Source organism: Saccostrea echinata, unplaced genomic scaffold (assembly GCF_033153115.1).
Source record: "Saccostrea echinata isolate AGI-Se365-2 ecotype Australia unplaced genomic scaffold, CSIRO_AGI_Sech_v1 ptg000017l, whole genome shotgun sequence".
Lineage (NCBI taxonomy): Eukaryota > Metazoa > Mollusca > Bivalvia > Ostreida > Ostreidae > Saccostrea > Saccostrea echinata.
In genome coordinates, this window is record NW_026889766.1 from 3,558,052 (window position 1) to 3,680,607 (window position 122,556).

The 122,556-nt window shown below is 32.2% G+C and overlaps 3 protein-coding genes and 2 pseudogenes across 4 annotated transcripts in view; all 5 read right to left on the bottom strand.

Annotated features, from left to right (window-relative positions):
- LOC133189240 (IgGFc-binding protein-like) overlaps positions 1 to 2,133 on the bottom strand; it is a 4,201-nt gene extending 2,068 nt beyond the window's left edge. Inside the window, exons 1-2 of the mRNA XM_061324644.1 lie at positions 1,921 to 2,133; positions 1,472 to 1,510 (exon numbers count right to left, since the gene is read on the bottom strand). Of these exons, the coding sequence (XP_061180628.1) occupies positions 1,472 to 1,510; positions 1,921 to 2,122 (241 nt within the window). The 5' untranslated portion in view covers positions 2,123 to 2,133. The remainder of the gene's footprint in view (positions 1 to 1,471; positions 1,511 to 1,920) is intronic.
- Positions 2,134 to 55,490: 53,357 nt separating this feature from the next.
- LOC133189241 (IgGFc-binding protein-like) lies at positions 55,491 to 57,992 on the bottom strand (annotated as a pseudogene).
- A 15,006-nt stretch (positions 57,993 to 72,998) lies between these two features.
- Positions 72,999 to 100,774, bottom strand: LOC133189242 (IgGFc-binding protein-like). Its single transcript, XM_061324645.1, has 10 exons — positions 100,756 to 100,774; positions 100,151 to 100,186; positions 92,842 to 92,921; positions 91,935 to 92,006; positions 91,453 to 91,585; positions 89,706 to 89,800; positions 87,624 to 87,692; positions 75,597 to 75,684; positions 74,307 to 74,402; positions 72,999 to 74,229 (listed from the first exon to the last, which is right to left on the bottom strand). Exons 1-10 carry the CDS (start codon positions 100,772 to 100,774, stop codon positions 73,007 to 73,009), a joined length of 1,911 nt encoding a protein of 636 aa, XP_061180629.1. The 3' UTR covers positions 72,999 to 73,006.
- LOC133189335 (uncharacterized) lies at positions 77,643 to 78,814 on the bottom strand (annotated as a pseudogene).
- A 9,253-nt stretch (positions 100,775 to 110,027) lies between the features above and the next one.
- On the bottom strand, positions 110,028 to 119,906 carry LOC133189147 (U6 snRNA-associated Sm-like protein LSm7). Of its 2 annotated transcripts, XM_061324554.1 has the most exons (5): positions 119,825 to 119,906; positions 116,262 to 116,367; positions 114,404 to 114,475; positions 111,052 to 111,194; positions 110,028 to 111,009 (listed from the first exon to the last, which is right to left on the bottom strand). In XM_061324554.1, exons 1-4 carry the CDS (start codon positions 119,849 to 119,851, stop codon positions 111,055 to 111,057), a joined length of 345 nt encoding a protein of 114 aa, XP_061180538.1. In that variant the 5' UTR covers positions 119,852 to 119,906; the 3' UTR covers positions 110,028 to 111,009; positions 111,052 to 111,054. The 2 variants fall into 2 exon arrangements, with proteins under 2 accessions (XP_061180538.1, XP_061180537.1); XM_061324553.1 differs by having other exon boundaries at positions 110,028 to 111,194.
- Positions 119,907 to 122,556: the final 2,650 nt, after the last annotated feature.

The window sequence follows — 122,556 nt, forward strand, 5'->3', positions numbered from 1 at the left end:
GGTTTTGTTGTCATTACATGTAAACCAAGTGAATGCCAATAATCAGACACTGAGTCATGACGTACTCTGTATTGCAGCTTGGAAAATTGCAAGATTTTTCCCGAATAGATTGAAGTTTTTCCTTAAGTACAAAATGTAGTTTCTGCTGTATTTGTATTGTGTACAAGAACTTTATACTCCCCTCTATAGTTATAATGCTTATTTTTTTATTATCAAAAAATTACTTACAAGCAAGCTGTGTATAATAAACAATACGCGCATTTGATAATGAAAAAAACATACATGATTTTCTACCGAATACGCATTATTTGTTAAGATGGTTTTAATATTTTAAAAACGAAATATTGATATGGATTTTTAAATTTTGTAAGAAAGGAGTGAAGATGTAGACCAAGGAATAAAAATTCTATTTTTATATCCCCGTAATCGATGATTTGGGGGTATATAGTTTTTGTCCTGTCCGTCCGTATGTCCTATCTGTTTTCTATTTGTCCGCGAAAACTTTAACTTTGCCCTTAACTTTTGATTGGTTGGAGCTATGGCTTTCATATTTCACATGTCTATTCCTTGTGACAAGGCCTTTTTTTGGGTTTCAATATCTTTGACCTCATGACCTTGACCTTGGAGTTTGACCCTCTTTTGCAAAAATTTAACAAACTTTAACCTTGCCCATAAATTTTGACCTGTTGTTGCTAGGACTTTCATACTTCACACTTCACATGTATATTCATTGTGACAAGAACTCTCCTAGTAAATATGTTTGATATAATTCACATGTAGGGAAAGGGCGTATTAAGTTTTTAGAACGTTTGCCTGATTCCATTTGTAAATTTAAAATCAATAAAATAAGTTCAAACCAAACCAAACTAAGCCAATTTTCTAAGGATATAAATATTTTTGACCATTCATCCTTGACATATGAGATTTAAAAAACTTTAACCTTGGCCATAATTTTGAACAGTTAGTACTAAGACCTTCATATTTCTCAGGTTTATTCCTTATGACAAGACCTTCCTTTGGAAATCAACAATTTTGCCTTTGACCTTGACCTTAGAGTTGACCTACTTTTGAAAAAAACTTTAACCTTGGCCATAACTTTTGAACTGATGGAGCTAGAGCTTCATTGTTTTACATGTGTATTTATTATGACAAGTCCTTCCCCTAAGTACCTTTAATGAGACCATTTGACCTTGACCTTGGAGTATTTGACCTTGTCCTCGGAGCTTGGCTTGCATTTGAAAAACCTGAATTTTCGCAAAAAGCTGCCGTATGAGGGTATCATTGTTTTACAAATACATCTTGTTTTTGTAATGAACAACAGGTCTATGGTAAAAAAAAATGAAGAAAGTCCTAGTATCCAGGATTTCCTATTAAAATGATCGAAAAGCTAAATATATAGTGAAATAAGGCTCATTAAAAATTAAAAATTGAAAGCTTCCGGAATTTGCCGGTAAAATTGTAAAGCGTTTACCATGGCTTCCATAAGGAAATGTTCCTGATATGGAAAGGCCTGAAAATAAATAAATAAAATATTAGCATCATATACGTATACTGTGTCAAACCCTGTAATTTCAAGATATACTTTTCTCTCTCGAAAACACTGAATTTATAAAGAAGAAAATGAAAGTCGGAGATTAGTATTTATAAAATAATTAAGTAAAGTCGTATACTCTATTTTAGAGTATATACTTTAAGTAAAGATATATTAAGAAACCAATGTATCATTGCCTGGAGTAGAGTTGTGAATTAAATATCAAGTTTTATTATTTACAAAAGTGTTAATTGACGCTTTATGTTATTTTTTAAACTATTCTTTTTTTCATCTACAATGATGCTTAATTACCACATATGATTCAGATTTACAATATTGATAGAGTAATAAATACAGTTTCTTTTTTTTTTTATTCTTCAGATGCTCACACTGGGAGAGTTTGTCATTGATGGATGTAATCTTTCTCTCTTGGTTTTTGACAAGTTGAAGTACTTTTTGTAGTAGAACGGTTTCCTTTCGTCTTGAAAAAGTGTCCGTCACCAAATGTCTTCGGCCATAATTAAAATTTGTCATATATACTGTAATAAAGGAGCCCCAGCTCAAAAGCCAGAAAATTTTACTCGTCGCCATTATGATATTCTTAGACGTCTTCTTTACAGCTCCATCTGCAATAAAAAAGGACTTATTTTTTATCAGAGGTATACCTCAAATCAAAAGATAAACGAGAATGTTGAACATTGCTACACTAGTAGTATTCCAATTTGTCATTTGGCAAAAGCTCTTTATTGAAATAGTGTCATCCATGACCTGTAAATATTGAAACATTCAAGTAATAAGAATAATCGTATGTACATTTTTGGATTTAATCTATTCAGCTTATGATAAGAGATGCAAGAACAAATGCGCAAATATCAAAAGTGTGCATTTTTGTGTATTTTTTTGTCTTTTCTTAGTGTATCCAAATATTTGATGCCAAAAATGAGGAGAAAAGACCATAAGATAATATAGATATGAGTAGTTTTTATTTTTGTAATTTATTATTATTATTACATGTATTATTTTGACGCTGAGAGAAAAGGTATATCTGAAAAATATTCATACCATCAATAATGGTGAATTAACCATGCAACAACCATTTATGTGCGATTAAAAATAACAATCAACCGCTGGAGCACATTGACACGCTACCTAGGTCTTTCTATTTCATCCCAAATGCGTTAAACTGGAGAAAGATCAGTTGAAGTAACATGCCAATGAATTGCATTCATGTTCTACTATCTATAAAATCAAGAAACAACACGCGCAACATGTATATGGGCTGTGTGTAATCTTCTTAGTTGTTTTGTACGATTTTAATGAGGAACAAGATGGAAACTGAACAATTCTGTTTTAGAACTATATTTGTGTGGTTCGTTTAGTTCTTCTTAGTATCATTTCAAGTCTGTAATGATGTGTCTTTTTTTTTCTTATTCTATGTTGTCTAAGATGACTTATAATTTTAGATATCTTTTACTGTAGATATATTATTTTTTATGTATTTCTCCAGTGTGAAGAATAGTTGAATGACACAGGAAAAAAATGTGAACGAAAAAAGTCTGCAATTGAGTGAATAGTTTTTATAAAAATTAAAATGTATTATAAAAAAAACTAAAACATCAAGGTATGAAGAGGACTTTGGCTACTGAACAGGAAGGTGTAGAAGGGAAGATCATGTTATAGAAATCCTGATAAAGCGTATTTAAGCTGTTAAGCAAAGCAATGGTAAATGCGACATTTACACCTTCTCAATTTGCAATACATTTAACTATCACTGTAAAAATAGTAACTATAAAGATGTATGAAAAGTAATATAATTACCGATAATAAATTGGTTTGCATTATATTTAGTTCCAGTTATATCGCATGTTGTGTTTTATGTGACTTGTTTAAAAATAGAATTGTTAGGCTGAATATAGAAAACGATGCTAGTGCAAGGCAATCCAGTTGTTTTATGGCCATAAAAACTGGCAAACAGCAAAAGGAGTATGCATCCCTCACCTTAAAAGTGTTAGGAACTAGTTCGTGCTGTTGGAGAAGTATTCCGTGAGTCGTGAGTTCGAATATCGGCCGCGACTAACCTAAGTCGATAAAAAATTGGTTGCAACTGTTCCTTCGCCATGCGCTCGACACTTTGAAGTGAAACTTTCACTTCTTAGTTCTTCGGATGAGACCTTAAAAACCGAGGCCCCGTGTCACGGCAGGCGTTGGCACGATAAAGATCCCTCACTGCTCAATGGCCCTGAGTGCCGAGTAAAGGTCAAAATTTGAAGCCCTCTACCGGTATATGGTCTCTATATGAGTGAAACATATTCTCGAATGGGACGTAAAACAATATACAATCTATCAATCAATCTACAGCTTGAATGAAAAAGAATAAAAAATATTCTTTATAACAGAATCAACTCGCATCTCTTTAAAATATACATGATATAAGCAATGGGTATTCCGTGTTCAGCTTAAACGATCTAGTTTATGCCTTTGCACTTTTGAGGTTTATCGAGAATATGCTTATCGTATTAACGAGTTTCTTTTCTTTCTGTTTCTCTGCAGTTTTATAAGGTCTAAATAAAGTTAATTATATACACAATTGGTTTAAAGAAATGTTTGGTATTTAATTTTATTGATTAGATTTTAATCTTGGCGATGATTTTGTATTTAAATTAGCATTTTTATAATCATTAAAATAATGGATCCCTTCCCCTGGATCACTTGTACTGCGTCAATGCAATATAAGTGATTGCACAGTATTGTTACCAAATGGTAGGGTTTTGCATTAATTAAACAATTTTCGATAAAACAAATGCATGCAATCTTTCATTTACGCTTCATCTTGCGGTATAATTTATTTTTGTTACTTGTTAATTTTTAATGAAGTCACAATGATACTTGCTACTCTGTGCCTCACAAATGTAAATTGAGGCATTCATTTCCGTAGCTTAGTACCTTTGATATTAAAATAAATATCCTTCTCGTGTTGAGATTATCATTTCCAAGAATTTCAGAATTTTACTTTTGAGTATGCGATTGTCGTTCATTACACATAGTATTGTCTTTGGCGACAAAATGCACCTAACCTTACTGAATAAATTGTCGTCCGTTAGAACATATTGTTTTAAAACAAATATAATCATCGGAGACAATATGTGCCTATTTTTTTAGCCCCACAGTAAACTTATTTTTTTATGTCCTTGATGTGTAAATCACACAGACTTATTACGTAGGCATATTTTATGAAAAGCTCTTAAGCACAATACTCTGAATTTCTCTAAAAATATAAAACTGCGTAAAAATACAGGAAAATCGTAATCAAAGGGGACACATATCTCCAATTTCATACAACTTGTTCACTTAGAGAAAGATCAATGTTCATTTTATGCAGAATTGTCATTTTTTATCTACTCTATACGAGTTGCGATATAAGAAGGCAAAATGGTGCAGTAAACATAGAATAACCTCCAAGAATTTTGGTAGGAAACATTCCCCCGTACGATACACAGTACAGTTACGGTACCAAATGGAAATTTCGGCGAATTTTTTTACATATAAAATACATTCTTTACAAGGATGGGCGATTCTTTTTAGGACTTTACTATATAGGACAAATGTAATGTGGTTGAAAACTACATGTTGAGGACGATTAGATTTCTTTTTTAGACTTGTCACGTAATTTCGCAGTCACGTGATTTTAGCAAATATACCTGCAGTATTTAGGTTATCTGTAAATTCCAATATTGCAAGGGCATAACCAAGTTTTAAAAAGTTTAATTTATAATTCTTTTTAACACTCTTTGTAGTTTGTGAAAAATGCTGCGAACCTACATGTATAAAGATTCTAATTTCTAATTACTAAAATTACATTTGTTAATTATGTTGAATATTTTGCTGGTCAAGTACATTAAATATAGATATAATTAATTCATTTGAAAGATTTCATCAGGTTTGCAGCACTTTTTCAATTATCTTTATATCTCTTGAGTTTATATGTAAAAGCTTATCATAATTTATTTAGGGTATGCCCGTGCAATATATCTATTTATTACGATCCTTCTATTACCCTTCAATGAATCTGCATACAAATATATACGGCAGTATCGCTTGTCTAGGTAATGTACGGGAAGTGTACGAATGAATTCATAAATAGACATCGCTTTCAAGTTAATGGCCTCATATATCGGCAAATAATATTTTATTTAATTACAAAATACTTGTTTCATTGTATAAAATATAACTCGATCCGCCTCTCACTGCATATAAACTGCGTCAAATTTTACGATAAGACGTCACATTGACAAGTGCATTGCGATCAGTGAATTGTTTATAAATTGCTGTGTGGGATTTAACCAACGACAAAAATATATGCAATAGTAAGTATTGATGTAGCTTAAAGCTATCCAAAACAGTTTAAAATAGCAAATCATTTCATTTTGTGGTAATTTGAAAAACATATATTTTTGTGTGATGTCATAGTTAGCATTCCCCGTATAAATTAGGCCCCGCCTCCTTATTGTAGCCTTAACTGTGCTGCGTACTTTTGACAAGTATCTGTTTTAATATATAAAATGTACATTTTGACCTCATTTTGCAGACAGGGAAAAAACTCGTCTTGGTACTTATTGTCGCCGATAGCAAAATGTACCGATGGACATATGATGATATGCTCGTTGTTGTTACATATTGTTGCTGGCGAAATGTACCGTCATGGGGCATCTCGTTTAATTGGTACGCTAATAAGCTGATGTATATGTAGACATATTTATTGAGGAGAAATTGGAAGGATTGTTTATGTTGAAGAATTTTCAATTATACTTGAATTGATCTGTTGAAATAGAATGGTTAATATAATTTCAGAGAATGAATTCAAAGGCATTGCTGTTATATGTTCTTTAATGAATATATTTTTTAAATCTATTAAATATATTCAATCAGTATAGCAGAAAAAAAATTAAATTACCTGCAAGTGATTCTGTTCATCTTCAGCCAAATAATGATAAAGTGTGTGCCATGACATGGCTAGTATTTTATACTTGGCCCTTGCTGTCAACTGCTTTAGACATAAGTACATACTTCCCATCGAGAATTATCTCTGCCTGACACGTTAAAATGATGACTGTTTTCATACTTTTTGAGAAGCAATTAAGGGATTTATATCAGACTTAAGTTTTTTCAGTGCTACATAAACAATGCAAAATATAACTAAATAAACGCTCTTAAAATGAAAGTGTCTCTATTGACATTTATGCAAAATATGTCACAACGATGAATACTTGGTTCATAATAGGGGACGCTATTGACTACTGTTTGTATTTTCTATATACCATTCTGTGGTATGTCTGAGCATTTTACATGATCATTATTCACTGCGCATAAGCGTACGCGTATGTAAGTTATATAGTCTGTTTAAAATAAACCTGAACCTCTTGAAAAACGTAAAATAAAACATTCAATTTTTAGCATTTTGAATTGTTCGCAGTTTTCTTTGAAACAAATGGGATATACAATTGTTTTAAAATGGACTTGAAGTTTATTTTTAGTAATTAATAATGTTTCTTATGTATTGATATTCAGAAAAGTAATGAAAAGTATGAATTTCCTCCTCCCTATTTTTTTTTAATTAAAATTTTTGCCTAACTATAGGAGAATACAGTTATCAATTTGAAGTTAAGGTAAGGAACCTTTTCAAATTCTTTAATCAGATCTAGAATGATTAAATGATATTTTATGTCCTATTATTAAAACAATAAGCAATAAAAATAAGCCCTGTATAGCTTTTCACCGACATGGGTAGTAAAACATGAACATCTTTAAAAATATACATAAACCATAGACATACAAATATATGATAGTTAAACATGTTAAAGCCACAGTCTTATACAATCCGTACTTTACTTACACACATTGAAAAAAAGCCATAAATGAACATCAAGCAGAATAGCACTTAAACTGTCATTATCAGGATATGCTACACTCAAGTTTTGTTTCATTTAAATAAATGTAAGATAGTTCTGAAACTGAATTAAAATGATAACATATATAATGATATATTTACATGTACTTATTAAAATAAATAAATAAGCATGCTGAACATAAAAGCAGAATAAAAAAAAAATAAAGAACTGAAATGAAAAGGAATATTATGTTACTGAATTTGAATGCTAACATCTGCAGGACCCACACGTACATGCAGAGAAATCTCCATTCCATTTATGCCTTTAAAACTAGTAAATATTGATACAATTCTAATATCCTCTGGAAGTTCGTTCCAGAGAATGGCTCCTGCATTTGTAAAAGTAGAAAACAGGTCAAGTTGTTTTCATCCTTGATGACTGTACTGATTAATTTTTCCTTTATATAATTATGAATGATATTAAGTGAATAGATCAGGTAGAGAATCTTGGCTTAATTTCTTATTATTTTTAATTTTAAAAAATTCAGTAGCTAATGTTCTTAATCTTCTGATTATAAAAGTCGGTAAATCTCACTTTGGTATTAAATCTACATAGATACTAGTTGATCATCATTGATATATCTAAGAACCCTTTCTTTTCATGTTAATCTCGCCACAGAATGCTATACAACAGGGACAGTAATTGAAATTTGTCATATATGAAGTAAAAACAAAAATAATAAATGGTAAATTTGCCCAGTTAGGTAAGATGTTTACCTATGTGTTTTAAATCATTAAACTGTTTTGCTGCTTTTTGCAAAGGTTTGAAATATGGGTATTAAATTTTTGCTGACTATTCATTCTCACACCCAGGATCTTAATCTATTTCTCAGATCTCTTTGTTAATAAGCTTAATGTTGAATGTACTATTATATTTACAGGGGCTACTTTTAATTGAGTGTGCCTGAAAATTTTCTCGGTTTGCTTTCTTTTATTTCTCTGAGAACCAATTAATAAGGTTTCAGCTTTCTTTTTATAAAAATTGACCAATTTGGGTAAATTTGAGATTGAGTGTGAAAGAGACTCATGTCACCATACTTTCGAACAAACCACAAACAAACATTTGATGCATGGATTGATATATATTTTTTAACTGATTTCGATTAAAATGACAGATAAAAAATCCCTAAAATGTAAAGAAATTGTAAGTTTTCTTTTGTATTTATATTTGCGATGCTTTGTTGTATCTATGTAATTCTATACTAAATTTTGTACATATTTTTAACATTGTGACAAAAATGTTACAAAATTCTTCTACTTTACGTGGCAAATATTATTCTGGTTACCTATTTGAATATTTAAAGCTATGTGAAATATTTCTGATTTGTGAAAAAAGTTTGCTAGTGTTATTTATCCTTAAGATACAACTTTGTGGTACACTGTAATATATATATCTTTAAAGGTGCTAAAAATATTCCCTACTGAAATGCATTGTTTCCTGACTGGCAGGGAACTTTGTGTAAAAGCTAATGCATAGTCTGATAGGCAATATATTTTCATTTTCATCAGCAACACGTTCTCTGAAATAAAGACAATTGAGAAAAAATGTAGCTACGCAGCACAGTTAAGGTGCCAAATGGAAATATCGGCGAATTTTTTTAGATAGAAAATACATTCTTTACAAGGATGGGCATTTCTTTTTAGGACTTTACCATTATCGGACAAATGCAATGTGGTTGAAAAGTAAATGTTGAGGACGATTAGATTTCTTATTAAGACTTGTCACGTGATGTGACAGTCACGTGATTTTAGCAAATATACCTGAAGTATTGAGGTCATCTATAAATTCTTATATTGCAAGGGCATAACCAAATTAAAAATCTACTTTTAACATATAATTATTTTCAACACTCTTTGTAGTTTGTGAAAAGTGCTGCGAACCTATATAGATTCTAATTTCTAACTGCTAAAAGTACATTTGTTAGACCGTACGTTGAATATTTTGCTGGTCAAGTACATTAAATATAGATATAATTAATTCATTTGCAAGATTTCAATAGGTTCGCAGCACTTTTCAAATATCTTCATACTTCTTGAGTTTATGTGTAAAAGCTTGTCATAATTCATTGAGGGTATGCCCTTGCAATATATCGAATTATTACGACCCTTCTATTACCCTTCAATGAATCTGCATACAAATATACGACAGTATCGCTTGTCTAGGGAATGTACGGGAAGTATATGAATAAAATCATGAAACAGACATCGCATCCAAGCTAATGGCCTCTTATATATCTACAATTTATGTTTTATTTAATTACAAAATACATTTTTCATTGTATAAATATAACTTGATCCGCCTCTCACTGCATACAAACTGCGTCAAATTTTACGATAAAACGTCACATTGACAAGTGCATTGCAATCAGTGAATTGTTTATATATTGCTGTGTGGGATTTAACCAACGACAATAATGCATGCACTAATTAGTATTGATGTAGTTGAAAGCTATTTATAAGTTTAAAATAGCAAATCATTTCATTTTGTGGTAATTTGAAGAACTTAGATTTTTGTGTGATGTCATAGTAAGCATTTCCCGTATACATTAGGCCCCGCCTCCTTACAGCAGCCTTAACTGTGCTGCGTAATATTTACTCTAATTAATGGCCTTTTTGCCAGCCCTCAATTATTATACCCGCACCTTCTAAAGTAAGTTCGGTTATATTAATTGTTGTTACCCTTGTACTGTAAAAGTGGTTATTCACGCGTGGGGGAAATTTACACTACTTACGCGGTAAGAGTACAAACGCGTAAAATACCCCCGCGCATGTGGTCACAAAATTTCAGAGTCATCATAGACTATTACTATTACTGTTAGACTGGTTATACCTGATACCAGTCATAATTTGATCGTGATATTGAATGCAGGTGAGTGATAATTACTTTAAAAACAGTGACCAGCAACAGTGATGAAAACATTTTTGTGCAATGAAATAAAATAAAATGCATTTTCATATTAAATATTTGCAAAGCAATGTCAATTAAAGCTTCAAAACATCGATAGACTGATTTGCATTTCCTTTGTACGTACATGTATGTCCCTAGTTATTTTCAAAAAATTAATCCAAAGATATTACAAAAACTCGCAGTCACTACAAACATGTCTATTAAACTGTCAGCTCGCCTCGAAGATATAGGTAAATAGATCCCACTTGAAGTTTGGGCTTGCGTAAATAATTACAATAAAGCGTTTACAAGTTTTCACACTTCACCGCTTCATTGACTGTGCAGATCGCCGTTATATTTAGCACTCCAAGGAACATGCACATATCGATGACCAGTACAAATTTTTGTTTGTTTGCAAACATTTTTTTATTTTCAATTTCTATTTTTTCCAGATACGTCTAATTTATCCATGCGTGTAATTTAAACTACTTTTACCTTTTCAGAGGGCAACAACTCGATGTCAATAACAATGACCGCGTAATTTTTTCTCAGTAACTCGTGAGACTGCGTATATTACACCCACATGTAATGTTTGACAGTCACAAACGCGTACTTAACAACCAGTGTATATAACCACTTTTACAGTATATTCGCCCGTCCCTTTGTTTGTCACATTTTCTTCTTCCTTAGATTCCGTTTACATTTTACAGTACCCATTTAATCTTTAGAAATATGATACGTGGTGTCCAGTAGATGTGCAATAAGGTTAAGCAATTTTCATTTTTACCCTGGGACCAAACTGGGGATACAAAATGACCTTTTTTTCTACAATGACATGGTTCCCAGAACTCCTTGTACATTTTAATCAGTAATATTATCATCTTTGGAGGATGATTGGTGGTGTCCTGTAGATGTGCCAATAAGGTGTCAGAATTTTTATTTTTCATCCTGGGGGTCGAATGGGGTTAAAATTCTTTTTTAAAACAGAAAATGTTTTTCAGAACTCCTCTTACATTTAAGCATCTCCTCTTACGCAGTAGTCAAATCCTTTTTGGAGATGATTGCTGGTGTCCTGAAGAATAAGGTTTTGAAATTTTCGTATTCATCCTGGGGGTAAAAAGGGATGGGAAACTTTTTTTTTCTACAAATAAAATCCTGGTTCCCAGAACACCTCTTACATTTTAGACAGAAGCCAAATCATATTCTGGAATGTGCATTGAACAATTTGATTATTGAAAATAACCGCCGTTGACATGGAAACAAATAAAAAATGACAAAATTATTTTCAAAAACTCTCACAAACAGCTTTGACAATTATTGTGAAACTTGCGGAAATAATGATCCCCAATTTTAGTTCTGCAATTTACATTTATAATTTTGAAATAAAAAATTTTACCATGGTAAAAGACAAAGTTTTTAACACAACTGACAAGTTAACTAATAATTCATGTCCATTTTATGTCTTTATTATTATTATTATTTTTTTTTTTTTTTTTGAAAGTCCAGTTTTCACTGATCTGCATTGCAGATCGATTATCTGTCACTGTAGATTTTCATGGTTTTTGTGCAAATTTTTAACATCCTGATATCGTCCTCCATTGTTTCATGGTGTATGATGTCCTTGTCATTTTGCTCTATTTATGAATTGTTCATCTCTTCATTCTTTTCATCTGATCATGTATTTCAAGTATTGTTTTGTCTTGTTCGTGAAAGCTGATTTCAATCTGAGATAATAATTCTTCTTTCATCTTACAATGAGTGTCACGTTTGGATGACACAAATGACACACTATTCAATAAAGCCACTTCCTCAACTTTCTCCTCTATATCATAGCATATCAACACACTATCCTTATGGAATTATTCTGTTCTCCACGCTGCTTGATTATGTTCAATAAGATCCAGCTTGTTAAGTTTGAAAAAAAAATATCATCTAACCTTTTATCTGTAGTTTTCTTGTTTGACTTCTGGTGTTTGAAGGAAAGTTTTGATAGAAACAAGGGTTTAAACGCATAATTCTGGTTCTACAAACGCAGATTCTCAATGGTCATAATTAATTCCCCATATAACACTCGCCTAGCTTGTTGTACTACTTCACTTAATGATGCCTGTCGCTCCGACTGAGGAGTAATGTATGGCGAGTCTCACTTTCACTTCAATTACAGAGGACCCACAGGATGAAACTCTGGCATTCAGTTAAATGAAATGAGTATGAATGTCCACTTAGAAGGCACTGAATGGGAGATCCCTAGCTTTTCCATTGCATCCATCTTCATTAAATCTAAATATAAAAAACAAAAAAAAAAAAAAATGCAGACAAGTATGCCGCGAATGAATATACAAAAAACCCTGTAACTAGTCCTCGAGCTAGTTACATAGGTTTTTGATGAGTATTGTCAATGTGTCGTGACTTCATGATAGTCCTAAATTATTTATCAATGTTTAATATACGATCTTTTGAAATGAAATTTAGTTGACAACTTAAATAACGATCCACTGATAATAATACATGAGAATTTGTGTATGTTAAGTCGTCAAATATTTTGTTTGTGCACCAAGTACCACATTAACATCCCAGTGAAAGATCAAATAATACTCTAAAACGCATATGTATTTTATTACAGAAAATGATACAATGCATGTTACAAGGTTTAATATTTTGTTCACAATGGGAAAATATATTGACATATCTTTTTTTATTTATGCACTTGAGTTAAATGTGTATCCTTAAACAATTTCCATTAGCATTTATTTATTGCAATTAAAGCAAACAGTGACACAGTCTGCACAAAAGAGTGAAATGCCTCCAAGAACACATTCAATATATAGTTATTTGTATGATTGTTCTCACTTTTAATTAAACACAGATATTTACATAATTTCTATTTTAAAAGAATTGGTGTATATCATTCAAGAAAAAGATCTGCTATTTTGCAATAATGATAACCACGAAATGGACTGATTTGACCCAACCACCCTACACTTCTCCTATGTGTATTTATTATTTACATTTAGCAGAAAAATAGAACACATTCATTTTTCGATTCAGAAATATTAAAGTTTCACAGTTATATATTTATGTATTTTCTACATTAATTCGTGATTTTTTTTTCAGACAAAATAGGGACAGCATCATTATGTTTTATTAGTCAAACTGTTTTACCAAAGGCTAAATGTTTCAATTGTTGCGCAGAAAGGTCTGGTGACTACATCATATGAACGTGGAAAACAGATCCGGTAGTGTTTATTGATACTCCTGACACTGAAGTCTGTTTCACGACCATTCAAACAATCTCCAGTGAGTAATGTAATGCAATTTATTTTTGTTTCCTTTTCTCTAAAATTAAAATCTATGTTACATGTAACAGTTTTGCAAGTCTGCTTCTCCAAAGGGTTCATGTTTCCATTTTGGTGGAGATCATTATGTGTCATTTCAGACTTTGTGACAAAGCATCCGGCTTTGTTAGTACTAATGTTTTTGCTGTGTATATAACGCAATATATGTTGCCTAAAGAGTAGGCAAGCCAGAAGAAGGTAAGTTTTTTTTAAAGATATTCCTAACATTCCCAATAAACATCTGAACGTTTCACAGTATGCGCGGTTTGCATCATAAGTTTATTCAAATTTCAAGATTTTGATAAAGGTAATTAAAAGGGACTTTGTTTTTTACATAAAGAAATACAAAATTAAATAAATCTTACATTTGTTAAAACATGTCTATAATCCCTATTTTATGGATTTTAGAATGGTGGCTACAATTGTCTGAAGAGTAGAGAAAGAATGAGGTTTTTCTTAAGACTTAAAAAAGCTCTTGTTTTTACAATTACTATAAGGGTCGTTCAGTAGAAATGCAAAACGACAATAAAAAAGAAATAGCACATTAAGCAATTTTGTAATATTTTTAATCCCTCAAAGAATTCTCTATTAACCTTTACACATGTCATAATTCTTTGTATCCATGACCAGAACACATAAACATATCGTCAAACACTGATGGATAGCATTCCCCATGCCATATCTAAAATATAAATTCTTCCTTTGATTGTTTTCTGGCGTTTAGTGAATATTTGGAATGGCGAAGCTCTCTTTGTTTTCTTTAAAAAAATCTTTTTTTTTTACATACTTTAATTTGCAGAAATGGGAACAGGTATTTGGACTTTACGTACAGAAAACTTGCTTAACTTTCCATACTGCAATTTTAACATTGGTGGTCCTACAATTTGGTATATGTATACATGTATTATTGGACCCCTTGAGTCACATTAAAACCTTTTAAAGACATGTTTTAAGTCCTTGTATCTTTTTGCCTTTGTGAGTTTTCATTCAGATTTAACATTTTATTATTGATCGTCCTTTTAGGCTTTATATGGTGCACCCATGTTCCGTCATCAATCACCTGAGTTTATTATACCATTATATCCTCTTTTCGTATTTTTCTTTAAATTGGTCTTAGACTTTAAATGATCTTTAAATTGACCATTGGTACATTTACCGTGTATCTCTGATGCATCTGCAAAGAAAAAAGGCACCAATCTTAAAGAAATATTCATAGATTCTTACTCCTCCAAGGCACCTGATCCCACATCTGATGTCCTAGAGGTGCGTGTTTGTTCTGCTCCTATTTTGTAATGTTAACGGATTTTTGAGCTCGAATACTGTTCGTTATCTTCATATATTTCATCTTTTGTCAAAACTTTTTAAACTGTTGTAATGTTTAGTTTCTTAGCAATGTCTTTCAATGTAAATATATCATTTTCAGATATTATGTTGGTGATTTATTCTATGACTCATTCATGTTGATAGTTAATATTTGTATTCCTATAAATTTCGATAGAACATGTTCGAATTTCGTAATCCATCTAAGATATACAGCATAAAAGATTACTCTGTCCACATATTAAAACCATATCTTTAATATGGGTTCTTCGCGATTTTTGTGATGAAGACCAAATGCACATATGCCCTCATCTTTGTCTTTTTGGCAGGGATTATTTTTAAACAGTTTTTAGCTCAGCACAGTAGGAAAATGTGTTTTTTCGGTGGTTGGGAGTGTTTTGATAGTAACTTTCGGCTGTGAAAAGAGAGAATAAAATCTTCATTTATTGTTTATATTTTACATAAACCGTATGTTTAATTACTTATTGAATAAGCCTTATATCATTAAATTTCATTATAGAATATTTTATAAGAGAACTACCAGACAATGTTTTATGTGTATTCCCTTTCGCAAGAGAAGAGTTTTGGAGAACGTGTTAAAAACCTAAATTTTACTTGATTGTTTTCCAAAACTAGCATTATAGTTAATGCAAAAAGAAAAGATCCAGATGGTAAGGGTGCAAGAGAATATGTTATCCATGTTCAATCGGCTTCTAGGTACATCCAACCCGGAATGAATCACAGTACATCCTTTATTAAATAGGGATAACAAATTTATTCTCATTAACCAAATAAGTTTGTTTTTGACATACTTAACTATCGATATAATCCTACAATGCATCATGATGTCATGTTATTTGCTTTTTATGCTCGCAAATCTATCATTCTGCAGTCATGTTATACATTCCCGACTTCAGCAGAATGTACGGACATTAAAATCCGCCTGCTTTCTTATCGTAAGAAATGTAATCATAAAATATTACAATCAATTAGGACAACAACGTTCAACACATCTTTTACTTATCTGAATGTTTTACTGACTACAGACGGTAATGGACAAATTTCAACAAACCTATATCTGCCGATTTTGGCCTATCCATCGTCAACTTTCCTTATTTCTATATTGTAATATTCCACACACAGCTGCACATTGCGTTCATGTCTCCCAGCTGATTCGGTACGCATGCTATAGGAACAATCTTTTTTATTTTAACAGAGGCTATCTACTTACAAATTAATTGATATAACATAGTTTTCAAAGATCTTGTTAAAGTCTGCAATTCTTAAATTCTATGGTACTTATAATGACCTTCTATATAAATCAACCTATCGCTGAGTCGTACGTTATTTTGCTTTTATGTTTCATATCAATTGTAATGCAATGATTTAATACTAATTCCTACTACATATTATTCCGTTTAACTGATCGACACAAATAACTAACATCAGGTATGACCTGTCGACAGAAGACACTTACTCTTCCTAGGTACCTGATCCCAGTTAGGGGGGATTCTATGGATCTGGGGTTTTTGGCCCCGTTGCAATTTTTAAATTATTTGAAGGACTAACGAGATAAATCATTTCATTTCTTATGTAGCTTGTAACACGAGATTTGCTTAGTTAGCAAACCGGGTGTAAATTTCCGTACCGTGACGACACAATGCATAGTTTCTCTTTCTCAAAAAGCAAATAACATAACGTCACGATGCTATGTAGCACGTAGTAAATCTTATGGGTATTTTGAAATACCATGGATTGGAAATGGGTTTTCAAAGAATTTATTTGGTTACTTAGGAAATAAATTCGTTATCCAGGTCCTATCAAGGGTGTACGGGGATTTACTCCGGGTTGTTTTCCATATATCCTTCGATCTTCGGCCTCAGGGTGTATGGATAAAAACCTGTTGTAAATCCCCGTACACCCTTGATTGAACCTGGATTACTAATAATATTATATTTTTGATTCAATCCTATCTCTCTGATTGGTTGAGATCCAACATTGTAGAAAAAATAAATCCTTATATTCACGTGACCATCCAGGTGAATATAAAGATTTTTTTCTACATTTGACTGAAAATAGATTTGTGAATTCCATTCCATATTGATACAGATAGTTCTGGAAAGTTATTTCACTTGCATCTGACTTCTAGGTAACCATAACAATCAGGAACAAAGAATCTGGGGGTGATCTAGGGTTGGAGTGAGGAGGGTCAGGGGCCTGTCCCGCTCCTTCACTTTTTATTGAACGTAATTGGTCTCCTGTTAATTAATGAACCATAACTTTCCCCCAAATAAAAGTTTGGGTTGGGGGAATTCTCTTTTGGAGGGAATAGTTGAACAGTTGTGTGTGTGTGTGTGTGTGTGTGTGTGTGTGTGTGTGTGTGTGTGTGTGTGTGTGTGTGTGTGTGTGCGTCTTTTTTGGTGATTTTTTTTCTTCTAATGTTGACCTTAACCCCTCCCCCTTATTTTTTTTTAACTAATATTTAAAGTGTGCCTGGCATTTTTTTTTTCTATATCGCACCTGAAATAGATTTTAAAATTCAAAATTAATACATCTGGTTGATATGTATATTTTAACCCCGTTTCTCTCATAATGTTTGGCTAGGACATCAGCTTTTTGTAAACAATTTTGTTGGCATTAATTGTTTGATATATACATTTGTGGTATCTCTCTATTATATAAACATGCAGAGAGCAAATACCTTCATGCCTGTATGAAGTTTTTGAAATGTCATATGTCATTATGTGACCCAATCACACAGCGCAATTATATCTACATAAAATTACTTGCTCTACTTAGCACTATATAGCTTGCTTTTCATGTACCAAAAAAGTACAAAATACGCAAGTAAAATAATAATCGGTTTATTTAAAATGTAAACAAGTATTTAATCCAGTTCTTTGGCGATTTTACATAGAGATTTAGTCAGTCTGCACGGTCTCATCGTTTATCCTTATTTTTCCTGTAGACCTTTAGTTTCACCTTCATCATAAACTCTAAATGGCAGTCAATACACTTTTCTTCATTAAACTTTACTCACGATAAATTTGCAAATCCTCTAGAAAATATCAATGAATACATGCCACAAACATTTCGGTAAGCACACGTCCATCATCGAGAGCGTTGTCTTAACAATGTAAGCTGTTGCTAGTGTCTCTGTGTCTACATCAGAATAAATATGCCTTACTGAAATTGTAGATATAATGTTTTTGGTCAAATCTTATATAGTTAAGATTGATTTCAAGTTAACTGGCTCGGACTAGTGTCTCCATCCATACCTTTCTGCTCGAAATTCGTTTTATAAGCAAACATAGGACGTGTTTCTTGTGCCTTTTCAACATCGAATGTCGGTTCTCACGAATACAAAAATTCCCAAACAACAATATGCTCATTATTATTGATTACAAGTAGCCTTTCAAAAAATATTCCCTTCAAAACAGAATCCTTTGCCAGAAGAATTGGAAGCGTACATGTACATGTAACCGCTTTTCAAGCCGATTTACACCTTGCGTAATTTTGTTAAAAATCTATTGCAGCATTGTGCAATATTTGTATTCAATTGTTCATTTCAAAAATATATATAAGTAATAAATGAAAAGTTCAAAAGCTTCACTGGGAAAAAAGTGGGTTGGTAGGTGATCAAATCTGATGAGAAGGCCTTCGACCTTCACAGGATTTGATCACGTTACCTACCCACTTCATTTCCCAGTGAAGTTTTTAAACTTTTTTTTATTTTTTAAAAGAGTTTGTGTCATTTAGTCATTGAATCATATTATAAAACAATTATTACCGTCCTTTTAAAAGTACTTTTTAAACATGTATTATTTTAAAAGGTATTAAACTTTTTAAAATATGGTCGGTCATTAATTTCATTGTATATCTTTATTTTACCCGATGCTATTCTAGCACAGGACAAGAGGGTTAATGGGGCAATAAAATGGGGAGAGGACTACCTAAGTTTTCGGTACTTGTATCCAATCCCATTGACATATTGTCAATAAAATATGTTCAAAACAAAAATGATAATTATAGTTTGATTGTATATGAACATTTCATCAAATATGTCTGTAAAATGAATTGTTTGACTTATAGTGAAACATTTTAGAATTATATTACAAAACACTATTTCGCCCTACTCTCATTGGGCGAACTTAAAAGGAGGCGAATTCAAAGAACACTGTATAATTTCTCAAATAGAACTGTGATTGGACGAATTAAAAACGGGCCATAATTGTTTGCAAGTGTGAAATTGCGAAAATAACGCGGGTTGAACCCTGTATTCCGTATTGATGTTAAAATGTTTTAATGAAGGAAGGCCTTTAAAATCCGGTAATGTTGAAAGTTTATATTAAGGCAAGTCTATTAAAATCTAAATTTATTATATTTTAAGCTTATATATTTATTTTGAATATCAACAAACATACTGAAAATCCATATCATTGGTTCTAGTCATTTATTTTCTTTGGATGTACGTTGCATAGAATTCTACACATGAACTTATTAATTTACAACACTTGACAACATTAAAAATAAATGTAAATGGGGGAAGGGATTTTTCTTAGTATAGAAACAATTTCATAATATTTCTCATCAAGTAAAAAAAAACTTATCAAAATTATACCAGTATTTTATAACAATATTAATGAACGTTCAACTATTATATTTGCAAAAGATGTGTAAAAACTTGTACTGTTGACTTGTTCTCACTAGATTTTGATTGATTAATTGATTGATTAACGTTTAACGCCGAATCGGCACTATTTCAGCCATATATCGGCGACCCTGGCTTTTGAAATATAGTTTTAAATTCACCAATGCATTAAAGATTCAAAATGAATATATGTAAATGCATTGCCTACGAATGAATGACCACAGTGTCTGGCTTCTGTTTTCATCACGAAATGCAAAGGTCGAAGTATACACTTTTTCATGTGATTATTTTTGATTTGGATTTCTATTTAAGCATATTTAACACTTAAACAAAACAAAATCTGAGCGTTATCTCTTTCATTTTATCCTCATATCCTTTCTGGTAGATAAAATGTAAATGCTAGTCAAATCAAGTGATGTTATTTGGAAACAACATGAGATAAAGAGATGACAATATGTCCCAAATATCACTTTTTATTAACCAATTCTGTTGGGTGGGACATTAATTAGTGTCCTATGTCAAGGAATGAAACCCCCTTGGCGTGCATATTTCGTTTCTCTGGTTTTCGAGAAAGAGTAGGCTCACTGGAGGCCGCAATAGATACCCCAAAACTAAAAACAACTGGCCAGGGAACTTTTTATAACCATATACAGCTGAAAAATTGCTAACTGTGTAAAATAATAACAATCAATAAAATTTTGCCATTGTTAATTTTTGGAGATATTTTGAAGGTAAAGTCTATATGATTGTGTTTATAGTTTCAGATAAGGAATCGATGTAATTAAAAGAATGATTCTTCTTAGTTTTTTGATTGCTTCTGCTGTTTTTGTTTCTGAAGGTACGCTACACAGACATCAAACAGTGATTTTCTTAGTATTGAAATAAAACCGAATCTATTCAGAAACTTGAAAGGATTAATTAGTTTTAGTAATAGAAAAAAGAAAAGCATGAGATATGACTGAAAAAAAAAATTACATAGCTTACTGTAGGCAGCAAATGAATTCTTCGTTTCTTATTTAATTTGTTTTTGTTTCTTTTAACAATGAATAAAGCATGTCGGGCTGGTTTCTATGGCTGGAATTGCAACCAGAGGTGTAGTTTTTTCTGTGGCGGTGATGGTTCCTGCAGTAAATATACAGGATACTGTACCTTCGACTGTTTGACAGGACGCACTGTTTTGGATTGTAGAAGCTTCTGTCCTTTTAACTGTGGTGGATCCGGAAATTGTAACAAGTATGCATTAACCATTAGTGATAAAAATCCTGTAATAAAATCTGGCAAAAATGAATGCATTTGTGTTTCTTAATGCTACAATTATGTCAGTAATGATGCTCCCTTATAATCATAAATAAAAACAATTATATGAAAAAAAAATCATATAATTTTAGCATTATGGAACAAAATTCCATTTGAAATGTATCATTTTATTCTCAGTCGATGCTTATTTATATTGTTTTTTACACAGGTATACGTCATCTTGTCTTGATGGATGCAAGTCAGGGTACACGGGATCTTCATGTAGATTCTTTTGTCATTTAACTGTGGAGGAGATGGCAGTTGTGATCAAAATACTGGTTCTTGTCTTCAAGGATGCAGGGTAGCGCAGAGGTTATTCGTGTTATGGCTCATGTCCCTGGAACTGTGGAGGAAATGGTAGTTGTGATCAAAATACTAGTGCTTGTCTTCAAGGATGTAAGGCAGGGTACAGAGGATCTTCGTGTGCATTTCAATGTCCACAAAACTGTGCAGGAGATGGTAGTTGTGAAAGTTTTGGGTCTTGTCGTCAAGGATGCAAAGATGGATACTCGGGATCTACTTGTGATTGGAAGGACTTATAAGAAAAATTTCCCCTTAAACAACACTGCGTCAACAAGTTAAAAAATATTATTTATACTGTGTTCTAAAAAGCAATAAAATATTCATGACAGATATTTTTATCAACTCATATCAATCATATCAATACATGTATGACGATTGTTTGCAAGCTTGCTCATCTGATTAACAAATGCGCAATTTGTTTGTTGCAATTTTTCAAACATGTCACAATTCGTACATGTGTGAGTACCATGAATCTTTCTAGTTTAAATGTCCAGTCAAGCGGAGTAGGATTTGGAGCAGAAAAGGCATTACAAAAGTCACGCACATAGAAAACTCATAAGCTACAATGAAATACCTCGTCAAAGAAATTATGAAATTCTACTCATCTAACCAGTTCTGACACAACAGTAAAATTTTATTTACACCTCTTAGTTAATACAGCATACTAGATACATGTAGGCAAGTTGATTTTAAGTTGGCTGTGTAAACACAAACAAAATTAAATTTTATCTTAAATTTTGATGAATCAGTACATTAAAATCGTAACGGAGAAGATATTGAACGGAAGTTTGTGTTTAGATTCCGTTGATTTTTTACTTTTTTTGCATCTTTATGTTGTTTTGCCGGTGGAGGGGGGAGGATGTAGTAAAATTTATACTGAAATTGGTATATATGTTTAAAACAGTTCTGGAACAGTGCTTTTTGCAAAATCTTCCGGTTTTGTTATTTCGTTTGGATATACAACTAATGAATGTCTAATCAATGAATAACTATAGAATTCCTGAATAGCTATTCACTAAACTGTTGGGGTGTTATAACTTTCGTGACTTTCATTGTGATTACAAGTAAAAGTTACACAACCACTGAAACCTGCACATGCTGTATAAATTATCTTAAGGACAATTAACAGAAAAGGATGAAGATAACGAACAGTAATCTATCTCGTATTTTGTATATTTATATATATTTGATTAATCTTATTATGATAAATCGTTCATTGGTGATAAGAATTGTTATTATTCTTATTTGTTCACATTATGCTTCCAGCCTCAAATCACTGTTCCATCTCCTCAACACTTCCTTAGTGAAGTAGAGATGGGCAGGCCTCTGCATGACCGTATAGATATACTTAGTATATCTATTTTTTATCTTTTAAAAAATAAATAAATTATAAATAAATAAACACACCACCACGTCACCCAGCCGAGGAGACTGAAGCAATCAATTTTTTGGTGGCCGGCCATACATGTAGTATAATGTCAACTCAATAAACAGGGAAAATAAAGATGAGAGTTGATACAATTTAAATAGTAACGAAAAATGGGGGGGGGGGGGTTCAATAAATATTTAACACAAGTTATAGACAAAACTGAAAAAGGGGGGGGTGTTAAAAAACTTTCTAAATTTTTCAATGTATACTGCGATTCTGGTCACTCAACGTTAAACAATAATGTAGATTTTATAAGTTATTTTTTAATTAGCAAATAATACTATACATATTTCAAAAAGCATGCTATTATACTGGTAAGTAGGCAACAAATAATTCTATAAAACCAACATACAGTATTATACATTGTTTGATTATGATAGATTATAGGAATTTGTATATGTGCGTATTTGTGAACAAAAAAGAAAATTGTAATAAAGAAAACGACCAGGAAGGAGTTATGCCAAATAAAATTTAGAAATTTTGAGTTTGTGCTATAGCGTATTTATTATTCTAAAATATGCCAAAAATACCAAAAGATATAGGCTAGTATGCCAGTAATTTTGTGAGGGAACTCTCATCAGGTGCTAGTCCCAAACGCCATGCAGGTTTGTTTCGGTAATGAATTGGCCATTCATTCTAGCACGACAAACCTGTCCTCGCCATTTCCGGTAAATGTGTATTTCTATTTTCTAGTGTATAAACAAAAAAGTGCACGTCTAATATATAAGTTTAGTAATGTATCTAACACTACATTTATATCTTTGCTAAGGTACTTACCTTAAGTCTTCTATATTCATCTATATTGAATTACATCATGGCGACTTGACAGGGTTCTTCTCTGTTGATATGACGTCATTTTTCACAGTATGACGTAACAGTACTCCAAGGATTTACAGTTATTGGAGCCATAATTTACAGATATAGTATAAAGCAAATTGTTTTAAATAAAACAAATTACAGGGAATTGAGAATAACTATGAATTATTTTAATATATAGGTTTGATAAAAAAATATTTAAAAAAAAAAAAAAAAAAAAAAAAAAAAAAAAAAAAAAAAAACAAAAAGAAAAATGAAAAAATTAAAAAGGACGTCTAAGAGTAAGTCATAGGTCTGAGTTACTGTAACATTCGGTGAATCACCTTGGGAGTTATTTGCATTTTGTATTTTGTATATTTATATATATTTGATTAATCTTATTATGATAAATCGTTCATTGGTGATAAGAATTGTTATTATTCTTATTTGTTCACATTATGCTTCCAGCCTCAAATCACTGTTCCATCTCCTCAACACTTCCTTAGTGAAGTAGAGATGGGCAGGCCTCTGCATGACCGTATAGATATACTTAGTATATCTATTTTTTATCTTTTAAAAAATAAATAAATTATAAATAAATAAACACACCACCACGTCACCCAGCCGAGGAGACTGAAGCAATCAATTTTTTGGTGGCCGGCCATACATGTAGTATAATGTCAACTCAATAAACAGGGAAAATAAAGATGAGAGTTGATACAATTTAAATAGTAACGAAAAATGGGGGGGGGGGGGGGGGTTCAATAAATATTTAACACAAGTTATAGACAAAACTGAAAAAGGGGGGGGTGTTAAAAAACTTTCTAAATTTTTCAATGTATACTGCGATTCTGGTCACTCAACGTTAAACAATAATGTAGATTTTATAAGTTATTTTTTAATTAGCAAATAATACTATACATATTTCAAAAAGCATGCTATTATACTGGTAAGTAGGCAACAAATAATTCTATAAAACCAACATACAGTATTATACATTGTTTGATTATGATAGATTATAGGAATTTGTATATGTGCGTATTTGTGAACAAAAAAGAAAATTGTAATAAAGAAAACGACCAGGAAGGAGTTATGCCAAATAAAATTTAGAAATTTTGAGTTTGTGCTATAGCGTATTTATTATTCTAAAATATGCCAAAAATACCAAAAGATATAGGCTAGTATGCCAGTAATTTTGTGAGGGAACTCTCATCAGGTGCTAGTCCCAAACGCCATGCAGGTTTGTTTCGGTAATGAATTGGCCATTCATTCTAGCACGACAAACCTGTCCTCGCCATTTCCGGTAAATGTGTATTTCTATTTTCTAGTGTATAAACAAAAAAGTGCACGTCTAATATATAAGTTTAGTAATGTATCTAACACTACATTTATATCTTTGCTAAGGTACTTACCTTAAGTCTTCTATATTCATCTATATTGAATTACATCATGGCGACTTGACAGGGTTCTTCTCTGTTGATATGACGTCATTTTTCACAGTATGACGTAACAGTACTCCAAGGATTTACAGTTATTGGAGCCATAATTTACAGATATAGTATAAAGCAAATTGTTTTAAATAAAACAAATTACAGGGAATTGAGAATAACTATGAATTATTTTAATATATAGGTTTGATAAAAAAATATTTAAAACAACAAAAAAAAAAAAAAAAAAAAAAAACACAAACAAAAACAAAAAGAAAAATGAAAAAATTAAAAAGGACGTCTAAGAGTAAGTCATAGGTCTGAGTTACTGTAACATTCGGTGAATCACCTTGGGAGTTATTTGCATTTTGTATTTTGTATATTTATATATATTTGATTAATCTTATTATGATAAATCGTTCATTGGTGATAAGAATTGTTATTATTCTTATTTGTTCACATTATGCTTCCAGCCTCAAATCACTGTTCCATCTCCTCAACACTTCCTTAGTGAAGTAGAGATGGGCAGGCCTCTGCATGACCGTATAGATATACTTAGTATATCTATTTTTTATCTTTTAAAAAATAAATAAATTATAAATAAATAAACACACCACCACGTCACCCAGCCGAGGAGACTGAAGCAATCAATTTTTTGGTGGCCGGCCATACATGTAGTATAATGTCAACTCAATAAACAGGGAAAATAAAGATGAGAGTTGATACAATTTAAATAGTAACGAAAAATGGGGGGGGGGTTCAATAAATATTTAACACAAGTTATAGACAAAACTGAAAAAGGGGGGGGGGTGTTAAAAAACTTTCTAAATTTTTCAATGTATACTGCGATTCTGGTCACTCAACGTTAAACAATAATGTAGATTTTATAAGTTATTTTTTAATTAGCAAATAATACTATACATATTTCAAAAAGCATGCTATTATACTGGTAAGTAGGCAACAAATAATTCTATAAAACCAACATACAGTATTATACATTGTTTGATTATGATAGATTATAGGAATTTGTATATGTGCGTATTTGTGAACAAAAAAGAAAATTGTAATAAAGAAAACGACCAGGAAGGAGTTATGCCAAATAAAATTTAGAAATTTTGAGTTTGTGCTATAGCGTATTTATTATTCTAAAATATGCCAAAAATACCAAAAGATATAGGCTAGTATGCCAGTAATTTTGTGAGGGAACTCTCATCAGGTGCTAGTCCCAAACGCCATGCAGGTTTGTTTCGGTAATGAATTGGCCATTCATTCTAGCACGACAAACCTGTCCTCGCCATTTCCGGTAAATGTGTATTTCTATTTTCTAGTGTATAAACAAAAAAGTGCACGTCTAATATATAAGTTTAGTAATGTATCTAACACTACATTTATATCTTTGCTAAGGTACTTACCTTAAGTCTTCTATATTCATCTATATTGAATTACATCATGGCGACTTGACAGGGTTCTTCTCTGTTGATATGACGTCATTTTTCACAGTATGACGTAACAGTACTCCAAGGATTTACAGTTATTGGAGCCATAATTTACAGATATAGTATAAAGCAAATTGTTTTAAATAAAACAAATTACAGGGAATTGAGAATAACTATGAATTATTTTAATATATAGGTTTGATAAAAAAATATTTAAAACAACAAAAAAAAAAAAAAAAAAAAAAAAACACAAACAAAAACAAAAAGAAAAATGAAAAAATTAAAAAGGACGTCTAAGAGTAAGTCATAGGTCTGAGTTACTGTAACATTCGGTGAATCACCTTGGGAGTTATTTGCATTTTGTATTTTGTATATTTATATATATTTGATTAATCTTATTATGATAAATCGTTCATTGGTGATAAGAATTGTTATTATTCTTATTTGTTCACCTTATGCTTCCAGCCTCAAATCACTGTTCCATCTCCTCAACACTTCCTTAGTGAAGTAGAGATGGGCAGGCCTCTGCATGACCGTATAGATATACTTAGTATATCTATTTTTTATCTTTTAAAAAATAAATAAATTATAAATAAATAAACACACCACCACGTCACCCAGCCGAGGAGACTGAAGCAATCAATTTTTTGGTGGCCGGCCATACATGTAGTATAATGTCAACTCAATAAACAGGGAAAATAAAGATGAGAGTTGATACAATTTAAATAGTAACGAAAAATGGGGGGGGGTTCAATAAATATTTAACACAAGTTATAGACAAAACTGAAAAAAGGGGGGGGTGTTAAAAAACTTTCTAAATTTTTCAATGTATACTGCGATTCTGGTCACTCAACGTTAAACAATAATGTAGATTTTATAAGTTATTTTTTAATTAGCAAATAATACTATACATATTTCAAAAAGCATGCTATTATACTGGTAAGTAGGCAACAAATAATTCTATAAAACCAACATACAGTATTATACATTGTTTGATTATGATAGATTATAGGAATTTGTATATGTGCGTATTTGTGAACAAAAAAGAAAATTGTAATAAAGAAAACGACCAGGAAGGAGTTATGCCAAATAAAATTTAGAAATTTTGAGTTTGTGCTATAGCGTATTTATTATTCTAAAATATGCCAAAAATACCAAAAGATATAGGCTAGTATGCCAGTAATTTTGTGAGGGAACTCTCATCAGGTGCTAGTCCCAAACGCCATGCAGGTTTGTTTCGGTAATGAATTGGCCATTCATTCTAGCACGACAAACCTGTCCTCGCCATTTCCGGTAAATGTGTATTTCTATTTTCTAGTGTATAAACAAAAAAGTGCACGTCTAATATATAAGTTTAGTAATGTATCTAACACTACATTTATATCTTTGCTAAGGTACTTACCTTAAGTCTTCTATATTCATCTATATTGAATTACATCATGGCGACTTGACAGGGTTCTTCTCTGTTGATATGACGTCATTTTTCACAGTATGACGTAACAGTACTCCAAGGATTTACAGTTATTGGAGCCATAATTTACAGATATAGTATAAAGCAAATTGTTTTAAATAAAACAAATTACAGGGAATTGAGAATAACTATGAATTATTTTAATATATAGGTTTGATAAAAAAATATTTAAAACAACAAAAAAAAAAAAAAAAAAAAAAAACACAAACAAAAACAAAAAGAAAAATGAAAAAATTAAAAAGGACGTCTAAGAGTAAGTCATAGGTCTGAGTTACTGTAACATTCGGTGAATCACCTTGGGAGTTATTTGCATTTTGTATTTTGTATATTTATATATATTTGATTAATCTTATTATGATAAATCGTTCATTGGTGATAAGAATTGTTATTATTCTTATTTGTTCACCTTATGCTTCCAGCCTCAAATCACTGTTCCATCTCCTCAACACTTCCTTAGTGAAGTAGAGATGGGCAGGCCTCTGCATGACCGTATAGATATACTTAGTATATCTATTTTTTATCTTTTAAAAAATAAATAAATTATAAATAAATAAACACACCACCACGTCACCCAGCCGAGGAGACTGAAGCAATCAATTTTTTGGTGGCCGGCCATACATGTAGTATAATGTCAACTCAATAAACAGGGAAAATAAAGATGAGAGTTGATACAATTTAAATAGTAACGAAAAATGGGGGGGGGTTCAATAAATATTTAACACAAGTTATAGACAAAACTGAAAAAAGGGGGGGGTGTTAAAAAACTTTCTAAATTTTTCAATGTATACTGCGATTCTGGTCACTCAACGTTAAACAATAATGTAGATTTTATAAGTTATTTTTTAATTAGCAAATAATACTATACATATTTCAAAAAGCATGCTATTATACTGGTAAGTAGGCAACAAATAATTCTATAAAACCAACATACAGTATTATACATTGTTTGATTATGATAGATTATAGGAATTTGTATATGTGCGTATTTGTGAACAAAAAAGAAAATTGTAATAAAGAAAACGACCAGGAAGGAGTTATGCCAAATAAAATTTAGAAATTTTGAGTTTGTGCTATAGCGTATTTATTATTCTAAAATATGCCAAAAATACCAAAAGATATAGGCTAGTATGCCAGTAATTTTGTGAGGGAACTCTCATCAGGTGCTAGTCCCAAACGCCATGCAGGTTTGTTTCGGTAATGAATTGGCCATTCATTCTAGCACGACAAACCTGTCCTCGCCATTTCCGGTAAATGTGTATTTCTATTTTCTAGTGTATAAACAAAAAAGTGCACGTCTAATATATAAGTTTAGTAATGTATCTAACACTACATTTATATCTTTGCTAAGGTACTTACCTTAAGTCTTCTATATTCATCTATATTGAATTACATCATGGCGACTTGACAGGGTTCTTCTCTGTTGATATGACGTCATTTTTCACAGTATGACGTAACAGTACTCCAAGGATTTACAGTTATTGGAGCCATAATTTACAGATATAGTATAAAGCAAATTGTTTTAAATAAAACAAATTACAGGGAATTGAGAATAACTATGAATTATTTTAATATATAGGTTTGATAAAAAAAATATTTAAAACAACAAAAAAAAAAAAAAAAAAAAAAAAAAAAAAAAAAAAAAAACACAAACAAAAACAAAAAGAAAAATGAAAAAATTAAAAAGGACGTCTAAGAGTAAGTCATAGGTCTGAGTTACTGTAACATTCGGTGAATCACCTTGGGAGTTATTTGCATTTTGTATTTTGTATATTTATATATATTTGATTAATCTTATTATGATAAATCGTTCATTGGTGATAAGAATTGTTATTATTCTTATTTGTTCACCTTATGCTTCCAGCCTCAAATCACTGTTCCATCTCCTCAACACTTCCTTAGTGAAGTAGAGATGGGCAGGCCTCTGCATGACCGTATAGATATACTTAGTATATCTATTTTTTATCTTTTAAAAAATAAATAAATTATAAATAAATAAACACACCACCACGTCACCCAGCCGAGGAGACTGAAGCAATCAATTTTTTGGTGGCCGGCCATACATGTAGTATAATGTCAACTCAATAAACAGGGAAAATAAAGATGAGAGTTGATACAATTTAAATAGTAACGAAAAATGGGGGGAGGGGGTTCAATAAATATTTAACACAAGTTATAGACAAAACTGAAAAAGGGGGGGGGGTGTTAAAAAACTTTCTAAATTTTTCAATGTATACTGCGATTCTGGTCACTCAACGTTAAACAATAATGTAGATTTTATAAGTTATTTTTTAATTAGCAAATAATACTATACATATTTCAAAAAGCATGCTATTATACTGGTAAGTAGGCAACAAATAATTCTATAAAACCAACATACAGTATTATACATTGTTTGATTATGATAGATTATAGGAATTTGTATATGTGCGTATTTGTGAACAAAAAAGAAAATTGTAATAAAGAAAACGACCAGGAAGGAGTTATGCCAAATAAAATTTAGAAATTTTGAGTTTGTGCTATAGCGTATTTATTATTCTAAAATATGCCAAAAATACCAAAAGATATAGGCTAGTATGCCAGTAATTTTGTGAGGGAACTCTCATCAGGTGCTAGTCCCAAACGCCATGCAGGTTTGTTTCGGTAATGAATTGGCCATTCATTCTAGCACGACAAACCTGTCCTCGCCATTTCCGGTAAATGTGTATTTCTATTTTCTAGTGTATAAACAAAAAAGTGCACGTCTAATATATAAGTTTAGTAATGTATCTAACACTACATTTATATCTTTGCTAAGGTACTTACCTTAAGTCTTCTATATTCATCTATATTGAATTACATCATGGCGACTTGACAGGGTTCTTCTCTGTTGATATGACGTCATTTTTCACAGTATGACGTAACAGTACTCCAAGGATTTACAGTTATTGGAGCCATAATTTACAGATATAGTATAAAGCAAATTGTTTTAAATAAAACAAATTACAGGGAATTGAGAATAACTATGAATTATTTTAATATATAGGTTTGATAAAAAAATATTTAAAACAACAAAAAAAAAAAAAAAAAAAAAAAACACAAACAAAAACAAAAAGAAAAATGAAAAAATTAAAAAGGACGTCTAAGAGTAAGTCATAGGTCTGAGTTACTGTAACATTCGGTGAATCACCTTGGGAGTTATTTGCATTTTGTATTTTGTATATTTATATATATTTGATTAATCTTATTATGATAAATCGTTCATTGGTGATAAGAATTGTTATTATTCTTATTTGTTCACCTTATGCTTCCAGCCTCAAATCACTGTTCCATCTCCTCAACACTTCCTTAGTGAAGTAGAGATGGGCAGGCCTCTGCATGACCGTATAGATATACTTAGTATATCTATTTTTTATCTTTTAAAAAATAAATAAATTATAAATAAATAAACACACCACCACGTCACCCAGCCGAGGAGACTGAAGCAATCAATTTTTTGGTGGCCGGCCATACATGTAGTATAATGTCAACTCAATAAACAGGGAAAATAAAGATGAGAGTTGATACAATTTAAATAGTAACGAAAAATGGGGGGGGGGGGTTCAATAAATATTTAACACAAGTTATAGACAAAACTGAAAAAGGGGGGGGGTGTTAAAAAACTTTCTAAATTTTTCAATGTATACTGCGATTCTGGTCACTCAACGTTAAACAATAATGTAGATTTTATAAGTTATTTTTTAATTAGCAAATAATACTATACATATTTCAAAAAGCATGCTATTATACTGGTAAGTAGGCAACAAATAATTCTATAAAACCAACATACAGTATTATACATTGTTTGATTATGATAGATTATAGGAATTTGTATATGTGCGTATTTGTGAACAAAAAAGAAAATTGTAATAAAGAAAACGACCAGGAAGGAGTTATGCCAAATAAAATTTAGAAATTTTGAGTTTGTGCTATAGCGTATTTATTATTCTAAAATATGCCAAAAATACCAAAAGATATAGGCTAGTATGCCAGTAATTTTGTGAGGGAACTCTCATCAGGTGCTAGTCCCAAACGCCATGCAGGTTTGTTTCGGTAATGAATTGGCCATTCATTCTAGCACGACAAACCTGTCCTCGCCATTTCCGGTAAATGTGTATTTCTATTTTCTAGTGTATAAACAAAAAAGTGCACGTCTAATATATAAGTTTAGTAATGTATCTAACACTACATTTATATCTTTGCTAAGGTACTTACCTTAAGTCTTCTATATTCATCTATATTGAATTACATCATGGCGACTTGACAGGGTTCTTCTCTGTTGATATGACGTCATTTTTCACAGTATGACGTAACAGTACTCCAAGGATTTACAGTTATTGGAGCCATAATTTACAGATATAGTACAAAGCAAATTGTTTTAAATAAAACAAATTACAGGGAATTGAGAATAACTATGAATTATTTTAATATATAGGTTTGATAAAAAAAAATATTTAAAACAACAAAAAAAAAAAAAAAAAAAAAAAAAGAAACACAAACAAAAACAAAAAGAAAAATGAAAAAATTAAAAAGGACGTCTAAGAGTAAGTCATAGGTCTGAGTTACTGTAACATTCGGTGAATCACCTTGGGAGTTATTTGCATTTTGTATTTTGTATATTTATATATATTTGATTAATCTTATTATGATAAATCGTTCATTGGTGATAAGAATTGTTATTATTCTTATTTGTTCACCTTATGCTTCCAGCCTCAAATCACTGTTCCATCTCCTCAACACTTCCTTAGTGAAGTAGAGATGGGCAGGCCTCTGCATGACCGTATAGATATACTTAGTATATCTATTTTTTATCTTTTAAAAAATAAATAAATTATAAATAAATAAACACACCACCACGTCACCCAGCCGAGGAGACTGAAGCAATCAATTTTTTGGTGGCCGGCCATACATGTAGTATAATGTCAACTCAATAAACAGGGAAAATAAAGATGAGAGTTGATACAATTTAAATAGTAACGAAAAATGGGGGGGGGGGGGGGTTCAATAAATATTTAACACAAGTTATAGACAAAACTGAAAAAGGGGGGGGGTGTTAAAAAACTTTCTAAATTTTTCAATGTATACTGCGATTCTGGTCACTCAACGTTAAACAATAATGTAGATTTTATAAGTTATTTTTTAATTAGCAAATAATACTATACATATTTCAAAAAGCATGCTATTATACTGGTAAGTAGGCAACAAATAATTCTATAAAACCAACATACAGTATTATACATTGTTTGATTATGATAGATTATAGGAATTTGTATATGTGCGTATTTGTGAACAAAAAAGAAAATTGTAATAAAGAAAACGACCAGGAAGGAGTTATGCCAAATAAAATTTAGAAATTTTGAGTTTGTGCTATAGCGTATTTATTATTCTAAAATATGCCAAAAATACCAAAAGATATAGGCTAGTATGCCAGTAATTTTGTGAGGGAACTCTCATCAGGTGCTAGTCCCAAACGCCATGCAGGTTTGTTTCGGTAATGAATTGGCCATTCATTCTAGCACGACAAACCTGTCCTCGCCATTTCCGGTAAATGTGTATTTCTATTTTCTAGTGTATAAACAAAAAAGTGCACGTCTAATATATAAGTTTAGTAATGTATCTAACACTACATTTATATCTTTGCTAAGGTACTTACCTTAAGTCTTCTATATTCATCTATATTGAATTACATCATGGCGACTTGACAGGGTTCTTCTCTGTTGATATGACGTCATTTTTCACAGTATGACGTAACAGTACTCCAAGGATTTACAGTTATTGGAGCCATAATTTACAGATATAGTATAAAGCAAATTGTTTTAAATAAAACAAATTACAGGGAATTGAGAATAACTATGAATTATTTTAATATATAGGTTTGATAAAAAAATATTTAAAACAACAAAAAAAAAAAAAAAAAACACAAACAAAAACAAAAAGAAAAATGAAAAAATTAAAAAGGACGTCTAAGAGTAAGTCATAGGTCTGAGTTACTGTAACATTCGGTGAATCACCTTGGGAGTTATTTGCATTTTGTATTTTGTATATTTATATATATTTGATTAATCTTATTATGATAAATCGTTCATTGGTGATAAGAATTGTTATTATTCTTATTTGTTCACCTTATGCTTCCAGCCTCAAATCACTGTTCCATCTCCTCAACACTTCCTTAGTGAAGTAGAGATGGGCAGGCCTCTGCATGACCGTATAGATATACTTAGTATATCTATTTTTTATCTTTTAAAAAATAAATAAATTATAAATAAATAAACACACCACCACGTCACCCAGCCGAGGAGACTGAAGCAATCAATTTTTTGGTGGCCGGCCATACATGTAGTATAATGTCAACTCAATAAACAGGGAAAATAAAGATGAGAGTTGATACAATTTAAATAGTAACGAAAAATGGGGGGGGGGGGGGGGTTCAATAAATATTTAACACAAGTTATAGACAAAACTGAAAAAGGGGGGGGGGGTGTTAAAAAACTTTCTAAATTTTTCAATGTATACTGCGATTATACTGGTAAGTAGGCAACAAATAATTCTATAAAACCAACATACAGTATTATACATTGTTTGATTATGATAGATTATAGGAATTTGTATATGTGCGTATTTGTGAACAAAAAAGAAAATTGTAATAAAGAAAACGACCAGGAAGGAGTTATGCCAAATAAAATTTAGAAATTTTGAGTTTGTGCTATAGCGTATTTATTATTCTAAAATATGCCAAAAATACCAAAAGATATAGGCTAGTATGCCAGTAATTTTGTGAGGGAACTCTCATCAGGTGCTAGTCCCAAACGCCATGCAGGTTTGTTTCGGTAATGAATTGGCCATTCATTCTAGCACGACAAACCTGTCCTCGCCATTTCCGGTAAATGTGTATTTCTATTTTCTAGTGTATAAACAAAAAAGTGCACGTCTAATATATAAGTTTAGTAATGTATCTAACACTACATTTATATCTTTGCTAAGGTACTTACCTTAAGTCTTCTATATTCATCTATATTGAATTACATCATGGCGACTTGACAGGGTTCTTCTCTGTTGATATGACGTCATTTTTCACAGTATGACGTAACAGTACTCCAAGGATTTACAGTTATTGGAGCCATAATTTACAGATATAGTATAAAGCAAATTGTTTTAAATGAAACAAATTACAGGGAATTGAGAATAACTATGAATTATTTTAATATATAGGTTTGATAAAAAAATATTTAAAACAACAAAAAAAAAAAAAAAAAAAAAAAAACACAAACAAAAACAAAAAGAAAAATGAAAAAATTAAAAAGGACGTCTAAGAGTAAGTCATAGGTCTGATTAGATTTTTGTGTGATGTCATAGTAAGCATTTCCCGTATACATTAGGCCCCGCCTCCTTACAGCAGCCTTAACTGTGCTGCGTAATATTTACTCTAATTAATGGCCTTTTTGCCAGCCCTCAATTATTATACCCGCACCTTCTAAAGTAAGTTCGGTTATATTAATTGTTGTTACCCTTGTACTGTAAAAGTGGTTATTCACGCGTGGGGGAAATTTACACTACTTACGCGGTAAGAGTACAAACGCGTAAAATACCCCCGCGCATGTGGTCACAAAATTTCAGAGTCATCATAGACTATTACTATTACTGTTAGACTGGTTATACCTGATACCAGTCATAATTTGATCGTGATATTGAATGCAGGTGAGTGATAATTACTTTAAAAACAGTGACCAGCAACAGTGATGAAAACATTTTTGTGCAATGAAATAAAATAAAATGCATTTTCATATTAAATATTTGCAAAGCAATGTCAATTAAAGCTTCAAAACATCGATAGACTGATTTGCATTTCCTTTGTACGTACATGTATGTCCCTAGTTATTTTCAAAAAATTAATCCAAAGATATTACAAAAACTCGCAGTCACTACAAACATGTCTATTAAACTGTCAGCTCGCCTCGAAGATATAGGTAAATAGATCCCACTTGAAGTTTGGGCTTGCGTAAATAATTACAATAAAGCGTTTACAAGTTTTCACACTTCACCGCTTCATTGACTGTGCAGATCGCCGTTATATTTAGCACTCCAAGGAACATGCACATATCGATGACCAGTACAAATTTTTGTTTGTTTGCAAACATTTTTTTATTTTCAATTTCTATTTTTTCCAGATACGTCTAATTTATCCATGCGTGTAATTTAAACTACTTTTACCTTTTCAGAGGGCAACAACTCGATGTCAATAACAATGACCGCGTAATTTTTTCTCAGTAACTCGTGAGACTGCGTATATTACACCCACATGTAATGTTTGACAGTCACAAACGCGTACTTAACAACCAGTGTATATAACCACTTTTACAGTATATTCGCCCGTCCCTTTGTTTGTCACATTTTCTTCTTCCTTAGATTCCGTTTACATTTTACAGTACCCATTTAATCTTTAGAAATATGATACGTGGTGTCCAGTAGATGTGCAATAAGGTTAAGCAATTTTCATTTTTACCCTGGGACCAAACTGGGGATACAAAATGACCTTTTTTTCTACAATGACATGGTTCCCAGAACTCCTTGTACATTTTAATCAGTAATATTATCATCTTTGGAGGATGATTGGTGGTGTCCTGTAGATGTGCCAATAAGGTGTCAGAATTTTTATTTTTCATCCTGGGGGTCGAATGGGGTTAAAATTCTTTTTTAAAACAGAAAATGTTTTTCAGAACTCCTCTTACATTTAAGCATCTCCTCTTACGCAGTAGTCAAATCCTTTTTGGAGATGATTGCTGGTGTCCTGAAGAATAAGGTTTTGAAATTTTCGTATTCATCCTGGGGGTAAAAAGGGATGGGAAACTTTTTTTTTCTACAAATAAAATCCTGGTTCCCAGAACACCTCTTACATTTTAGACAGAAGCCAAATCATATTCTGGAATGTGCATTGAACAATTTGATTATTGAAAATAACCGCCGTTGACATGGAAACAAATAAAAAATGACAAAATTATTTTCAAAAACTCTCACAAACAGCTTTGACAATTATTGTGAAACTTGCGGAAATAATGATCCCCAATTTTAGTTCTGCAATTTACATTTATAATTTTGAAATAAAAAATTTTACCATGGTAAAAGACAAAGTTTTTAACACAACTGACAAGTTAACTAATAATTCATGTCCATTTTATGTCTTTATTATTATTATTATTATTTTTTTTTTTTTTTGAAAGTCCAGTTTTCACTGATCTGCATTGCAGATCGATTATCTGTCACTGTAGATTTTCATGGTTTTTGTGCAAATTTTTAACATCCTGATATCGTCCTCCATTGTTTCATGGTGTATGATGTCCTTGTCATTTTGCTCTATTTATGAATTGTTCATCTCTTCATTCTTTTCATCTGATCATGTATTTCAAGTATTGTTTTGTCTTGTTCGTGAAAGCTGATTTCAATCTGAGATAATAATTCTTCTTTCATCTTACAATGAGTGTCACGTTTGGATGACACAAATGACACACTATTCAATAAAGCCACTTCCTCAACTTTCTCCTCTATATCATAGCATATCAACACACTATCCTTATGGAATTATTCTGTTCTCCACGCTGCTTGATTATGTTCAATAAGATCCAGCTTGTTAAGTTTGAAAAAAAAATATCATCTAACCTTTTATCTGTAGTTTTCTTGTTTGACTTCTGGTGTTTGAAGGAAAGTTTTGATAGAAACAAGGGTTTAAACGCATAATTCTGGTTCTACAAACGCAGATTCTCAATGGTCATAATTAATTCCCCATATAACACTCGCCTAGCTTGTTGTACTACTTCACTTAATGATGCCTGTCGCTCCGACTGAGGAGTAATGTATGGCGAGTCTCACTTTCACTTCAATTACAGAGGACCCACAGGATGAAACTCTGGCATTCAGTTAAATGAAATGAGTATGAATGTCCACTTAGAAGGCACTGAATGGGAGATCCCTAGCTTTTCCATTGCATCCATCTTCATTAAATCTAAATATAAAAAACAAAAACAAAAAAAATGCAGACAAGTATGCCGCGAATGAATATACAAAAAACCCTGTAACTAGTCCTCGAGCTAGTTACATAGGTTTTTGATGAGTATTGTCAATGTGTCGTGACTTCATGATAGTCCTAAATTATTTATCAATGTTTAATATATGATCTTTTGAAATGAAATTTAGTTGACAACTTAAATAACGATCCACTGATAATAATACATGAGAATTTGTGTATGTTAAGTCGTCAAATATTTTGTTTGTGCACCAAGTACCACATTAACATCCCAGTGAAAGATCAAATAATACTCTAAAACGCATATGTATTTTATTACAGAAAATGATACAATGCATGTTACAAGGTTTAATATTTTGTTCACAATGGGAAAATATATTGACATATCTTTTTTTATTTATGCACTTGAGTTAAATGTGTATCCTTAAACAATTTCCATTAGCATTTATTTATTGCAATTAAAGCAAACAGTGACACAGTCTGCACAAAAGAGTGAAATGCCTCCAAGAACACATTCAATATATAGTTATTTGTATGATTGTTCTCACTTTTAATTAAACACAGATATTTACATAATTTCTATTTTAAAAGAGTTGGTGTATATCATTCAAGAAAAAGATCTGCTATTTTGCAATAATGATAACCACGAAATGGACTGATTTGACCCAACCACCCTACACTTCTCCTATGTGTATTTATTATTTACATTTAGCAGAAAAATAGAACACATTCATTTTTCGATTCAGAAATATTAAAGTTTCACAGTTATATATTTATGTATTTTCTACATTAATTCGTGATTTTTTTTTCAGACAAAATAGGGACAGCATCATTATGTTTTATTAGTCAAACTGTTTTACCAAAGGCTAAATGTTTCAATTGTTGCGCAGAAAGGTCTGGTGACTACATCATATGAACGTGGAAAACAGATCCGGTAGTGTTTATTGATACTCCTGACACTGAAGTCTGTTTCACGACCATTCAAACAATCTCCAGTGAGTAATGTAATGCAATTTATTTTTGTTTCCTTTTCTCTAAAATTAAAATCTATGTTACATGTAACAGTTTTGCAAGTCTGCTTCTCCAAAGGGTTCATGTTTCCATTTTGGTGGAGATCATTATGTGTCATTTCAGACTTTGTGACAAAGCATCCGGCTTTGTTAGTACTAATGTTTTTGCTGTGTATATAACGCAATATATGTTGCCTAAAGAGTAGGCAAGCCAGAAGAAGGTAAGTTTTTTTTAAAGATATTCCTAACATTCCCAATAAACATCTGAACGTTTCACAGTATGCGCGGTTTGCATCATAAGTTTATTCAAATTTCAAGATTTTGATAAAGGTAATTAAAAGGGACTTTGTTTTTTACATAAAGAAATACAAAATTAAATAAATCTTACATTTGTTAAAACATGTCTATAATCCCTATTTTATGGATTTTAGAATGGTGGCTACAATTGTCTGAAGAGTAGAGAAAGAATGAGGTTTTTCTTAAGACTTAAAAAAGCTCTTGTTTTTACAATTACTATAAGGGTTGTTCAGTAGAAATGCAAAACGACAATAAAAAAGAAATAGCACATTAAGCAATTTTGTAATATTTTTAATCCCTCAAAGAATTCTCTATTAACCTTTACACATGTCATAATTCTTTGTATCCATGACCAGAACACATAAACATATCGTCAAACACTGATGGATAGCATTCCCCATGCCATATCTAAAATATAAATTCTTCCTTTGATTGTTTTCTGGCGTTTAGTGAATATTTGGAATGGCGAAGCTCTCTTTGTTTTCTTTAAAAAAATCTTTTTTTTTTTACATACTTTAATTTGCAGAAATGGGAACAGGTATTTGGACTTTACGTACAGAAAACTTGCTTAACTTTCCATACTGCAATTTTAACATTGGTGGTCCTACAATTTGGTATATGTATACATGTATTATTGGACCCCTTGAGTCACATTAAAACCTTTTAAAGACATGTTTTAAGTCCTTGTATCTTTTTGCCTTTGTGAGTTTTCATTCAGATTTAACATTTTATTATTGATCGTCCTTTTAGGCTTTATATGGTGCACCCATGTTCCGTCATCAATCACCTGAGTTTATTATACCATTATATCCTCTTTTCGTATTTTTCTTTAAATTGGTCTTAGACTTTAAATGATCTTTAAATTGACCATTGGTACATTTACCGTGTATCTCTGATGCATCTGCAAAGAAAAAAGGCACCAATCTTAAAGAAATATTCATAGATTCTTACTCCTCCAAGGCACCTGATCCCACATCTGATGTCCTAGAGGTGCGTGTTTGTTCTGCTCCTATTTTGTAATGTTAACGGATTTTTGAGCTCGAATACTGTTCGTTATCTTCATATATTTCATCTTTTGTCAAAACTTTTTAAACTGTTGTAATGTTTAGTTTCTTAGCAATGTCTTTCAATGTAAATATATCATTTTCAGATATTATGTTGGTGATTTATTCTATGACTCATTCATGTTGATAGTTAATATTTGTATTCCTATAAATTTCGATAGAACATGTTCGAATTTCGTAATCCATCTAAGATATACAGCATAAAAGATTACTCTGTCCACATATTAAAACCATATCTTTAATATGGGTTCTTCGCGATTTTTGTGATGAAGACCAAATGCACATATGCCCTCATCTTTGTCTTTTTGGCAGGGATTATTTTTAAACAGTTTTTAGCTCAGCACAGTAGGAAAATGTGTTTTTTCGGTGGTTGGGAGTGTTTTGATAGTAACTTTCGGCTGTGAAAAGAGAGAATAAAATCTTCATTTATTGTTTATATTTTACATAAACCGTATGTTTAATTACTTATTGAATAAGCCTTATATCATTAAATTTCATTATAGAATATTTTATAAGAGAACTACCAGACAATGTTTTATGTGTATTCCCTTTCGCAAGAGAAGAGTTTTGGAGAACGTGTTAAAAACCTAAATTTTACTTGATTGTTTTCCAAAACTAGCATTATAGTTAATGCAAAAAGAAAAGATCCAGATGGTAAGGGTGCAAGAGAATATGTTATCCGTGTTCAATAGGCTTCTAGGTACATCCAACCCGGAATGAATCACAGTACATCCTTTATTAAATAGGGATAACAAATTTATTCTCATTAACCAAATAAGTTTGTTTTTGACATACTTAACTATCGATATAATCCTACAATGCATCATGATGTCATGTTATTTGCTTTTTATGCTCGCAAATCTATCATTCTGCAGTCATGTTATACATTCCCGACTTCAGCAGAATGTACGGACATTAAAATCCGCCTGCTTTCTTATCGTAAGAAATGTAATCATAAAATATTACAATCAATTAGGACAACAACGTTCAACACATCTTTTACTTATCTGAATGTTTTACTGACTACAGACGGTAATGGACAAATTTCAACAAACCTATATCTGCCGATTTTGGCCTATCCATCGTCAACTTTCCTTATTTCTATATTGTAATATTCCACACACAGCTGCACATTGCGTTCATGTCTCCCAGCTGATTCGGTACGCATGCTATAGGAACAATCTTTTTTATTTTAACAGAGGCTATCTACTTACAAATTAATTGATATAACATAGTTTTCAAAGATCTTGTTAAAGTCTGCAATTCTTAAATTCTATGGTACTTATAATGACCTTCTATATAAATCAACCTATCGCTGAGTCGTACGTTATTTTGCTTTTATGTTTCATATCAATTGTAATGCAATGATTTAATACTAATTCCTACTACATATTATTCCGTTTAACTGATCGACACAAATAACTAACATCAGGTATGACCTGTCGACAGAAGACACTTACTCTTCCTAGGTACCTGATCCCAGTTAGGGGGGATTCTATGGATCTGGGGTTTTTGGCCCCGTTGCAATTTTTAAATTATTTGAAGGACTAACGAGATAAATCATTTCATTTCTTATGTAGCTTGTAACACGAGATTTGCTTAGTTAGCAAACCGGGTGTAAATTTCCGTACCGTGACGACACAATGCATAGTTTCTCTTTCTCAAAAAGCAAATAACATAACGTCACGATGCTATGTAGCACGTAGTAAATCTTATGGGTATTTTGAAATACCATGGATTGGAAATGGGTTTTCAAAGAATTTATTTGGTTACTTAGGAAATAAATTCGTTATCCAGGTCCTATCAAGGGTGTACGGGGATTTACTCCGGGTTGTTTTCCATATATCCTTCGATCTTCGGCCTCAGGGTGTATGGATAAAAACCTGTTGTAAATCCCCGTACACCCTTGATTGAACCTGGATTACTAATAATATTATATTTTTGATTCAATCCTATCTCTCTGATTGGTTGAGATCCAACATTGTAGAAAAAATAAATCCTTATATTCACGTGACCATCCAGGTGAATATAAAGATTTTTTTCTACATTTGACTGAAAATAGATTTGTGAATTCCATTCCATATTGATACAGATAGTTCTGGAAAGTTATTTCACTTGCATCTGACTTCTAGGTAACCATAACAATCAGGAACAAAGAATCTGGGGGTGATCTAGGGTTGGAGTGAGGAGGGTCAGGGGCCTGTCCCGCTCCTTCACTTTTTATTGAACGTAATTGGTCTCCTGTTAATTAATGAACCATAACTTTCCCCCAAATAAAAGTTTGGGTTGGGGGAATTCTCTTTTGGAGGGAATAGTTGAACAGTTGTGTGTGTGTGTGTGTGTGTGTGTGTGTGTGAGGGTGTGTGTGTGTGTGTGTGCGTCTTTTTTGGTGATTTTTTTTCTTCTAATGTTGACCTAAACCCCTCCCCCTTATTTTTTTTAACTAATATTTAAAGTGTGCCTGGCATTTTTTTTTCTATATCGCACCTGAAATAGATTTTAAAATTCAAAATTAATACATCTGGTTGATATGTATATTTTAACCCCGTTTCTCTCATAATGTTTGGCTAGGACTTCAGCTTTTTGTAAACAATTTTGTTGGCATTAATTGTTTGATATATACATTTGTGGTATCTCTCTATTATATAAACATGCAGAGAGCAAATACCTTCATGCCTGTATGAAGTTTTTGAAATGTCATATGTCATTATGTGACCCAATCACACAGCGCAATTATATCTACATAAAATTACTTGCTCTACTTAGCACTATATAGCTTGCTTTTCATGTACCAAAAAAGTACAAAATACGCAAGTAAAATAATAATCGGTTTATTTAAAATGTAAACAAGTATTTAATCCAGTTCTTTGGCGATTTTACATAGAGATTTAGTCAGTCTGCACGGTCTCATCGTTTATCCTTATTTTTCCTGTAGACCTTTAGTTTCACCTTCATCATAAACTCTAAATGGCAGTCAATACACTTTTCTTCATTAAACTTTACTCACGATAAATTTGCAAATCCTCTAGAAAATATCAATGAATACATGCCACAAACATTTCGGTAAGCACACGTCCATCATCGAGAGCGTTGTCTTAACAATGTAAGCTGTTGCTAGTGTCTCTGTGTCTACATCAGAATAAATATGCCTTACTGAAATTGTAGATATAATGTTTTTGGTCAAATCTTATATAGTTAAGATTGATTTCAAGTTAACTGGCTCGGACTAGTGTCTCCATCCATACCTTTCTGCTCGAAATTCGTTTTATAAGCAAACATAGGACGTGTTTCTTGTGCCTTTTCAACATCGAATGTCGGTTCTCACGAATACAAAAATTCCCAAACAACAATATGCTCATTATTATTGATTACAAGTAGCCTTTCAAAAAATATTCCCTTCAAAACAGAATCCTTTGCCAGAAGAATTGGAAGCGTACATGTACATGTAACCGCTTTTCAAGCCGATTTACACCTTGCGTAATTTTGTTAAAAATCTATTGCAGCATTGTGCAATATTTGTATTCAATTGTTCATTTCAAAAATATATATAAGTAATAAATGAAAAGTTCAAAAGCTTCACTGGGAAAAAAGTGGGTTGGTAGGTGATCAAATCTGATGAGAAGGCCTTCGACCTTCACAGGATTTGATCACGTTACCTACCCACTTCATTTCCCAGTGAAGTTTTTAAACTTTTTTTTATTTTTTAAAAGAGTTTGTGTCATTTAGTCATTGAATCATATTATAAAACAATTATTACCGTCCTTTTAAAAGTACTTTTTAAACATGTATTATTTTAAAAGGTATTAAACTTTTTAAAATATGGTCGGTCATTAATTTCATTGTATATCTTTATTTTACCCGATGCTATTCTAGCACAGGACAAGAGGGTTAATGGGGCAATAAAATGGGGAGAGGACTACCTAAGTTTTCGGTACTTGTATCCAATCCCATTGACATATTGTCAATAAAATATGTTCAAAACAAAAATGATAATTATAGTTTGATTGTATATGAACATTTCATCAAATATGTCTGTAAAATGAATTGTTTGACTTATAGTGAAACATTTTAGAATTATATTACAAAACACTATTTCGCCCTACTCTCATTGGGCGAACTTAAAAGGAGGCGAATTCAAAGAACACTGTATAATTTCTCAAATAGAACTGTGATTGGACGAATTAAAAACGGGCCATAATTGTTTGCAAGTGTGAAATTGCGAAAATAACGCGGGTTGAACCCTGTATTCCGTATTGATGTTAAAATGTTTTAATGAAGGAAGGCCTTTAAAATCCGGTAATGTTGAAAGTTTATATTAAGGCAAGTCTATTAAAATCTAAATTTATTATATTTTAAGCTTATATATTTATTTTGAATATCAACAAACATACTGAAAATCCATATCATTGGTTCTAGTCATTTATTTTCTTTGGATGTACGTTGCATAGAATTCTACACATGAACTTATTAATTTACAACACTTGACAACATTAAAAATAAATGTAAATGGGGGAAGGGATTTTTCTTAGTATAGAAACAATTTCATAATATTTCTCATCAAGTAAAAAAAAACTTATCAAAATTATACCAGTATTTTATAACAATATTAATGAACGTTCAACTATTATATTTGCAAAAGATGTGTAAAAACTTGTACTGTTGACTTGTTCTCACTAGATTTTGATTGATTAATTGATTGATTAACGTTTAACGCCGAATCGGCACTATTTCAGCCATATATCGGCGACCCTGGCTTTTGAAATATAGTTTTAAATCCACCAATGCATTAAAGATTCAAAATGAATATATGTAAATGCATTGCCTACGAATGAATGACCACAGTGTCTGGCTTCTGTTTTCATCACGAAATGCAAAGGTCGAAGTATACACTTTTTCATGTGATTATTTTTGATTTGGATTTCTATTTAAGCATATTTAACACTTAAACAAAACAAAATCTGAGCGTTATCTCTTTCATTTTATCCTCATATCCTTTCTGGTAGATAAAATGTAAATGCTAGTCAAATCAAGTGATGTTATTTGGAAACAACATGAGATAAAGAGATGACAATATGTCCCAAATATCACTTTTTATTAACCAATTCTGTTGGGTGGGACATTAATTAGTGTCCTATGTCAAGGAATGAAACCCCCTTGGCGTGCATATTTCGTTTCTCTGGTTTTCGAGAAAGAGTAGGCTCACTGGAGGCCGCAATAGATACCCCAAAACTAAAAACAACTGGCCAGGGAACTTTTTATAACCATATACAGCTGAAAAATTGCTAACTGTGTAAAATAATAACAATCAATAAAATTTTGCCATTGTTAATTTTTGGAGATATTTTGAAGGTAAAGTCTATATGATTGTGTTTATAGTTTCAGATAAGGAATCGATGTAATTAAAAGAATGATTCTTCTTAGTTTTTTGATTGCTTCTGCTGTTTTTGTTTCTGAAGGTACGCTACACAGACATCAAACAGTGATTTTCTTAGTATTGAAATAAAACCGAATCTATTCAGAAACTTGAAAGGATTAATTAGTTTTAGTAATAGAAAAAAGAAAAGCATGAGATATGACTGAAAAAAAAAATTACATAGCTTACTGTAGGCAGCAAATGAATTCTTCGTTTCTTATTTAATTTGTTTTTGTTTCTTTTAACAATGAATAAAGCATGTCGGGCTGGTTTCTATGGCTGGAATTGCAACCAGAGGTGTAGTTTTTTCTGTGGCGGTGATGGTTCCTGCAGTAAATATACAGGATACTGTACCTTCGACTGTTTGACAGGACGCACTGTTTTGGATTGTAGAAGCTTCTGCGCAGCTATGTTAAGGCTTCCCGAAGCTTTTAAATGAGCTCAAAACATAATATGTCATTGCGAAGTCGGTTTTGGTTTTAATTTATAAGTATTGAACTTTAGTACTTCCAATTTATATAAAGAGTTTCCTCGGCTATATATTAGCATATTTGTTATGATATCACATGACAAATTGATCACGTGACGGTCATTTATAATTTTTTGAAGTGTGTCATATAAATCGCTTCGGCGCAGCTGATTAACACGATAATCATTAACATTTTGTTAAATAAATAAACTCATCGTATCCTTGTGTATCCGAAATGTGCTTGGGAAAAGTCATAGTATTACTTGGGTACAAAATATTTCCTAAGAAATTCAACTTACCTACAAATTTGAGCGTATTTTCCACACAATATCGTAATCTGTATTAAAACAAAGCCAACACACATTTTTCCCAAGCAAGATTCAATTAGAGAACAACCTCTTCTTACAGATTTCCACAAAAATTCTCAGATTAATCCTCATTAATCACCTGCGCCAGACTCTTTTATACACACAAAATAAATTCTACCTCCAACCACGGGTATAAAACAGAGTACATTTCAAAAGTATATTTTTCATAAGCATTTTGAACATGATGAATTTCAATCAAGGGTAGGTAAGCGCTGTATTTTTAAAATATTCGGACATATAAGACTTAAAAAACCTTAAACGACCTGTGAATTTTGCAATAGCTATCTAGCATTTTGCATGCAGTTTGAAATAAAGTGTAAAGTTCATGACACTCTCCCCGACATAACACCTCAAGTTTGCAGTGACTTGACGTCATTTTCCATTATGACGTCAGATTTTGGTAGTTCAGAGACGTGAAGGCACAGAGTGCAGTGTCATATTCTACGGGAAGCCTTAACCTACCTGCGTGTCCTTTTAACTGTGGTGGATCCGGAAATTGTAACAAGTATGCATTAACCATTAGTGATAAAAATCCTGTAATAAAATCTGGCAAAAATGAATGCATTTGTGTTTCTTAATGCTACAATTATGTCAGTAATGATGCTCCCTTATAATCATAAATAAAAACAATTATATGAAAAAAAAATCATATAATTTTAGCATTATGGAACAAAATTCCATTTGAAATGTATCATTTTATTCTCAGTCGATGCTTATTTATATTGTTTTTTACACAGGTATACGTCATCTTGTCTTGATGGATGCAAGTCAGGGTACACGGGATCTTCATGTAGATTCTTTTGTCATTTAACTGTGGAGGAGATGGCAGTTGTGATCAAAATACTGGTTCTTGTCTTCAAGGATGCAGGGTAGCGCAGAGGTTATTCGTGTTATGGCTCATGTCCCTGGAACTGTGGAGGAAATGGTAGTTGTGATCAAAATACTAGTGCTTGTCTTCAAGGATGTAAGGCAGGGTACAGAGGATCTTCGTGTGCATTTCAATGTCCACAAAACTGTGCAGGAGATGGTAGTTGTGAAAGTTTTGGGTCTTGTCGTCAAGGATGCAAAGATGGATACTCGGGATCTACTTGTGATTGGAAGGACTTATAAGAAAAATTTCCCCTTAAACAACACTGCGTCAACAAGTTAAAAAATATTACTTATACTGTGTTCTAAAAAGCAATAAAATATTCATGACAGATATTTTTATCAACTCATATCAATCATATCAATACATGTATGACGATTGTTTGCAAGCTTGCTCATCTGATTAACAAATGCGCAATTTGTTTGTTGCAATTTTTCAAACATGTCACAATTCGTACATGTGTGAGTACCATGAATCTTTCTAGTTTAAATGTCCAGTCAAGCGGAGTAGGATTTGGAGCAGAAAAGGCATTACAAAAGTCACGCACATAGAAAACTCATACGCTACAATGAAATACCTCGTCAAAGAAATTATGAAATTCTACTCATCTAACCAGTTCTGACACAACAGTAAAATTTTATTTACACCTCTTAGTTAATACAGCATACTAGATACATGTAGGCAAGTTGATTTTAAGTTGGCTGTGTAAACACAAACAAAATTAAATTTTATCTTAAATTTTGATGAATCAGTACATTAAAATCGTAAAGGAGAAGATATTGAACGGAAGTTTGTGTTTAGATTCCGTTGATTTTTTACTTTTTTTGCATCTTTATGTTGTTTTGCCGGTGGAGGGCGGAGGATGTAGTAAAATTTATACTGAAATTGGTATATATGTTTAAAACAGTTCTGGAACAGTGCTTTTTGCAAAATCTTCCGGTTTTGTTATTTCGTTTGGATATACAACTAATGAATGTCTAATCAATGAATAACTATAGAATTCCTGAATAGCTATTCACTAAACTGTTGGGGTGTTATAACTTTCGTGACTTTCATTGTGATTACAAGTAAAAGTTACACAACCACTGAAACCTGCACATGCTGTATAAATTATCGTAAGGACAATTAACAGAAAAGGATGAAGATAACGAACAGTAATCTATCTCAAAAAAATTTTTCAAAAATACAAATCTGTGTAGAGGTCATAAAATACAGACCCCTGGAACTATGCAATAAAAGAACAACAGACTTTAAATTATAAGAAGCAGTTTTGATATGTGTCTGCGAGACGGTCAATGCTTACTAGACTACAAGAGCTACGAAAGTTTATGTTAATAATAAACAAAGCAGAGACAAAATAATCATCCGGCGCCTTGATCTAAGGCTTTGATAGCTATGCTCCAAATAGATATATTCTTTCTGAAGGCAATGTCTAGCACCGAGCTTTATCGTTTATCTGCAGAGGATTAATTATCCATTTCAAAAGATGTGGCACAGCTCCTCTTATCATTTTTCGGAGTCGTCATATAATATGACTCACTACTGTTAAGTATTTTTATCTTTTAAAGTTCTTAATGTTTGTAGTTCTGTTGATGTTGTGTTGACTATGAGAAAAGAATTTTCTCTTGTTAATGTTTATTCTCCTAACTTAGACAATTTCATTTTGTTAAAGTCTTGAAAATATATTCGGTCTGAAGAATCGACGTTTATTTCTATCAAAAGTAGGACATTGTCCAATGCGACAGGCCACTTGTTGAACGTTTCAGTTACCCATTAGGTATTTTTTGCGAGTTTTATGTTTATTTCTTATGGTGAGTCTATCGAACGCAGGATTTTATGATCGGACACTTGTCAAGTCGTTCCTTTTTTTTTCCTTACTCGACCTCGAAAATGGAGAAGTTTGGCGTACTCAAATCAGTTAGATTTTCCTACCAACTTGACTATGAATGTTAAATAACAAGGAATTGAAAATATTTCGATCAATTTAAAAGGTAAATGATTATCCAGTTTCAGCAAAGCTCTGAAATCACACGAAAATTACTTCCGGAACCATATGCATCATTTACCTCTCACATATATAGATTTCTAGATCGTTGATCATACCCGTCAACTTTTGTTGTTGTAAATAATTTACCTTTATGCCTTCCATTTATCTTATGCCAGACAAATGCCTGTACAGTAAAGAATGAGTGGAAACCAGTTCCATCTTGGTCCCGCAGCTTTGTTAATTTTTACTTCCATAAAACACCAAGACATGCTTTGATGAATATTGTCTTTTATTAATGACGAAGATAAACAACTAATTACAAATAAACTACCTTAACTACTAGGGAGATCCCAGATAAACGTAAAAGGACTTATTGAGTAGATAATATCACATAGGCAGAGAGATCTCCCTAAAGTCTAAGTAAGACATGATTATCAAATTTATAAGATGGGAGATCACCAGGTAACGTATATATACAAACTAGTCCACAATAATGGCAGGGGGATCTCCCTGTGATATGAAAAACCAAAACAATGTAAAAATTAAGGTGGCATATACAAAAATTTTGCCACAAAATCCAATGTTAATTGGATTCCGCCACCCAAGGGATAGAGAAGGAAACTGGTGACATGATAAAACATAACGAAATATTACAAGAAATCAAATATGTACAATATATATATATATATATATATATATATATATATATATATATATATATATATATATATATATATATATATATATATATATATATATGCCATCGTCAGAGAATATTTAACAAAAGCTACGTTAAAACTGAAAACATGAAAGGTCAGATCATTGTAAAGAAACCCAAGGAAACATTTTACTTTGGTGACCTTGTTTTAGATTATGACGACAAATATCGAGTTCGTGACCGACCCGAACGGTCTTACATATTTTTTTTGGATCATGATTATGTCAACAAACTGGAGACTTTAACAACTGTTTTAAACATTATCAGTATTTTATCCTTGTTGACCTTGTTTGTGCTTTACATGATAGTTCTCGAACTACGCACACCTCCTGGTCTGAATAATATAAACACAACTTTTTTCTCTTTTTTGTATGCAAAGCACTTATGCAGTAGCCAATGTTTTACAAAGGTCAACATTGCTTTGTAAGATAACAGGTGTTATTTTGCATTATTTCTGGTTTTCCCTTTGCTGTTGCCTTTTTATCTGACTGTTCTTTTCATATGTTCAGGACCTTTTCTACTTACGGACAGAATGGTTAAAATCGTGGTCAAAATATAATAATTTTTTCCTTTTTTTTTTCTTCTGTTACTTTACTCCCCTTATAATTGTCGGTGTTAATATAATTTCCACACTTGCTTTACACGGGAACATCGGATATGGTAAATTTTAGATTTGCATTTGAGAAAGTTTAACCTTTGCTATAAGTTGCCATGCTGGGTCATCAGTGTTTCACAAACACATCTTGTTTTTAGTTTTTTTTTTAGTTCTCCAGGAATTATAAAACACCATCTTTTTCAAAAGAATAATTACCAAATGGAAGGAAGAGAAATTAATAATTAGCTTTAGATGGTCTAATCCCACTGCATGGAAAGTTCTACTCAAAAATCTACTTGATTTGGTTCACTAGCTCTACTTTTGATGGGTTATTGGAAATTTATCTCCGCTGATTTAGACCAAACAAAATGGTATTTATGTGGGTTTATTGACACATAATAAAACAGCATCAACTAATATGAAACCTCTTCTTGTTAAAATTAAATTATTTAATGTATTCCCGTATCATCTACCACTGTTAACATCCATGGCAGATTTTTTTTCAGGTGTTTGATGAATATTTTTGGACTATCATCCATTTTTAAATGGACCGTGGATATTGTTAAAATAAGATATTTATAGTTAAAATAAATATGAATTTTTATCGAACGTTAGCAGTCGAAATCCTCCATAATGTCTTCTTTATGGTTTCGGTTATCTGGTACCGCTTGCAGGGTGGTGGGTAGGAGTTATCTTTCCTTGACCTGACTTGGCCCTTCTTCTTAAACAAAACATCCAAATTTACTCTAATAGATACCAATACTTAGTGATATTGTCATCTTGTATCTTTGAAAATTTCATTAACTTTCAAATGTAAAAAAAAATTTAAACAAATCCCTCCTTGATAAATTTCTGTAAACCTTTAAAGAGAGCACAGTCCTGGAATCAATGAAAACCGGCGATTCCAAGATCCATGGGTATCTATGACCCCCTTTCAAATCTGGCAAATTCAAGATGTGGAATTTTATTAAAGGAGTGCATCTTTAAATTGCTGATATTAATAAATTTAGCATTGCCTATTTCGCTTAAACTTGACATATTTACATTTTTTTCAAATGTAAAGAGTTTAACAGTATATAAAACCCTTTTTAATCAAAAATAGATTTTTGCTGCTGTAGCCAAATCCATACCTTTTCATTCTAGCTACTCGAACATTTTCTCAGAGAATAATTCTTGGACACAGAAAGCAGTCATTTTCTTATTTTTTTTATGCATTTGCATTTTAGACAGTATTGAATTTTCTAGAAATAAGATTAAGCACGTGTATTTTCTTCTGTGATAATGTAAAACGTGTATGGTACAAGTCGAATATAGTTATGAAATATGTTATACAATGGAAACACGTTGTAATGTGATTCTACTTAGAAAAAAAATCCAAGAATATACTTATATAATACCATTATTTCATATAAGTGAATAAATATATAAATTGTTAACGGTATGTAAAATACAAAATACTTTACAAGAAAATTCAATGTTAGAACAATTTATCAAAGATTCATTACGTAAGGATATAGATTTCACGCTGAATTTATCAAAAACAGACGCGTGAAATAAGCGGAGATAACGAACAGTATTCGAGCTCAAAAGTCCATTAAACAATACAAAATAGTAGCAGAGCAAAAACGGACCTCTTAGACATCAGAGGTGGGATCAGGTGCCATGGAGGAGTGAGCATCCCCTGCCGACCAGTCACACCCGCCGTGTCTAAAGAAACAATTACATGTCCTGCAAATCTGTTCTAAAATGTTTATTTTTGTTTATTTGTTTATATTGATTGTATGTTGCTGGTCATCCTCAATACCAGGGCTAACTGGCCATTGTAAATGGGTATTGTTGAGAATCTTGTAATAAAAGATTTTTAAACAATCATGAAATGTTAAAGAAATATGTGAGATCATTTCATATAAGTACCAGAAGAAGAAATCAAATTCCTTGACGATAATATTTTTTACACATTACAGAAAGTATTATATAAATATTGCATATAGTTGAGTGTAACATTGAAAATTTTCACCCCAAGAAAACCATTGTCAACCGAGGCGCAGTGTTTTTAATAGTGTAATATTAAATTAAAAAACTATTTTAAAAAATAGTGTTTTTTAACAAATGTTTCTCAACGAATCAGATTCAACTAATTTACATGAAAGTATGATATTTAATAATATAACAGTGGCAGATTATGAAATCCTTTTGTCTCCTTTACAGTAAGCAAAACATGGTTTTGATAGTTATTTTCTGACAGTTAATTTTTGACAGTTATTAACCAATTCCTATACTCATAACTGTTGTTTAGACTTTATATTCTGTCCTAAAGCACTATTTTGAGAAGTTATTTGATAATAAATGAAACGTAACAAAGTAAATTGGATAGTTTTAAATAATTATGTTGTTCTTCTATTCCTACACAATGTGCTTTGGCTGCACCTGTTATCATATTTTCTGTTTCTATTTCATACTTTCTTTCTTTTTTCTCCCTGATGTTCATGCCATTGAGTATATCTACATGTACATGTATTTATCAAGAACATGCTTATAATGGCTATACTAAAAGATGAGTAGTTGTTTACTTATTACCACTACCCCAAACCCCCGCTGCAATAAAACTAATATCAGACTGTCTTTGTTGACAACAGTGTGCGTTCTTTAAAATATCTTTCTCCTCAAGACATTTTTTAACATGCATATTATCTCTATTAATGTTAGTATCAACAGAGTAAAAGCATACTTGTCACTAGGCAGTAAAAACTATAAGGTCAATATAAACATCAGTATATTAATTTACTGATTAATGTTCATATGACTTAACAGAGATAAAAAAAAAAAAGGTTGGGGGAGGGATGCTAGTCTCAAACAGAGAAGAATAGTTCTTAATATATTGTCAATTATTTTGGTTTGTATGCAAGAGAAATAGTTTATACTTTTAGTAACATATGAAAGAATTCAACTAAAACTAAAGTTTTTATTATTGCTTATCATCCCGAACTGATCCTGCATCATTAATTTTGAAAACAGAGTAAGCAAGTATATACGAAGGTGATGTCTCAATGGCATCAATGGCTACACAACTGCCTTGTAACATCAACTTTTCTATCTCCCGAGTGTCGACTATTACTAATGAACTCATATGTTCTTCAGTAAAATAAACTTTGTGCAAGTAATTCAAATTTTAGACACACTTTGACAGAATGACAAGTTCAATTCTTCAATTCCGTAAGGTTTAAAAAAGTTTGGATGAGTATTTACTGAAAAAAGGTAATAATTTCATGCATTTCAATGATATGAACTTTACTTTCAATACTAAATTCACAAATTGGAGATGACTAATTCATTTGATATTATGGACATTTTGCACGCCATGTTATCCCACCTTCTTTATAGGAAAAAAACTTGAGAAGAATAGCAAACATGATTGACATCTTATTAACATATCAACATTTCCATTGCTGCGTGGTTTTAAATGCTCACCTCAGTGACCTATTGCTACAACGCATCTTTTTCACGTTCGCTATCGTCCATTGTGCATCGGTCGAAAACTTTATATATTTTTACCTTCCTCTCATAAATGAGTGAATGAATTTTAATCATTATATATAACATATGTGGACTAAAAAGAAAAAAAATCAATTATACATGGTCTCTGCACCCTTTGGTCTGATAGGTGGGGTCAAAACCATAAAATTAATGCAATATATGTAATATGTATACGGATATAGAGCGTCAATTACTGCATGAACAAGAATCTATGTTTTCTCTATAATTTACAGCATCTATTTTAGGCCAATTGTTACTTTAAAATGAGAGTTCAACCTCAAAATCGTGTCAATTAATGAATGGACAACTCTTCATGTTGCTGACATATGGCAGAGAAATAGAATATTTGTGAAAAAAAAGACAAAAAACAAAGCTTCTGAGTGACTTAAAATTGCCGTTTTTTTTTCTTCATATGCTAAAGCATTTCTATTTTTAGGGGTATTCTATTTTAAATAGAGAAGAGAATCTCCTTCATATAGTGTGCATTCCATCTAGTGGTGTCCAGCTTTCTTTGATTTTACACTATAGTTCATAAAAATCCAGCAAAGGAATCTAAAACGTCACCAGATTTTGATTTCTTTTACATATTTCTAAAATGAATACATTTATAAATGCAAAGTTACTAAAAGTATCATTGAAAGCCCACTTACGTTTCTCATGAGATGACACTACTAATCCTAATTAATAAAAACGCCCTTAAGCTTCAGATATTTTCCAGGGACATTTATTTCAATTAGCCTTAAAGTTCTAAAGAAAAATATATTTTTTTTCATTTTTCATTTTTTTAAGAAACTTTGACATTTTGTGCGACCTCTTCTTTAGATAAGGAATATTAAAAAAAATTAACTATTACATGACCTATATTTTTTGTAATGTTATATTATGAGTCACTGATTTCGTTCAAGGGTACTAGATACATACAAAAATAATTTTATATTTCCTTTTTTTCTTGTTTTCGTTTGTTCAAAAAGTGTCAAATTCACTAGATCCTTCTCCATGGCAATTGCTTGTACCTATGTTTTTTTCGGACACCATATTTGTTACTTTTGGAACAAAACAAAACAGAGCAAAACACATCTATAGTGCAATTTTCATTCATATCCAAGACATGCCATTTCCAATTTCTATAGTAAACTTTTTGATGCTTACAGAGATGGTACGTTAAGACGCCAAATTTACAAAAAAAAATTAATAAACGTAAATAAAGCGTCTTATTTATTTAATAGAATAAACAAAAAAAAACTTATTTTTTAATAGAATGTACAATAATTGAAAAAAAAAGACAATTGGAAAAATAATTTCTTTTGGATTTTCAAGGAAGAACAAAGTTGCCAGCAAATCCGTATCCGTCATGAGTTCGATGACCATAAACAATAAGTCCAAATCTTGAACGATCAGTTGTTGTTATAACGTATGAACCCATTTTTAGTTCAAAAATAAAAAGTTGGTAGAATTTATCCAAACCTGCGTAATCTTGATACACTAGTTTATGCTCAAAAGCTGAACTGCCGTTAATACGCAGGTTATATTCAGATTCTATGGGAATTATAATAGTAATGAAGTTTTCTGTGTAACCGTCAGGCACAGTGATCTTATAATAATTAACATATTGATTAACACCAGGTATGACTGTCATGTATTAAAATTAAATTAAATCCCATTCCAAATCCAGCAACTAAAACAGGTTTTTCTGAATTTAAAATTACTCTTTCATTAAAAGTTATCTCCTTATACTCCATTGCATTCAAATGCCACCTTGAATCGTTTAGTCCAATGCTACAGTTCACAAAAGTTTGATATTCGCTGATGACCTGAATTAATGTGTTTTTATTGTGATAAAGTGGAGGGACGACATACTTATTATCTAATTCATTAGTAGGCGGCAACTGTGTTACCATATGACTGCAGTCATTTGACAAGTCACTCCATCTCTGACACCGATTTCCAGAAAACACAGCTATTGGTTTTGTGGAGGAGATGAAGGTGCCAGTAAGATCTGTGGTATGACAATTTGGAAAGTCTCAAATCTATCTAGATTTAGCGAAAAAGTGTCCCCGTCATTGTAAATACTTCCCAAAAGAGTTATTGATGAGGTCTTTTTCATTTTAAAAGTAACTTTTATCCTGGTTCCATCATACAGGGGTACAATAGCAAACTGACTAAAATCCAAAGAGGTATCATATGGTTCAGATGAAGAAACAAAATAATTGGTTGAAAGCTTATTTGTTGGTATAATCAGTGTTCCGTCGTTAGTATCATCATTATGGCTGTCAAAAATAGTTACATTGGACACCTCTGAGGTATGTAAGATTATTCCATTTGGTTCAATCTTCATGTATTCACATTGCAGTTCCAAAGGAAGAGTGACAAGGGACCCGGACGTAATATTAAATGTCTTGTCAACTGATGATTTAATGTTCGCATTCAGGTTTGGAGAACTTGATAACGTGACCTCTGTTTTATTTTCAGTTGTTATATAAATCGAGAGCTGCCCAGAAGATCCAGCGCGATTACGCATGAAAAGAATAAGAAATTCTTTACCTCTCTTTCCTGCAAGGAATTATAGTAATAGTAATTCCAAAATATATCCTTCTAACAAGTTCAAGAATACACTGGTCTAGATATTAACACCAATATGCTATCTCGTTATTAAATACTTTGTACCTGTGTATGTTTGCACTTGAGTAGTCGGTCGTGATGATGTTGGCTTCGTTGTTGTATTCGATGATGTCGTTGACTTCAATGTTGTCAAGGACGAGGACGTACCATCACCTAATAATCATGCTAATATATATATCCCATGTTCTTGCTTTTCTTTGTCTTATTCTCAACAAAAAAATGTAATAATGTTCCTTTCTTACGAAATATTGTATATTCTTGTAATTAAAGTGTCTTAAATAAATATTTCATTTTATCAAGATTTCAGTGTTGAGATCACTACAATAGAATATAACTAATATTTTATTCCATATTTAGAGGCTACCGGAACCTTTCGAAGCATCATAAAATATCTAAATTACTTCTCGCTAAAATTAAATACTTATGAAGGACAATTTTTTAAACACACAATTTTCGTCGCGCTAAAAATTCCACTCAGGCGGGTTAAAGATTTCCATTATATCTCATACTTAATGGTGTTTTTTTATTAATAGAGACAGAAATTTAAGAATGAGTTTGTTTTTTTTGTTTTGTTTTTTTTTTTTTTTTTTTTGTTTTTTTTTTTGTTTTTGTTTTTGTTTTTTTTTTTTTTTTTTGTTTTTTGTTTTTTGTTTTTTTTTTTTTTGTTTTTTTTTTTTTGTTTTTTTTTTTTTGTCTTTTTTAAACAACACAATTAATAATTAGAAGGATCCAAAGAACAGATACATGTACATTATGTTTTATCATTTCATTATATAAAAATATTAAACAGAAAAGACACTAAAATGCTGCTAGAATCCTACTGTGTTGTAAATGAAATAATTATTCCACAGATTCGCATGAAACTGTATACAACGTTTTACAGTTTATACTTATAGTTGATAATTCTTAGAAAACAACAATTTTCTTCAATCCTGGCAAGCATAATATCCGAGCGTATCATTGCAATGTAGTTTTTTTTTTATTCTGATGTCAGGGCTACAGAAGAAACGCTGTCAAAGATAAATGAACGGATTTATATGTTCATATAATCATTAAAAGAAATAACTGACGAAGATATGAATCATCATACTTCAATCATAAAGTTTTAAAAAGTTTCATAACATAAAATTTTAACTGTATTCTCTTCTAAACCGCCGTTTTTCATATCTTTTTTATTATCATTACCTTTTATCATTACCATTTATTTTCGCCGAAATATGACTGAAATATTGCCGTTAAACAATAATAATCAATCATTATCTTTTCATTCCACACCTCAGATACATATATTTGATTGACAATGATGCACATTTATGAAGTCATTGGTAGAAGAATCGGTCTTTTCACGATAACTGCGGTACAGCTCTTTTCAGGGGAAATTAATAATATTTTTTTTTTGTTTGCTAACAGATAGTTAAATGTTTCAACTGACTCAATCATAATTAGATACGATTAAGAGGTCTAGGTGGTCACGGTTTTTTTTTTTTAAGAAAGAGGAAATTGTATCCAATGTAATATCCCCACCATGGTTTTTACGGCATAGTATTTTGTGACTTAAAAAATCCTTTTTCTTTTTATTTGGAACTGTTGAGTAATTTGTTGACCACCCAATTTCCTGTAAAAAAGGGGAGGGGGTTCATAATTTTAGTAGTTTATTTAATCCTTACATACTATCTCTCGACTTCTGTTCTTACTTACATTTGTTGTTACATAGGTCCGCAAGACAGCATTTGGAACACCTTTCAATATTTCATTTTCCAAAAATGTCTACACTTGAAGTACAATCCTGAAAATCAAATAAAGATATTTTAAAAGAGGTTCCATTATTGAATTCTGTTATAAGAGGATAATTCAAATGGTGGGCGAAGTATGTATATAGAGGATATTCATTGTTTTTATATGTGTAGTTGCATATAGAATTTATTTCAACACTGGGATAGGATATTCTGATATTTTCACGAACCGTGCGAATCATGAGTGAAAATATCAAAAATTCTTTCTCACGAGTGATGTAAATTCCGTATTTATATACAAAACTTTTTTTTGTTCAATATATTTTATTTGATTTCCTCTTTGCACCTGTCTGCAAAACGCAATGTCATGCATGTAGTCTGTGACGTCATAGAAAGCAATTAAGACGTTATAGCTATTCGTTTATGAGATTGAAACATTGTAAACACGAATTTCAATAACATATTTGGCAGTTTGTCCGGATTGTTCTCTCTCTCTCTCTCTCTCTCTCTCTCTCTCTCTCTCTCTCTTGAATGTAAGGAAAATCAAGAGTTTTGTCGGCCTTCTGATATTCTTTCACATCGTGACAGAATATGAATTTGATCACTTCAATTTGTTAAAGAAATTACAGTGTTACACTGTTGAAAATAGAATAGATTAAGGAAATGAATTCCGAAGCATGCTATTTAATATGTTTTAAATTTACTTGAGGATAAATTACTAGCACTTAAGTACATAAGAAATAAGAAAACTTTTAACTAAAGTTCGTGGAAGATTTCTTCACATTGTTACATGTAGATAATTCAAAGTATCTATACTATCCTTGTTCATGTACATGAATTAAAAGAAAAAAAAATTATTTTTTATTTTGATTTTAAAAACTTCGTGTTTATAATTAGTTTTGATACAAAGCACAAAGTTTGTTGGTTATCTCTTTTATAATACACATAATGCGTAATAATTATACAGAAATGTTTAGGGTGCCTACAATCTCTTGTGATTTCACCGATATGTACACGGTGAAGAATAATTAGTTCTTTTTCTTACCTGTTTATTGATACAACTGGATGTGTAGTGCACGTTTCCAGACTCAAATTCTTTCTGCAGATAGCAAGCCTGTATTCAATTAAAATAAGTTTCATACCTATATTAGGTATCTAATATGAGCAACAAGTGGTTTTAAAAAAAGAATAGGTACATATATACAACAAATTTGTAACTCTGATTTTAAAAAGTCTGAACACACCTTCTTGAATTATACATAATTTTTCACAAGTATTTTTTTCATTGCAGTTCAGTTAGTTGGGCAAGTTTCCTAAACAAAAGATTGAGGCATTATCAGCCGTTTGTGCAAGATTCCAGAGGATTCAAAATAGTTGTAGATTATCTAAATCTATTTTGATTGAAATTTACGTAAATTGCTACTAATGAAATAAGTTGAGCCTTCGAAAATTAATTCCTCATATTGAAATTGTACGAGGGGGAATTTGAAAAGTCCTGAGGAAATTAAAGGAAATTAACGAGCTTATTATTATTAGAGGAAAACAGAAAAACATATACATATTGTGACGTCATTTTAGTTTTTTAATTTCGTAATAACTCTGCAAATAACATCAGAATCCCTTGTGTTTAGCATACTGACTTTACAAATGACGTAACAAGAAGCATAATTTCATTTTTTTTTTTAATAGCCCTTTCACGATAACTTCTGTACTTCTCTTTTGAAGGGTAAAATGGTATATTTTGGTGATATATGACGTAACACAATTGCTTAATATACGTCATTTGATTATCTATCAATAAAAACTTAGCCAAAAGTTATTAATTTGCCCTGCAAAAGAGTAGCACCCGATCGAGTAATCGTGAATAGGCCAATTGCACATAAAATTAAATAAACTAAGAAATATTTTTTAAGAAACAAAAGATCAATACCGATGTAAGCAAAACTTGTGTTCAAAATGCTTTTAAATCTCAGAACCACAAATTTTCTTCATATTTCTTTCCTATCTTATATGATAATAACAATTATCCAAAAGAAATAACTGTAATCTAGATAAAGCTGCTACCTGATTCATTTCGCATACTTTCAAATTGTCACAAAGAGTTGGATCTGATGTTTTGACAGTCAAAACAAATAGGTCCTCGATTAGAAGGATATCCTGTAAAATTTCATATACATTGTATTTTAAATTTCTTTTTATAATATTTATTTGTTTAAGATTTATTTATTTAACATGTTGTAAGGCTAAGGTTAATTAAAATATGATATATATTATGTCTTTAAAAAATATGACTATTTATACCATCACAACTTCTTAATGTTCTTAAATTGTATAATGTTTCTAGATAACATTATGTACGGAATCGAATTTGCTTGGGTATTGCGTTATCTTCAGCATGATAAACGCAATCAACACATAATGGTTCTTTTTTCTTCTAACGTTTAGTGCTTTGTTCGTTTTGCTTGATATATCATGCATTCCTTTATGTTTTACAGAAATACGAAAATAACGAATAGTCATCATGCCTAAAAGTCCATTTCAACATACAAAAATCAGAAGCTATTAAAACATCAGAAGTGGGATCAGGAGCAAGCATCCCTTGACAACCGGTCACATCCGCAATATGCTGTAGCTGTTAATAAAGCATGACAACCTTTCACACTTGTATATTATTATACAATGTCCACATGCCTTGTTGTTACACAGAGGAGAGGAACAACATTCTATACACAGGATGTGCTTGTTCTGTGGATCCACACCGTAAATACTCCTCACATTATGATCATATTTATGACTTAATCGACAAACCTTAAAAAAGTAAAAGGAATGTTAAAAAAATATTTATAAAAGAGCTTTTGGGGATATTTTTGAGTTAACCCTTACAAAAAAGTACTAGTCCCCCGCGTGGGGCAGTGGTTAGAGCATTTGCTCTAGAGTTGCGGAGTAAGGAGTTGATCCTTGCGTCGCGGGTTCGAATCCCACTGTGGGACGTGGAAACCGGTCCTTCGGATGAGACCGTATAAACCGAGGTCCCATGTCGCAGCAGGTGCTGGCATGAAAAAGATCCCTCACTGCTCAATGGCCCTAAGTGCCGAGTATAGGTCAAAATTGGCAGCTCTCCACCGGCAAGTGGTGGCGTCTCCATATGAGTGAAAAATTCTCGAGAGGGACGTTAAACAACAATAAAAAAAACCAACAGCAAAAAAGTATTATAGTTATTAATTGTTAAGTACAGTATAGTATAACAGTTTTCACTATAGAATATCAACGTTTTTACTGTTGTTAATCAAAGGGTTTTTTTTTCTATAATTTTCAAATTATTATATTTTGAGTTTCGCAGTTCATACATGCATATTTTTTTTATTAAATGGAAATATTACTCTTTTATTCATAATTTATTTCCACGGTCATTTTGTCTATGCATGCATAAGGAATATTGTCCACTAGTTTTCAATCTGCTATAGACTAACTGAAAGTTGACCAACCTTAATGAGTACAACAACATGTATTCATGAGTGTAGAAGAGCTTCCAGGTACTCAAGTTATGGACAAAACGTTACCTGGGAAGTTGTACAGCCAGTGTGAAACAAAACTGTTCCATTTTCTGACGTATGGCTCTTCGTAAAGCAAACCTGTTAAAGTCACATGTTTAGTTCAGTTTATGTAATATTTATCTAGTTTGAAATATGCAACCTTTTATTGATTAGGTTCTACAGTTAGCCGTCTATGAGATCGATCAACCCGATATATTTCTGTAGACAGTCAGTAACAAACTTAAATGTAAATATATATATATTATCAGTGCAATTACTGTATCCCAATCTTTCTCTAGACTGCATATTTAAACTTTTTCAATTCAGCGAATATGCTAATTTTAATTTATTACTTTTTCATGTAGTTTCTAAAAGTTTTTGTGAACTAACACGCATGCATACTGTAACTAGACACTGGATATCTTTCCAACTGTATTTTAAACATTTTTATTTTTGTTTGAAAATGACGTAAATTAAATTTTAGTTCACAATTATTCTTTTTAAAAAGTTGAATATGATGTTAATTTACCTCCCCGTCTCTGCATTTTCTGACTGTATGTCAATATCTCGGAGGAATACCATTAGTACAGGACAAACAGTATAAAGCAGCTGAATAGTAAACAAAAAGTTAGTATCTAACGTACAGGAAGTGCAACAGTTTTTTCATCTGGTTTGCTGCATTAACGGGCAAGATTGGAAATATACAGCTTACGACATTTCCATCTGTTAGAGTCAAAACATTAGATGATAGACGATGAAATTGGCGGGTACAATTCGGCGTGGGCGTCTGAGAAAACATGGGATTGAAATTCTAGTTTGAAATTCATTTTCAGTCCACCCAAGCTACTCTCATACGCACAGTGTTTGTGATTGATCAAGAAGACAAGTAATGTTAATTTTGGAATAGTTTGACATTTATATAAATCATAGTCTTTGGTCTAATGCTTTTTAAAAGAAATAGTAATAGGACGACCATTAAATTTCAGGGGATGGGGGTTCTGGTAGATCCTAAACATAAACAGGAAAGTTGTTGAGTTTGTACACCCCATCCCCATCCCATTTATGGTTTTGCTTGTCAACCATTTTTCAGCAAAGATCTCTTGTCATCCTATAAATAAATATACAACGTACTCTGTTTCGTGAAGTCATGAATAGAAATAAATTAATCCCCCTCTTTTAAATTAAGTGGCCGTCCCTTGAGAGAATATATCTGTATCTCCTAAATCTATAACGTTTGCGTGTTTTTAAAAATATTGGATTGAAAATTCTGATCTACATCAATTTCAAACTATTTGTGAATTGAAATTATTTGTCTTTTGGATCATACATTAACACTTTTCGTATGAAAATTTCTTAGGTGGATTGAAAATTAACTTTAGATATGGATTTCAATCTAATGTTTTCTCAGACGTCCGTGTCGAATTGTACCTGTCCATATTTTGACTGCGACAGATGGATTAACGTTTTGCGTTCTTATCATTAACTGGGGAGAGGAGAGTGCTTCATCTTTATATACCCAGATATATGTACTTGTCAGAACCGCATAGGATTTCGAGATATAGTGGTACTCCAAGCGAGGCAAACACAATAGATTCTGGTTTGTTTTTTAAAACGGTCTTAATAATTGATCGTAGACCAGTTAAAGAAAATAAGATAGACTTAAATCCCTTTTTGGCCTCTGCTTCGGGATGTCCCTTGAAACAAAGCAAGAATGCATATTCATAGAGCTGCTGTCATCTCTGTCAAAATCTGAGTATTACATGTAAGTTCGAGTAAAAGGTATAGAAAGTTTACAAAAAGTTCACAAAATTTGTCAGTTTTCACATGTTCCCTTATATTTATTCAAATGAAATGCCATTTTGGTTTAGACAGCACAAAGAACAAGATTGTCTATCTATCAAATTTAAATATTCCATGCACAAGTATCAGATATATGTTATGTAAGAACATCGCAGATAAGAGGCTTGTGGTCTGTGTTTCCCGAAGTAAAAATTCTCTCCAATGTGACAGAATTTCATCAGAATTGAGGAAATCCGAGAAAATTTTCTAATTTGTTATTCTCCTGTGTCCTCTATGGCCGACGCCAAAAGTATTATTTTAAGCAGACATCATTTAAATTTTTTTCATTGCAATTTTCATTTGTGTTTTGATATTTATATTTAATAAGGGGTCAAATTTTGCCGTTTCCAAACATTTTTCTTTACAATCAAACAAGAAAACTATGGTGGCATATTTCTGCCACCACTTGTCAGATGTTTTTATAGACTTGTCAGATGTTTTTGTGGACTTGTCAGATATTTATGGCAACTTGTCTGGTAATTATGTGGACTTGTCAGATAAAGATCATCACGGCCAGGAACTTAGTATCTTGTTATTACAGCATGTTAAAGCCACTAACTGACATCTACTTGTCATCATAATATCTGACAAGTCGACATAATTTTTTTGACAAGTAAATATATTTTTCTGACAAGTCAACATCATTTTCTAACAAGTCGGCTTGTCATATGTTATGTCAACTTTTCAGATATTGATGTTGAGTTGTAGAATATAATATCGACTTGTCAGAAAATATATCGATTTTTCAGATCTTTCTGTTGACTAGTTGGATCTTTATGCTGACTCGTCAGATACTTATATCGACTTGTCAGAAATGTATTTTGTTAACTGATGGTCTAAACTGGGCATCATGGACACGTTTTCATGTTGAATTTTTAACCACGGAAACAAGTGACAAGTTTACAAGAAGATCTGACAAGTCGACATAATTCTTTGACAAGTAGGGGGCAGAAATATGCCACCATAGAAAACATATACACCTCTAGCAATAAAAGTGACTTATCAGTAAGAAATAGCAAAGATTTCTAGCCAACATTAAACGATCTCGATAATTGGTAAGGACATCTAATATATTTATTATATTATGCTACTTGAATTGGGGATGATTAAGAATCAAGATTTTTACATGATATAGGGTTTTTCTGACTAGAACATGTCTCTCTTGCCCCGATTTCAAAGATCGTTATCAGATTTGAATTTTTTGCTATTCTACAGCCTTAACTTTGTCGACTGTATTTGGAAGAGATTAATTCACTTTTCTCAAAGGTATTGTATGTGTACTTAAAAAGTGCTTTTCATATTTTAGCCAATAAAACAATACCCTTATTCAAGAATACCGTTAATAAATCATTAATAACTACAACACAGGGATCGGACCTATGCAGCGCTAATTCATGACTACTCCAACCACGCGATACCAAGTTATTTCAATGAATTTTTAATACTTTTATTTATGTAAACGTACCGTATCTTGTGGCTAGACCTGAGTAATTTTTTTTTAATTATTATCAGGATTACAGGATGTAGAAGCATGAAATTTGTGTCTTATCACTTAGCAAAAATTCTAAAATATTCGATAAAGAAACTTTTTTGACTAGGTAGGAATTGTGTACATTAACATGTAGAAAACAATGTTGTTGTCCAAGTCAATTTTGTTTACAGGAAAACAGTACATTATTACAAAGACATAAACATATGAAGAAAATATACAGAATTTCAATTTCAACACAGAGACTGATTTAATATGCATAAATTATGAACAATTCGAAAACGGGCAAGGCAAAGAGGATTGAAATTTGATAAAACAATATATATGGATCGTATACAAGGGCTGTCCAAAAACCTTGCGAACAAATGCTTTAAATTTCCTTACTTACCTGCATACATAATGCAGATCAGGAGAAGAAGAACATCTGCAATACATTTGACAGTATTTATTGATTATGCATCATGATCAATTTTCCAAGAAACTGATATATGTATAAACAAACGTAAAGAATTATGTAACTTGATTTTTTTTTATAAATTCCATGAAATTCGTGGACCTCATAGTTCTTATACATGCATGACCGTCATGGAAAATGTGTGATTTAAAAGTAACTTTTGGATAAGAAACCAATTGACGTAAAGTGTCTGTGATCAGATTTCATTGCTTTAAGCTAAAATGAGGAAATAAACCAAAACAGTTCCTCAATGGCAGTGTGTTTAAATGAAAAAAAATGAATAGTTTGAATGTCAATACAAGTAACTTTAATTTTTTATTGAATATTAAATATAAGATAGTTCTTATTTTCAGTTTTAAAAGTTCATGTAGATAGATCTTTTTTAACGCAGTTGTTGGTGTTTTGTGATCGAGGGTGGAAAGTACATCAAATTTTCATAAACTAAAAGAAGGTGTAGGAATGCTAAGTAACTTTGGTATAAAATGAACATATAATGATAACAAAACATAAAAACAAAAAATAACAGCAGCAAAATACAAAAAGCCGAATAAAAACTAGCAAACATTGCAATATCATGAAATTAATAATCTTCCTTACCTATAATACGTGGTGACATTTTCTGTAATATTATCCCTGTAGAAATTAGACACCTACATGGTTATATACGTACACCGCCGCAGAGATAAGAGCAGTGTATTTAATGTCAAAATGTTGAAATACGATTTAACGGTTTTCAGAATTAATAATGGGTCAGTATCTCAATATTCATGTTCAACATATCCAGATTAAAGAAAATTGAAAGGACAGAAAAATCTTCAATATAACAGACATATTCAAAGATACAGAAAATTTAACTAACGTCATGTTTTGTAAAATCTGATTTTTGTATTGTGTTGCTTTTTTTTTTTTTTTAATTTTTGTTAATTTTATTTTGGAAGCTTGGGGGGGGGGGGGTACAAATTAAATGTAAGAAATAGTTTGGATAATGGAAAAGCATATTACTTAAAATTAAATAGTGTACATATAGCAAGACATTTTATTTAGGAAAAATCAAACTGAAACAACATACCAAGATCATAAGAATGGACAGGACCTGTTAGGTTTGATTATTATCTTATGTCAAATGTTAGAATCGTCACGGTCGCTTCGTGATCGGTAGGTCGTGGTTTCGAACCCCGGTCGCGACTGACCTACGTCGATAAAAAAAGGTAGCAACTGATCCTTCTCCAAGCGCTCAGCACTAGAAAATGAAAGTTGTGGGTCCTTCGAATGAGACCTTAAAAACCAAGGCTCGTGTCACGACAGACGTTGGTACGATAAAGATTCCTCACTTCTCAATGATCCTGAGTGCCGAGTTAAGGTCTACATGTAAATATGAAGCCCTTTACCGGTATATGCTGACGTAGATGAGTAAAAAAAAATTCGAATAATCAATCAAAAATTAGATTGGCAAAGCTCCTTCTCCTGATACAGCTCTACTTTTTTCTAGAAAGCAATGACTGAGATAACAAAAAATATAATAAGAACAGTTTTGAGGGAAGAAAGCTTTTCTTTCATAAAAAAAAATGAACATGTGTATGTCTATGGTAAAAGGTATACCGCTGTGTACCATTTTTCTTTTTTGTTTGTGTTTTTCTATTTGTACCTTAGAGACATTTCATTAATGCAATTACTGTAAATGAGTCGAAAATATAGTTTCAAGTCTTGAAAGTTGCTTCTTACTAAAGTCACTGCAAGGATAATAAGGTTCGCAAAACTGATTAATTAATTTCAATATACATGTATAACTAAATTTAATGCTTTATAGCTGAAATTCCCTCTTTCTATTCAAAGCAGAAACGATTTTGTCCCATTTGATATTTAAAATCAAAACCAGAAAATATCCTGAATTTTCCCTTTAAAAGTATGAAATTATTTTAGCAATTCTTTTTTTTTTATTCAGTCTCATGTGCTGATTTAAGAGATTTTCAAATATATATTTCAATTGCCTTCATAGCATTGTTGTTTGCTGTGAACACTTGTTATATTGTATTTAGTGATATACCTTGCATATTATTCAGTTTATTTTATAATTGTTTAAAATAGTTTGAAATATACTGAGAAACATCTTCTCCGAAAAAAGTACAAAGACAAATCCAGCTCACTTTACTTGGAATAGAATAAAGGAATAAAGTTAAAGACTTTTTAGGTTGCTTATTTTTATTATTTATTAGCAAATGGAAGTCAAACACAATTTTATTGAATTAAAGATAGTTTATCTGCTTTTAAAGTTTAGTTTAGAATTTTCCATCCCTATTTCCATTAAAATTTTCCAACCCTATCTCAGACATTTTAAGTGGAAAATACATGAATTTTTTGCTTAATATAGATGCTTTGATAATTCCCTTTAGTTGTTATACATGGGCCTCGATCACTGAATTTCGTACATGACGTCACATGTGTAAGATGTAGAAAAATTTTATTGAAGCATGTATATCACTATATCTGAATTCAAACTTTAAATTCCATTTTGAATTAGCTTACAACGGAAATTATATCGTACAGTCTCTTAACATGCATTTCTGAAAACATTTTCATTTTTGAAAAATATTTTTTTAAAAATATGCAAATTTTTACAGCACGTGAAAAGTCTTTAAAATGAAGTACACTTCTAATACAAAACGAAATAAACAAAAAGTGAAAAGGCCTCTTAAAAATTATCATGTTCGCGCATTTCAACTGCTCCTATCGGAAAAGTATCATAATGAAATTGAAATGGCACTCTCTCACGCCTCTGTCTCTCTCAATGGTTCGAGTAGTGACAGTCAGTGGATCAAAAAACCAAGAGTTACTAGACTGTGTCAGGGTTTTGAAATTCAAATATAGTATCTGAGAAACAGGCGCTTCAACTGACTGACAGAATATTTTTTGGTCCAAATTAAGAGACTGCTGAATTAAATGCATTTGTCAATCAGAGCTGCAACTGATGTGTGCAAGGCTGACAAACAGACTATTGAAATTTAGGGAGGGGAGGGATAATGGTTACCTTTAGTTTTCTAATGTTGCCTGGTGAAGATTAACTATTCAATTAAGTGTCTATTAATATTTAAATAATTGAAGGTAAAATGTCATATACTAGACTTCAAGGATTTTTTTCCCAGAATAAATTTATAAATACTATCCTTGAGTTTTATTCACATTAAGCAAATTGTCATGTTTAGATAATTTTAATACACAAGTAGTTTTAATCAATATTATTCATATTTTTAAAAGGTTTTTATCACGTATCTAATTATTTTTAAAAATGAAACACTATTATATTCTTGAAACATATAATTATCGTTAAATTATGAAATAACTTTGAAAACAGTCATAGTTAGGTGATAAAACGCCCGTAATATAGAGTTCTCGAAGTAAAAATCTCCACTAATTAGATAGGGGTCACGTGGTACTGAAACGTCATAGGTGTCAATGGTCATTTAGAACTCGTAAAGCTTATCAACAGAGCTCCAGATAAGGTGCGTGTTTGCAGAAATATGCATTGAATTTTTCAAATTACGCATTAAAAATTAAAACAGGGCGTCCAATTATGCATTAGCAATCATAAATAAGCATTACACTACAAAAGTAATGCGTACGACGGATTTAACTAATTATATGAATTGAAGTCAGCTCAGTGTTTAAATTTTTATCAAAAGGAAATTTTGATTAAGCGTATTTGGAATAACCTAGGCGGATTTCCAGTTCGGGAGAAAGATTTGAATATTAAATACTCGTACTTTGTCTGAAAATATCACAGATTTCCACTGCTCATATCCAAATTTTTGTTCTTGACGCGTACAGGTCGATATTGTCAAAATTGCGCAAAAAACACGCATGGTGTCTAATTTATTCTTTATCACTGTTTATTAAACAGTTCTTGTATATTTACCATTTTCGGTTTTTGTTTTTCACATGCTCCTGTGCTATAAATAGCGCTACGCGACTTTTAATCCAAACGGGGAGTAACTCTAAAACTTTTACCTCCATCGATCCCAACAATTTATATTGCAAAACCTAAGATATGTTTTTGATTAAAAAAAAAAAAAACAAACAAACAAAATGGAAAACAACGGGGCTGGATATTTTGAGAGGAGCAGGTGGGGATGAGAATCTAATTAATTGTATCTGGCCAAATGAAGGATATTTTTCTTGGTAATTATTGCTAAGATCAATATAGGCCAAATTTTAAGGTCAGACGACACGTTCCTCAATAATATATAATTTTTTCCCAAGAATTAGCCATTGAAGTATTGCTACTTGAACAAGTTTCCTCACAAAAAATTGAGGTATCACAAAAGAATGAATATGATGGATAATTTTGGATAAATTATGAAGAGATACAAAATAAGATTTTGAGGAACGTGTCGTCAGTCCTTAAATGGAGTTCTGTGTGCCCGTGGTAACTTTGCCTACCATATTTTCTTTCTGGTGAAAAAAATGAAATGTTTCTCAGTAAGAGCTAAAAGTTGACAAATTTTTTAAAATTTCATTAAGCTGAATGATAAATGCAGAAACTGTCCTTTTTTACATTCCTCTTTCAAAAACACTTATTTCGATAACAAGCTAAAAATCACATAAGATGTCAAGAGAGCAATAGATTAACAAAATACTCTTTGATTATTTTGCTGAAAAGCAAAATCTGCATTGATTTGAAAATCAGGGAGTAAATACACTTTGAGGTTAAAAAAAAAATTATCTGGAGCTCTGTTATCGTAAGAAAAATGTATCAAACGGATTTTGGCATTAAATAATATACACAACACAATAAGATCGGTGGAAATTTTGACATCGACGATATTCTTTTAGTTATAGACGGTATGAACGTCTAGCAGAGAGAAATTAAATAACCAAGACAATATGCCGATAATAGGAGAGGACACCGAATACGAAGCCGTTGACAACTCGGGACTTCCGACTAAATAGAACGAATAACTAAAGTTGGACTTCGTAAATATTTATAAATATGAGAATTTTAAATTCCACTTCTTCATTATTTTAATTAACTGTATATATAAATATTCTATCTGTTCCAGTGAATATCATCTTCAACACTCTTCAACATCTTCAATGGTGCCGTACGCATTTACGAAGTTCACAACAATCTTACTAGCATGTACTAGATTCTGTGCGACTTTAAAAATGCATGTAGGGTTTTAAAAAGGTACCATGTTCTTAAAATATTTTATAAGACAGAAAAAAAAATTGTGATCGGACATAAACTATTGTTCTGAATGTAGACCAAGCCCTCGTGTTTGCAGAAAAAAGGGCCCCCTTTCGCTTCTCGACCAAGTCCAGGAAATATGAAAAAAGTCTTCCTAAAATCTTTCTTCTGCGCATTTGTGCATCCTAGAGCCACAAATTATACCTTTCTAGCTGTCAATTATCCAATTATCACTTATTTATTTACTTACAGGTTTAATAGACACAACAAATAAACCGTTTTATATACACAATAAGTACTTTGCTTGACCAGGATTGACACCTATGACCTCAGAGCAATGGCGCATAGCATTGGCGATCAAAATATGCATATTGAGAAATTCAAATTTTGAATCCCTGAAACATCAACCGTATTAATTTTTTAGCAAAGATTTTTTAATATTTGATTTTAATAACATGTAAACTTTGTCATATCAAAAAATTTTGAGACGTGTTAACCCTTTAAGTGCAAAAAGGCCAAGTTTAACCGACTTTTACTTAGAAGCAATGCATGTGTAATCTGAATTTCTCTTCAATATTTTTTTAGTACATTAGAAATATACTTCATGAAAAATTGACTTTACAATACTTTTAGGTGCACACCCTTTTAAATAATTATAATTCAATTATGAATATAACAGGCAATTAGATTAGAAAGAAAAATTAGATTATATTGTATTAACTACGTTGCCAACGTCATAATCTGATATGCCTTATATCCTACATTTAAAAAATTGTTCAAATTGAAACTATTCTATTAGGGAAATTGTTTTATTTATTATTCTTTATTAAAACCTTTAAAAAAAGATAAGATTATAGGGAATGAAATAAAGAGCTTTCAAAGTTATATTTATGTAACATGGTTGGAATAAAATAGTTTACTTTTTTATATACTGTCTCCAATTCGCGGTTTAGGAAGCTGAAACTGCTCCAATCCAGATTATACATTATAACTTGGGTAGCTATAAAACTTTTGGATATTTATTTGTGTGGGAACTACTTCAATATAGATTTTTCATTATAACTTGGTTAGCTACAGTGTATAAAACTTTTGGATATTTATTTGTGTGGGAACTGCTCCAATATAGATTATACATGATTATAACTTGGGTAGCTATAAAACTTTTGGATATTTATTTGTATGTACCGTTCTTAGAAAAAAACAACATTAATTAGATTTTAATACTATATAGTGTAATAGAGTTTATTTCGAAATGTGGGCAATTTTTCATGGCTCTACACATGTACATTATCAAATCACAACGATATGACTACATGTGTGTTACATGCATCAGCAAATTAGGGTAATACATGTTTTCATAGGAAAGACTCAAGAGGTTTTATTTTTTAGACCGATCTTTTTTTAAAATTCTAAATCTGAACAACATTGTACTTATTTTACATCTACAAAAGAGAATTGAATCCCTACAAAACTATAAGCAAAAACATTAAATAAATTTAAATTCATGTCAAATATTATTTTTAATTATATATAACATTACACAAGACTGGTAACTTAGGAAAGACTCATCACATGTATACTAACTAGCATATATGCATGCAAAAATCGCAAAACATTATTATGTTGTGTTATTGTTTTCAAATTGTGACAGCTATGAAGACCTCTGTCGTGTCTGAAAAGCTGCATTCAAATGTTTGCTCAAAAAACAGGTTAATAATTATAATAAAAAAAATTATCTGCAATTAATCTCGCTCTCTTTCCACAATGTATCCCGCACCAAATTACTGATTATTTTATAGAAATTTAAAATTTAAATTTAAAAAGTAGATAATATAAAAAAGATAATATAAAAAAATAGTTTATGTTAATATTAATGTCAAACACAATTTTCATAGACACTGTAAAAACAATTCAGAAACATATAGGAACGAGATATAAACAAATTTATTTCACATGTTGAGCATCCTTCGATTAACATTTTATGGGTGAACAAAGTTCCCAGCAAAACCGTAACCATCAGCATGTCGATGACCATAAACAAATAACCCAAACTGAGAAGCATCAGTTGTAGACAAAACAAATGTTCCACTTTGGACTTTAAAGGTACGAATACTGAAATGTTTAGTTAGGGTCAATGCGCTCTGGTACACAGAGGTATAATGAGAAACTGAAAAACCGTTAATCCGTAGACTGTTCAGTGATTGAGATGAAACTATCACGCAGATAAAATTTTCCTCATAACCTGCTGGTACAATAATCTTATAGTAATCAAGATATTGATGTACACCTGGTACGACTGTCACATAAGGATGATAGGGAATACCCATTCCAAAAGCAGTAACCAACACAGGATGATCTGATTCTATAACTGTTGTCACATTTGAAGTTACTTCAATGTTCTTGTATCCTTTTTCATTTAAATGAAAGTTTGAAACACTGCTTCCGACACTGGAGGTAATGGAACTACGATTCTCACTGAGCACTTGAATTAATGTCCCGGCATTGTGGTAGAAAGGGGGTATAATATATTGAGTATCTATCTCGGTTGTCGGAGGAAGCTGTGTTACCATGTGACTGCAACCATCTTTCAAATCTTGACATCGATTTCCAGAAAAGACTGCGATAGGTTTCGTAGACGTTATAAAGGAGCCAGAGAGATCTGTAGTATGCGCAATTTGTAAGGTATCAAATCTTTCTAACATTACTGTGAAAATATCTCCGTCTCTGTATGATTTACCCTGTATAGTGAGAGGTGTATTGTGCTTGAATTTGAATATAATCTCTACATTTGTCCTGTTATAGAGTGCACCAATAGCAAATTGACTGTAATAATCACTATCAGTATAATGTGGATCTGTTGAAGAAACAATATATTTGTTCGAGAGTTTCTGTGTTGGAATTATCAGCGTCCCATCGTTTGAGGTCAAATAAAAACTATCAAATATTGTTACAGATGATAATTCAGAGGTCTGTAGTATTAGACCTTTAGGTTCAACAGTAAAATATTCACAGTCAAGGTTTAAGGGGAGATCCAGTTTAAAGTTGGAGGTAAAATTAAAAACTGATTGAATGTTTGCATTCAAGTGAGGGGATGTTAATATTTTAACAGTTGTTTCGTTGTTTGTTGTTATGTAAACAGTCAAGTTCCGAAGCGCTCTATAATTCTTCATAAATAAGGTAAAAAACTCTCTGCCTCTGCTACCTGTAAATCAATCTCAAGATACAAAAAGTAGATTAAACATATGCTTGATTGAATGTTCAAATTGAAGAAAGTCTTACCCATTGATCTTGGTGCTTGAGTAGTTGATGGTGTAACTGTTGTTGTCGATGCCAGTGAGGAAGTTGAGGTGGAGGAAGGAAAAGCCAAATCACCGCCTACACATGAGAAAATTGTATGGATACTCTTTTACTTCATTATTACTCTTAAACTGCCTAAACGTGAGAGAATTGTATGAAAATTCAATTCAATTATCATTATAAATTTTATAATTATTTTACAACATTAAAATCTAATGCTGCCTATTATTTATTAAAAACCAATGAAGTGGTCATGCCTGTACACCCGGTCGTTCACATCATATATGACTTTTATGTGTCACAATGCTCACCATCGTAATATTTAATGCTTGCATTAATAATATGAATTATATTGTAATCCTGCTGTACCATGATTAAAGAACACTTAAGTTTGCACTATTTAAACATGATTGCCTATTGATATAATATAATTTATCACAGCACTGTCGTTCTTCATCAGAATATATCATATTATATGTGTATAATAAATTTTAAAGCTTTGATTCCCTACTTAGGCCCCATCCTACCACCAGGGGCCATGATTTGAAAAAAACAATGAATCTGCTTATCTTAGAATGTTTTCATAATGGTATAACCAATAATAATCCCGAGCTTCTTGAGGCGATTTTAAAGTTTCTTCCATTATAAATTTTATCTTTTTTGGCTCAATCTTATCCCCAGAGGTCATCATATGAACAATTTATATCTACCCAATGTCTGGAAGAATTTACATCAGATTCAGGTTTTCGCCTAGGGGCTCTTGATAAGGTTTTAATATGATCCAACCCTACTCTTGCCAATTCTTGATTATCGTCCCTTGGAAGATTTGAACAAACTTGAATTCCCTTCAGGTAAGGATACCTTGTGTAAAGTTTGATTGAAATTGGTCTTTTTGTTCTGGAGAAAAAAAATATAAAAATAAGCATAGTTAGTTTACGACGACGACGGCAACAAAGAAAACGACAAAGGACAAATTTTGATTAGAAAAACTTACTTGAGCCTTCGGTTCAGACGAGCTACCAACTAAACTTATCTAAGGAAGAATCATTTAAATAAACTTTGTTTTGTCACATAGATGCTACATGTAATTATAGAACAGATATGTACCTTAATGCGGTAAAGTAATTTCTTTGTTCTATGTTTACAAATGAAGTTTGACTTCAAAGGCAGATTATAAATCTGCATTATTTTCTGAGTACCATGATTATCTGCATATCAGTTTAACTTTTCTACGGTGTTTGATATCAAATACTGTAGATCCTTGATGCTTACATTCATTGTTACATAAATCTGCCAGACAGCATCTAGAACAACTTTGAAGATTTCTTTTTCCAAATATGTCCACATCAGACGTGCAAGCCTAGAATTAAAAACTTACCCTGTAAACGAAGTTGATACAGAAATTCTAATTGAAATAAGGTAATCTGTAACCGAGATATATGTTGTTACACTTGCATAAGAGCAGATACATTATATAACAAAGTAGTTTCTTTCCATGATTAAGCAATAAGAGGAGCAAAATCGGCATTTACAATCAACAAACAAGGACTTAGCAAGCAAACAATAAATCAGCAACCATACATGAAGAACAGCTTTACTAGGATTTGAATCATTGTACACTGAAGTTCGATGGTGTTTTTGAAAACGTGATTTTTGAGGCGTTTTACATATACCTGATTCCAAATGAATAAGAAACAAGCTATGAATTCAATACATCATTACATAGATACATATTGAAGGACTAGCGTTTATATATGAAAAATATATGTGAAACATGAATGAACATTTAGCAAGTCAATCACTGAACGTTAACAAAGTCAGCATTGACAATCATATACCATACTACTCCGCGCAATGTACAGTACACTAGTAACATTTTATGGTCTTTAAGTATATAAGGTCTTTTAGTTTTCCTATATGTTTAGGCACATGCATATGTATTTTTTAAATAGTTTTTTTCTTCATTTTATATACTTGTGTATTTCAATTTTAAACACACTAGAGTGTATATATTATTATGCGCTATAGAAATCATTGTATTGTATATTATGTAATCAGATATTTGGTAAAGCGGTCATTAAACAAATTATCATAGATATAGTTTTAAATATTTTTAAAATCTAAGTACCGGAAATACTGGTAAGCGCTAAGCATTAAAGTTAATGGAATAGTGCAATCTGAAATTCATCAGAATTAGTTTGGATTTGAATTTCCTCTTAAACTGGACCAAGTACTAGCATTTTTCTTCCCTAACGTCACTATCATATTGCAAGTAAATGAAACATTTATTTGCTTAAATTCATTCTCTAGGGGCTACACTCCGTTGCAGTGGAACTTCGTTTGCAGTTTGGAATTTCCTAATTTCTTAAAAGAAAAAAATTAGTTCAATGAACTAACGTGAAAATTCTTTATGTTCAATATTAATAGTATTCTTCATTATTTAAAACGAAATACTCGTGCTTGTTAGGAATTCTAGTCAACTCGGCACCTGGTAAACTCGGCACCTGGTGAACTCGGCACCAAGTAAAGTGAATTCGGCACCAGGTATATTCGGCACCTAGTAAACTCGGCACCTGGTATATTCGGCATCTAGTTAATTCGGCATTTATGGGTTTCTTCTTCACTTATTTATAATTATTTATGTTTATTTATTGTATATTTATTCAATGCTTCTGATTGTTTGAGGTGAGTTGGAGATTGCTTATGTTCGTATCTTTAAAAAAGAGCGATTATTACCCACGAGATAATTTTCAATCTCTATATATGATATGTATAACAAAACCTAAAATGTCACATTTACTAGTATACAAATTAGGCTATATCAGTGAAACACTCATAAAAGTAAACGAAATACTCAGCACGGAAGAAGAAATATATGTTAATAAGGAATTATTTTCAAATATTTATCTTCATAGCTTTTTTTTTTTTTTTTTTTTTTTTTTTTTTTTGCGTAGCCAATGTTTTCTGTGAGCGTTATTTAATTATTATGAAAAACTCATGAAAATAAACAAAATACTCGGCACGAAGAAAAAAAATAAGATAATAAAGAAATTTTTTCAAATATTTATCTTCATAGCTGTTTTCTATAATTGTTTATTTGCATAGCCAATGTTTTCTGTAAGCGTTATTTATTTAATATAACATTATAGTACAGCATTAAAAACGTCAGGTGGATCGATACATTTTTGACGCAAGTCTTTGTGACGTAGGCAACACATTTTATACGATATAAAGTAATTTTTTTCCCAATCAAATGGCATGTTACAACCAGAATTCAACATTAAGTCAGTCAAAAACATTTGTATAAAGAAAGTGCTTGATTCATCACGTGACATTACTGGGGTGGAGGACCAGAGATGGAGGCGCATTCTTGGAGAAGTTGGCTTGCATTTATTCCCCTTTCACAGTATTGTTGCCAAAGATCAAATATCCGCCCCTCAACTTGACGGGTCCTCTTTCGTTGATATCGCTGTATTTTCCCCTCCGACACCATCTTCATCTGTAGCTTGATGTCCATTGCCTCTTTGTAAAGGACGGCAATGAGATGGTAAAATGGCACGGGTCCCCTGGTGGCCACACTGGTATTCAATCTGTTGTGCCAACCCTCCACATCTTTGTTGGTCCGGATGGCTGTCATAAAGACACTCCAGTGATGGATTTCATAGATGGTGCTACGGATCCATGTTCTGTAAACGTAGTCCATCACTGGAGCTAGGACCTCTGGAGCACGGCCATCCAGACGGTGGAAGGCATCTTCGATGTGTTCCGGCGGGAGAAAGGGCAAGGCAAGTAGCTGGCGGACGAACTTGAATACTTTGTCCTTTTTGTTGTACGCTGTCTGTAAGAGTTAATGAATAAAATTTTGCAGATAAACATAAACTCTGAAATGCTTGCACTAGAGTTATTACATGTACCAACATTTGAACAGTTTAATATTGCATTGCATATGAAATCAAGTTCGTTAACTACATATGACTACATATGTATAACTGTTTTTTTTTAATCATGATTTCGAGATTGACATCAGTTTAATTTACTGCACGGGTATTAGTTAGTATTTTTTTTTTTTCTAAATTAACATTTTTTACCTGTAAGCCATGCTCCTGGACTTTCCTGAACACGGCTTGTGTCCAGTGAAAGGCACAACCCTGGATTGGCACGCGGGGGAACCGCTCCTTAAGCGCCTGCCAAAGCGCAGCCTCAAAGTCAGCCACGAACCCCTCCAACGAGATGTGTTCTGGCAGCCTTCTGTCTACGAACCTCAGAACCTTAAAATTGCAATATACATAAAAATGTATATATGTTTAAAATGAAATTGAATATTTAAAAAATTAGTATAAGAGAAAAAATATACTTGGAGTTTCGAGAATAATAGAGAATGGTTAAGAAATATTTGAGAAAGAAAGAATAATAACCTGGTAGTAGTCTTCTTTCCTCTTTCCGGACATAACGACAAACACCAAGGGGATCTGCTTTATATGGCTACCGGACTTAACTTCCGCTGGAAGTGCGGGTTGTGCTGGGGGTGGAGAGGCAGGTATTTCGGGTTGTGCTGGGGGTGGAGAGGCAGGCATTGCGGGATGTGCTTGGGCAGGAGATGCAGGTATTTCGGGATGTGCCGGGGGTGGAGAGGCAGGTTCCACTGGAGTTGCCGGCTGTGCAAGGGGTGGAAAAGCAGGCTCGGCATTTTTACACTTAGGACACGTCCATTCAAATTCTCCCTTGTCTTTTAGAAGATTTCTATATTGGGGTCTACTTATTCCTGAAAATTACAATGAAACATCATAAAGGAAAACAGTTGATTTCATTTATTTTTTTATTACAGCTATTATGTGATAAGTTTTGATATTATGAATTGAATAAATTTCTAACCAGTGTTGCATGTCCTATGTTGCCTCTTGTGACATTGGTAACACTGAACAGCCTCCTGTCGTGGGCGTACAATTTTGTTGCACTGATTGCATTTGTCTGTGAATATATAAATAATATAAAAATAAAGCTGATCTATTTGTACGAAATTTCTATACGTTTCATTCATCCGGTGGAAGATAAAACCTCCCAATATTTCAACCCCTTTAAGGTGAGACGATACGTTCCTCATAATCTGTTTTGAATGTATTACCTTTGTTAAAATGTATGAAAAATATTCAAAATTTTAATTACCTTCTGATTTCTAAACCAGTTGCTTATTGTCTTGAAAAATCGAAACAAAAAAATTGATATTGACAAATTAAGTGTTTTCTTTTTCCCCCAAAAGGATTACTAATATATAAGAAACACCATCCTGTGGTACGTTACACAAATGCCTGGTAAGGTACCTCATTTTTTGTGATGTTAAAATGGCAATACTTCAATGACAAAATCTTGGGAAAAATTATTATTGAGGAACATTTCGTCTGTCATTAATCCCATTCCGATTATTTTTCAAATTTTCCGTGCTTTGAAAAAATTTAACATTGATTTTTATTTGACTTTTTGACATCATCATGCTGTATATAATTTACTTGATTAGTCAATATGAAAAGAAATAGACATTACAGCTTCAGTACAATAAAGATTCTTTTCAAAGTAGCAGGCTTGGTTGGAATCTACATGAGGTCGCCTAAATTGGGTTGTAAATATGATAAAACGCACGTGTTAAATGAACAGGCATATTTTATTACTGAGTGTAGAACATTGTAATTCTCTTACGCTAATATGCTACAGTAGTAAAAAAATGTAATATACATTTTAAGTTGGTTATGGGAGCGGTCGTAACGGAAGTTAATTTTCATAATGATATAACAATGTTGAACAGTTTTTAATACAAAACAAACAAATTAAGGCAGCAACGAGAAATTTAAACTCTCCAGTAAAATCATTTATACTTTGTTCTTTAACTTAAACATTTTTGTACCTGCAGAAATATAGCGAGACTGAGAGAGATACATGTAACAGTATTCAGGGGTCTAGAATTTTTTTTTAAAGCCACTTTTCCACGGGCAAGTACTGACTGGTAATCCACTTGCCCAGTCTGAAAATCCCACTCCCCTCTATTTTATATCTAACACAGGAAACAGAACTCAAAAACTTAAATGTAAAAAAAATATTAACAATTCACTCTTTCTTTCGTTATTTCTTTCTTTTTATGTGAATTCTTAATGTAAACGCCACTTGACAGCAATCACTATTTGTACTTGTTTACTATTTTGTTAAAATATCTATTGATTTAATCACATAGGTAGACAAAACTTTTTATTTGAAACCTCGTTTCTGTTTTTAAAGCCATTCCGTAATTTTGAAATCTTATGAATTGGTTCCTATATTATACAAGCAAATGTATTACCGATGGGCGGAGATTAAATAAACGAAATGTTCCAGCCTTGTGCAGATTTGATAGTTGAATGTTTATTGTTTTTGATTGATTTTAATACACTTGTACTTTAAAAAAATTGCTGAAATTTATTACTTTCCCGTTCGGTTTAGTTTATCATGAAAACTATCTTTCCCGAGATGACATTTCACTTGCCCCAGACAACGAGAAAGCTAGAGTCCTGAGTATTCAATAATGCATGTAATTCAACGATCATTCCTTTATAATTCAATGATGTTGTACGTTTCAGTTCGAATTAGAGAATTATTTTAAATTTTTCATTGAATAAAAGGACTTTAACTCGCAGAATTCCTAAAGCTTTAAGACTTTGAAAAACATTTATAATTAGACGAAACTGTATGGGGGGGGGGGGGGGTAGCGAAAAACTTCTATGAAAATTGTAGGAGCATTCCAAATGCATATGCTGTTTAATTAAATGATGCGTAAAGAGAAACTAAAAAAAAGGTTTTCATTATTGTGCAAAACTTTTTTAACATACCTCTCATTGCTGGTTTTCTTTTGGCGATGCAGAACAAGTGACACATTGAAGCTTGCGTGGAATCCTTCACTATATACCCTCGTCATTATCTGACATCTCACGCTATACCTTGTGTATTGGGATAGTGACACTTTAAAACCTTGTGCTGTTGGAAACTTTTACTACCCCCTTCATTATCTGACACCTCACCTTATGCATTGTGTACGGGGAGGGGGCACGTCGTTCTAGCCCCTTTTTGACAAGTACACAATGACATTTGACATTTAAAATAGAAATTTTAATGAAAATGCTAAAATTGAATTGTATAGATATGTGTATAATTTAATCCAGTTTTATTTCATTATAATTTATTAAAAAACGCATTTTCCACGTTTAAAACGACTTTATTAATTTAAAAAAAAAATCAGCTTATGAAATATCACCAACAAATGTATTTTTTATTAGTCAAACAATAGAAAAGAAATATTAAACAAATTCTTTTTTATATACGTTATTATATAAAAGAAAAGCAACTTTATTTATCAACCAGTAAATCAGTATAAAAGCAAATACTACCAATAAAAGAAATGTTTCAGTTACGCATTTTTTTTCTCTTAAATAAATTTTAAAAGCAAATACTACCAATAAAAGAAATGTTTCAGTTACGCATTTTTTTTTCTCTTAAATAAATTTTCATAAGGAAAATATTAAGAAAAATAAGTGCCGAATTCACCATTTTATGGTGCCGAATTCACCATATTCTGATGCCGAGTTCACTAGGTGCCGAATTCACTAGGTGCCGAATTCACTTTTTCTTTTGGTGCCGAATTCACCAGATGCCGAATTTACTTGTACCCCTTGTTAGTCCGCTACCAGTGATACCGGAAGGGACAATAGGTTTCCTCTGGGTCTGTCCGTCTGTCTGTCTGTCTGTCCGTCAGTTCCTTTCTCTGACTTATGACTTACCTTGATTAGTTATAGATCAAGTTTGCATTTCGTCCCGCTTCATTGATTTTTGACGGAATTATGGTATTTTCAATTCTTAACGTGAATCAGATTACACTTGCCAGTAGGGGACTAGTATTGCTAATGCAATACTCTCAGAATGCTTGTTAACATTGGCTCTAGCTCTTTTTGTAATATGATTATGTTTTACCGTGCGTTTTATATTTGCTAAAACTGCACACATCACTGAATACGAAGGGGTGTGTTGCTTTTGCTTTCTTAATTTTCTTGCTTTTCTTTATTATACACACTTTTATTTACAGTCCCTGAAACGTTCTACTTTCCCACTTGAACGGTGAGCGAACGCTGAACGAACGCTGAACGAACGCAGAGCGAACGGTGAGTGAACGATGAACGCAAGATGAACGATTTACTCGGAATGCCTCTGATCTTTTCCTTGCATTTAAACTATTCTATTGTATGCCTGGTGCTAAAAAAATAAATAAACAAACAAATCAATGAAAATTGTCCAAAGAAAGACGATACATGCACATTAAGTAAAAGTATTAATTTAAGTTTCTTACAATATTTTCTGCACATATGTACGATGTTTAAATTCAACTTTTAATAATAACACGATTTTTATCGCTGTAAAACATTGTAATTGTTACCGAACGCTGTAGTATAACAGATGAAATTAATCTACATGTAGTTGTAAAATAAAAATGTTTATTCTTATTAGATGTATAAAACCATTACAAATAATGTGGATTTTAGAAGAGAAAACAACACACTTATAGAATGAATTACAACGGTTGTAACAAACATACAAGGCGATTCCGTGTAAAATTACGAGAAAAAATATTTTACAAAGGTATGTGGACGTAATACACTCGTATTTTAAAATTTTTATGCAATTTTCAATATATTTATGTGTCAGTTTTATTTTTTATGATGATTTATTGAGCAGACTTCTACATGTATCTGTAGACATTTCCCGGCCGTGATTATACTCGGACAAAATGATACAAAGAGGCAATCATATTAATTGTTATATTAAATTTTCACAAATTGATATTTAAGTAATATGCTGTCATGGTTTTTGTTAAACAGATAAATGTTTGTATCTATATCAAACAAAAATTCTTAATTTTTTTCTAAATATATCAGGCAGTGAAAGTAACCATTTTTTATCAACAAATCCATATGTTTTACAGTCATAATCGGTTTTTATTTTTCTGCTTCAAGTTCACACGAAGTCCACGTGCTTGACCTGTCAATCAAAGTCATTCGACACTGTGCAGGTGTGAAAGTCTCGTCACACCGAAGACAGTGTTAGTCTTTCCAAGAGGTTTTAACATTTTTTCTTATCATTTCTAGATCTGATTCCAACTTTTCTAAAAAAAAAAAAATGAATAAATGAATGAATAATATACATTTTGGGAATAAACACTTGGAATGATTAAGCCGCTTGAATTTGAAATATACTCCCTGCCAATATAAAATATTACCGCCGGCACATGTATATTTTTAACTTCTATTGTTTAATGACTTTGTTTAGATGCATGTTTGTTTTGAGACTGAAATTTTTGTGCTACAAAAAACATTAACTTCTTTTAAAATGTTAATTACAATGTACTGGAAATACTAAGTAACCGGTTTAGGGGAGGGGGGGGGGGGGGTCTTAATAATATCGAATGAAAAACATATAAAATTACGGTGAAAAATATCATTACTAGAGAATTACCTTGGTTATACAAATGATGATCATGTTATAAAGGCATTTCTCTCTCTCTAATTAAAGACTTTATACATGTATTCAATTTAATTCGCTCTAAAGATATTTAATTAACTGGATATCCGCAGTACTGTTTATCATTCTCAGAACAAGTTCTAACATGTATTTCTGTATTATTTGAAAAAAAATGTGATAGAAATAAATATTTTCGTATTTTTGCTGCAGTTGGTAAATTAATTGACTTGGATTATTATTGATCCATTAACGAGTTGTCGTCTTTAACAATCAACAAAATGTTGCAGTGCTTGAAGTATCTGTATATTGCCCGTATTTAAATTTAATTTTTCAGCATCGTTCTACATAGGTACATACATGTACTTATAACAACATTTATTATGCAGATAAATTTTAAAAATAACCTAACAGCTAAGTTAGAATAATAAAAATAAATATTGTAGATAATTTTTTCCCATGAAATAATGATTCTTTAAACACGATATGTTATTTATTAAATTCAAAACCTGTAAATCCTTACTTAAAAAAAGATAAGTCCTTTCACTTCGGAGTTCCAAATGACAATAAAGACTGATCGATAAGTGAACGCTGAACACAAGGTGATCGCAAAGTGAACGAACGAAGAGCGAACGGTGAACGCTTTGTGAACGGTGAACGCGAGCGCACGGTGAACGCTGAACACAAACCTGTGAACGGAGAGCGAACGGTGAACGCACGCTAAACGAACGGTGAACGAACGGTGAGCGAACGGGAAAATGGGAAAGTAGAACGTTTCAGGGACTGTATACACCACAGACAAATATTTAGTATAAAGGATGACTGCACTTTTGGGGTCTTTTTCGGTTGCTTCTGTTGCTTTTATATCTAAACCTTATTTCACTTTTGTATGTTTATGAAAGAATCCTGTCAATTTGGAACCAAATTTAAATCTGAAAATGATTTTAGACTGTGATTCAATAAAAGAATTCAATGTTTTTTGTCCTTACTGCTTTCCAAATATAGTAATTTACACTTACCTGCCCTTGATTGAACATTTTATATGCATGAGAGGTGGAGCTAACATTGTAAGAATGGGCTTAAAATTAGACTTGATAAATAACAAAGACATGTTTGAAAAAAGAACGTGATCACTCTTTCCAATCTCCCCCTTTATTCTGTATGGCACAAATACACTTCTGATAAAGGTTTCAAAACAAAATTAACAATATGAGCACGTCAATGTAATTAAAGTAGATTTTATATCAGTGCCAGATGACTTAACTTGTTCTAACACAATGTCCTAGTTAGCACAAAACATGCTACCTTACAAGTCACGTAACGGGTTTAGTATTCACAAAGTTACCTGAGGTAAGAAATCACGTGGTGAATTATAATATTCAACATGTCACAATGCTTGGTTTCAACACAGAGAGCGAATGTAAGAAGAAGCAGTTTTTTTCTCTTTCTAACCATGAGCGCATGTTTGTCTATTAATCTCCTTTTGACTCATTATTATTTATGCAAATATACAACTACTGTTAAACGTAGAACAATAGACAAACATGCGCTGACTATGTATAAAGTCAGTAAAAAAGCGGGCGTCCTCATTATCGAACGGAGATTCAAGAAATTGTGATGACCCCTGCCTTTGAAAACAGATTTGAACTTCGTAAATACACACTTTTATTAAACGTAATTACATATAGTTGTAGATTGGATGTTGACCATTCTTGTAATGAAAAGAAAAATGCTTGTTTTGAAAGTTTATTTTGTCGCAAATTTCGCATTTCCTTAAGTGCAGTCATCCTTTTAATACATGAAAGGGCAAGGGTCTACATGTATGACAATATTACAAGCCGGAAATAAAGTTACAGAGTTACTATGCATGGAACAACGTCGATAACGATTTTTAAAATCATTTGCTTACTGATTTGATTGGTTCTTTTGCTTGCTAGTTATCCTTATCCCTATGCCACTTTTGCTGTTTTGAAATTACGTCAATGCTACCGGAAGTAGCATCTTGCTACCAGAGGTAGATAACTTAATTTCAGTCTGTGTATTTCATATTAATGTTTGAATTATAAAACCAAAGTTCTTTCTTATTTCATTTTTTACTGAAAAAAAAATCCAAATTGAACATCTGAACCTAATATTTCAATGCCTATTCTAAGTAGGTAAATGCTAGATTTGCTAGTTCTATCATTTGTTTGCTAAAACTGATCCTGGCAATGTTTTTTTTAATGCTGAACCAGATGCTAGCTGGATACTGATGCTTTTTTGCTTATGCTTATGCTGATTTGTTACAAAATTAGTTGCTTTTACTTTAATTATGATAATGTTCAAATAAAACAAAAATCTGAACTCGCTTTTATAATATAAAGTACCAGTTACTAGTGCATTTTGTGCAAGTATGAAGATCATGGAATAATACCTCAATTTAAAAGTTCAGATTTCAAACTAAAGGCTGTTGATCGGAATTGTAAACTACTTTATCTCTGTCTTCTTATTTTCTAAGAGGTATACAAAACTGTATTTTTTATTTATTTATTTATTTATTTATTTATTTATTTATTTATTTATTTATTTTGGAGTTCTCTAAATGTCGCTAAATAGATATTCTTACAAACGGTCAACAAACGAACACGTTTATATAAATTATGTATATATTAATTAGTTCTTTCAGTATACATATAATCACTTCTGACAACGCACTTCATGTTCCTTAATGAAAATTACGCTGTAAGGTTTTGGATATTTGTTATGCATATGCTTCCATGATGAAAAGAATCGCATATTTCCGAAGGAAAAGAAATTTATGTTACTTTTCCTATCCGAATGGATTCGTTGAAAACACATCCATTATACAAAAACTGCCATTCCTGACAACTTTTTACAACAGTTGCGATTCTTTTTTTTATTATACAAGTATAGATTACAACAGTATAAAGCCATGATTCGAGGAACATCGTTTTTTTCATTCTTTGTTTAGAAAGACCGCATTACTTTCGTTATAAACCATTCCTTGTTTATATTGACAACTGTTATCTATTTTTTGTTAAACCTGTTACTGTAAAACATGGAGGTCATAAACAATAATGAAGCTCAAAAGTCCGTTGAAGCAATACAAATCTGGAGCGTATTAATCACGATCCCCTAAAAATATTTGAGTTCGGATCAGGTGCCAGGGATGAGTACGCATCCCCTGTCAACAAGTTGCACCCGTTGCGTGATCCTTGACATGATGCAAAAACATAATACAGTGTTTAAATAATGGCCTAACACTTAGTAGGAAAAACGTCAGTCAGAATTCGACTTTATGATAGATTGTATTTGCTGACAAGGCCATTGTATCGACCAAAGAACTTTAAAAATGATGACTTTAAGCGAGACTTTATATCCTTGTTTCATCATTATGTTTGTAAATTGCTTGCCTCGCTTTAAAAATTGTGCGTATGTGGAGAGACTGTTGTGTATCGTATCAACTGGGAGATTTAAACCTCATATGCAGGTGATAAAGGTATATGCAAATTTCTTGTAAGCTTCAAATAAGGAATCGACAATAATTTTTATTGCAAAAATTGTTTTTTGTCCTGGTATAAAAATTCGACCAAATCAATATGAATAACAACTGCAGAAGATCTGTGCTATGCAATTGAGCCTAGTTGCGGAAATCATATTTTTCTACTGAAAGTGTGGCTAAGCATGTTCGAAATTAAACAAATAAAATATAAGACTATGATGATAAATTGTTTGATATTCTAAGACATAAAAAGATAAGAAGGTAACCCTTACATGTTTGTTGATGCAACTTGATGCGAAGAGGACGTCTCCAAACTCCATTTCCTTTTGAAGATAGCACACCTATACCATTATAATTAATTAAATTAGAAATGAGCTATTTCACACATAATAAATAAATAAGATTATTAAATAAATATTTCCATGAGCATAAAAATAAATTTATAAAGTAAAGGTCACGAAAAACTAACTTACTTACATATGCTATTAATCAATTTCCGAAAGGCTGCTTACAAGAGATTTTTCAGATAGTATACTTGGGTGAAGTTGATTAGATTACCCAAATTAAAAATGTATAAACATTGCAAGTAGAACATAAAACATATTTACTTTTAAGACATTTATTGTTTATTTTCATGTCTGTAAAAATAATTTTATAAAGTAGGCACATGTACATGTATAAGTACGAAAAATATCGTCATGGTAGTTTATATTGATAGAAGAGCCCATGGCTTAAGATATCCTTCATACAGTTGGCTTTTAAAATGTTCTAATTAATTCAGCTTTAATGAATTGACTAAAGAAGTGACTTTCATAAATAATTAAGGAGATGATTTTCAGAGGATATAAATATTTTTAAAATGCAACAATTTGATAATACTCTACTTGTTGTGCACAAAAGTGTTTCCTATGGTAATATACTACAATAATGGACGGTTTAAAAGGGAGACATTACAAATTATCAGGTCTGAGTAGGGTTGTCACGAGGGGCGCTTGAACTCGAGGGTGACAACCCTAATCAGACCTGGTAATTTGTGATGTCTCCCTTCCGAGCAGATTATAATAGCGAGCACAGCGAGTTCAAAAAACTAACGTGTAAGAACAAAGATTTTTTTCTGTCTGTATATTTGACAAGCTGTTTTTGTGTGAAAATTCTTTTCAGAATTTCTTCGCTCAGTATTCCATACAAAAATGGCGGTTTTTATAGGCTTAGTCATTTTTAAGATTTACATGTAGTTTTTGCAGAAAGCTTCAAATAATGAAATATGTAGACAACAAACAGTAACCAAGCTCAGAAATCCAGTGAATATAGCAAACACGGAACTCTTAAATTTTAAGAGATGGGATCATGTGTAATGGATGAGTAAGCATCCCCTGTTGACCGGTCTCATCGACGGTGTGTTCCTTGTCATGATCGGGCATACGGAAAATATCCGTAGAAAATTCAGTGTGACAATAATGGCTTAACAAATAATTGTATCTACTCTATCATGTCGTTCGTTAAGAAAAGGAACTAGGCACGTTAAGGGAACGTAACTTACATACAAAGTCATTGACTCCATAGTACAGACTGTGTCTCGGGTTCTTTAAAGTTTGAAGATGTGAATCAAAAGTGTTAAAAAGTGTTAAAAGACTGACGTCACCGTTAGAATTTATGTTTACCAAATATTTCAATTATTTATATAAGTTTACTCGTTCACGATATTTATTTTCATCTTAAGGGAGACGACAAAATTGTCACACTGTCCCTTGTGCTATTTCATAGTCATCCTATAGTCACAAAACAGTTGTGAGGGAGACATCAGGAATTGTCTCCCTGCACGCGACATGCTTAACATTAATCTAATTGACTGTTTTAGCCTGAAGGATAATAAAATGGATTATTTCTCTATGGATTAAACTACTTGCATGTTGTGAGCTTATATGCCAGGCAAGAGTTTTCTGATTAAGTCGGTGTTTAATACAATATAGCGCTTTTAATTGTAACAGTACTAGTGACTGTCGCATTTATGTCGAGTGTTTTGCTATAAGGCAACCAGTTAAAACATACCCCCGGTATTTGAAAACTCTTATTCTGACATGGCTGTTAGTGAAATTCACATATACCAGATACGTTTTTTGCTCAGGATATAAATGCTTTCTTTACAAAAATAATAATATTTTAAACGAAGAATTTGGATCAAGGTAGGAAGTAAGCGCTCTTCAATTTATTACTTTTGTAGCATGAGAAATCCCTTTGAGTCCAGCTTAACTTTAAACAGTACAAAGAGAAATACATGTGTATACACAGTTATCTGAAGCTCATATTTATCAAAGAATCTTCAACACTGCAATGTGATTCAATGAAATATCTACCTGGTTGATCTCGCATACTTTTATTTTATCACACAACATAGGATCGGATACTTGTTGACAGTCAAAACAGGCAGGTCCACGAGTCATTGGATATCCTGCAATTTGGAAATAGGTGTTGATATTCTGCCCAAGTAAAAATGTCATTATTAATTTCTAGGAAGGGGAATGTAAAGATTTTTTCTACGATGATGACCGTTATTTTCTTTCTTATCAACAAAAGTTTCAAGTGATGTGCTTTATTCACAAATTTTATCACAATATTTAATTTCTAAAAGCTAAAGCATATTTATGTATGTTTACTAAGCGTTTTAAAACGTATAAAAAATATATCTAATTTAACAATTATGGAAAGATTCAACTTGTTTTAAGGAAAACAATTTCGTGTAAATCTGCATTGAATACGAGTACGCCGCTCCAAAATTTTATTTTAATTAGGTGGATTCAAAATTATAATTAAAAATTTAAAACTACAAGCGACTTCCAATCATGGCGAGTTTCAGAAGCCAAGAAACTTGGTCTGGGAAATTAACAATCTGGAAAATTAATTACAAGTGTAATTATCCGAATATAACACTGGCCAAAAAATAACCCTGTATTCAGTATGATCAGGTCTTGCTTCAAATGTGATACTTCTACCAACTTCATATTTTTATTACTTCTAGAACAGCTCCAAACAAATCCTAATTGCTCTCACATACATATACCATCAGTGCAACCTGTCTTAAACACTGCTTCAAGTACCAAGTTAACGTGTTACTCCATCCCTCAAATCTACTTTTCAAACGAATAAAGATGTGTTGTAGAGTAATGTAATATTGCACTGCTCTTTTTAACTCTAATTCGAGTTAAAAAAGACGATATTAATCCTTATCGTATTCTCCACATTTTACTAACACTAGTCTATCATTTGTTTTTCATTTTTATCCCTATCATTTTCTGTTCCGCTGATTTACCAAAAAATGCTCAAAAAAAAAAAACTTGGCTGAAAAAAAAAAATTAAAAACATCTATTCCATTTGCTTGTCCATCGAAAATATCATTTTAGTGTACAGGTTCTCAATCTAAGAAGAACTTCTTGTGTTTGCAAATAAGATATAGCTATAACTTACAAGTATTAGAAGATATATTTTCTTGTACAAATCATTCACAAACCTGTTTGATAAAATGAAATTTTATGTCTGATGGATATTAATATGTCCATGATACCAAGAGTTCATCATCTGCGTGAATCTTATTGGAAAAAAAAATCATAGATACATGTATTTATATTCTGATCTGGCTGGAAAACTGATATATTTGAGTTTGGAGAAAATTTACTTCGAGCTCCTCTTTTTTTAAAGTTTACCTCATCCCACTTATAACTGTCATATCTCGCACATATGAAACACTGCATCAAAAATGTATATTTTATATGCCGCATATTTTCTTCAATATCAAATATAAATTCGATGTCGTCCACTTAAATATGCTTTTTTACTGAAATACATCTTCTTTCTCTCATTATTCACCTCTGTTTTACTTTCCTTTTCCTTGATATTAATGAATTATTAAGAAAGAAAATAGTTGAATTGTTTTTATTCTATATAAAGACCATCTACTTAACATGTCGTATTTTGAATGCAGTTTTTTTTATCGGTTAAAATGGTCAGTAAATTCAGAGACGTAATATTTAAAAGCATCAGGGAATAAGCCAACAAATCTCTGATTACTTAAAACATTTCTTTCTTCTTTTTTTTCAAATGATATACCTGGTTGTCCACATCCTTGGTTGTTACAAAGATGAGAAGAACAGCATTCCATGCACTGACTATGGTGATAATGTGGATCCACGCCGTGCAAGCTCTTTATTTTATCATGGTGAGCACGTTTCGTTCGACATGTCTTCAAGAAGTTTTCGATCAATTATATAACAATATTATTTTCCTGAAGTGAACGCTATATTGAATTAAAACCTGAAATTAATGCTCGAATCGTTATTTTCTGTATTTATATCTGTATTTGTAAATTAATTACCTACGATTTTTTTCATCTAATAAAACTAATAACTTAATAATAGTAAGGACATAAGGATGAATGGTGAAATTAGCGTCTAAAACAGTCATAAGACCATCATTTATGAATATTAAATTTTCAAATAGTTTCGGTAGATGTAAAAAAAAATTTAAACAAAAAAAAATTACAATATCAAATTATTAATGTAGTATATAAATACAAACAGAATAATGATTACCTGCGAAGTAGCACATCCAGTGTCATAGACAACGGCACCATTCTCGGAAGTATGACTCTCCGTAAAACAAACCTGTGAATTTAACTGTTTTAAACTTATCACCTTAATGGTAATATTGGTGAATTAATTATTCTTAATGATAAGTTTTTTTTTTCTTTTCAGCTGACAATCAAAATAAAAATTAAGGAGGTATCTAGGGGACCCTGCTCAGAGCATTTTTTAAAATATATATATATATATATAAATTTAGTAAGATTTAATGTTTAAGTTTCTTCATTTAACCCTCACACAAGCTTGCATAACAATTATACACCTGACACACTTGATTTATCGCTCTAAACAACGATTGTTCCTCTAAAACATTCTTTAGTTATGTTTATCTCGTATTCTGCCAAGAATTTCATAGATATTTATCTACGCATCCTATATGAATATTTTAAGAAAAAAATAATTCTTTATAGGAAGAGGATTGTCAATTTATCTCCATAAATATCCCAGGGGTCTGTGTTTATGCTCTCTTCACAGATTTGTATTTATAGATTAGATCGATCACTTTTAGGTATCTTCCCCTTTTTTTTATTATCAGCTATATGTTTCTCAAAGACGCTTACGAATAAACTCAAAAATAAAGAAATGTACAATTGTAAACACTTCTTAAAAGTCTTTTTTTACTGTTTATATTTTTTTTTTCAATTTACAGACTAATCTAAGCAAAATTCTTTTGGTCTATCGTTCTTCTGAAGACAGGCTTGAGTGTTGGATAGATTTTCTTTCCCAAAGTCTTAAAGTAACTGCACTTGCATTATTTGCTTTCAGAAGCATACAGGAACCCTCGTTAGAGGTAACAATGACATGTTTTATTCGTGATTGCTTTGTGTCATAGTAACCCTTTTAACATACAACTTACCTCCCCTTCACTGCATTTTCTGACCGTGTGACAATGTCTGGGAGAGACGGAATCAGTACAGGACAAACAGTACAGAGCAGCTGTAAACAGAATCAGTACAGGACAAACAATACAGACCAGCTGTAAACAGAATCAGTACAGGACAAACAATACAGACCAGCTGTAAACAGAATAAGTATACAGGACAAACTATACAGACCAGCTGTAAACAGAATCAGAACAGGACAAACAATACAGACCAGCTGTAAACAGAATCAGTACAGGACAAACAATACAGACCAGCTGTAAACAGAATAAGTATACAGGACAAACAATACAGACCAGCTGTAAACAGAATCAGAACAGGACAAACAATACAGACCAGCTGTAAACAGAATCAGTACAGGACAAACAATACAGACCAGCTGTAAACAGAATCAGTACAAGATAAACAATACAGACCAACTGAAAAATTCAAAAAAAATTAACATATATGAAATAGGTTTACAGAATAATATATATTTTTGAAAAATGATCAACCTAACCCTGCTTTTAGACTAAGTCCCTGAATTTCAAACGTCAAGTTGAGGGTCTATATCCTTCACTACAATGCAAATAATTTACCTTCTAATAGATGCCCAGGAGTAAAGAACACATAAGTATATCTCTGAGAACCACGAGGATTTGAATTGAGCGTATATCTTATCTTCTTTTTATTTTAAATCCGTTTAACAAGGACATATTTTCCTTTTTAACATAGATTCATGGCACTACACGATCACCTGAATAGCAAAAGGATTTCAAAATTCAAGAAGAGGAGAATGTGCCTATCAGTACTCTTGTACAAATGATTCCGTCTGCAAAATGATTTCTTAGTAAAACTAAATATTCAAAAGAGGGTGTTGCAGTTCTTTTGTTATTTTCCCTAAAGTTGTAGCAGTTTAAAAGAAAAAAATTAAGTAATAGAAAACGGTATTAATTTTTTTTCAGATACAACGGTATATACAGCACAATGTAGAACAATATTTAGAAACTGCATATCGACTGCATTTAAAAATTTAAAGAGACAGGATTTTTCTTCAAAACTGCCATTTCCGATTTTTGTTTCAAAGAAGCATATTTTTGAAAATCACAAAAATCGAATAAAAATTATTATCCATCCGAAATGCAAAATGTGCTCATAAAAATAGCACATAACTTTCACTGTCGGAGCTGTTCTAGTGGTAAAGCGTGTGGACTCTATGCAATGATTCTTTTACCTGAGAATGGGGTTCGAATCCTGGAATGGCTGGTATACACGTGCATATACACTGTACATATTTTTTTCTTATATAATGGAAGTACAATGTAACATCTCTCTTGGGAGAGAAAGAGAGAGGGAGAGAATGTCAGAAAGTTGATGGGTAATATTTTAAATGCATGCAGAATTAAATTGTTTTCCTTGATATTGTGATCTAAAAGTAATAAAACATATATTTAATGTTATTATTTGATTTGATTTGAACATATTTTATTGTAATAATACATACAAAAGGATTGGATACAAGTTCTTTCAACTTAATAAATCCTCTCCTTATTATACAAACAGTGAATACAATATATGATTGTCATAATAAGTAAATTGAGATAATTTACGAAATTTTATGTTGTACATGTAATATATATGAAAAATTATAAAGACACATACTCAGAGTAATCTACCAGAGCTCTAATGTTACATATACACTGATTACAATGTTTATTGAACAAGAAGCTTTCATATTTGATAAAACATTTAAAATTTTTATACTGCATATACATATTGAAATCAAAGACACTGTTTTGAATTAGAATCTATCTGATTCTCGAATAAATTTCTGGACACTACAGAAAATTTTAATATTTACATCGGTAGACAAAGATTCGTTTCCGCACAATAAAAAATGAGTATCTATTATATTTTGCTGTTTAAGTTGAAGAATAGTGTTTATTAAGTCATTTCTTGGACGTTCATATTTCTTGCATACAAAGAACAAATGATAAATGGCTTCAGTTTGGCCGCAAGTACATTTGGGGGAAGAAATTATATTTCTCCGATACAAGTCGCTATTTAAGATACAGTTGTGTCTTAATTTAGTGTGAATTATATTCCAAAAACGTTTTCCATATGAAAAATAAGAGGGAGGTTTAGAGGATGGTGTACAAATACTTTTCTTAAATTGATTGATGGACTTTAATTCCCTTACTCCCAGATTGAGAGAATTCCAGTTATTAATTACGTCTGGGACAAAGGATTTTTTAAAGATTTCAAGTCTACATTTCAGAATTGTGTAGTTTTCTGTATTACGAGTATTGTATGATGAAATGTTCCCTCGAGTATTTTGGAAAATCTCTTTTAAGTAATCAGGGACAGTGTTATTATGTATTTTAAACATTGTAGTTAATTTAACTTTCTTCCTTCTCTCTACGAGAGGTTCCCATCCCGTTTCTGAATAGAGCGATTCACTAGAAACAAAAATGGGGAGACCTGTAATGATTCGTGCGGCAGTAAGCTGAACTTTTTCTAATTTTTCAATATCATATTGTGTACATCCATCCCAGACAACGGATGCATATTCAAGGTGAGGCCTAACAAAAGCTATGTACATTTTAGAAAGTGTGTTACGTCCAAGAGTGAATTTGAGTTTTTTCAAAAGACCAAGTATTTTATATGCAGTATTTACTATGCTATTAATATATTCAGACCAACTTACCGGTAAGTCTTGTGAAAAAAGTAGACCAAGATGTTTATGCGTGGATACACACTGTATTTGACATTGTTGAAAATATAGTTTTGGAAGCTCAAATTTTTTTTTAAGTGTAAAGAATATAGCTTTAGTTTTTGAAGGATTAAATTTTAGTAACCATTTTTTAGACCATTCATCTAAAACTTCTAGATCGTGATTAATATTATATTCTATGTTAGCAACATTTGACGAAGAACTTTGTATAGAATTGTCATCTGCAAATAATCTACAAAGTGATAACATGTTTTCTGAAACATCATTTATGTATATTAGAAATAACAAGGGACCAAGGACTGAGCCTTGGGGTACCCCGGCATTAATAGCCTTGCTAGAAGACAAAGTATCTTTGTACGTAACTTTTTGAGTACGATTGTTCAGGTAACTTTGAAACCATTCAAAAAGATTGCCCGAAATTCCATACGTTTGTAGTTTAAAAAGAAGACCCTTGTGCCATACTCTATCGAATGCCTTTGATAAATCACAAAATATCATACAACATGATTTTCCCTCATCAATATTTTTAGCAATACTGTGGTATGTTTCTAGCAATTGATAAACGGTTGAGTGACCAGGTAGAAAACCTGCCTGGTATTTGTAGAACAAATCATTTGTATGTAAATAATTATACACATGCTTAAAAATTATTCTTTCCATAATTTTACTTACGCAGCTCAGTAATGATACTGGTCTATAATTTGATGTTAAAGACGGGTCGTCTTTTTTTAAAAGAGGCAGTACATGAGCTAGTTTCCAGTGGTATGGGAAAACTTTTTCTTTTAGAGACCTGTTGAATAGTTTACATAATGGTTTTGAAATAGTCTGGATTGTTGCTTTCAACATTTTATGACTTATGCAATCTGGTCCTATAGCTTTGTTTACCGGAAGTATAGATATCATATCAATTATTTCCTGTTCTTGAATCACAATATCACTTAGCCTATCATTACATAATGAATATTTTTTCGGTAATTCATTGCCATTGTCATCTATATAAGAAATAGACGAGAAATAGTTGTTTAGTATTTCAACCTTTTCTAGATCAGAAAATGCTGTTGCATTATTTCCACTTTCGGATATATAGTGAATGGGCGGTATATCTGATGAAAGTTTAGTGCAGAAAGCTTCTTTCATTAGCTTCCAGTATAATTTGTTGTTATTTTTATTTGCATCGTTGATTTGTATATCAATATTGTCATAGTAGTTTGACAGCGCATGCTTTTTCATATTATTAACTTTATTCCTAATTTTACGTTTTCAACGATTTATTTCGCAATCTATTTCGTATTCTAATAAATTTTCTTAAAAGGGAATCAAACCAAGGTTTGTCTTTAGGTCTTATAGTAATTGTTTGTTCGGGTATGCATTCACGAACATATGACAAATATTTTGAAGAAAAAAGCTCAGTAGCGGAGTTTATGTTTTCTGCATTACAGATTAGCTCATCCCAATCACAAGATTCAATTAAATTATTTAATTTTTCAATATCTGCATTTTTATACTGCCATATTTTACGTTTATATGCACGATTAAGATTGTAGTTTTGTGAAATTGATATGTAGGTTGCTTTGTGATCACTTATAAAGGAGTCTATATATAGAACACCTGAATCGTTTGCTTCAATGTTTTGTGTTGTTAAAATGGGGTCAATAAGTGTTCGTGTGGTATTCGTGACTCTCGTTGGTTCATGGATTCTATTTGTGAGGTTATTGTTGTTGATGATGTCGTATATATGGTGTGAAGGAGGAATGTTTAAAAAATCTGTGTTTATGTCACCAACAATTATTATTCGATTGGATAATTCGACTGTTTTATCTATGGACCAGGAAAAATTTCTCCAGAAAACATTTTCAGTGTGTGGTGGGCGGTATATACAGCACAGAAGATAGTTAGAGGTAGGGTTTTCTATTTCAATCCATAAACATTCAATATTTGTAGGTTCTAAATCTACCCGACGACGGGCAGAAATAGCATTTGATAGATAAATCATCACACCGCCCCCAAATGAATCCCTGTCTTTGCGAATAATACAGTTAAATCCTTCGATATGAAGATCATCATTTAGTATACTATTGTCTAAATGAGTTTCAGTGAAACAGGCGATATCAAAATCATGAATAATTGTATTTAAATAATCTATCTTGTTTCTTATGCTTCTTATGTTTAAGTGAAAAATGTCGAGGACACTCTCATGAGTAGGACCAGGGTTAATCTCGATATCACCAGACAACAATAAAGTAAAAGTAAAAAATTGAAAGAAAAAGTTTACACACATCGATATTCTAATAAAACTCTTTAAATCCCATGACAAATGTTTTTTGAAGAATTTACGGGCGTATTCCGATAACTGTTCAAAACTAAAGAAAACAAACATTGAAGATGCATAAATACCTCTACATGCAAGGTAGAAATTTCCTATTGCGGCACGATGTTGCATAACCGTATTACCCATTGTCCATGACTGTATTTATGCAAAATAAAAAGTGATTGATGTTTTGGTCGCACATAGGAAAGTATATATGTGTCAAATAGAAATACAAGGGAAAAGATTGTTGAAAAATAGGTTGACAATCACACTTTTTTGTTTTAACATAAAAAAAGAAACGATGTAACAAAAAAGAAGCAAACAATGCAAATGCTAGAAATATACAAAAATAAGTGACTTTAGTGAAAATTAAAGACAAGTAATATATGTACAAAAGAGAATAATGGGTTTGAAACCGAAACACGGTTATGGTGTAGTTTAGAATGATAAACAAGTTAAGCAAACAGAGTCTTACTAGGCAGATTGCCATAGAGAAAGTGCTTATGCTCACAATTCTGCTAGATGATTATGATTTGTGAATGAAGAAAATAGACGATATTTCATCTGGTAAATTTATTTTACATGTTGGATCAAATGGTCAGCCGTTTAAATTCTCACCATGGGGCGTACCTTGATTTCCGGAAAGAGAGCTGGTTGATGCTCCTACAGAGGTGGCCTTAACCACTGATGAATATAACCCCTCCTGTGTGTCGTCCTCAGCCTCATCTATCGTCTCCCTTGCCTGAGTGTTTGTAACTATAAGACGGTCCAAATCAGTTATGTTTTTAATAACGGCCTTTTTGTCATTGTTTTTCTTAATATAGATTTTTCCGTCGTATGTCCAACAACCTTTAGCCCGGTGATTTCGGACAGCTTCTCTGGTCTTGGCGAACAACATGGACCTTCTTCGAGTCAGTGCCTCGTTGATATAGATTTTGTAGCCATTAGTAGGGTTGTCATTCCAGCCCTTTAGGTTGCTCTTGTTGTTATAAACAAGGACCTTGTCGCTGTATCGTACAAATCTGACAATAATGTCCCTTGGCCTGTCTTGACGAGGAGGTCCAAGACGATGGGAAGTACTAATAGCATTGACATTTCATGAAATTTGCCCTTCATTCAAAACACATTTGTTGATGGTGTTAAGTATTACATTGTTAGTGTTCTCATCCGACATTTCGGGAATTCCAGTGAACTTTAAGCATGTTTTTCTGGAGTATTGCTCAAGATCGTCAACTCTATTCTCTAGTTCCGATACCCGATCTTTGAGATCCCTAACTTCATTAGCCAGTCTGTCTATAATGCTGTTCTTGAGAGCTGGTTTATTTAAGATGATGTTTGTTGCTTGCTGTAGTAGGCCATCGTCATTAGAGATGTTGTCAAGAATGTCACTAAGATCCGAAAGATCTTGAGACATGTTTTGAGACATATCAGAGTCCGAGTTGGGCCTTGACCTCTTGGTTGGGTTAGATTTTAACGTTGTCTCATTGTTTTTGGATGATTTGTTAAAGGATCTGAATGTTTTTTGATGTGCATTACCTCTTCCACCCATTGTGATGATTTCTGAGACCACAGTTACATACAAATAATGTTAACATTGAAAGTTTAAGGCACCCAGTTTCTATAATGGTACTTACAGCTGTACAGCTGTATAGGTGAATATAGGTGAATAGTACTCAGTACTCAGTGCTTGATTATTGCACAAACTCCACAAGATTGCCACGCATTTTTCATACAAAGTACACACAAAGTACTAAACACTGATAGAAGTGTACTGGTTACCTTATCGATGAAGATCTGAAGCTGTTATCTACATTTTTCTCTTGATTTCCAGCAAAATTTGCGGAGCTAAAAAAACCCCCAGCTACACCATATTTGGTCACGTGGTCTATATGTTATTATTTAGTGGCGAAGTCTTAAAAAATAGTAATATCATTTTAAATAATATATTTTTTTCATACGCATTTCGTTTCACTATTGTTCTGTTAATTAGTGGCTCAGATTTGACTTGAAACAACTGAATTGAATTGCATGGATATTGCATCAACAGCGTGATTATTGGACACATTTCTATATATTGAAAAATATTAACGCATGCTGTCTACAGTACATCTTTCAAAATGATGTGCGAGGTGCAGTTGCCATTAATTGTGCTTTTTATCGTTCTAACTTTTATTAATAATAGGCTGATCATTAATTATAATAAGGTCTCTTGATAAGAAAATACAGTTAATTTTGCATTATTTGAATATCATGTAAAACTTACCTGAGCCAGACACAAAGGTCAGAATAACAAACAGTTCTACAAGAATCAAAGAGGACAAAAGGGTAATAATGGATAACTTCAGTATAAATAATTTTTTATTACATGTAGTCACATGTACTGAATTTTAAGGGTTTTCGCTCATAAAAGTAAGTCTAAAAAATCTTATGATAACAATTAATTCATATAACGGGTTGTTGAAAGTAAACTGAGAGATGTACATCCAACAGCAAAGTACACAGGTGCTAAAAGCAAATTAGTTTTCTGAGGGTGGTCAATGTGCAAAAACAAAGAACAAAAGTCAATTAACACTTTCCTTTGCCATCTTAACCTTTCTGCAATAAGTATAAACTATTCTGATTACATTTAACTTACCTTTTAAAATAAAATATTTTAGAATTCATCATTTTTAATTATCATTGTTTAGAGACATTAGATTATCGTATATTTCTAAACATATTTTACAGTCAGAACATGAATTTTCTCTGAATGCTAGAATATGTGTACGAGCATCGAATTTATGTTTTCCATCAGACAACTTTTTATATTTATAAAGCCAAAATATGTAAATTTTACTAAAGAAATAATGGCAATATATTCACCATTACCTGTATTATGTGAGAACATTGCTAATCGTTGTGCACCTGTTCACTAGTCTGAACAAGAAACTCTGGCTTTATATGACCCAATGACAAATAGATAAGACTTCAAATTCCCCTCATGAAAGGAACTAGCAATATAAAATACTTTTATATGAGCAATTAACATATTTTTGCCTTTCTGCCTAAGCTTATTTTAATCACAATTTCTGCCTAACGTTATTATAATAACAATATTATTGTGATATAGGTGAGTTTCGCTGTAACATTTAGACAGGATTCTCAGTACCGGATTATCCTTATGTCATATGTACATATTGTTAATTTTCCCCAATGGCAAATCATCCCTTGGAAAAAAAAACTTGTAAGTTAACCTCTTCCCATTGGGATAAGGTATATTTACCACATAAAAAGCCCTGTAATTCCCACAGTTCAGGGATCGACATTAACGGTTGTCCGATTGCCCGGGACAAGTAAATTCTCAGTTCGGGCAAGTGAAATTGTCGACATACATGTACTTGTCCGATCGGGCAAGTGATTTTTTTCTCATACAATTTATAAATAAAACAATAAATTGAACACTTGATTTCCGCCACGCACCTGACTGACAATGTTTTGCATTCGAAATTCCTTGGTAGCATTTCTGGATTATACCGTTCATTTAAAAATCGAGTTCGTTGTTTTCTTTCGTAGGAAATACACTCTACGCCTAACAAAATTTTGTTAACTTCTTATTAGTAAATTAGATTATTCAAGCACAGAATATAAGTACAGTGTAACACGTTGTATCCTGATCGTAATATGTATGTTTCGTAGCAACTATCTTCCTTAAGCGTTGCTTCACAGTTATCGCTGAAAATCACGAAATACAAAATGATCCTACCGCAAATAATATGATATAATTCTCTCGCCAAAATTATTCTATAAGGCCAAAATAATTTTTTTTTTTTTTTTGGATTTGCCTCCCGCCTCATTGAAATGACCCCTCCTGGAAAAATTTTATTGCCCAAAAATAAGAAGAATACAAATATGATATTTAAAAAGGAAATAGAGGGTTATTACTGCATGGCAGTGTGTGTTAACAGGTTACATTTACAAGTACAGGGGTATACATTTATCATACGTACAAATGCAGGATCAAAATTTATTTCAGGTACCAGGTAGCTGAACTTGCCAAATTGACAATAGTGTATTTCGTCACATTTTTTCTTTTCATAACGTTTGCAGTAATTAATAATTTTCATCTTAAGTTCCATCCTAATTTTGGGCAACCAAGTTTTGCATTCGGACAAGTCAAAGTTTGAGATCACTTGCCCGAAGGGCAAGTGAATCTGAAAGTTAATGTCTATCCCTGCCACTACACCATGATCGGTTTGGATTTGACTGTAATTTTAGGGTTATCGCAGATTCTTCAAAACCCACAATGTCGTTTTAATAAGGCTACCAATTATTGCACTCTGAAGTATTTTGTGTTTTATTTAGTCATAAACAGTAAAAAAAAAAAAAAAAACTTCAGGGGTAGGGGATGGGGGTCTATGCATTGGGAAAATATTTAGTATATAAAGATTCCCTTTGATAACATTTTGTACATTTCACACACATATGTTTCTCATCTCCTTCTAAAATAAAATTCTCGAATCGTACATCAAATTTCTCTGCCCATCATACAAGGTTTGTATTTTGACAATCTCTTTGGAAACGAGAGAAATGTCGTAAAATCTGTACTCCTTTGATAGCCTTGATTCTAATCATTATTTCGTGTAAAAAGGTTCAGAAGCAAAACCTTCTGAGAAAACTGTAGCATTACTAATTTGTAATTTTATAATTAGAGGTCCATGAAAGCACGAGTCTCGACGTCCAGCCGAGTGTCATATATTTCCCATGACAACCGAAACTGGAACATTGGACTCGTGACAATTATTTCAAGGTTTGTTAAAGACCATATACATATATTTTGGGGGTTGACCTACTTTTGAAAAAAAAAAAATATTAATTTTGGCCATACCTTTTGAATAGTTGGTGCTAGGGCTCTCAATATTTCACATGTGTATCCCAACAATTTAGACACTTTAAACTTTACCCTTGCGTTTTAAACTTTTGAAAAACTTTAATTTTTGCCATATATCTTTTAAACGGTTGGTGCTATAGCTTTCATCTTTCGAATATGTATTTCGTGTGAAAAGACATTCCTTTGGATACAGGCAGTTCTGATCTTTTATCATAGACCTTGGAGTTTGACCTTCTTTTGAAAAACTTACACCTTGGCCATAACTTTTTAATGATCGGCGCTATGGCCTCCATATCTCACATGTGTGTTTCTTGTTTCAAGTCCTTCCCTTGGGCAGCATTAATATTGAACCTTTGACCTTAACCTTGGAGTTTGACTAACTTTTGAAAACCTTTAACTTTGGTCATAACTATTGAACGGCTATTGCCAGGGTTTTTATATTTTCCAGATGATCGAATTCCTTCTGACAAGATCTTTTTTGAGGTCTTGACCTTTACCTTAGAGTTTGACTAGCATTTGAGAGATTTTAACCTTCGCCACAGGCTGCCATAAGGGGGCATCAGTGTTTCACAAACACATCTTCTTTTTGAATTTATCATTGGGGATAGTTGTATGAAGTTAGGATACAAACGCACAAACATATATGTATCTTGTAAATTCTTTCAAAATTGGATTAATGCGCTCAATAATTAAGAAATGAAGATATCATTTATAATTTGAGACCTTTAATTGAATAGTTGCGTGTACCAGATGAACCAACGACATCTTCAGTTATTAATATGGCTCCATAGAACATATCTCAATTTTGGTCGAGAGCTACTGTTCCTAAAAGATTTTGAAAATTTTTGAAGGCTGCGTTGAATTTTATGGTTTAACCCTTTCGACGCCAAAGCGACATAAATGTCGTTTACTGTGTCAACGCCAACCGACAAAAATGTCGCTTTTCAATAAATGTTTTACTTTTTCTTTTATTAACCATTTTTCTTACGTGTAATTAAAAACTAATAGAATCATTCATTACTACGAGTGTGGGATAGTGAAATTCCACCAAGGGGACAAGATTCACGGTCCAGGACGAGGCTTTGCCGAGTCCTAGACTGTGAATCTTGGCCCCGAGGTGGAATTTCACTATTCCCACACGAGTATGTAATGAATGATTATTTTTCTCGCATTATTTTATCCAAAATAACGGCCTGTCAATGACGTCGCCATGATAGGGCTAAAAATATATTCTTTTAATTTTCCATCTAATTAAAAATCTAAATACACCATCGGAGAGAGCGTACCTGAAAATGGTCTACACATAGTGTAAACCGATAAAATGAATTTCAGTCCTTGTAAATTAATTAGATAGATAAAAACTGGGAATAAAAAGACTTATCTATCCAATAGCGTACACATTCATTCAAGAAGAATCCTTCCGCGATCTAAAAATAGTGCCATTTAAAGAGTGAAAATACGACAATATTTTGAATGAAAATAAGTTTATCTTAATAAGTTTAATGACAACATTTTAAGTATATGTAATATTTTTTAACATTGTATTACAATTTCTTTATATAAAGACGGAATGTTTACGTTATCGTTCGCGGCGTAGTAATACACAGTGTAAGACAGAAAAATCTCACACTGCTGTCTCACACCGGACAAGTCAATCTTACACTGGAGATTATGCGAGAAAGTTATATCTATATTTTAACACAAGTATAGGACTTTATTTTTGTATATGTACTGGTCTTAATATGACGTCATATTTTCTTACGTTGACGTTGAATTATGACGTCAGTTTAGGAGTGAGTACGCTAGCGTTGTAATAAACATAGTAAAGTATGGCGCACCATTCCGACATAACTTCTGACCTAGATTCGGACATAAATGCTGATGAAGATAATGAAGAATTTACTACATTTCGAGGTCCGTGGTTTAATGTAGTGGATCCTAACTCTTTTATCATGCCTGACCCTGATTTCAGGGAGGAAACAGGACCCGTCAGTTTTTGTCCTGGGATGTCAGCTTTGGAGTATTTCACAAAATTTCTCCAGTATGAACAACACGACATAGTAGATATTCTTGTGAGGGAGACTAATCGATAAGCAGATCAGGAGATATCAAGGAGAAGAAGCCCCCCCCCCCCCATGATTTTAGGTCTGCATTCCAGGTTCCGTGATTGGTGTCCTGTAACTTGAGAAGAGATGTTGGCTTTTTTTGGGCATCGTTTTGAGCATGGGAGTAGTGAAAAAACCAACTTATGAATCCTACTGGGAAAGTAACACACGTGCGTGGTCAATGGAAACTCCTAATTTTTCCAAAAATAGGGCTAGAAATCGTTTTCAAGCCATACTGCAGTTTCTTCATTGCAATGACAATGCTATTGCAGCAGAACCTGGTGATATTGGTTATGACCCTCTACACAAAATTTCACCAATTATAGAAATTTTGAACGAAACCTTCAGCCGAAATTACAATATGTTTTCATTATACTACATGTACATGTACATGTATATATAGCATAAATCTTTTTTTATCACGAGGAGAATAAGCAAATTGAAGTTATAAATTAATGTGAACAGAATTTTCTTACATATATCTCTGTATCCAGCCTCTTTCTGCTGTGTTGCTATTATTATTATAATTTTCTATCTGTAGGTTTTTCACTAAATATTATTGAACCAGTTTCAGACAAAACTGGCATTTTCACGAGTATCTTACTTGTGGTTTTGTACATCTTCCATTTGTGCCTCTGGTAGAAATGATTAAAATTCTAACATATTATGATATTTCAATATTATTTAAATGTGAAATAATTGTATATGCTTCCTGGGGGCCCTTGATTGGTGAATAAACATAAACATATATAAAAATTTGAACGACAATTTTTTTATGTTGAACAGTCATGTGATTGTCTTGAATCAAAATGACTTTTTCAGTTATCCCCCACTTTTATGTCAGAGGTTTTTTTTATTATTATTATTATTATTTTCTTTTAGAGAATTCAGTAAAACTTACAAATGAGAGCTTCCTGTTGACACTTGTATTTTATCCTGTTAGGATTTTCATTTTTTTTTTCAAATAAAGGCTTAACCGGGATGTTTGCGTAGATGAAAGAATTGTAGGGTTTAAAGGAAGGCATCAACTCAAGCAGTACATCTCAAATAAGAAAGCACACAGATGGGGGATCAAACTTTGGGTGCTATCAGACTCCACTTCTGGATACACTCATCACCTAAACATTTACAAAGGCAGGAGAAATGAGCGACGTAGTCCGAACGGACAAGTAAGTGCTTTTGACAGAATAATAATAGTTGTAACTGTTACGAAAGTATTTGACACGATATTTCATTTATATTTCTAATGCAGTGATCCTACAAGTATTACCGGCTGTTTGTTTGTTGAGTCGCGTGCTGATCTTGTGCGGGTGGTCCTGCTTTTCTGTAATTTTTTTCAAAACCCAAGCAGCATGCTTTTCCGTGAGTACTTTAGTAGGCTTGTCTGCGAGAACTTGAAAGTGCTTTTCCGCCAATCGATTTACATAGGCTTATGAAGATTTGAAATTTTCCTCGATTAAAAAATAACGACAGGTAGAAATACTCTGTTCCGCGTCTTTTTTATTCTTTGTATATTTTGCTATACTGGGATTTTATTTCGAGGAATCAAACAAACAGCAGCAAATTTTTATTTGTCAATTTGTTCAATACTTGGAATACATTAGGATTAAAAAATTAACTCAAAGAATTTTTAGGCAGACCGCATTTTTACAAGTTAGAGAGTATATTAATTACATTCAGACACGTAGCATTTTTTTTTTACCAAAAAGGGTGAGTGCAGCCAGCCAGAGAACCATTTACAAGCAAAAGGAAGGTGTCTTGAAGAATTTACACCCCCCCCCCCCAAAAAAAAAAAGAACACTAAGTGAAAATCACCCAAACTCTTATATGTTGTAGGGCTATCAGGCAGTAATAGACTTGATGGAACATTTCTATAAAGAGCATCATGTCACTTTCGACAGTTTTTTCACCAGCCCCAAACTGGTATATGATCTCTTGGACAAGCAAACTCACAGCACAGGAATAGTGATCAAATCTCGAAAGGATATGCCTTCCAGTTTTAAGAACGCAATAATGCAGAAAGGAGATGTTAAGGTTAAAACACGTGCTGGAGTAATGGCTGTTCAGTGGGCAGACAGGAGAGTTGTATCTTTGTTGACCACTACTGGTTCCGCGAGGTAACTAAATCTAATGTATCTGATGAGACTGTAGCTCTGTTGGTTGTATTGAAATTAAATACTGATGAAAATTTTCTCCTAGGTTTGTAATAGTTTTTACATTACTTTTACCTCTTAAAATTCAGAATCTTTATATATATTCAAATGTTATTGAAATCAAACGAAAACTATGGCTAGTTGCATTTTGAAAGAATTTTACACCTTGTTATGTTTATCATGTAATCGCTTCTCATCAAAAATTGACACATGTAATTCACTTGTTTATAAAAGTAGTTACATGTAGTACACTTTTATTCTAAGTTTATTAATATATTTAAAAAGATGTCAAAACTGAAGGAGGAGTAAAATTTAAAAGTGTTACATATTTATAGGCAGATACAAACAACAAATGGAAAGGGTCTTGAAGTTTCTATCCCTGCCATTATAGACACCTACAATCTTACGATGGGAGGGGTCGATCTCGGAGATCAACTAATTCTCCAATTTGAGCCACAGTTCAAGAGTTTAAAGATGTGGAGAAAACTCCTATTTCACTCTCTTGTAACCGCAGCAGGTATATGTTTTGACTTGCACTTCCATGCATACAAAACATATTTTATTAAAGCTGTTCAGAATGTAAATTGTTGTAGAATATTTTTATGATGTCGAAATTATTTTATCTTAAATATCCTTGTAGTAAATGCCTATATTTGCTATCGAGATTCCTTCATTGTACAACACAAAATGGACCATCTGAAGTTTCACCAGCAGCTTTGCCAAGAACTTATTGGGGGTTTTCGACAGAGTAGCAGGAACAGACAGCTGCGTATAATACCAGTCCAGCACAGAACCTTGGCAAGATTGTCTGAGAGGCACTTTCCGTCCAAAATACCAGATGGTAAGCGTACGAGATGTGCTGTTTGTGCGGGAAATGGAGACGGATTCAGGAAAACAAGAATTCAGTGGTGGTGTGAGGACTACAGGGTCGGACTCTGCGTAGAAGGATGCTTTAGGAAATTTCACACGAGGATCAAGTTTGAGGAGTAATTGGAACACAGATATAACAAACTATTACTCTACTCAAAATAAAACTGCCTTGTGTTTAATCTAAGTGTGGTGTGTGTGTGCGAGAGAGAGCGAAAATTATTTATTACCTATATTTATATTCTTATTACGGATGAAATAAACCTACTTATAGCAGGGCTGGCGTCTGTCATAAAGCTGTCCTAACTGAAATGTTACTTAAATGAATGAAATTTGGAGCTACATTTTCTTATGTTCTTCAAAAATAGACAGTATTATAGCAATTCACCTGAACACATTGAGTAAATTTGCTGACTGTGGCTAAATCAAATATATTAGTTAAGTTAATTATTAAACAATCTCTGTCAATCAGAAGTTAACCATTTATTTAGTTTACAGAGAGGATATCTGTTATGTTCGGTAAATATCAGTTCGTCATATTTTATAAATGTTTTTTTTACAACTTAAACACTAGATATATTGTAATCGTTTATCTTTAAAAATCAATCAAATGATCAATTAATTACTTAATTCAAATTTATTACAAATATGTGTAATATACATTTATAGCATTTATCAGAATATCAATATATTATTTGAAAAATATTAAAACAGTTTCTAAAGACTTTCATTGTGTATGCTAGCTACAGGAATACATGGGCGGACCCGGGGGATGGCAGCTTAGCCCCCCCCTTTTCAAAGATAGCCATAATATAGGCATTGAACATTGGGGCGTGGATTTAGCCCCCCCCCCCCCCCCCACACACACACATTTAACAGGAACGTTTCAGTGTAGTAAAAGATCGAAGGCTAAGTGGTACTGTTTGAAAAAAAAAAATTGGTACTGAAGTTCGATCCTAATCACCCCCCCCCCCCCTTAATAGGATTTTTGGGTTTGAACAATGGACAATTTTCCAATTTATTTATTTTCTTTATTTATTTATTTATTTATTTTTTTTTTTTTTTCCTGGTCAAGTTTATTTTCAGATTTAAAATTTCTTTCTCTTTCAATTAGCCCCTCCCCCCCCCCCTTTCAATTTGCTTCCGACGCCAAATATTTGATAAATTTACTTTACGCCGATTAAAAAATTATTAGAATGAATATAACATAACTATATAATATGCATTTTTGCATTTTCCACGAAAACTATGAACATCCTATTACCTTGGTTATACAGGTGCTCGTTTCATGATCAATTTGACGTTTTGTTTTTTTTTTTTCTGAAGCAATTACTTTACGTCTAGATTGACGTCATAGTATGGCATTCATGACGTTACAGACGTAACCGTATTCGGCGTCGAAAACCACGGCCATAATGTGCAATCCTCTCCCATTCTGGCCGTGGTTGAATGAGAAGAGAATATTTCGTAGCTCATTAAAATATTGACCAATGCGAGTAAAGCATAGTCGGATAATGAACTTTGACGCGACCTTTCAATACCCAATAGAAGTATACGAAATATTTCTTGTGTACTGTTGATGCCGATTGTTGATTTCAATTGCGATGGAAACAATATTGCCATTGGCTGAACATGACGTCACAATACACAGGCGTAAATATTCAAGATCACGACACTATGTGATCAAGCAGCCAAGGGTAGGAGAGAGCTATATGCGGACTCCGGACCGTGGCTTGAGACGAAGTCTACTTCAGGCTCGAAGGAGGCAGAAACCATGAAATCGGAAACTTTTTTTCCATATAGATATATACCGTCACGGTAGCTCAGTCGGTAGAGCGATCGCTCCGTGATCGGGAGGTCGTGAGTTCGAATCTCGGCCGCGACTGACCTGAGTCGATAAAAAATGGGTAGCAACTGTTCCTTCGCCATGCGCTCAGCACTTTGAAGTGAAAGTTGCGTGTCCTTCGGATGAGACCTTAAAAACCGAGGTCCCGTGACACGGCAGGTTTTGGCACGATAAAGATCCCTCACTGCTCAATGGCCCTGAGTGCCGTATAAAGGTCAAAATTTGAAGCCCTTCACCGGTATATGGTGGTCTCCATATGAGTGAAAAATTCTCGAATTGGATGTAAAACAACATACAATTATATTGATTCAATCAATCAATCCATCCATTTAAACATTGATGTTTTTAATTAAAATTTATCCAAATTCACCAAAACTGGTCCAGCCATTAGCCATTATGTCACAGGACAGAAGATTTTGGATAAAATCACTCAGATATAATTGCCTTAGTAACTCGGGTGATCTAGTAAAGAAAAAATACTAGTATCTTGAATTTTTTTTTTAAATATTTACATTTATATGTATCTTAATGTTTTCAAAACTTGTACAAAGCTCTATGGTTATCAAATCAAAACTGTATGTTTTTGTAGTACTACAAAATGAAAAAGTTACAGAACTTTGTTATGGAGGAGAATATTTTCACAAAAGTTGCTTCCACACAAATTAAAGGTGAAGCATAGTCTACACTTAAATTTCACATTCATAGTACACTTTGTACATTTTTTTTCATTAACAGTGGTGTAAATTATGCATGGCTTTTAACTAGAGCAAAGTCAAAATCAGAAATGATGCATTTTAGTTCTAAAAAACTTATATGTCTGTGGAATTTATATCATAATGATTTAAAAACCTCATGAAAACAAAAACTTTCATACAACAATCAAAATAAAATGAACAATTACGTCTACACAGTGAGTATACATGCATTAATAAGCACTTTAAAAAGATTTTTTGATCACTTGTAACTTCAGTAAAAGATAGATTAAGAATATTTTAGAACTTTTCATCATCATGATCCTACTAAATCTCATTTAAGCATCTAAATGTTGTCCTTATTCATAATACATAACAGACACATGTACATGTCTTGAATACACTTACAGATGTTCAATGTAGACCAAACAGTGAAAATTTAGATCCTTAAAACATCATGTCAATAATTATGATAACAATGTGGACATATATAATCAACATTTGCTGCCTTCTTACATCCACATCCACATTCTGATTCTCAAATATCATACAAAACAGAAAATAGCATGTCCTTGACACCCTCTACTTTCACTTTCTACCCTTCCTGTTGAGTCCTTGACACCCTCTACTTTCATTTCTATCCTTCCTGTTGAACAAAAGGATTGGCAATGGCCTCCATTCCATCTGCAGGACAGATGAGTACAACTGAGGTCCCTCTACAAACCACTAATCCTAGAGATCTCGTGTCATCTGTAAGCTTGTATGGATCATCCGGATCTGAAAATGGAAAGATACATTTTTGATATCATGAGACTTGCAACATTATATAAATAGTGCACGTTTTTGAGGGTAACAGTTGAAATTGACACCCCAAGGAAAACCATTGTCAACCGACGCGTCAGCGGAGGTTGACAATGGTTTTCCGAGGGGTGTCAATTTCAACTGTTACCCTCAAAAACGTGCACTATTTATTTTATTATACTGAATGTCTTATTGATTTCGGGTGTCGTAAGAAAAAATTCGGAGATAGTCGTTAAGTTCACGCTTAGAAAGCTTTCAAACTCCCCGCTTCTATTTTTCTCAATAAGAAAGCTTCGGAAAAGATTTACCAACCTCTTTATTGTTTGTTTGCTACTCAAAAAGTCCTTTATTATCTAAAGTTTGCACTCGCAAGGATGTTTCGTCTGTCGTTTGTTATTTTCAAGTAAGCTACATCGGACGTAAGCTTTTATTGACGTCGTTTATTCGACTTCTTTCAAACGCACAACCGACGTTTTGAGAATTCTACGGTGAACCGTACGCGCATGATTTGAACGCATGTGATATTTTCGTAATGTTACCCGTTGTCAAGTGTGTTGCTAACGCTGAGGGTAACATTACGGATTGTTAAATGCGTCTAAACCAATCAGATTTTAGTATTTAACATGAAAGTATAATAATAAGAAATAAAACATGGATAACTGACATATTGAGTGCATATTGACCTAAAACGGGGACAAAGGGACAGTCTCCCATGAAAATTTGTTCCACTCAATTTTTTTTACTGCAAGAGTGTAAATTAAAAATTAAAGCCCCAAAAAGTTAATGGTGTTGCAAGGGAGTAGGATTAAAAAACAAGTTTTCTCATCTTCCTCTCTGCATAATCTTACTAGCACTAGGCTATGCTATATGTAGCTTTATATGTCAACTTTCATGATGAGTTTAAAAAGAAAATTGAATTGAATGGTAAACTATCTTGTATTTCTTACCTATACATTAATTTTTCAGTCTTTTGATGCTTAATTTCCTTACATTTTACCTTCTTATGCATCTAAAACCATTACTTTGTCTCTTTCATTCTACTTTCTTTTTCTAGATGATTTTATTTTCTTTAAATATGAGCTGTATTGACCTAAATGTATTTTGGTTTCAAATATTTATATTGTACTAAAATTAAAATTTAATGTTGAATGGCAGATTGTATTTACATGTTCTTGCCCGTACACTGAAATGTAATGAAAGTAACTCATTCCTGCAAAAATTGAAAATACAAACATAAATTTACCACAAGCACCTACTCAGCTTAGCTTTACTTACTATGAACAAGAAATAATTATTGTATTTCAGGATTATTTTAACCCAATGTCACTGGAAAACAAACTCTTTTTGTGTGCAAGAAATATCTGCAAGTTTCCCGATCTTCTTTTTCCTAATGTCTAAATGAATATTTCTCAACACAAACTATTTATTTTACTGTGTATTTATGTAGAATATTTCAAAATTAGTCTTGACTGATTTCAAATTGACTAATAGTGAATATGAGTTGTCACAAATAATAGTTGGTTTACAGTACTTTTACCCTATCTTTCATGCAAACAATTTGGTCATTGCTTAAGCCCTGACTCAGTTGTGTTAAAAGAAAGATAACTCTTTCTCGCATAATCACCGGTGTGAGATTGACTTGTCCGGTGTGAGACAGCAGTGTGAGATTTTTCTGTCTTACACTGTGTATTACTACGCCGCGAACGATAACGTAAACATTCCGTCTTTATGTAAAGAAATTGTAACAATGTTAAAAAATATTACATATACTTAAAATGTTGTCATTTGACTTATTAAGATAAACTTATTTTCATTCAAAATATTGTCGTATTTTCACTTTTTAAATGGCACTATTTTTAGATCGCGGAAGGGTCTTCTTGAATGAATGTGTACGCTTTCGGATAGATAAGTTTTTTTATTCCCAGTTTTTATCTATCTAATTAATTTACATGGACTGAAATTCATTTTATCAGTTTACACTGCGTGTAAACCATTTTCAGGTACGCTCTCTCTGATGGTGTATTTAGATTTTTAATTAGATGGAAAATTAAAAGAATATATTTTTAGCCCTATCATAGCGACGTCATTGACAGGCCGTTATTTTGGATAAAATAATGCGAGAAAAATAATCATTCATTACATACTCGTGTGGGAATAGTGAAATTCCACCTCGGGGCCAAGATTCACGGTCTAGGACTCGGCAAAGCCTCGTCCTAGACCGTGAATCTTGTCCCCTTGGTGGAATTTCACTATCCCACACTCGTTGTAATGAATGATTCTATTAGTCTCTGTTTCACCTGCTAACAGTGAGAAGGGGGGGGGGGGGCTTAAAATATGTAGGCAAAATATTTTTTAGTTTTGTTTTACATTTTTTTTTAAAATACACTGTAGGCATTTTGTCACAACAAATTGGATATACACATACTGCTGAATTAACATATCTTTGATTTGGTATTTCTTCAGTGTTAATGCTCAGTTTAAAAATGCATAGATCCTTAAAAAGTACTTGTCTCAAATAAGATATCTAACTTTTCTCCTTGTTCAAGCTGAATTGTACACATTTTGGTCTCTAATTTTATGACACACTAAATACTAAGCAGGGTTGGGGTCAATTACTTTGAAATGTAATTAAATACTTTCAAATACATTGATAATTTTGTCAATTACTTGCAATTACAATTACATTGATTTTAACAAATGTAATTAATTACTCTCAATTACTTTGAAGAATGTAATTAAATACATATCAATTACTTTAGGTTTATTTCCAAAAATTTTGAAGAACAAATACATGAATATTTTGAAGCAGCAATATTATTAAATTTGACCTTACTTATTGCCCTGGTCACGTTTATGCTGTACGTATAAACATTATAAGGCATTTAGTTATTGAATAAACACAAACTCATGCCAACCAGTACTGGTATGCATCATGATAAAACATATTTTTAATATGTAACTTGAAAAATAAAGTATTTGAACTGTAATTGAAATGTAATAGAAAAATACATGACATTTTTTACATGACATATTTAAATACATTCAATTACTTGTAATTGAAAACAAACTCAATCACAAATACTTTCAATTACTTTGAAAAAATGTATTTAAATACAGTATATTAAAATTACTTATTTCAATTACCCCAACCCTGATACTAAGGAAAACAACAGCTGACGGATTACCTCTGAGGTATTCTGTTGTGTCGTCCAGTACCAGGTTTAACAGGGGGTCGTAACCCTTCAACACACCTGCAGCTGTAGAAGAAAAAAATCAGTTTAACAAGAGCATCCATTCATAAAGTTTAAAAGGAAAATAAGATTTTGAGATTCAACAAAATTTTCATTTGTTGAGGTTTAAATATGAAAATTATATGGGCATATGAGGCTCGACATTAACATTTGTCTGCTTGTCCTGTACTGGTGAAAAAATTTCATGGACAATTGAACATTGCTGGGCACTTCTCCGATTTAACAAGTGATTTTTCTGTGTAGATTTTTTTTCCTGAAGATGAAAAATAACATGTTCAACTTTTTATTAGAAGTTCATGCAGTTGTGTAAACAGTTAAGTGTGATCCTGATCATAAAAATGAAAGAATGAGTGCACTTTAGTACGTCATTTGGAACCTTTTCGGCTACCCATTTTAAGCTTTACATTACAATATATCACTTAATTAATCTATGATTATTGTGCAAGCATATTCTTTTGATATTTATTCCTTGAATTTTTTTGTCATACATATTTCTATAATTACAGACAATGTCATTGAAAAGAACATATACAAACCTTAAATTCCGGAAATTTGAACGGGACCACTTACGAATTTAAGGTATCCGCAAATAGGCGGAGTCATTTAAATCGCATGGATGTGGAATGTAAACATTAGCACATATATGAATTTTTTTCGCACTGCGAATTTAAATGGAGAAGAGAGAGATTGTGTAGTTTTATGGTGCACAAATAATAAATGATTCTAGTGTTTATGGATTGGGAAGATGTCTCGCCCTGCAGACCATTATACAGAGGCGACATGAGCCTGTACATGTACTTACTTATCACACTGTCAATACCAGAATTCTTTCAAAACACCCGTAATGAAAAATACAAAGTAAAATAAGAGACATATAATCTTCAAACCCTATTAAAATTTGCGCAAAAATCTTCCATAGTTTGAAGTTGGAAGTACGATAGATACTGTCACAATAGAAACTTTCAATAACAAACACAATGAAATGCTCAATGAAAGCCTTAGCGTATCGAACAGTGGAATGTCACGTGAGTAAAGTGATTATAATATCAATCGTTGACACTCAGTGAACTGTTAATTTAGTGGCTAATTCGACCGTAGTTTGGAGACTTTTTCAAAAAATTAGATATGAGCCGCAATTTGTCCAACATTGTCCTTTGGATATGTTGAAGTTTAAATCAAAATACACATTCTGTGCAAATGAGACCAATGGACAAGTTGCGGCTCGATGTAAACAATGTCGTTGAAAACTGGTATGCATATGAATAACAATAGAAATGTGACAAAACTGTTAGACCCCCGTCTCAAAAGCTAGTGTCGCTCGGCATTATTTAATACTTTCATGTAGTATAATATACCAAAACCTGCTCTTAAGACATTGTTTAATACCTATAAAACATAAAGTTTATGAACTTTGGAATTTTATTTTGCGCAAAACACCGGGACCCAGCTCTCATAGCTTAAGTGCACTCATCCTTTGATTTCGATCGTCAAACTCAATCAAGATTAAAGTTCACTGTGGAGGTTTACTTTCAATCTTGAACTTAGATCTAACCAAGTTTGCATTTTCAGTATCGGGTAAGAAAGCTGAAATAAACAAAGACAATGGTAATAAAAAGAGAAGAAAAAAGGCAAATTAACGTTTCATGTTGGACTTATTTCTTTCTGTTATTATTTTTATATCATCTTATTAATCAAACACATCCATTATCCTTGAAAGAACTCGAGCAGTTATATGTAAAGAGAACAAGAAGAAGGTAGGGGTGTAGAGCCCACAATACATGGGGTTTCATACCTTCTCGGCCACCACTGAATTTGACCCGAATAGTTTTGTCTAGATATTTTGCAAGATCCAAAATTGTCTCTTTCTTCTTCTTTTCTTTATCTTTATCCCCTGATTGCTGAAAAAGAAAGGAAAGACTGATTCTCAATTAAAGGAAATAACAGGGTTTGACATTAACTTTTATGAGTACTAGACCAGTCTGGCTACTTCCCATAATTTTTACTAGCCCTGACCATAAAATCACTAGCCCTGACCAAAATTGAAAATGTTCTTTATATAACTTGCTATTATAATGAAAAAAAGTTTTGAACCATACTACAGTGTATCTCTCGCACATTTTCAGGTATACATTTTGACAGACTGTTCCATAGGTAGCAGCGCAATGAGTCAATGAGAGAATATTATAAGCTTTAAAGAACATTAATTAAAGGAACTTAAATAAAATCATTACCATAAATATACATGTAAACAGATTAAAAACTATATTATTGGATGACTATTCATACCAAATGATACTGAATGAAGCTAGTTTCGATCACGACTTGTCTATTACAGACCGGCTCAAAAATAGCGGTTTTGTCATGCAGGGAAGTTTTCTTTTTCAGAGCAATGTCTGTGTTTGCAATCGGAAAATTAAGAAAATTTCTTTTAAAAGTTTTTAGAGCATTTATTTGAAAGACTGAGATGAGGGTTAACATTTATTTCATCCACACGACCATTCGATCTAGTTCACGAACATTTAACACAACCGGACCACACATTTACTAGACTGTGTCAGTCGGACGTGCCTTAGTGTCAAACCTTGAAGAATTATGCTTTTAAAACATTTCTCAAGATTAACAATGACACTGGTACTCTCTTTATTCAAGAGCAAATTCTATCTATATTATTCTCCTTGACCTTATTTAGAAAAGTTCTGATCTTTGGAAAATCTTCAGAATGAAGAAAGGATGTATTTATAAATCCGACAATAGTGCAATATGACAATAATTATGTGTACTGCTCACTAACAAGTCATTCTCAAGCATACATATCATATGGTAATAAATAGGCCTGAGTATCGCAAGCTACCTAACGATATGATACATATCACAATACCATCATGCGATATAACATGTATCATGATACAGCTGTCAACAATTGAATTAACCATTATCTTAATATATTATTCTTTGCTAACCTCCACAGTTATAGAAAATATAAAAAGAATATCTTGAGACCCTGACCAAAGTTAATAAAAGGTAGATTTATAATCTTGACATTGTATTCTTTCTTTGCTACTTTTTTTTCAGCCATTTTAAAAATTAAAATTTGTTACGTTGTATGTAGTAGTTTCAAACAAAACAAAGAAAAGTATCTTGTACTGTATCACGATACATACATGGCGATACAATACGCATATCGTGAGCGCTTGTGATCAATACAATCCATGTTTTGCTGTATCGTTACACCTCTGGTAATAAAGCAAAATAATATTTGAAATTTAGGACTGATTCCATGTTAAAACTTTGTAACCACTATATCTAGTAAATAAATGAAGAAGGATAAGAAATGAGGCAAAGTCCACGCACATAGGAAGCATTTTTTTCGGGGGAGAGGGGCACAATCTGACAAATTCTTTACAAGCAAAATTGCAGTCCTCCCATCAACCCCCTTACACACTTTCAGTCTTGTTTATCATTTAACCTGTGATACGAAATGAAAAATATGAAAGTAAGGACTCACTAACAGGTCCTGTACAATCAGTACATTTAGCTACGTAGCTAAAATTACCTACCGTAGCTTTATTTACCTACCTCAGGTAGCTTTATTTAGCTATTTCAAGGCAACTTTTCACAATTTTGCCTTTTATTTTAAAAAGACAAAAAATCGCAAATAAATGACTACCAATATTTATATTAGGGATTATCTAAAGAGTAATCCAAAGCAGAGATAGTTTTAACATTGCTACGTTTGAACACTTTTAAGGAAAAGATGTATTTCCATTGTTTGAGTAACTGTACACTACCTTGTGATGAGGCGTGGATAAGTATGATTGCTTCACATTGTGCTCATGTTAACCAGAACTGGTTTTCTTTGTTATTTCATTCAAGAAGTAACTGTTCAGTCACAAATTAACTGTTGTGTATAGCCCCAAAACTTTTAGAACTTTGATTGAAATTGCGCAGAAAAAGACACATCTCCAAGAGTGATTTTTTCATGAATTGTTTTCAGATGAGTTCAAAGTTGAAAATGATCACTGCATCAACAGTCTAGACGAACTCCAAAAACAGCGTTTCCGGAAGTAAGAAATTGAGACTGAAAAAGACTCCGAAAAAAGAGTCCGCGCATGCGCACACGCACAAAAAATGGCGATTTTTCGGCAAAAATGATGGGTCTACAAAAACTGTCTGTGCAAAGTTTTGGAAAGTATGGCAATTATGCCAGTACTCAGAAATGCTAAATAAAAGACTTTGGAAGAGATCGTATTTGTCAGAATTTTTATTTTATTTGCAAAAAAGGAGATATTTACTTTCAAAGTTGACGTTTGAAGTCAGGTCAATTACAGAGAAAACGATACGTTTGAGAAGTAAAAATGCATAATAAAAGGGATATATATGCAAAATGGGATAATATATATTGTAACTGTTAAAAACTTGACTGAATTTTACACATAAATTAGCATTCCGGTATTTTTATTTGTGTTAGACATCTGATTTGAACGCGTAAGTTCTTACCATCGTTATTTACCGATTTTTTATCACATACGAACAGATATTATTATGAAAACATTTTTAAAACTATTGGTTATCAATATGAAATCTTTAAAAACCACTCTTCTAGAAATTATAAGGTCACAACATGTCTTCTAAAAATGAACCTGTGAATATCTCTGCTCCGTGGTGAAAAATACGCATTTTCTAATTAAAATAAATACAAGTTGAGTGTCTTCAAAAACAAATAAAAGCACCTATATTGTAGGAACAACATAAAAATTAAATCAAGGAGACAATAAATCAAATAAGAAAATAATTCTTACCGGCAGTATTGAATTCAATGTCGTATATCCAATTTACTACTATGCAAGAGTTTGAAGCAATAAATAAGTCAATATCCACAAAATAATTTAATAAATATAATTATCCATTCAACAAAAAATTAAAATAAAGTCACAATGCACTAAATACAGCCATCATGCACCCGTATATTTGGAGAAAGCGAACGACAATCCATCGTTTGTTTACATCGGACGCCATTTTGCCGCAATGCATGATGGAGCCAAAGACTTCGTTTTCGGAGTTCACGCCGTTTTTAGAGTTCGTCTAGACTGATCAAAGTGCAATTTTCTGCACTTTCTGGAAAAATTCTAATTTAAGAAATAAGTTTGATTTAGTAGCTAAATAAAGCTACTTCAGGTAGGTAAATAAAGCTATGTAGGTAATTCAAGCTACGTAGCTAAATCTAGTGATTGTACCAGACTTGACTAATTGCACTGAATGGTACTTTAAGTTTTCAAAAAGCTGGAATGTGACACTTTCGAAAAAATGTTCAATTTGTTGAGCAAAAAATAGAGTGAAAATGAATACTTAACGTACCTGCATTTGCTTTGGGGCTTGTGACATGATGATTTCAGCGACTTTTTTGCTATTGAATTTTATGAAAAACGTCACGGTTAAACGTGCAACCAAACGCTCGCTCAAATCGGAAATAAACTAGAGACGATATTGTTGGAGTTTGTTTGATCAGACTTAAAGTTTCCGGAAAAAACTAACCATTTCAATGAAGATATGCATTGCTTGGTTTATTGATTTCTTTCTCGTATTTAAAAAAAGTTTCTACCAAAACCAACATCTGTTTTTCTATGACTTTGAAGCTTTTTGACAGCGGATAACGTCTTGCTTAAATAATATCTATTGATTCAAGAACACGGTGCTCTAGGCAGTCGGGGGTTCACAAATAAATATTACAACACAGATGTTCTCTCTCCTAGCTATCAATAATGCATAAAAGTTCGATTCTTGTCCAGGTACGAATATATAGCGCCTTGTTCCACGTTTTAATGATGATTTGTCATTATGGAGATTGTTAAGAATCAGTAAGTACATGTACATTTTATAAATTTTCATTTTTTTTTCACATTACCTTTAACTACATGTACTTGCATGTAGCGAACAATTTGTAAACAATTGTGTGGAACATAGATTTCTGCACGGGCTTTAATTTTTTTTCTGTATTATTTTAGATTATCAGTACTATTATTATTTTTTAAATTATTTTTATTTATTTACTTATTTATTTATTTTTTTATGTGACGGAAAGGGGTGCAGTAGAAAAACAATCAGCTAAATCAGCAAAAAATATATAGAAACATGTATCGGCTCAAAATGAGGAAACAAAACTACATGTATGTTGTTGTAGAATTAAGGAATGTATGAATTTGTCACAAATTTCATGATGAAATATGATAAGGCTTCCAGATTTTCAAGGAATATCAAAACCATTAAGAAGTTGAAGATCAAAACACATGTATGACTTCTAAACGTTTAAACAATCAGTGTGACCTCTGTATCATCAAAATATTATAATATATATTATATACTATATTATAGTAAAGTTCTGTTGACAAGGCCTGTCCATAATGAAGCAACCTCTGCCACAAATAGGATTTTATTTGACGCTCCTTCAATACAGCGTTAAGTTTTGGACATGAATGTTAATCCCTTTTGACCTTGACCTCGTTCCAGTGACCTTGAATGCGAGGATCCAGGATTTTTTTCGGGGGGGGGGGGGGGGGGAGAACCCCAGTCAAAAAAATTTCCAACCCAGAAATTTCTCGACAAGCAAAAAAAGAAAAATGTAAAACCCATTCCTAAACGTGATGGGGTCCACCTTTTCTACGGGGGAGGGGGGTCCAAAATCATTTTTTATTTGCTTCAGTGTACTTTTAATAACTCTGCAAATTCCGGGGGGGGGGGGGGGTCCGGACCTCCCAACCCCCAACCCTCCCTATCCCCTCTAAATCCACGCATGCTGTAATAGGATAGTCTTTCTTTTGATTACTTCAATTGTTATGAGCGAGTTTACAATTACTAAATAATGCCTCTTCACATGCCAAGAAATCCCGTCCATTTTTCCACAGCGATGGAGTCAATAAAAGTGTAATTGATGCAAATCACCCATATTCCCCTAACGCTGGCGAGACAATTAACGGCAGCAGATTTGAGGGGGTGGATCCTATGTTTTCCGTTTTCTTAGTCAAAGAAAAATAAACTTCTACCCCAGGAAGTAGCCTCCTATGCCCTGAAAAAAATAGTTCCTGTCAAAAACCTTTATTTATTTACAAAATATGTAAAATGCACTAGACACAGGTCCCAAAATTGTAAAAATAGACTGGAAGGAAATTAAAAAAAAAATTCAAAAGGAAAAAATAATAATTTTATATGTATGGAACTACAACTGAGTTCATTTTCATTGGTCAATTACCGGTATGATACCTTAATAAGGTGCGAGACTTCGATCACAACAACCAGGTTTGTCGTGCCCGATGTTAATTTATACTAGGAAAAAAATATTTTGATATATAAACACTGAAAAATTTGAAAGGCGTCTAATTTTTACTGAACAATTAATTAGTTCACTACAATTTATATCACTTTCTTTTTCTTCTTTTTTAACCGCATGTGACTTGCATGGAAAATCCCCCCCCCCTTAAAAAAAACAACAGGAAAAAAGGTGCAAAGGCTTCTAAATAATAAGTATTCTAGCTTTAATTTCAAACCAGTAAAACTTAAGATCCTTCCCTCAAAACTGCTGACATTAATTGCCTCGCACACATCTCCCTGGGGAAAAATCACAGATTAACGCTAATTCCGCTTTTATTGAGTTCGCTCTAAAACTAGAATGCGTACCTTTTCTTGGCATGACGGTACAACGCACGTTATGTTATGGATTTCACACAAGTTAATGGTAAATTCAAATTTAATTTTTTCTTACCTTGACATTGTTCCAATAACTTTCACTCAAGTTCAAGGCACATCCTTTTAATTGTCATAGAATACATTATTAAATCAAATAGGATGGAAGTTTTCCTTTCATTTACCTCAATTATCATGTGCGAGTTAAACTATGTAGAAGCACAAACAGACAGACAAACAAAGAGACGCCCATCCACCCCCAACGGCGTGAACCCTACCCACAGGCACCCGAAGCGTAGAACCACCCCCCCCCCTCCCCCAACTTACTAATACATGTAAAATATAAGGAGTGTTTATTTTCTCGAAAATGTGTGATTTCTCCGTCAATTCTATCTGTATGTCATTCTGTGCAA

Excerpts from the sequence above, each read along its gene's own strand:
- LOC133189147 (XM_061324554.1), bottom strand. The coding sequence starts at position 119,851 with ATGTCACAAGCCCCAAAGCAAATGCAG. Across the intron at positions 116,368-119,824 it reads AAGCCCCAAAGCAAATGCAG|CAATCAGGGGATAAAGATAA; the intron begins GTACGTTAAGTA and ends TTTCTTTTTCAG. Across the intron at positions 111,195-114,403 it reads CACAACAGAATACCTCAGAG|ATCCGGATGATCCATACAAG; the intron begins GTAATCCGTCAG and ends TTCCATTTTCAG.
- LOC133189242 (XM_061324645.1), bottom strand. Across the intron at positions 75,685-87,623 it reads CAAGTTGCATCAACAAACAT|GCTTGCACGTCTGATGTGGA; the intron begins GTAAGGGTTACC and ends TTTTAATTCTAG. Across the intron at positions 74,403-75,596 it reads AGATTTATGTAACAATGAAT|GCGGTGATTTGGCTTTTCCT; the intron begins GTAAGCATCAAG and ends TCTCATGTGTAG.